At 43.4% G+C, this 122,322-nt stretch overlaps 4 protein-coding genes across 5 annotated transcripts; 1 reads left to right on the top strand and 3 right to left on the bottom strand.

The window, feature by feature from the left end:
• Positions 1-12,113: 12,113 nt before the first annotated feature.
• slc35c2 (solute carrier family 35 member C2) lies at positions 12,114-24,190 on the bottom strand. Its single transcript, XM_062966798.1, has 8 exons — positions 23,826-24,190; positions 22,310-22,373; positions 22,131-22,203; positions 16,155-16,323; positions 15,988-16,071; positions 13,937-14,112; positions 13,662-13,791; positions 12,114-12,900 (listed from the first exon to the last, which is right to left on the bottom strand). The coding sequence occupies exons 1-8, from the start codon at positions 24,157-24,159 to the stop codon at positions 12,797-12,799; spliced, it is 1,134 nt and encodes a 377-aa protein (XP_062822868.1). The 5' UTR covers positions 24,160-24,190; the 3' UTR covers positions 12,114-12,796.
• A 9,494-nt stretch (positions 24,191-33,684) lies between these two features.
• elmo2 (engulfment and cell motility 2) lies at positions 33,685-85,565 on the bottom strand. Of its 2 annotated transcripts, XM_062966807.1 has the most exons (22): positions 85,415-85,565; positions 78,647-78,782; positions 78,477-78,517; positions 78,318-78,390; positions 78,056-78,106; positions 77,167-77,348; positions 71,765-71,864; positions 70,942-71,093; positions 70,390-70,468; positions 68,327-68,362; positions 67,920-67,970; positions 64,353-64,475; positions 55,621-55,758; positions 54,787-54,891; positions 54,577-54,685; positions 50,077-50,213; positions 48,461-48,624; positions 48,254-48,366; positions 38,768-38,875; positions 36,472-36,554; positions 36,226-36,303; positions 33,685-34,245 (listed from the first exon to the last, which is right to left on the bottom strand). In XM_062966807.1, exons 2-22 carry the CDS (start codon positions 78,722-78,724, stop codon positions 34,045-34,047), a joined length of 2,202 nt encoding a protein of 733 aa, XP_062822877.1. In that variant the 5' UTR covers positions 78,725-78,782; positions 85,415-85,565; the 3' UTR covers positions 33,685-34,044. The 2 variants fall into 2 exon arrangements, with proteins under 2 accessions (XP_062822877.1, XP_062822878.1); XM_062966808.1 differs by lacking the exon at positions 68,327-68,362.
• A 111-nt stretch (positions 85,566-85,676) lies between these two features.
• snrpb (small nuclear ribonucleoprotein polypeptides B and B1) lies at positions 85,677-92,719 on the top strand. Its single transcript, XM_008123096.3, has 7 exons — positions 85,677-85,836; positions 87,683-87,834; positions 88,662-88,773; positions 90,660-90,812; positions 91,899-92,037; positions 92,236-92,361; positions 92,517-92,719. The coding sequence occupies exons 1-7, from the start codon at positions 85,834-85,836 to the stop codon at positions 92,552-92,554; spliced, it is 723 nt and encodes a 240-aa protein (XP_008121303.1). The 5' UTR covers positions 85,677-85,833; the 3' UTR covers positions 92,555-92,719.
• A 3,556-nt stretch (positions 92,720-96,275) lies between these two features.
• On the bottom strand, positions 96,276-116,197 carry ddx27 (DEAD-box helicase 27). The gene is made up of 21 exons (XM_062966806.1): positions 116,043-116,197; positions 111,809-111,961; positions 111,629-111,688; positions 108,685-108,841; positions 107,491-107,540; positions 107,206-107,295; positions 106,291-106,396; positions 106,010-106,183; positions 105,550-105,700; positions 105,223-105,322; positions 104,587-104,728; positions 104,339-104,492; positions 103,438-103,519; positions 100,920-101,097; positions 100,723-100,829; positions 99,303-99,405; positions 98,320-98,414; positions 98,094-98,223; positions 97,839-97,926; positions 97,516-97,587; positions 96,276-96,803 (listed from the first exon to the last, which is right to left on the bottom strand). Exons 1-21 carry the CDS (start codon positions 116,127-116,129, stop codon positions 96,788-96,790), a joined length of 2,295 nt encoding a protein of 764 aa, XP_062822876.1. The 5' UTR covers positions 116,130-116,197; the 3' UTR covers positions 96,276-96,787.
• Between the last annotated feature and the right edge of the window lie 6,125 nt (positions 116,198-122,322).

Genomic DNA, 122,322 nt, shown 5'->3' with positions numbered 1-122,322 from the left:
CAGCCTTGTGCCGTGGCGCCTGGGGCTGTAAACTCTTAGTGAAAGAGGCATGGACGTGACATCTTTCCCCAGGGGATTGCTTCTTGCCCTCCTTTAGGGAAACTGGAACTCCCAAGGACCAAAACACTGTAGATAACTCAAAAACTGGGTTTATTCTTCACAAAGGGGGTAAAAGAAAATATACATTACAGTCTTTGGTTGTTTAAGTCGATGAAGCTTGTCCAGATCCCTCTTTCTCTGGCTGTGAATGCCGGAGCAAACTCAGCCTCAGTCCAATGACCTATATCTGAAGACAAGAGTCTTCCTCTGTTGCCAAAGGACTGATGTGAAGGCGCTTGAGACTCCTCAACGTCGTTCAGGTTGGCCCTGAACATGAAGTGTGAGTCCCAAGGGTAAGAACCTCAGAATTGGTGGTGAGAGGTAACTTTTGAAGGGCTTTTTGAGCCAAGCCTCTCTTTCACGTCCATCCGATAGAGAACTTGCTGATGGAATGAAAAGGAGGAAACACAGTCCTACTCCAGGAAGAGGTGGAGCCAAATAGTTTAGCTGAGTGAGCAATATAACAGGTACAAACAACATTGATTGACAGATATAAATAACCAATCCAACTACATTTACAGGGTAAGGGCAAAATCAGGCATGATACAACAATTCAAATCTTGAAACTTATAGTTTGACATATAGATGGCGCCACTCGCGCCGTCACAAGCCTTAAAACACTGTGGTAAGTCAATGAAAACTGCTTTACTTCATCAAAACATAAAGAACAGCACACTCAGTGGAATAATGCAAAAGGAAGCAAGGAAGTCTTAGGGTAAACACAGTTCTTAAGTCTAATACATTCCCAAATCGAGTAGCAGTTTTACTTCAGACAAAGAAACAGCAATAGATCCAGATGCAGACTTGAAGCAGGCACAAGTGGAATGAAGGCTTAGGCTTTAGAGTCAATTTGTTACTAGCAAGAGCTGTGTTTTATTTATTGTGATATGCCTTGTTGTACTTGTTTATTTTTGGGGCTTTGTCCCATGTTAGCCGCCCCGAATCCCTGTTGGGAGATGGTGGCAGAATAGAAAAATAAAGTTACTTACTTACATCCTTGGACTCCTGCTTAAAGACTGATAAGTATACTACTCTGTGGATTTATCCATTCTATTGACTCCGATCCTTATTTGCTTCTGCATACTTATAATCTTCAATAAACAGCTTGATTGCATATATTCTGGGCTCCAGTGTGGTTTCAAGGTGCCTATGCAGCCTTCCCACCTGTCACTCAGGAGGCTGTTCAGGTCCTGAACCGGTGTCTGGCCGCTGTGTCGGACTCGAGGAGGGCCAACAAATTGAAACTGAATCCAGACAAGACAGAGGTCCTCCTGGTCAGTCGGAAGGCCGAACAGGGTATAGGGTCACAGCCTGTGCTGGACGGGGTCGCACTCTCCCTGAAGACACAGGTTTGCAGTCTGGGGGTTCTCCTGGACTCATCGTTAGACTACTGCAATGCACTCTACATGGGGCTGCCTTTGAAGACTGTTCGGAAGCTTCAATTAGTCCAACGGGAGGGAGGCAGCCAGGTTAATAACTGGGGCGGCATTCAGGGAGCGTACTACTCCTCTGTTACGCCAGCTCCACTGGCTGCCGATTAGCTACTGAGCACAATTCAAGGTGCTGGCTTTAGCCTATAAAGCTCTAAAGCAGGGGTCCCCAAACTTTTTAAATGGGGGGCCAGTTCACGATCCTTTGGACCGTTGGAGGGCCGGACTATAGTTGGCCACCGAGCAATAATTATTATTATTAACAACAACAACAACAACAACAAAAAAGAGGGCTGGAAAAGACCCTTTGGGCTGTTGAGTCCAATCCCCCTCTGCCTTTGTGCACTGAAAGCACAAGCAAAGCACCCCTGACAGATGGCCACCCAGCCTCAATGTTTAATAATAATAATAATAATAATAATAATAATAATAATAATAAAGAGGGTTGGAAGAGACCCCTTGGGTTATTTAGCCCAACCCCCTTCTGCCCTTGTACCGTGGGGGCCGGATAAGTGGCTTCGATGGGCCGCATCCGGCCCCCGGGCCTTAGTTTGGGGACCCCTGTGTGATGACTCATGGGCCATGTAGTCCCGTTCCAAGTACTATTGTGGCAGACGAAGAGGAAAACTTGGGTTTCCCACAGTTTCAGCCAGAATTGGAGCCCTTGCACCTGCAGGATGTTTGCCCTCCAGAAGTCAGCCAAACAAGCCTTGGGCAGAAATCTCCCCCATTTTCTCGCCGGGATTATTATAATCGAGATAGAGGCGCTAGGGAGGCGAATCGCAGAAGCGCCAGGATCGCTGCCAGACAATTAGCTGATTAAGCCTGTTTCCCTTGGGAAATCTTAAGGAGTCATGCATCTGGACATAGTATGGGTTTCACTTCTTGTTCCCCAGGGAAAGTGTTCCTTGGCGGGAAAACAAGATCCTATATAGGTGTTTACCCGCAAGGAGATCCTTGTGGAGTCAATTCGTCAGCTTCAGGAGTGAGATCGTGTGTAGACTACGCTACTCCAGTTCCTCGTTTCCAGGACCTTGTTCTCATTCCAGCCCTGCCTTGTTCCCCGGACCTCGCCACGGATTTTGCCACGGACCCTGTTCTCGTTCCTTGCTTCTTGTTGCCTTGAATCAAGCCTTGTTTGCCAAGAATCTAGTTTGCTCTCCAGCCTTGTTATCAAGCTCCATTGGATTAAAGGACCCTGTCATTTCCCCACACTTTGCTCGGCAAAGTGTGTGTTTCGGTTATTGGATTATAACTTTGGACTCTAATATCTCATATTGGACATTGATTTCCTGGACTATATTTGACCTTATCTGAAAGGTCTACTTCTGAACTATATTCTTCACTTGTTTTTATTGACTTTATATATTCCTTTAATAAAGATATTAGATAGATTCTGGTCTCTGTGCATGGTTATTGGTGCTCTGCAGCCTGGGTCCTGACACCCTGCTCTAAACAGTTCCGGCCCAGCTTATCTGTCCGAACGTGTCTCCCGCTACGACCCACCTCGAAGCTTAAGATCGTCAGGTGAGGCCCTGCTCACGGTCCCGTCAGCCTCACAGGTGCGTCTGGCAGGGACGAGAGACAGGGCCTCCCCATTGAAGTCAGGCAGGCTCCCTCCCTCCTATCCTTCCGTAGGAAGGTTAAAACTTGGTTATGGGGCCAGGCTTTTGAATAATAATTGGCAGCGTTTATTATTATCATCTACGCTGGAACTCAATTGACAGACCCAGTTTTTTGAACTGAACACACCTACCTGTATTTTATAATGCATTTTATGAATACTTGTGTAAGTTAATAATAATTTTTTAACTGATTTATATTGCACTGTATAATTTTTATGTATGCGTTTTATTGTAAGCCGCCCTGAGTCCCCTGTTGGGTGAGAAGGGCGGGATATAAATATTGTAATAAATAAATAAATAGGGGCGCAACACTCTTATTTATTTATTTACAACATTTATATCCCGCCCTTCTTACCCGAAGGGACTCAGGGCGGCGTACAAATTGGCAACAATTCAATGCCTGCACATAATTAAAACAGCAATGAAAATTCAATAAAACAATTAAAACAATATAAAAATATAAAACATATGATTAAAATCCCCACTCTTCCCCACTACTCCAAATGAGTTTTTTGGGGAAGGGGCTCCATTTTTCAGATGGCTCTCGACTCACAGGTGCCACCTCCTGGCTGCAACTTGCAAGGTTCTTGTCAGATGGCGGTGAGTGACTTTAAATACAAAATAATACAAAAATAATAATTGCTGCAACCAGGGAACACAATATTTTAAGGTGAGTGTTGATCAGATTGGAGGCCTTGCGAGGTTTTTGCATATGATAAAGAAGTGTTAGGTGTTTTGAATCCAACCTGAATGTGCAGCACCCTCCTTTGCAATCCTCTCTTGGCACTTCTTCTTTTCCTCTCCCCCCCCCCCCCTTTCACCTTTTTTTAAAAATTTTTTATTGAAGTTTATTATTAAAAAGAAAGAACACAGAAAAAGCAAACAGATAATCAAACATATAACATAAGTGAGTGACATATCAATGTGCAGAAAACATAACAGACAAAAAACAAAAACGAGAAGAAAAAAAACCAAAAAAAAAAAAAAACCAAAAAAACCCCCCCAGAAAACCTAGGTTGGATCGTCCTAGAAGACACAACATCTATACACCAACAATACAATTACATTAAAATTGACTTCCTTCTATTGTGTGATGCTTTGAAAACTGATCTTTTTATATCCATTGTACTTTTGTGTACCTAATTGTTTATTTTCTCCTTATTTATATGTTCAGGGGTGGCCCATTCAGTCATTCTTTTCTAAACTATTTTCATATTATTATCTTGCATTTTTCTTTTTTTAAGTAGTTTTTGATTGGTTCCCAATTTGTTTGTTTTCTTGGCTTGCCTTGGGTATTTGATAGTAGATATGTTAATTTGTCCATATTCATTATTTCAAAAATTTTATTATACCATAATTTGATATCTGGCCTGTTTTTATCCCTCCATTTTTTGGCGTAAGTCAATCTTGCAGCTGTGATTAAGTAATAATAATAACAATAATAATAATAATAATAATAATAATAATAATAATAATAATAATAATAATTTTATTCTTGTATCCCGCCCCATCTCCCCGTAGGGACTCGGGGCGGCTCACATGGGGCCTTGCCCAACATCACAATATAAAAACAAATCAAAACACATAAATTTACAACAATAAATCAAAAATATCAGTAAAACCATCATAAAAACAATATTGCAGGAAAAAGCGTTAAAAACAGATATAAGACACAAGTCTAGGCCAAAGGGCGAATGTGCCAAATCGGGGGGAGGTAGTTACGTAATTGACATAGTCATTAAAGTACTAGAAATGACAATAATGACAATAAGAAGGAGAATCAGTGGGTCTATTATTATGTAGGCAGACAACTTGAACCAACAGAATTCAGAATTCAAGTACAGTAGAGTCTCACTTATCCAACACTCGCTTATCCAACGTTCTGGATTATCCAACGCATTTTTGTAGTCAATGTTTTCAATATATCATGATATTTTGGTGCTAAATTCATAAATACAGTAATTACTACATAGCATTACTGCGTATTGAACTACTTTTTCTGTCAAATTTGTTGTATAACATGATGTTTTGGTGCTTAATTTGTAATATCATAACCTAATTTGATGTTTAATAGGCTTTTCCTTAATCTCTCCTTATTATCCAACATATTCGCTTATCCAACATTCTGCCGGCCCGTTTATGTTGGATAAGTGAGACTCTACTGTAATTGTACAAAATTTCTTTATTTTTATCTTTTTCAATGTCGTACATCCCTAGGATGAGGAGCTTGGGGTCTAAATTGACTTTAATATGTAGCATATTCTGAATCCCATGTTGTATTTCCTTCCAAAATTGTTTGGCCTTCTCGCAAGTCCACCAGCAATGGTAGTAGGTGAAACCTTTTGAAACCCCTCTCTCCGGCTTTCAAGGAAAGTGTCGTCTTAGAGGGCACTGTGATTTTTTTATTAACCGTACAGAATTTCTCTTTTGTCATCTTACAATGTGTTTTGAATTGCTTTAAAGTATTTTTAGGAGCCGAGTTCAACGCTTCAATGCTGACCCTTCTCTGTATGTTTGCAGAGAACCATGTTCTAACTGGGAGGCTGCCGTGAGTGCCAAGCAGAGTACAAAGCAAAGAGTGACCCTCGTGTGGACTCCTCTGTCTGGATGGGCCTTTCTGGCTCAGAATCAGAGCAAGCAAGGCAGCCCATTGGGAAGAAAAGGGCTGGGCCGCTGGGACCCCTGCCAGAGAGGGGTCAGTGTTCCCTGGGAGAGGGAAGGGGGGGCTTCCTGGTCACTCCAGCCAAAGAAGCCCACCCTCCTCCTAAAACTTGCCACAAGCAGCGGTCAGATAAGGACACCAGAGGCAAGAGGCCCACCTACAGTTGGGGTTCAGAGGACAATGGGGATGATGGGTTTCAAACTGAGGAGTCTGTGTGTGATGGGGAGAATTGCAAGCCTTAGATCAGAGAGAACTACAGGCAGTTGAAGATGAGACTGTGATGTCTCGGGTACCTTTGGCCCTGATCCAGCAGCCATTGCGGATCAAAATGAAAAGGATTTAGGTTTTTTCCCACCGCAGCAAGATTCTATCCCTTTCCAGATGTCTCCTGTTGACATTGCAGAGCCAGAGCCAATTAAGAATGCTCTTGAAATGTTGCCGGCTCTTCCCAGATGGCCGGAGAGTTTAGAATTTGATAGAAGGGCTACTTTCCAAGCAGATCGCTCTCGAAGACAAAGTTTAAGGAGAAGTGTGAGATTAGCGGAGATTGTGGCTAAGTCATTTCTCCTGGGAAGATTTAAGGAGGCAGGCATCTGGCGTCTTGTTGTTAGCAGCTCGTTCTCTTGGGAACTTTTGGGGAGACACGCACCTGCTTGGGGGAAGCTTTTGGGCTTCAATAAAAGTTCTGTGCAGAGAATCTTTGTTGCAGTGTCAACTGGACTTCTAACAGAAGAACACATCGTCTCTTGATCCTGTGCTTCTAAGCAGCCCGTTGGCACACTTACTCTCGAGTAGACCGGGCGTAGCATCTCGTTCTTTGCCAAGTTTGGACTGCGTTACAGATCCACCACGAATTGCCTTGCCTTGCCTTGAACCCTGTTTCTGGACTATTCTTTCAAGTACTTTCCTAAGGAACTTTGCTCTTTTCCCCACTCAAACTTCCATTAGGTTTGAGTGTGTTTCGGTTATTGGATTTTGGACTTTAATATTGGACATATAACTTTCTTTCTTTGGACTATTACTGATCTTTTCTAAAAGGTCAACTGATGGACTATCTACTCTGCTTATATTTGTTTGAAACTTTTATTGCTTTAATAAAGATATTAGATTGTATATTGGCCTCCGTGTTGGTTCCCAGTGTTCGCGCTGCCTAGGGGTGTTAGAGAGACAGTGGATGTTTGGATCCCAATGTTCATTCCTTAGCAACAGGGGAAATAGAAACAGGTAAAAGGTCCATTTCTCTTAGGAATTGACCTTCCACTGATGGGGAGTTTTCCCGCAATATCAGATTAGGTCCCTGGTTGGAGGGAGTGAAAGATAGATCAATTAGGCAGTTGAAGAGATACCGTGAGAAGTCCTTGAAAATCAGGTGTGTGAGACATGCTCTCATGGCTTTTTGGTTGGGCCTGGGCTTAAATTAAGTGTTTACTTGGTGTTTCTCAGAGGGGACAATGTTGCCAAAAGGTTCGGGTTTGGGTTCCTGTCTCAGCTCTCAAGTTCACGATTCAAGTTTCCTGTGTTTGCCTATATTTCTGAAAGGGTTTGCCTTGGAGAAAGTTCCTGTTCACGGATTTATGCCTGTGATCTTGACTCCCTAGACTTCATGTACTTTGCCATTTTTGGACTACTGCTCTTTTGTACATAGACTGTTGCTTTTTTTGTAGTTCCTTTTCTACTGCTTTTTGGGAAATGCCGTTTTCCCCCTTTGTATCTGTTTTTCTTAATAAACTCTTGTAGTTAGTACTGTCAAGGCAATGGTTAAATGTTGTAAAATTTAACTCATTGTTTCAATGTAAGTGTATAAGTTCGCTTTGGCAAGCAATCTAGTACTGAAGTAGTTAATCGCATAGAGCAATGATTTACTGCCTAGAGAGAAAAGGAATTAAACTTCTGCTTTTGCCTACATAGAAGGAAACATGTCACTGAGGATGGAATTTGGGAGGAGTTATTCTTTTACTGATAAGAGTTCTTGCAGTCGCCATTAATCTTCTGTCAAAGCAACATGTGTGCAAGCAGCTCCAGCTGCTATCTACGTAAATAGCTGTGTAAATAAATATTCATTACCGCTGGGATCGGCTGACAGCTATGCAGTCTTATTTGTTCGTGCTACTAGGCAGATGCTGAGTTGCCAAACTGAGAGGAAAGTTGAGACGGAAGGCTGTAAGTGTCTCAATATATCCGCCTCACATCCATCATCCACATTCCGACAAGTACTATTGGACTCTGGTGTGGTGCTGGGTGAAAAAGTGTCTCAAGGTTAGAGTGCAACACCTATGGGCTCTGTAGACCTCATGACATTCCTCTGCCTAGGGACAGGGCTCAGGAAGCAAGAAGAAAGAGAGACACTACCCAAAAAAACCCTCTCCTGGGACCAGAGATGGCAGTGTATTTGCTGTATTCTCGGGACCAGGTGATGCCCTGCATGTTCCCAACTGCCCGTGGGGAAAACAAGCCCAGTCTAGGGCACCTTTGGCCCCTGACCCTGTGGCCATTACTGTCCAGGACAAAGAAGACTTTGGTTTTCTCCCACGTCAGCAAGAATCAACTTTCCAGGTGCCTTCTGTTGACATCTCCGAGCCAGAGCCAATTAAGGATGCCCTTGAAACAGTGCCGGCTCTCCCAGATTCTCCTGAAGGTTTAGTGTTTGATCGTAGGGCCTTTTTGAAAACAGACAGATCGCAGAGACAAAGTTTGAGAAGCGCCAGATTAGCTGAGCGTGGTGACTATGGCTAAACCCAGTTCTCTTGGGAAGAATTTGGGAGTCAGACACCTGGCGTGGTGACATGACAAGCTCAGTTCTCCTGGGAAGTTTTAGGGAGTCAGGCATCTGGTTTGGGGGAGCTTATGAACTTCAATAAAAGTATTGCGCTGGGAACTTTCCTGTGTGGTGTCAACTTTACTTCTGACTGAGAAGCATCATCGTCTCTAGCTCTTGGAATCCAAGCGGCCTGAAGGTGCGCTTACTCTTGAGTAGACCGGGCGCTGGTCTACTTCCTTGCCCAAGTCTGGATTGTGTTTCAGCTCCTGCAAATCTAGCTCATGCTTTGCCCTGAAATCCTGCTTCTGGACATTTACTCCAGAGAACTCTTTCATGCCATTTTGCTCTTCTACCCCACTCAATACTCAAGCCGAGTTTGAGTGTGCTTCGGTTTCTGGACTTTAATATTGGACATAAGACTTTCACCTAATGGACTAACTTTTATCTTTCCTGAAAGGTCAATTGCTTATTCTACTTTGCTGCTTATTTCCTTTTGGAATTTGATTTGCTTCAATAAAGATATTATATTATATTGTTATTGGTCTCTGTGTTGGTTTTCAGAGTGATTTTTTTTTTGGGGGGGGGGGAAGCTCATAGAAGGCATCAATCTGGGTCTACCTTTTGTGCCGGTGGTCTGGCACCTAGTGGTCAGTGTCCAGAGTAGGGAAACCACCTCATGGCCTTGAGGTTCCTTGTTGGCTTCTTGGACTTGCTCTGCCATTTCTAAGATCTAGAGGAACCCACTGAGATCAGAGGTTGGGGAACTGGACCAATGAGGGGCCACACTGGTCTGGAGGCCGCTACTCAGGCCCAATGGCCACTTAGCTGCTTCCTGGAGCTCCTTGGAGGAGCCAGTGTCACATCAATGTGATGTGCAAATTTGATAAATGTGGATTTAATGTCTGGGTATGGAATGAATTTTATGAAAAGTGTATGGATGGGGCCTAATTTGGGTGAAGACACAATTGTAAGATTAAGGCCTGCAATGACTATCTGCCTGCTTACTGAACTGCAGACATCGATAAGAACTGGGACAAATTATTAACTGTTGAACTTTTGGGGAAAACAACTTGTTTATCTTAGTCAAAGGCAATGGCTCTTTTAAGATAAGGAAATGTTTGCAATGTTAAGAAGAAAGTCAACACAAGGCCAACACCAATCAAGAAGAGTCAACATCTGCCGGGAAACTGAGATGAAGCCTGGATGTTTCAGGCTGGCCAAACAACCTGTAAGTAATTTACAACTTTGGGACATCAGTGAAATACTGCTATATAAGAAAGTGTATGACAGACAGCGAGGTATTCGCCCTCCATGCTCAAGAGAGATGGTGGATTTTGGGAGTGGCAGATCTGCAATGGAAGGCAGCTTGGTCACTGGCCTCTTTTTCTCAAGGGAAGAGAAAAGAGTGCATTCGGGAGTCTGTTTATGTTTAAAGAAGTTGGTTTCTGCTGCAGGGAAAACACAGATCTGACCCTTGGTGTTATTCTTAGGGAAATTATGCATTTTAGTGTTTGGTGCGTTGGCAGATTTGCAAGCATGTGGTCTGACCTAAGAGGTGCTCTTCACAGAGGAAGAATGGAGAAATGGTGATGTATGCATGAGGATGATGTTGGTGTATTTTGTTGTTAGTGTGAAATATTAGATCCATTGTTTGCTGTTTGGATTGTGCAACTGTGCGTTCCGGCAAGCTTTCCAGCAGCACACGAGTTAATTACCAGCCAGCCCTGATTGACTGCCTGCAGGGCCAATAGGTCAAGTCTTCCAATTTCAACAGCATGGACGGAACATTCATCATGGACAGTAGAATGTTGGGTGTTGCCAGTGTGTGCTGATAGCTGACGGCGAAGAGAGTGGACATGCTTTACCGTTGCGGGGAAGCATGAGTCCAGAGAGCGATGGTGTTTGTTATTGTAGCTGTAAATACTTGTAAATAAAGCCTTAGAACCGCTGGGATCAGCAGAATTACAACTGAGGTGTCGTTTGTCGGTGCTGCTTTCGCTGGATGCTTACACGGTCTGACTGGAGAGAAGGTGAGAGGACCTGTCTTACCAATAAATCAGGGTGTTTCGGGTGGCGATTTAAAACCCGACAGATGAATACATGGACATGTGGGTGAATGTTGAGTCAAAATGTAACCCCCTTTGTTTGTTTGTTTGTTTGTTAGCCAGTGTAACTGTAGGTTGTTGTGAATCCAATGCAGTTACACAAAATCTGTCTGTCTAAATCAGGGGTCCCCAAACTAAGGCCCGGGGGCTGGATGTGGCCCTCCGAGGTCATTTACCTGGCCCCCGCCCTCAATTTTAAAATATAATATATTGTATATACATATAATATTGATAATAATATTATAATGTAATGCAATATAACACTAATAATGATACCATATAATAATATTAATTATATATTCTATATTACATATAATATTACTAATAATATTACAGTATAGTGGTACAGTTCAATATAGTAATATATAATGCTAATATTTGTGCTATGCTAATAATATAATATATTGTATGTACATATAATATTGATAATAATATTATAATGTAATGCAATATAACACTAATAATAATACCATATAATAATATTAATTATATATTCTATATTACATATAATATTACTAATAATATTACAGTATAGTGGTACAGTTCAATATAGTAATATATAATGCTAATATTTGTGCTATGCTAATAATATAATATATTGTATGTACATATAATATTGATAATAATATTATAATGTAGTACAATATAACACTAATAATAATACCATATAATAATATTAATTATATATTCTATATTACATATAATATTACTAATATTTTTACAGTATAGTGGTACAGTTCAATATAGTAATATATAATGCTAATATTTGTGCTATGCTAATAATATAATATATTGTATGTACATATAATATTGATAATAATATTATAATGTAATGCAATATAACACTAATAATAATACCATATAATAATATTAATTATATATTCTATATTACATATAATATTACTAATAATATTACAGTATAGTGGTACAGTTCAATATAGTAATATATAATGCTAATATTTGTGCTATGCTAATAATATAATATATTGTATGTACATATAATATTGATAATAATATTATAATGTAGTACAATATAACACTAATAATAATACCATATAATAATATTAATTATATATTCTATATTACATATAATATTACTAATATTTTTACAGTATAGTGGTACAGTTCAATATAGTAATATATAATGCTAATATTTGTGCTATGCTAATAATATAATATATTGTATGTACATATAATTTGTAAGCCACTCTGAGTCCCCTTTGGAGTGAGAAAGGTGTGATACAAATGTAGTAAATAAATGCAGTAAATAAATAAATAATAAATAAATACATTTTAGACTTAGGCTCGCCCAAAGTCTGAAATGACTTGAAGGCACACAACAACAACAACAACAACAACAATCCTAATTAACTTGACTATCTCATTGGCCAGAAGCAGGAGCACACTTCCCATTGAAATCCTGATAAATGTATGTTGGGTTAAAATTGTTTTTATTTTTAAACATTGTATTGTTCTTTCATTGTTGTTGTTGTTGTTTTTGCACTACAAATAAGACATGTGCAGTGTGCATCGAAATTTGTTTGCATTTTTTTTCCCAAATGATAATCTCGCCCCTCAACAATCTGAAGGATTGTAGACCGGCCCTTGGCTTAAAAAGTTTGAGGACCCCTGGTCTAAATGTTGTTCTGTAAAAGTCCCGACATACCCTCTCACACTGGAAATGGCAATAAAAAGGACCTTTGTTTCAAAAGTATTCATGACACCAGAGCAGGTCAAAGAGAGACCCAGAGAGTGGGGTCTTCCCGGGGTCCCCACTTGCTCTGCCTCTTGGCTTCTCCCAGTTCCAGCCCCGAAAGCAGCGTCCTCGGGTATTCCGGGAGGGGCAGTCTTTGGAAATACCATTGTCAAAACCCAGGCCAATGTATCAGAGCCGGAGCACAATCCATCCAACCCTTTCTCCACCGTCCAGCATCTGCCGAAAGACCGCCTGGCTGTGGGCCTGGGCCAGCCGCAGATTTCCCTTCTCCAGTCCGACTCCCTTGCAGTTGGGAGCCCCCCAGTTGTCCCATCATGTTGTCCGGCCGCACGGCAAGGAGGGAGGAGACCCTCAGGGTGGATTTTTTTTTGGGGGGGGGGGTATCGCAGGGTAAGGGCGGTCAACGCTGGAGGGGGGCTTCGCCCGCCGCTTCCTCCCCGTCCTGGTGTCGCAACAACAGCAGCTCCAAGTCCGGCTCCTTTGGAGGTTTGGGGCCCTTCTGGCCTGCAAAGAGAAAGAGAGACAGGGAGTGGGGACCGTGTTGGGGAATCTGACCTGTTAGGCTCCAAAATAACTCTTGAGTTAGGGCAATTCCACCAAAATATGGCAGAGCACCAGGAGTGAACTCCAATACTCTGACAGTAATAGGAATATATTTTCATAACCTGTTAAGATTATGATTCCAATATGGTTAAACATTCGTTCAGAGCAGTAAAAACGCAGAAGACTAGGGGTTTATGTGAGCAGAGGTAAAAAGTAAATAAACAATAAGACAAAATATCCAGCCTCCCTTTCCCTTTAAAAGGTCATGCGCATAAAATAAGCATCAGAGACATCAAATAAAATAGCAAAAATATGTTTACTCACAATCTTGTATGAGGATGGTCATACAGGCAAAAACATCTTAGTTCCAAAGAAAAACAGTTCAGGAAACTACATATCTCTTAACAGATAAGAACATCAGCATGGCATGGTCAGGAGCAAAGAGGAAGAGACAGGAAGAGGCATCTGTACATCACTTCCTGTGTGTCCCCAGAAAGGATACACCCATTTCCCATTTCATATGCAAAACCCTTAAATGGTGGCTTCAACTCTGGAATGCATCTTGGCTCATGTTACTAAGCAACAGACATAACTAACTACATAAACCATCCCACATTGAAAATGCATGCAGGATTGCTTAGATAACCCAACAGACAGTCCAACCCCCATTTATTTTGCGCCATCAAAGCAGCCCCGACAGATGGCCACCCAGCCTGACGTACCTTTGGTGCCCAGGGCCCTGAGGACCACGTGGAGGGAGATGCCCAGGAGGCAGACCACGAAGCCCAGCCAGTTGAGGAGGCTCAGGTGGTCGCCCATCAGGTGGGTGGCCAGGAGCAGAACGCAGACTTCCTGGGGAGTGAGGGGAAAGGCAGCAAAGGATAAGAGGGGACGGAAGCGGCATTACGGGAATACCTGGCTACCCCAGCGCCACCCCCTCCCCAGCCACTCCCCCTCCCCACGAATGCCCCAAAGTCTGCACAGAGGTCCAGCCCACCTTGAAGATCCCGGAGATGGAGAGGGCCAGGCTGGAGGTTTTGGAGACCAGGAGGAACTCGGAGAAGCCCAGCCCGAAGGCCAGGACGCCCCCCAGGGCCAGCTTGGCCAGCAGGGACAGCAGCAGACCCTCGTCGTGGAAGCGGAAGAGCTTCTCCGAGGTGGACAGCGGGAGCCCTGCCGAGAGAGGACCATCCGGGGTTCAGGTCTCTCCTGCATGTCCCTCCTGTCCACCTGAACACAGCACCAGACTGACCCATGGCCCCAGCTGAGCTTGGCACTATTGCTGCCGTTGGCACAACAACAACAACAACCACCACCACCACCACCACTGTATTTCTTGCCTGGCTCTCCTCGTGGCTTGAGGTGAATCACAACACACAAACATTGCAAAACATTCCATAAACACACATATTAAAATGTAGTTTTATATACAGTAGAGTCTCACTTACCCAACAGTCTGGATTATCCAACGCATTTTTGTAGTCAATGTTTTCAATGCATTGTGATATTTTGGTGCTAAATTCGTAAATACAGTAGAGTTTCACTTATCCAACATAAACGGGCCGGCAGAGTGTTGGATAAGCGAATATGTTGGATAACAAGGAGGCATTAAGGAAAAGCCTATTAAACATCAAATTAGGTTATGATTTTACAAATGAAGCACCAAAACATCATGTTATACAACAAATTTGACAGAAAAAGTAGTTCAATACGCAGTAATGCTACGTAGTAATTACTGTATTTACGAATTTAGCACCAAAATATCACGATGTATTGAAAACATTGACTACAAAAATGGCTTGGATAATCCAGAATGTTGGATAAGCAAGTGTTGGATAAGTGATACCCTACTGTGTGTGTGTATATATATATATCATTTATAATAATTTATAAATATATAATATATTGTATATACATATAATATTGATGTATTGAAAACATTGACTACAAAAATGCGTTGAATAATCCAGAATGTTGGATAAGCAAGTGTTGGATAAGTGAGACTCTACTGTGTGTGTGTGTGTGTGTGTATATATATATCATTTATAAATATATAATATATTGTATATACATATAATATTGATAATATTATAATGGAATACAATATAATAATATTAATTTTATATTATATATTATATGTAATATTACTAATAATATTACCATATAGTACAATATAGTAATTTAATACTTATATTGTGTTATGCTAATAATCTATTGTATGTACATTTGATTTGTAAGCCGCTCTGAGTCCCCTTCGGGGTGAGAAGAGCGGGATATATATTTTCGCTTATCCAATGTTCTGCCGGTCCGTTTATGTTGGATAAGTGAGACTCTATAGTATTTATATGTATTTATTTATTTAATTAATTTATATTCCGTTCTTCTCCCGCGGGGGGACCCCACTTTATATCTCCAAAGGGGTCTCAAAGTGGCTTGACATAAAAGCAGTAGTATACAATTTAAAATATGAAAATATACAAACATTAAAACAGAATTAAAACACAAACAGCACTAAAAACTTCACAAGTAAGATCGATCAGAAACATATTTAAAGGTAAAAAAGTTTAAAAAACCATGCAACAAGGGGACTCCAAAGGGCCAGGTATTTACAATTAAAATCCATCAAAAACATATTCAAAGCTTAAAAAGTTTAAAAACCATGCAACAAGGGGACTCCAAAGGGCCAGGCAAGAGCGAGCTTCCCGCATAAGCAGCTCCTGTCTGCTTGCCTTCTCTCCAAAAATTAAAATACAACAGCACAGAGAAACTGGCTTGACCTCACCTCACAACCCACACTCCACTACTTGCAAAGGTAATATTACTTTGAAAACAGTATATTAGCACAGTATTTTTATCTGGAGCGTTTATATGTTGCCGTTGGTCACCAGGAGCCTTTGCATGAACCCAGCAAACTCACACGGAAATGCAAAATAGTCCTATATAATCGTTCCACTGCAGCTGTGTTTGCCAGAAAGATTATTCCTCAAATGCAGCGACTGTAATACAAGACTCCCACATGCACACACACACAAACAAAACCATACTTACCCTCAAAGGCAGCAAAGAGTGGGAAGAGCCCCAGGAACATGGCGGGCTGCAGGTGGAACATGGTGTCGATGGGGTTCTGGAGCCCTGTGGGGAGAGGAGGGGGTCAAGGAGGGGCGGCACAGGGGTCCCTCCCCCTCCCTGGCCCCTTCCCCGCGGGGGTCACGCACCCAGCTCCTCCTTCTGCAGCAGCATCTGGGTGAGGGTCCACCGGATGCCCCCCAGGAAGGAGGCCGCCAGCACCAGCGCAAAGCCCTCCCCGTTGAACTGGACGGCCTTGTAGGTGAAGAGGAAGAGCCCCCCCGCGATCAGCAGCACCACCAGCACCTGCGCCAGACGCTGGCCGGGAGCAAACGAGGAGAGGGACATTAGGGGGGGGGGGACTGGAGCCCCGATGGTGCCCTGGGTCCCATTGCGTTGCATGGCCACAGCCCAGACAACGCCTTTGGAAACCCAGACTCCACTGTGGCGGATGGCTGGGGCCAAAACAACGCCTTGTGAGCCCATTGCATTGCATGGCCAGAGCCCTGCCATTGCCTCAACCCCCATTGCGTTGCATGGCCAGAGCCCAGCCACTGCATTTGCAGACTATGAGTCCAATGTAGTGCATGGCCAGAGCCCAGCCACTGCATTTGCAGACTATGAGTCCAATGTAGTGCATGGCCAGAGTCCAACCATTGCCTTTGGAGGCCTTGGATCCCACTGTTTATAAAGCTATTGCTTTCTAAACAATGCTTGGTTATAAAGCTGTTGTCCTCCCAACCCTGCTATACGCCTATGAAACATGGAGTGTCTACAAACATGACACTCAAGTCCTGGAGCGATGCCATCAGTGTTGCCGCCGAAAAATCCTGCAAATCTCTTGGGAAGACAGACGGACAAATGTCAGCGTTCTGGAAGAAGCAAAGACCACCAGCATTGAAGCCATGCTTCTACATCACCAACTCCGCTGTCCGAATGCCCAATCACCGTCTCCCAAAGCAGTTACTCTACTCCCAATGTCGGTGGACAGGAAAACAGCTTTACAGATGGGCTCAAAGCCAACCTTAAAAACTGTGGCATAGACACCGAAAGAGAACTGGGAAGCCCTGGCCCTTGAGCGCTCTAGCTGGAGGTCAGCTGTGACCAGCAGTGCTGTGAGATTCAAAGGGGCATGAATGGAGGGCTTAAAGGAAAAACATGCCAAGAGGAAGATGCATCAAGCCAACTCTGACCGGGACCACCTTCTGTCTGGAAACCGATGTCTTCACTGCAGAAGAACATGCGGGTCAAGAAAAGGTCTCAACAGCCACCTACGCATCCACCGCAAAGACACTACACTTAGGAGGACCATCATCCTCAGGCTACAAGGGATTGCCTAAGTAAGTAAGTAAGTACGGCCAGAACCCAGCCATTGCCTTTGCAGCCTCTGGACCCATTGTAATGCATGGCCAAAGCTCAGCCAATGCCATTGCGGTACCTGGGTCCAATGCAGCACATGACCAGAACCCAGGCATTGCCTTTGGAGGCCCTGAACCCATCACAGGGAGGTGGCTGTTGCATGGCCAGAACCCAGGCATTGCCTTTGCAGACCCTGGACCCCATTGTGTTGCATAGCCAAAGCCCAGCCAATGCCTTTGGGGCCCTAGACTCTATCGTGGTGAATGACTGGAGCCAAAATGATGCCTTGGGGGCCCTGAGCCCCATTGTGTTGCATGTCCAGTACCCAGCCAATGCCTTTGCAGGCCCTGAGTCCAATGTAATGCATATCAAGAGCCCAGTCATTGCTTTTGGAATCCCAGAATCCATCGTGGCAGACGGCTGGAGCCCAAACAATGCCTTGGGGGTCCATTGCATTGCAGGGCCAGAGTCCTGCCACTGCTTTTGGAGGCCCAGAGTCCATTGTGTTGCATGGCCAAAGCCCAGCTAATGCCTTTGGGGCCCTAGACTCCATCGTGGTGGATGATTGGAGCCAAAATGATGCCTTCGGAGGCCCTGGAACCCATTGTGTTGCATGTTCAGAGCTCAGCCATTGCCTTTGGAGGCCCTGAATCTATTGTGTTGCATGGCCAGAACTCAGCTATTGCCTTTGCAGGTCCTGGGTCCAATGTAGTGCATATCCATCCCATCCCAAGATACTCTCTCATTGATTGTAGCACTTTATCATGTCATTGTTTACTTTGTCCTTATGTTGTTTGGGCCTCTGCCCCATGTGAGCCTTCTCAAGTCCCCGTGGGGAGATGGTGGTGGGGTATAAATAAAGCATTATTATTATTATTATTATTGACACAACGATGTTGTATGACACAGCAAACAAGATAGACATGCTGGATTTCGTTTCACAAAACCACAAGTCGAACACTTCCCAAGTGTCTAGGACTGTGTGATGTATTTTCGGATGATGCGTGAAGATCCCAGCAGGGTGGCCTTTTGCAGTTGGCAGATTGTAATTTTGTCAATGTCTATTGTTTCCAAATGCCGGCTGAGATCTTTTGGCACGGCACCCAATTATTATTATTATTATTATTATTATTATTATTATTATTATTATTATTATTATCTACCTCAGGTTTACAACACTCACTTGGTGCACTTTACCTAGTTTGTTTTTATGACCCCTAGTCAGGTATTTAAACTCATGCTTTGTTATAGTTATTACTTTAATTTTATTATGCCAATGTGTAAAATTTTATTTTTGTCTCTGTATTTCTTTTGATGTGTTTTATTTTATCTGCTGTTTTTAATTTGGGCTTGGCCCCATGTAAGCCGCCCCGAGTCCCTTTGGGGAGATGGACGTGGGGTATAAAAATAAAGTAGCAGTAGTAGTTGTTGTTGTTATTATTATATTGTATGACAGAGCAAACAAGATAGATATGCTGGATTTCGTATCACAAAATCACAAGTCGAACAGTTTCCAAGTGTCTGGGACTGTGTTGTTATTATTATTGTTGTTGTTATTATTATTATTATCCAGAGCCCAGCCATTGCTTTTGGAGCCCCAGACTCCATTGTGGCAGATGGTTAGAATATAAATAGTGTAAATGTAAAATTAATCTAAAAATGTACATAGAGGAAGCTAATAGACTGAAGGCAAGGAGGAAACAGATATAAATTTGGAACTTACAATATTTTTATATGTACTATTCAAATAGAAGACTGTGACCCCTTATTGAAAATATATTCTCTGAGAAATAATTATGAAAGACTAATAGATGGAAGTATTGCACTGTATGCAGCAAACACTTGCAATGTATGTATATTTGAATGAATGAAAATATATAAACATTATCTATATATATAAAAGGGTAATGAAATTTCGGCCTAGGACAAAACAGCAAAACTACACATCCCAGAAACTCTAAACTTGGCAGCACAACCCCTCATCCATGCCTCTACGTTCATACAACAAAAAGAAAAGAAAAATAAAGTCCTAATTAGAGGGAGAGGAATAATTGTTTTTATCCAATTGCTGCCAGTTAGAAGGCTAAGCTCCACCCACTTGGTCTCCTAGCAACCCACTCAGCCCAGGGCCACTTCAATCAGGCCTCTTCCACACTGCCTATAAAATACAGATTATCTGATTTCAACTGGATTATATGGCAGTGTAGACTCAAGATGAGCACCAAACCCCAGAGTCACACACGACTGGACTTAATGTCAGGGGGAAAACCTTTACCTTAACTACCACCAATTCCTCAATACTTTATTTCCCATACCACCAGACTTCGCCACAGCAACGCATGGCCGGGCACAGCTATGCCCGGCCACGCGTTGCTGTGGTGTTGTCTGGTGGTGTTTGTGAGAAATTGTTGAGGTAGTGGTGGTATTGAATGTCTGTTGTATGGTTGTCTTTATGTTTAGTATGCACACTGAAGTGGATTATACGGCAGTGTGGAGATAAGACAATCCAGTTCAAAGCAGATAATATAAGATTCTAAATGGGTTATATAGCTGTGTGGAAGGGCCTTGAGTCTACACTGCCATATAATCCAGTTAAAATCCGATAATCTGTGGAAGAGGCCTAAGTGAGGCCTAACTGTGCCTGTCCCCTGGGCTGAGTGAGTTGCCAGGAGACCAAGTGGGCGGAGCTTAGCCTTCAAACTGGCAGCAATTGGATAAAAACTATTATTCCTCTCCCTGTAATTAGGAATTTATTTTTCTATTCTTTTTGTTGTATCAACCTAGAGCCGTGAATGATGGGTTGTGTTGTCAAATTTCGAGGTTGGAGGGCCTGTAGTTTTGTTGTTTTGTCCGCTGCCCTGATGCCATCACTCTTTTATATATATAGATATATAAGAATACTAGCTGTGCCCGGCCACGCGTTGCTGTGGCAAAGTGGTGGTGGTATTGGTTAAAAATTGTTGTGTAATTTTTATTTGACGTTATTTGCAATTTTTTATTAATTTTATTGTAAGTTATATTTTTATTTATTATATTTTATTATTTTCTTGTATTATTTTTAGTTATTTTCTGTTATTATAGTATTTTATTGTATTAATTTTTTTAGTGTTTATTGTTTTTTATTGGGTTGCTAGGAGACCAAGTGGGCGGAGCTTAGCCTTCTAACTGGCAGCAATTGGATAAAAGCAATTATTCCTCTCCCTCTAATTAGGACTTTATTTTTCTTTTCTTTTTGTTGTATCAACCTAGAGGCGTGGATGATGGGTTGTGTTGTCAAATTTCGAGGTTGGAGGGCCTGTAGTTTTGTTGTTTTGTCCGCTGCCCTGATGCCATCACTCTTTTAGATATATAGATATATAAGAATATAAATACTGTAAATAAATAAATAAATCAAGAGAGTCATAATGTTATGGTTGAGCCTTATGGCTCCAATACTGGGAGACGTGGTCGTAAGACTCCTCGAGAGTCAGACTCTCTTGAGGAGCGAGAGAGGAAACGGCTGCGAGACATCTTTGCAGAACCATCTGACGAAGACTCCTTTGAGGGCTTTACTGAGAGAATGGAGGAAGAGGTGGTTAGCTCAGAGGAGGATGATATGGAATGGACTCGTGTAAGGGAGGATTTGGGTGTTCCTGGTAATGATAGCATGGGAAACGACTGGCGGGTTGCAGGATCGGACCCGTGGACGAGTTGGAGGGATGGGACGGGATCCACAGCTGGGGATGCTGTGGGGCGTAGTCAACGATGTTTTAGCTCTGATGAGGAGGATGATGAGGAGGCACCTGGAATTAGGGTAACAGCTGATAGCGATGAGGAGTTGTAAACTGGCATAAAATGGGGTTTGGAATCTAGGGCTAATTGCGTTGGGCAAGGTAATCTGGACGGACGCTTGGGCTCTTGTTGGGAAATTCCTGAAGACGGGTGTGATTCGTTTGCTGTATACGTAAGTTACCAAGGACACTGGGCATAGACGGCGGGAGGAACTGTGTGGGCTTTTGTTGTGCAACCTGTGTTTAATCTTATTAGCTTGGACCTCCGTCGTCTTCTTGACGGACATTATCTACCTACTCGGAATTGACGCTGGACTGGCTGACTGACTGACTGACTACGATCTTGGACGACCCTTTCTTTGTCTATCGGAGGATTTTGTGGAACCTAAGACGCCTGCACTTGGTAAACGACCTCGGACCGGATTGGGACCCCGCTGACCGCTGCAACCCTTGCTTGATGTGTTTGGACCCGGAGTTCGCCCGCTGCACGGAGGAGTAACAACTTAGTTGCTCAACCACAGCTGTTGAGTAGCAGAGAGGAATCTGCTGCTAATATTTATGTTCTATTGAATCTTTGTTTGCCAGCTTTTGTTTGTTTAAGGTCCCAGGCTGAAGTAAGCATTTTTGGTTTAATCCGGTTTATCTTTTGAACCGTTTTTGAGTGACTTTTCATATTGAAGGCGAGTGTTTGCCTAGCTCTTTGTTTTTTACGAGCATTTTTGGTTCTGTACCTTTAATAAACTGTGTTGAATCTTATCTAGTGGCGTTCTGTCCTTGACAGCTAAAGCCCTGCCACTGCTTTTGGAGCCCCAGAGTCCATTGTGTTGCATGGCCAAAGCCCAGCTAATGCATTTCGAGACCTTGAATCCCATTGTGTTGTGTTTCCAGAACCCACCCATTGCCTTTGGAGGCCCTGAGTCCAATATATTGCATAGCCAGAGCCCGGTCATGGCCTTTGGAGACCCCAATGTGTTGCATGAGAGACAATGGCCTTACCGGCTCTTCCAGCCTGAAGACCAAGGAGAAGAAGAGGATGAAGAGGACGGCCGAGGACTTGGTCATGGTGTAGCTGCGGAGGGGGGCAAAAGGGGTGGTCAGTCGAGACAACGGGAAGGAGGAAAGTCCCTTTGATGCTGACAGCCCACGCCAATCATCCCCCTCGCGGCCTTACTCACAGGGAGACCGTGATGTAGAGGAAGCTCCAGTTGCTGAGGCCCACGTCCAAGGCGGTGGAGAGCGCTGGGAAGGAGAGGAAGGCACGAGGAAGACACGTCTGGGCAGGTACGGGCCAACTTGGGCCCTCCGGGTGTTTTGGACTACAACTCCCACAATTCCTAACAGCCGGTAGGCTGTTAGGAATTGTGGGAGTTGTAGTCCAAAACACCCAGAGGGCCCAAGTTGGCCGCAAAGACTCATCGCCACTCACAATTAAAAATATTACCACTTAAATATATTTAACACACTACTAGTATATTACGCTATTATTACTATTATCATACAATACATTATACTATATCATAAGTTGTAATACATATAATCGACATGCATAATCGACCAGGTAGTTAGTAGCCAGCTGCAATAAATCACTATTAAATTCGAAGCCAGCCCAAGTCGGAGTGAGCTCCCGAACGTTAAATAGCCTAGCTCGCTGTTGACCTAAACAACCCAAAAGACAGTTGCATCTGTCGAGTAGGAAATGTAGGTACCGCTTTATGCGGGGAGGCTAATTTAACTAATTTACAACACCAATAAAAACTTCCAGTAGCGTGCAGAAAGGAATGGGGAAGTACTCCATCAAGGACTCGGTGTCACAAGTGGTGTCACATTATATGAGCTACCAACCATTAAATAGCCTAGCTCGCTGTTGACCTAAACAACCCAAAAGATAGTTGCATCTCTCAAGTAGGAAATTTAGGTACCGCTTTATGCGGGGAGACTAATTTAACTAATTTACAACACCATAAAAACTTCCAGTAGCGTGCAGAAAGGAATGAGGAAATACTCCATCAAAGACTCGGTGTCACAAGTGGTGTCACATTATATGAGCTACCAACCATTAAATAGCCTAGCTCGCTGTTGACCTAAACAACCCAAAAGATAGTTGCATCTCTCAAGTGGGAAATTTAGGTACCGCTTTATGCGGGGAGGCTAATTTAACTAATTTACAACACCAATAAAAACTTCCAGTAGCGTGCAGAAAGGAATGGCGAAGTACTCCATCAAGGACTCGGTGTCACAAGTGGTGTCACATTATATGAGCTACCAACCATTAAATAGCCTAGCTCGCTGTTGACCTAAACAACCCAAAAGATAGTTGCATCTCTCAAGTAGGAAATTTAGCTACCGCTTTATGCGGGGAGGCTAATTTAACTAATTTACAACACCATAAAAACTTCCAGTAGCGTGCAGAAAGGAATGAGGAAATACTCCATCAAAGACTCGGTGTCACAAGTGGTGTCACATTATATGAGCTGCCAACCATTAAATAGCCTAGCTCGCTGTTGACCTAAACAACCCAAAAGACAGTTGCATCTCTCAAGTAGGAAATGTAGGTACCGCTTTATGCGGGGAGGCTAATTTAACTAATTTACAACACCAATAAAAACTTCCAGTAGCGTGCAGAAAGGAATGAGGAAGTACTCCATCAAGGACTCGGTGTCACATTATATGACAAGGCCTTGCCTGACTCACCTGCGGGCCCCACCTGGCGCAGGTAAGCATCCCAGGGCAGCAGGGGGCGTGTCTTGCGCGTGGGGGCGTGCCCTCCCCGCCCAGAGGCCCCGCCCCCTGCTGGAGCCCCGCCCCCGAGTGCGAGGCCCCGCCCCCTTCGGGCCAGCCCGGAGAGCAGGAAGATGACGAGCAGGTGGAGCAGCGTCATGAAGAGCGGGAAGGAGAAGCTGCGCATGAGCCACTTGTTGTAGAAGGTGATCCCGATGGAGAAGCCGTAGTAGAGCAGCACCAGCCCGGCCACGCCGCCCGCCCGCCGCAGCGCCCGGCAGCACGCCCCCAAAGACCCCGCCGCCATGCCCGAGCCGGGCAGAAAGGGGTTCCCTCTCCGGTGCTGCGCATGCGCGGACCACTTCCGCCCTCACCCGGCGCCTTTGCCTGATTGGGCGGCGGGATGCGGCGCCCCGCCCACCCCGCCTCGCCATTGGCCGCCCACGCGCCTTCGACGTGGCCGTCTGCTAGGCCGCCTCTGGATTCCGTATCCGCGGGTGCTGCACGACCTCGCCATCCGCGGCACTGTGTCAGACTCTCATTTGTGTTCCTGGGTTATCAATGTCATTTCCTAATTGGCTCTATCATATTAAAAAACATACATTATATTATATTATTAGCATAGCACAATATGAGTACCATATATCACTATATAATAATAATAATAATAATAATAATAATAATAATAATAATAATAATAATAATAATTTTATTTATATCCCACCTCCATCTCCCCCGAAGAGGACTCGGGGCGGCTATCAGCAAAATCAGATACAAAACAATGATAAAATAAAATATGAAACATCAAAGAACAATAATAAAAACCAATAATAATATATACACAGCAGCTGAAAAAACACAACGCGGTATTAAAACATCGAATTAAAAACAGTTATATTATATTGCACTATACGATTTTACTATAATGTTAATATTACATGTAATATTAGTAATTAGTACATTATAATATTCGTATCAATATTACATGTATATGCAATATATTATATTATTACCAAAGCACAAGAATAGCATTATATTTTACTATATTGCGCTATACCACTGTTCCGTAATATTATTAGTGATATTACATATAATATATAATTAATATTATTATATTGTATTATTACTAGTATTATATTACATTACATTATAATATTAGTATCACTATTACATGTATGTGCTATATATTGTATTATTACCACAACACAATAATAGAATTATATATTACTATATTGCGCTATACCACTGTACCGTAATATTATTAGTGATATTACATTTAATATATAATTAATATTATTGTATTATTAGTATTATATTGCATTACATTATAATATTGATACTAATATTACATGTATATGCAATATATTATATTATTAGCATAGCACAATAATAGCACTATATATTACTATATTTCACTATACCACTGTACCGTAATATTATTAGTAATATTACATTTAATATAGAATATATAATTAATTTTATATTGTATTATTACTAGTATTATATTGCATTACATTATAATATTAGTATCAATATTCCGGCCAGAGGGGGAGCTGTTGCTTCATCCACTGTGACGCCAAGTCCTTTGATCGTTGTATTTCCTCCTCACTCGTTATCGTGTTGTAAATTAAATTGGATTTAATTTATCCCTAAAATTCTCTACTCACAGCTGCAGATGTTTTTTAACTGCTTAGGTGGACAGTTTTTTAACTGCTTAGGCTATTAAACAGTCGGGAGCTCATCCTGGCCTGGGGGAATCCTTTGTTCAGAGTCGTTAGCTGCCCCTGATTGATTCCTGTCTGGAATTCTTCTGTTTTCAGAGTGCTGCTCCTTATTTACTGTTCTGATTTTTGAGTTTTTTCAGACATAGCAGAGCACTTGATGAACCAACCTGGACACAGTACAGTATAGTCTCACTTATCCAACATAAACGGGCCAGCAGAACATTGGATAAACGAATATGTTGGATAATAAGGAAGAATTAAGGAAAAGCCTATTAAACATCAAAATAGGTTATGATTTTACAAATGAAGCACCAAAACATCATGTTATACAATAAATTTGACAGGAAAAGTAGTTCAATACGCAATAATGCTATGTAGTAATTACTGTATTCACAAATTTAGAACCCAAATATCACGATGTATTGAAAACATGACTACAAAAACACTGCAGACTGCGTTGGATAATCCATAACATTGGATAAGTGAATGTTGGATAAGTGAGACTCTACTATATATTATTTGAGAACACAGAAATGCTGGACCACTCCAACAACTATCATGTCAGACTACACAGGGAAGCCACTGAAATCCACAAGAAGCATGTGGACAACTTCAACAGAAAGAAGGAAACCATGAAAATGAACACAATCTGACTACCAGCATTAAAAAAAAACTCCAAAATCAGAACAGTAACTAAGGAGGAGCACATGCTGCATTGCTAGGTAAAGCTAAAGGCTTCCCCCTGACAGTAAGTCTACGCCATTTCTTAGCTGAAGAGCTGGCGTTGTCCATAGACTCCTCCAAGGTCATGTGGCTGGAGGAGTACCTATTGATCGACTCACATTTGCATGTTTTCCAACTGCTAGGTTGGCAAAAGCTGGGGCTAACAGTGGGAGTTCACCCCGCTCCCCGGATACGAACAACCAACCCTTCGATTAGCAAGTTCAACAGCTCAGCGGCTTAACCCACTGCACCACCGGGGGCTAAAGATGCTGTTGCACTTTATCTATTTACTAGCTGTGCCCGGCCACGCGTTGCTGTGTCTGAGTCTGGTGGTGTTGGTCAGTCTACATTAGGTTGTATTGATGCTGTGACCTCCACCCTTCTTTATACTCACATTAGTAGTAGTATTTGAAGTCTGTTACCTTCTTCTATTTTTGTGTTGATTGATAATTGCTTGAGATCCCTGTTGTCTTTGGTTTGTTGTTAGTTGTAATGTCTGATTCTGCTGAGTGCGGTTTATATTTTTATTGTGGTCTTTTGTTTTGTTTTGCCAGTGTAGCTGTTTATTATTATTGTTGTTGTAATGGTCATGAAGGTTGGATAAGTTAGATGCTCCTGTTTTGTTTTTTGGAGGCCCAGTGTAGCACTGACTGGCCTCTCAGCCTCAGTGCCTGGCTGTTTCTTGCCTGTGATTGTGTTGATTCTTATTGTTGTTGTTGTTGTCATTGTTATTATTGTAATTGTTTTTTTGGAGGTCAAGTGTGAATTTAGGGATTGGGGAGGTGGATGAGTTGTGTTGTCAAATTTTGTATTTGTTATCGTCACAATGCGTTGTGAGTTTTGTGGGTCTGGATTGTGGTTTTGTGGTGTGGTTGTGTTGGTACAATTGGGAGGCAAGGTTTTTGCGTTGTGTTGTCAAGTTTTATATTTCTGGGGCGTTTAGTTGTGTGCCAAGTTTCGTATTTCTGGGACGTTTAGTTGTGTTGTTATAGTCACGATGCATTGTTGTGAGTTTTGTGAGTCCAGATTGTGGTTTTGTGGTGTGGTTGTGTTGTTACAACCGGGAGGCAAGGCTTTTGCGTTGTGTTGTTAAGTTTTATATTTCTGGGGCGTTTAGTTGTGTGCCAAGTTTCGTATTTCTGGGGCGTTTAGTTGTGTTGTTATAGTCACGATGCGTTGTTGTGAGTTTTATGGGTCCGGATTGTGGTTTTGTGGTGTGGTTGTGTTGTTACAACCTGGAGGGAAGGCTTTTGCGTTGCGTTGCCAAGTTTCGTATTTCTGGGGCGTTTAGTTGTGTTGTTATAGTCACGATGCGTTGTTGTGAGTTTTGTGGGTCCTGTGTGATTTTGTGGTGTGGTTGTGTTGTTACAACTGGGAGGCAAGGCTTTTGCGTTGTGTTGCCAAGTTTTGTATTTCTGGGGCGTTTAGTTGTGTTGTTATCGCATGATGCGTTGTTGTGAGTTTTGTGGGTCTGGATTGTGGTTTTGTGGTGTGGTTGTGTTGTTGTAACTTGGAGGCAAGCCTTTTGCATTGTGTTGCCAAATTGCGTATTTCTGGGATGTTTAGTTTTGTTGTTATAGTCACTGCGCAAACAACTTTATCATTTTATATATATAGATGAATTTGTAACTCATAATGTGCACTTCGCTTATCCACTATTGCAACCTCATTGTTTTTAATTTGATGTTTTAATACTGCGTTGTGTTTTTTTCAGTTATTGTGTATATATTATTATTGGTTTTGTTATTGTTCTTTGATGTTTCATATTTTATCATTGTTTTGAATCTGATTTTGTTGTAAGCTGCCTCGAGCCCCCTTCAGGGGAGATGGAGCCGGGATATAAATAAACTTATTATGAGGCACACTACAAAAGGGAGAACATCTTACAAGGGAAATGGTTAACTTACAGGGAATTGGTCCATACCAATTTGGAAAATTCAGAAATGAAATCCCTAGAAGAACTGAACCAATCAGGCCTTAAATGTAATTGGCTTTTATATAAACAACTGCGTGAGAAATTTAAAGAACAACTTAAAATCACGGGTTTCCAGACTGCAAAAACATGGTTTGATGTGGCGATGTTCCAGAAACCAAAAGGACTTATATCTTATACTAGCTGTGCCCGGCCACGCGTTGCTGTGGTGAAGTATGGTGGTATGGGAAATAAAGTATTGAGGAATTGGTGATAGTTAAGGTAAAGGGTCCCCTGGGCTTAGTGGGTTGCTAGGAGACCAAGTGAGCGGAGCTGAGCCTTCTAACTGGCAACAACTGGATAAAAACAATTATTCCCCTCCCTCTAATTAGGACTTTATTTTTCTTTTCTTTTTGTTGTATCAACCTAGAGGCATGGATGAGGGGTTGTGCTGTCAATTTTCGAGGTTGTGGGGTATTTACTTTTGTTGTTTTGTCCACTGCCGTGATGCCATCACTCTTTTATATATATAGATATACAAAAACCTACTGACTTGGGACACAGAAGAGGAAGTAGTAAAGGACTCAATGGTTAGATGGGCTCAAAACATCGGCCAAGAGATAAAAATGGTCCAATGGGAAAAAACATGGAATAGAAGAATGAAATACACGGCATGTCAAAACCTAAAAGAAAACATTTACAAAATGCACTTGCGGTGGTATCTCCCTCCAGAGAGATTAGCGAAGATGTACAACTGTGTCAAGACCCAGGCTGCAGAACACCAATAACCATGCGCAGAGACCAGAATCTATCTAATATCTTTATTAAGGAAATATATAAAGTTAATAAAAACAAGTGTAGAATATAGTTCAGAAGTAGACCTTTCAGGAAAGATCAAATATAGTCCAGGAAAACAATGTCCAATATGAGATATTAAAGTCCAAAGTTGTAATCCAATAACCAAAACACACACTTTGCCAAGCAAAGTGAGGGGAAATGACAGGGTCCTTTAGTCCATGGAGCTTGATGCAAGGCTGGAGAGCAAACTAGATTCTTGGCAAACAAGGCTTGATTCAAGGCAACAAGAAGCGAGGAGCAAGAACAGGGTCCGTGGCGAAATCTGTGGCGAGGTCCGGGGAACAAGGCAGGGCTGGAACGAGAGCAAGGTCCTGGAAACTGGAGTAGCGTAGTCCACACACAATCTACTCCCGAAGCTGACGAATTGACTCCACAAGGATTCCTTTGCGAGCAAACACCTAAATAGGATCTTGTTTTCCCGCCAAGGAACACTTTCTCTGGGGAACAAGAAACGAAACCTATACTGTGTCCAGATGCATGACTCCTTAAAGTTTCCCAAGGGAAGCAGACTTAATCAGCTAATTGTCTGGCAGCTATCCTAGCGCTCCGGCGAGTCGCCTCTCGAGCGCTTCTATCTTGATTATAATAAACCCGGCGAGAAAATGGGGGAGATTTCTGCTCAAGGCTTGTTTGTCTGACTTCTTGTGGGGAAACATCTTGCAGGTGCGAGGGCTCCAAATCTGGCAGAAACGGTGGGAAACCCAAGTTTTCCTCTTCATCTGCCACAATAGTACTAGGAACGGGACTACATGGCCCATGAGTCATCACAAACTGCACCGATAAATGCTAGAAATGTGGGAAAGAAAAAGGCACATTTTACCACCTGTGGTGGTCATGCAACAAAGTAAACAGCTGTTGGAAACAGATTCATGCACATCTAGGAAAGATATTAAATACAAATTTTAAAATGACACCACAAATGTACCTTTTGAACATGCCCGAAGAAGAACTGGAAAAGAAATATGGAAGATGTGTTGTCGAAGGCTTTCATGGCCGGGATCACAGGGTTGTTGTATGTCTTTCGGGCTGTGTGGCCATGTTCCAGAAGCATTCTCTCCTGACGTTTCGCCCACATCTATGGCAGGCATCCTCAGAGGTTGTGAGGTATGGAGAAAACTAAGCAAAGAGGTTAATATATATCTGTGGAAAGTCTAGGGTGAGAGAGGTCAGTGTGAATGTTGTGTAGTTAATCACTTTAATTAGCATTGAAAAGCTTATCTGCTGTCTTCTTCCTGCCTCTGGGGCATCCTTTGTTTAGAGTCGTTAACTGCCCTTGGTTGATTCATGTCTGGAAATCCTCTGTTTTCAGAGTATTGCTTTTTATTTACTGTTCTGATTTTTGAGTTTTGTAATACTGGTAGCCAGATTTTGTTCATTTTCATGGTTTCCTCCTTTCTGTTGAAGTTGTCCACATGCTTGTGGATTTCAATGGCTTCTCTGTGTAGTCTGACATGATAGTTGTTAGAATGGTCCAGCATTTTTGTGTTCTCAAATAGTATTCTGTGTCCAGGCTGGTTCATCAAATGCTCTGCTATGGCTGATTTCTCTGGTTGAATTAGTCTGCAGTGCCTTTCATGTTCTTTGACTCATGTTTGGGCAATGCTGCGTTTGGTGGTCCCTATGTAGACTTGTCCACAGCTGCATGGTATCCGGTAGACTCCTGCAGAAGAGAGAGGATCCCTCTTGTCCTTCGCTGACCGTAGCATTTGTTGGATTTTCTTCGTGGGTCTGTAGATAGTTTGTAGGTTGTGCTTCTTCATCAGCTTCCCTATGCGGTCAGTAGTTCCCTTGATGTATGGTAAGAACACCTTTCCTCTGGGTGGATCTTTGTCTTGACTCTCATGGCTTGTGCTTGGCCTTGCAGCTCTTCTGATGTCTGTGGTGGAGTCTCCATTGGCCTGGAGAGCCCAGTTTAGGTGGTTGAGTTCACCTTGGAGGAGGTGAGGTTCGCAGATTCTTTGTGCACGGTCTGTCAGGGCTTTGATTGTGCTCCTTTTTTGACTTGGGTGATGGTTGGAGTTTTTATGAAGGTATCTATCTGTGTGTGTAGATTTTCTGTAAACTGTAAAAAATATGGAAGAATTCTGTTTTACGTGACAGTGGCAGCTCGGATAGTATACGCTAGATACTGGAAATCCCCAGAGGTACCTCCCTTAGCAGAACTGGAACAATATATTATAGAGATGATGTTGATGGACAAAATAACGATACACTTAAGAGGAGAACCTTTAGAGAACTTTGTTAAGGAATGGCAACCAATGATCCAACATTTCAATGTAAAATTAATCTAAAAATGTACATAGAGGAAGCTAATAGACTGAAGGCAGGGAGGAAACGGATATAAATTTGGAACTTACAATATTTTTATATGTACTATTCAAATAGAAGACTGTGACCCCTTATTGAAAATATATTGTCTGGGAAATAATTATGAAAGACTAATAGATGAAAGTATTGCATTGTATGCAACAAACACTTGCAAATGTATGTATATTTGAATGAATGAAAATAAATAAACATTATATATATAAACTAGCTGTGCCCGGCCACGCGTTGCTCTGGCAAAGTGGTGGTGGTATTGGTTAAAAATTGTTGTGTGATTTTTATTTGACGTTATTTGCAATTTTTTAATTAATTTTATTGTAAGTTATCTTTTTATTTATTATATTTTATTATTTTCTTGTATTATTTTTAGTTATTTTCTGTTATTATAGTATTTTGTTGTATTAATTTTTTAGTGTTTTTTATTTTTTTTTATTGGGTTGCTAGGAGACCAAGTTGGAGGAGCTTAGCCTTCTAACTGGCAGCAATTGGATAAAAACAATTATTGCTCTCTCTCTAATTAGGACTTTATTTTTCTTTTCTTTTTGTTGTATCAACCAAGAGGCATGGATGATGGGTTGTGTTGTCAAATTTCGAGGTTGGGGGGCCTGTAGTTTTGTTGTTTTGTGGGTCGCCGTGATGCCATCACTCTTTTATACATATAGATAAACTTATTATTATTATTATTATTAACACAACGACATTGTATGACACAGCAAACAAGATAGATATGCTGGATTTCGTTTCACAAAATCACAAGTCGAACACTTCCCAAGTGTCTAGGACTGTGTGATGTATTTTCGGATGATGCGCGCAGATCCCAGCAGGGTGGCCTTTTGCAGTTGGCAGATCGTAATTTTGTCAATGTCTATTGTTTCCAAATGCCGGCTGAGATCTTTTGGCCCGGCACCCAGTGTGCCCATCACCACCGGGACCACCTGCACTGGTTTCTGCCAGAGTCTTTGAAGTTCCATCTTGAGGTCCTGATAGCGGCTGAGTTTTTCCTGTTGTTTTTCTTCAATGCGACTGTCACCTGGGATGGCAACATCAATGATCCAAACCTTGTTCTTTTCCACAACTGTGATGTCTGGTATGTTGTGTTCCAGAACTTTGTCAGTCTGGATTCGGAAGTCCCACAGTATCTTTGCGTGTTCATTTTCCACAACCTTTGCAGGTTTGTGATCCCACCAGTTCTTAACTGCAGGGAGGTGATACTTGAGGCATAGGTTCCAATGAATCATTTGGGCCACATAGTTATGCCTCTGTTTGTAGTCTGTCTGTGCAATTTTCTTACAGCAGCTGAGGATATGATCAATGGTTTCATCGGTTTCCTTGCACAGTCTGCATTTTGGGTCATCGGCTGATTTTTCGATCTTGGCCTTAATTGCCTTTGTTCTGATGTCTTGTTCCTGGGCTGCAAGGATCGGGCCTTCCGTCTCCTTCTTCAGGGTCCCATTCGTGAGCCAGAGCCAGGTCTTCTCCTTATCAGCTTTTCCTTCAATTTTGTCAAGGAACTTTCCATGCAATGTTTTGTTGTGCCAGCTGTCAGCTCTAGTTTGTAGTGCGGTTTTCTTGTACTGGTTTTTTGTCTGCTGTGCTTTGAAGAGTTTCTGATTTTTGACTTCAATCAAAGCAGGTTCTTCACTTTGCTTGACATATTCTGCCAGGGCATGTTCTTCTTCTTTGACTGCTTGTTTGACTTGCAAGAGTCCTCTGCCCCCTGATCTTCTAGACAGATATAGCCGGTCAACATCACTGCGAGGGTGCAGGGAATGATGAATGGTCATGAGTTTTCTTGTTTTTCTGTCCAAATTGTCCAGTTCCACCTGTGTCCAATTTATAATGCCAGCAGTATATCTTATGACAGGTGTTTATGGCCTTGATGGTGTTGCCTCCATTGAGCTTGTTTTTGAGAATTTTTCTGACCCTTTGTGTGTATTTTTTACTGACCACAGTCTTCACATGTTCATGCTTGATGTTGTCCAGCTGTAATATGCCCAGATATTTATAGGCCTCTGGCTGGTGACACTTTATTGTTTGGCCATTGGGCATATTGATGCCCTCACTTTCAATTATTTTTCCCTTCTTCAATGCCACTGTCGAACATTTGTCCAAACCAAACTCCATGTTGATATCAGTGCTAAAAATCCGGACAGTGTTGGTCAGAGATTGGATGTATTATTATTATTATTATTATTATTATTATTATTATTATTATTATTAAGAATTCCTCCTCCCCCACCCCATAGCCCTCCCCGGTCCTTATGCCTGAAAGCAAAGAGGAGCCACTCCATTGAGGAAAGAAAGAAGAAGATGCTTTAATGCAAAGAGAATGGGGGGTGCGGTGCTCCAGGTCCAGCCCGGTCACTGCACCCCTTTGCTGACCGGCCGCACAGGGCTGGAATGGCCGCAGCAGCAGCAGCCGCAATGGGGCAGCCTGAAAATGCGAGTCCCCAGGGAAGCGAGCCAGGGCTCTTCGATGCCAGCCCCACTTGCACCCACGGCCCCACGGCAGGGCAGGCCAAGCACAGCTCAACAGGAAGCTGGGGAAACGATTGGGGGGTGGGCGGGGGGAGAGAAGGAGTCCCTTGCCAGAGGTCAATCCGGCTGCAAGTGAGGGCAGGCCCCCCAAACCGTGCGACTGCGCCCGGCCTCATCCGTAGTGGTAGACAAAGTCGTAGCTGCTGGGCTCCTTGGGGACGGGCGGCGGGGCCTCGGGGATCTGGATGTTCTCCAGGTCCAGCAGACGGAGCTTCATCTCCATGCTCAGCAGCGTGTCCAGGTCGCTCTTGGTCAGCTCGCTGCCCATGTCCTTCCCCACCAGCGCGTTCAGGCCGTCCACCCAGATGCAGTACTGACCGCAAAGGAGGGAGGAAGGAAAAAGAGAGACATCCATCAATCAGGGCCAGCCAGCAAAAAAAAATACAGTAGAGTCTCACTTATCCAACATAAACGGGCCGGCAGAACGTTGGATAAGCGAATATGTTGGATAATAAGGAGAGATTAAGGAAAAGCCTATTAAACATCAAATTAGGTGATGATTTTACAAATTAAGCACCCAAACATCATGTTATACAACAAATTTGACAGAAAAAGTAGTTCAATACGCAGTAATGCTATGTAGTAATTACTGTATTTACAAATTTAGCACCAAAATATCACGATGCATTGAAAACATTGACTACAAAAATGTGTTGGATAATCCAGAACGTTGGATAAGCGAATGTTGGATAAGTGAGACTCTACTGTAAATGAATAAAGGGGGGGGTTGCAACACACACCCCACCATCCGTGAGCCTGGATCATCATTATGTTTATCAATCATATTCTTTAGCACATTTTTTTTGTTCCTGGGCTATAAAGGTTGTTTCCTAATTGGTGCCATCATGTAAACATGTGGAAAGTTGCAAAAACTTTGTTTCTGGGGCCTGCACAAAAGGTTAAAAAGGGCACATTGAAAATGTTATACATATTTTATGTAGATACTTGTATTGTGTATTAAGCACCTACCCAAAATGTAATTAAATGGTATTAATGAATGAGTTTGGGATAAACTATATCTATACACATAATAAAAATGAAACTATGAATGTATGTGTAAGGGATTATGAACATCTAGCGCCAATTTGTAAAGATGCAACCACCAAAGACTCAGGGAGGAGACATTTTAATTTTTTTTTGTGTCTTCTTCTTTACTTTAGATGGTAGCGTAACTTGGTTTAGAATACAGTAGAGTCTCACTTATCCAACGTTCTGGATTATCCAACACATTTTTGTAGACAATGTTTTCAGTGCATCGTGATATTTTGGTGCTAAATTCGTAAGTACAGTAATTACTACATAGCATTACTGTGTATTGAACTACTTTTTCTGCCAAATTTGTTGTCTAACATGATGTTTTGGTGCTTAATTTGTAAAATCATAACCTAATTTGATGTTTAATAGGCTTTTCCTTAATCTCTCCTTATTATCCAACATATTCACTTATCCAATGTTCTGCTGGCCCGTTTAGCTTGGATAAGTGAGACTCTACTGTAATTTGATGTTTAATAAGCTTTTCCTTAATCCCTCCTTATTATCCAACATATTCACTTATCCAACATTCTGCCAGCCCGTTTATGTTGGATAAGTGAGACTCTACTGTAATTACTGTATTTACAAATCTAGCACCAAAACATCACAATGTATTGAGAACATTGACTACAAAAACACTGACTACTAAAAGGCAAACTGCGTTGGATAATCCAGAACATTGGATAAGCGAATGTTGGATAAGTGAGACTCTACTGTAATTACTGTATTTACAAATCTAGCACCAAAACATCACAATGTATTGAGAACATTGACTACAAAAACACTGACTACTAAAAGGCAAACTGCGTTGGATAATCCAGAACATTGGATAAGCGAATGTTGGATAAGTGAGACTCTACTGTAATTACTGTATTTACAAATCTAGCACCAAAACATCACAATGTATTGAGAACATTGACTACAAAAACACTGACTACTAAAAGGCAAACTGCGTTGGATAATCCAGAACATTGGATAAGCGAATGTTGGATAAGTGAGACTCTACTGTAATTACTGTATTTACAAATCTAGCACCAAAACATCACAATGTATTGAGAACATTGACTACAAAAACACTGACTACTAAAAGGCAAACTGCGTTGGATAATCCAGAACATTGGATAAGCGAATGTTGGATAAGTGAGACTCTACTGAACTTTCAAAGAAAGGACTGCACAGTTAAACAGGAAATAACACTTTTAAATCAGGAATAGAACAGTTTTTTTTTCCAATTTTTGAAACAGAGTGTAATATAATTCACCTCGTATTTGTTGGGGGCAATGAAGTTCAGGGTCTCGTCCGGGTCGTAGAGGATGGAGAAGGCCAACTCCAGCGCCTCCTGGGCGGGATCGTGGGCAGCAAAAGGAAGGAGCAAAGAGAGGGAGGGGTCCGTTATCCACAGAGCGGCCTCCTCCGGACCCTCCCGGACCCCACCCACAAAGGGGCAGCCAGGCCAGGACCCCCGCCCCACCCCGCCCCACCCCACCCCACCCCGCTCTGCCGGCACCTTGTTCTGCTTGAGGGCCCCCTTCTCCTTCATGTGGGGACAGTCCTTCCCCGTCAGGATGGCCTTGATGTCTGAAACAGGGACTAGGAAACAGATTTGGGGGTGGGGGGGGGGGAGAAGAAGAAGAAGTCAGGGGTCAGACACAGCAGAGGGAAGGGCTCTGTGTTTTAACTTGAGTTGTTGGACTTGTCCCCATGTGAGCCACCCTGAGTCCCTTTGGGGAGATGGAGCCGGGATCCAAAAATAAGGTTGCTATTATTATTATTATTATTATTATTATTATTATTATTATTATTATTATTACATTATTATTATTATTATTATGACACAGCAAACAAGATAGATATGCTGGATTTCGTATCACAAAATCACAAGTCGAACACGTCCCAAGTGTCTAGGACTGTGTGATGTATTATTATTATTATTATTATTATTATTATTATTATTATGACACAGCAAACAAGATAGACATGCTAGATTTCGTATCACAGAATCACAAGTTGAACACTTCCCAAGTGTCTAGGACTGTGTGATGTATTATTATTATTATTATTATTATTATTATTATTATTATTATCATCATTACACAGCAAACAAGATAGATATCCTGGATTTCGTATCACAAAATCACAAGTCAGACACTTCCCAAGTGTCTAGGACTGTGTGATGTATTATTATTATTATTATTATTATTATTATTATTATTATCATCATTACACAGCAAACAAGATAGATATCCTGGATTTCGTATCACAAAATCACAAGTCAAACACTTCCCAAGTGTCTAGGACTGTGTGATGTATTATTATTATTATTATTATTATTATTATTATTATTATTATTATGACACAGCAAACAAGATAGACATGCTGGATTTCGTATCACAGAATCACAAGTCAGACACTTCCCAAGTGTCTAGGACTGTGTGATGTATTATTATTATTATTATTATTATTATTATTATTATGACACAGCAAACAAGATAGATATGCTGGATTTCATATCACAAAATCACAAGTCGAACACTTCCCAAGTGTCTAGGACTGAGTGATGTATTTTCGGATGATGCGCGCAGATCCCAGCAGGGTGGCCTTTTGCTTATTATTATTATTATTATTATTATTATTATTAGAAACACAACAAGATGAGTCCACAGCAGAAACTATATTATTAATTATTATTAATTATTATTATTATTAATTATTATTATTATCATTATCATTATTATATTAGAAACACAACAAGATGAGTCCATAGCAAACACTCTGCTGGCTGTTGTACTGGATCATACATCGGTCACTTCCCAAGTGTCTAGGACTTTATTATTATTATTATTATTATTATTATCATCATTATTATATTAGAAACATAACAAGGTGAGTCCACAGCAGACACTCTGCTGGCTGTTGTACTGGATCACACGTCGGACACTTCCCAAGTGTCTAGGACTGTGTGATGTATTATTATTATTATTATTATTATTATTATTATTATTATTATTATTATTATTATGACACAGCAAACAAGATAGACATGCTGGATTTCGTATCACAGAATCACAAGTCAGACACTTCCCAAGTGTCTAGGACTGTGTGATGTATTATTATTATTATTATTATTATTATTATTATTTTATTATGACACAGCAAACAAGATAGATATGCTGGATTTCATATCACAAAATCACAAGTCGAACACTTCTCAAGTGTCTAGGACTGTGTGATGTATTTTCAGATGATGCGTGCAGATCCCAGCAGGGTGGCCTTTTGCAGTTGGCAGATTGTAATTTTGTCAATGTCTATTGTTTCCAAATGCCAGCTGAGATCTTTTGGCATGGCACTCAATTATTATTATTATTATTATTATTATTATTATTATTATTATTATTATTTTATTATGACACAGCAAACAAGATAGATATGCTGGATTTCATATCACAAAATCACAAGTCGAACACTTCCCAAGTGTCTAGGACTGTGTGATGTATTTTCAGATGATGCGTGCAGATCCCAGCAGGGTGGCCTTTTGCAGTTGGCAGATTGTAATTTTGTCAATGTCTATTGTTTCCAAATGCCGGCTGAGATCTTTTGGCACGGCACCCAATGTATTATTATTATTATTATTATTATTATTATTATTATTATTATTATTATTATCATCACAGCACCAGCCAGGCCACAGAATCTCAAGAGCTGGAAGGGACCCCCAGGGACCATCCAGACCAGCTTCATCTTGTGGTGCAGGAATGCATAATGAACGACATCACCCGCTTCCCCAAATCACTGTGCAGACGTACTCTTCTCCTGCAGAGACTCAAAGTTGACCTCTCCTTGGGCGTGATCCTCCAGGTCCCCGTAGTGAAGCACCTTGTGGTTGAGGGCCAGCCGGCAGTACCAGAAGCGCTCTGAAAGGCAAAGACCACTGCAGGGTCAGCCCAAAGGCACTCTACTGTTCTCCAGCCCCCTCCCCAGGTCATTTCTGTTACCAGGTGAGAGTATAGCGGAGTCAGTAGCGTCCAGTTAACACCATGTGCAAAAGACTCAGACCAGGCAGAGGAATTTAAAAGAACAAAGGAACTTTACTCTGGCTTGTTGAGTTGAAATCAAATAAACAGTTCTGCAATCTTACAATGTCCATGTAGTTGCATAAGATCCATAACCAATCAATCAGCATCAATATATACAGCATAGCATATTCAAAACAGCTACTCGACCGGAACAAGAGAGCCTGACTTTCCTGTGCTCTCTCTTCATGCTCAGATTCCCAACTGACAATCTCAGCCACCTGCCATCAAATAGATACATTGTTTTAGGCGTGGCTTTGCTTCTGCAAAAAGGCTGAGCTCTTTTGCAGAGTTCCCTTTGCAAACCAACTTTTGCAAGGATTTCTTTGCAAGGATTTCTTTACACACACACACACACACAGCAATTTGGCGCAATAATTTCCCCACCCTGTTTTGCCCACCCCATGCACTTTATTCTGACTCGTGCAGTTGCAACACTCTGCCCATTCATGCCTAGGATTGGACCTTTCATAGGCTCACTGACGATTAGCTAAGATTGTTTTTTATGCTTTTATAATTTTATGTTGTTCTAAATTGCTGTTTGATTATCCTGTTTTACGTAATGATGTATGTGTTTTAAATTGATTGTTTTATGACGTTACTAGCTGTGCCCGGCCACGCGTTGCTGTGGCGAAGAATGGTGGTCTGGGAAATAAAGTATTGAGGAATTGGTGGTAGTTAAGGTAAAGGGTAAACGTTTTCCTCTGACATTAAATCCAGTCGTGTCTGACTCTGGGGGTTGGTGCTCATCTCCATTTCTAAGCTGAAGAGCCGGCGTTGTCCGTAGACTCCTCCAAGGTCATGTGGGATGACTGCATGGAGCGGCATTACCTTCCCACCGGAGCAGTACCTATTGATGCACTCTCATTTGCATGTTTTTGAACTTCTGGGTTGGCAGAAGCTGGGGCTAACAGTGGGGGCTCTCTCCACTCCCCCAATTCAAACCTGCGGCCTTTCGGTCCAGAAGTTCAGCAGCTCCGCGCTTTAACACGCTGCGCCATCAGGGGATATTATTTCCTAAAGGTTGTGAATATACAATATTTCTGATTGTTTGTTGTTGTTTTTTTGTTTGTTGGAGGCAAGTATGAATGCTGCAATTAGGAAAAATGATTAGATGTAATGGCCTTGCAGCTTTAAAGCCTGGCTGTTTCCTCAAGTCAAGATAATCCAGTGCAAAGCAGATAATATAAGATTATAAATGGGTTATATAGCTGTGTGAAAGGGCCTTGAGTCTACACTGCCATATAATCCAGTGCAAATTAGATAATCTGTGGAAGAGGCCTAAGTGAGGCCTAAGTCTGCCTGTCCCCTAACTGAACCCTGGCTGTCCCTTGGCTGAGTTGGTTCCTAGGAGACGAAGTGGGCAGAGATTAGCTCTCTAAACTGGCAGCAATTGGATAAAAATAATTATTGCTCTCCCTCTAATTAGGACTTTATTTTTCTTGGCTTTTTGTTGTATCAACCTAGAGGTGTGGATGATCGGTTGTGTTGTCAAATTTCGAGGTTGGGGGGCCTGTAGTTTTGTTGTTTTGTGGGTCGCCGTGATGCCATCACTCTTTTATATATATAGATGATATTGATTCGGCTTGTTCCTGCTCTGAATCCCCTCGGGGAGATGGAGGCGGGATATAAATATAACGTTGTTGTTGTTATTATTATTATTATTATTATTATTATTGACACAACGACGTTGTATGACACAGCAAACAAGATAGATATGCTGGATTTCGTTTCACAAAATCACAAGTCGAACACTTCCCAAGTGTCTAGGACTGTGTGATGTATTTTCGGATGATGCGCGCAGATCCCAGCAGGGTGGCCTTTTGCAGTTGGCAGATCATAATTTTGTCAATGTCTATTGTTTCCAAATGCCGGTTGAGATCTTTTGGCACGGCACCCAGTGTGCCCATCACCACCGGGACCACCTGCACTGGTTTCTGCCAGATTCTTTGAAGTTCAATCTTGAGGTCCTGAGAGCGGCTGAGTTTTTCCTGTTGTTTTTCATCAATGAGACTGTCACCTGGGATGGCGACATCAATGATCCAAACCTTTTTCTTTTCCACAACTGTGATGTCTGGTGTGTTGTGTTCCAGAACTTTGTCAGTCTGGATTCGGAAGTCCCACAGTATCTTTGCGTGCTCGTTCTCCAATACTTTTGCAATTATTATTATTATTATTATTACTATTATTATTTTATTGTACAACACAGCAAACAAGATAGACATACTGGATTATTATTATTATTATTAGGAATAGGAAGGGCGGAGGGACCTCCTTCCCACTTCTCACCCATCACCCCCTCCCCATTTTGCAAAAAGCAGAAGTTTGGTATGATATAAGGTCAAGGTTTTCCCCTGACGTTAAGTCCAGTTGTGTCCGACTCTGGGGGTTGGTGCTCATCTTCATTCCCAAGCTGAAGAGCCAGCGTTATCCATAGACGCCTCCAAGGTCATGTGGCCACTGGCATGACTGCATGGAGCACTGTTACCTTCCCACTGAAGCAGTACCTATTAATCTACTCACATTTGTGTATTTCTCCAAGGTCATGTGGCCATAGGTATGACTGCATGGAGCACCGTTACCTTCCTGCCGGAGCTGTACCTATTGATCTACTCACATTGGCATGTTTTCGCACTGCTAGGTTGGCAGAAGCTGGGAATAACAATGTGAGCTCACTCCGCTCCCCGGATTCGAACCACCGACCTTTCAGTCAGCCAGTTCAGCAGCTGTTATGATATATTTAAGGGATATTCGCTAAATGCTACAGCTTTTCTACGCTTATTAATACACCCTATTATAGGGATATGTTTAATCATTCTATGCTTAATACTGTGGATATTATGGCTTATGAGACGTTTAAAAAAATGCAAATCCGCTTTGAAAGATTTTGGCAGAAATGACATGGAATAGAATTAGAACCATATTAATTGTGATACATAAATATATAATATTTAGTATCAAGAGGGGGAGTAGTATGTGATGAACTAGAATGTTACCCCCCTCGCTATCGTCCTTCAGGAAACAACTAAAGACTTGGATGTTTCGTTTGGCCTTTGGTGAGACAAGCATTAGATAGCTAACCCCATACGGCATTATCCGGTACTGATTAGGTCCTTAATTTATTGTCTATGCATTTTATCTCATCATTGTACTCTTGCATAGATGCTTCAGTTCCTCCGCCCATGTAGATGACAGAATTGTATTTGGTGGTTGACTGATATTATTAACTATTATAATACCTCTGTTTTATATTATACAGTAGAGTCTCACTTATCCAAGCCTCGCTTATCCAAGCCTCTGGATAATCCAAGCCATTTTTGTAGTCAATGTTTTCAATATATCGTGATATTTTGGTGCTAAACTTGTAAATACAGTAATTACTACGTAACATCACTGCCTATTGAACTACTTTTTCTGTCAAATTTGTTGTATAACATGATGTTTTGGTGCTTAATTTGTAAAATCATAACCTAATTTGATGTTTAATAGGCTTTTCGTTAATCCCTCCTTATTATCCAAGATAGTTGCTTATCCAACATTCTGCCGGCTCGTTTACCTTGGATAAGTGAGACTCTACTGTATTTTGTTTTTATTTTGTTATATTGTGAATTGCATGTATGTTGTTTTTATCCAATTTTGTTTGTTTGGGCTCTGCCCCATGTAAGCCGTCCCGAGTCCCCTTGAGGAGATGGTGTCGGGGTATAAATATTATTATTATTATTATTATTATTATTATTGACACAATGACGTTGTATGACACAGCAAACAAGATAAATATGCTGGATTTCGTATCACAAAATCACAAGTCGAACACTTCCCAAGTGTCTAGGACTGTGTGATGTATTATTATTATTATATTATTATTATTATTATTATTATTATTATTATTATTATTATTATTATTATATTATTATTATTATTATTATTATTATTACATTATGACACAGCAAACAAGATAAGATATGCTGGATTCTGTATCACAAAATCACAAGTCGGACACTTCCCAAGTGTTTAGGACTGTGTAATGTATTATTATTATTATATTATTATTATTATTATTATTATTACATTATGACACAGCAAACAAGATAAGATATGCTGGATTCTGTATCACAAAATCACAAGTCGGACACTTCCCAAGTGTCTAGGACTGTGTGATGTATTATTATTATTATTATTATTATATTATTATTATTATTATTATTATTATTATTATTATTATTATTATTATTATTATTATTACATTATGACACAGCAAACAAGATAAGATATGCTGGATTCTGTATCACAAAATCACAAGTCGGACACTTCCCAAGTGTCTAGGACTGTGTGGTGTATTTTCGGATGATGTGCGCAGATCCCAGCCGGGTGGCCTTTTGCAGTTGGCAGATTGTGATTTTGTCAATGTCTATTGTTTCCAAATGCCGGCTGAGATCTTTTGGCACCGCACCCAGTGTGCCCATCACCACCGGGACATTATATTATTATATTATATTATTATAGGGTCTATTCCCATCCCAATTTGCACTTCCAAGAATTTGCAGCACTTTATCAGTCACCTCGTGTTTACAATATTTATATGGTGCACCTTACCCAGTCTATTTTTACAATCTCTCCGTTTTAATCCATGTTTTTAATTAGTTCTTGTTTTTATTGGCTAATGTTTAAATTTTTTAATTGTGCATGTTTTGTCTATTGCTGTGTTTTATAGTGCTACTGTTTTTATTCGGGCTTGGCCCCATGTAAGCCGCCCTGAGTCCCCTTTGGGGAGATAGTGGTGGGGTATAAAAATAAACTTATTATTATTATTATTATTATTATTATTATTATTATTATTATTATTATTGACACAACGATGTTGTATGACACAGCAAACAAGATAGACATGCTGGATTTCGTTTCACAAAACCACAAGTCGAACACTTCCCAAGTGTCTAGGACTGTGTGATGTATTTTCAGATGATGTGCGCAGATCCCAGACGGGTGGCCTTTTGCAGTTGGCAGATCGTAATTTTGTCAATGTCTATTGTTTCCAAATGCCGGCTGAGATCTTTTGGCACGGCACCCAATGTGCCCATCACCACCGGGACCACCTGCACTGGTTTCTGCCAGAGTCTTTGAAGTTCAGTCTTGAGGTCCTGAGAGCGGCTGAGTTTTTCCTGTTTTTTTTTCCGTCAATGCGACTGTCACCTGGGATGGCAACATCAATGATCCAAACCTTTTTCTTTTCCACAACTGTGATGTCTGGTGTGTTGTGTTCCAGAACTTTGTCAGTCTGGATTAGGAAGCCCCACAGTATCTTTGCGTGCTCATTTTCCAATACTTTTGCAGGTTTGTGATCCCACCAGTTCTTTGCTGCTGGGAGGTGGTACTTGAGGCATAAGTTCCAATGAATCATTTGGGCCACATAGTTGTGCCTCTGTTTGTAGTCTGTCTGTGCGATTTTCTTACAGCAGCTGAGGATATGATCCATGGTTTCGTCAGTTTCCTTGCACAGTCTGCATTTTGGGTCATCAGCTGATTGCACAGTCTGCATTTTGGGTCATCACCACCTGCACTGGTTTCAGTTATTATTCAGTTTATTATTATTATTATTATTATTATTATTATTATTATTATTATTATTACGTTTGTGTGAATGCTTGTGAAGAAAAGAAGAGACAGGCCTCAAGAAGATGGGAGACCACGCAATGCATTACTTGGAAGCCGAGACACAGAAATCAGAAAAATGCAAATGTGGCAAAACACATCCTTGAATAACGGGATGTTCTCTTGAGTTATCTAGCTTGGAAACAAGTTCCAAGGTTACGGAACAACACGTTCATCTAAGCTGGAGATAACAAGAGGGGGGATGGTGACTGCCTGCATTCGTCACATCTCCTGACCCACGCCAACGAAACATCCAACCCTCCTCAAAAGACTGATCACCTTTCAAGAGAGGCCTGTTGTGAGCATGGTGAATGCTTGAGTGTGAGAATGAGAGCTCTGGATACTAAATTCAATGTCATGTCATGTCTCAAATAAATGCTACATGCACAGTGATACAGTAGAGTCTCACTTATCCAACATAAACGGGCCAGCAGAACGTCAGATAAGCAAAAATGTTGGATAATAAGGAGGGATTAAGGAAAAGTCTATTAAATGTCAAATAAGGTTATGATTTTACAAATTAAACACCAAAACATCATGTTTTACCACAAATTGACAGAAAATGCAGTTCAATACATGGTAACGTTATGTAGTAATCACTGTACAGTAGAGTCTCATTTATCCAACACTCCCTTATCCAACATTCTGGATTATCCAACGCATTTTTGTAGTCAATGTTTTCAAAACATCGTGATATTTTGGTGCTAAATTCATAAATACAGTACAGTAGAGTCTCACTTATCTAAGCTAAACGGGCTAGCAGAACCTTGGATAAGCAAATATGTTGGATAATAAGGAGGGACTAAGGAAAAGCCTATTAAACATCAAATTAGGTTATGATTTTACAAACTAAGCACCAAAACATTATGTTATACAACACATTTGACAGAAAAAGTAGTTCAATCCGCAGTAATGTTATGTAGTAATTACTGTATTTATGAATTTAGCACCAAAATATCACGATGTATTGAAAACATTGACTACAAAAATGTGTTGGATAATCCAGAAAGTTGGATAAGTGAGACTCTACTGTAATTACTACATAGCATTACTGCGTATTGAACTACTTTTTCTGTCAAATTTGTTGTATAACATGATGTTTTGGTGCTTAATTTGTAAAATCATAACCTAATTTGATGTTTGTTTATTTATTTATTTATTATTTTATTTCTCGCATTTATATCCCGCCCTTTTCACCCAACGGGACTCAGGGTGGCTTACAATAATGGCAGCAAATCGATGCCCATACAAATCAATATAAAACAGTGCATAAAACAGTTAAAACTATTAAAATACATTATAAATTACAAAATATAAATTTCAAATTAATAGGCTTTTCCTTAATCCCTCCTTATTTATTTATTTATTTACATCATTTTTACCCCACCTTTCTCCCCAGGGGGACTCAAGGCAGCTTATTATCCAACATATTCGCTTATCCAACATTCTGCCAGCCCGTTTATGTTTGATAAGTGAGACTCTACTGTATTTACAAATTTAGCACCAAAACATCGCAATGTATTGAAAAGATTGACTAAAAAAACATTGGGTTGTTGTCTGTCTTTCGGGCTGTGTGGCCATGTTCCAGAAGTATTCTCTCCTGACATTTTGCCCACATCTATGGCAGGCATCCTCAGAGGTTGTGAGGTATGGATAAACTAAGTAAGGAAAGGAAAGAATATATATCTGTGTAGAGTACAGGGTGTGGCAAGAGTCCTTTGTCACTGGGAAGTTCCCTAACTGGAACATGGCCACACAGCCCGAAAGACATACAACAACCCTGTGATCCCGGCCATGAAAGCCTTCGACAACACATTAAAAAAACATTGACTACTAAAAAATTGGCTACAAATAAAAATAGAATTGCATAAAATGAACTTAGAATAACAGCATTGCCAGAAATTAAATCCATAAGTTCAGTCCTTGCTGCCTAGAGAAACAGCTGTGGATCCAGGTGGGAGGCAACTTGCATTGGATAATCCAGAAGCAGGGGCGGTTCAACCGCAAGGCAAACTAGGCAGTTGCCTGTGGCGCCATCCTGTGGGGGGCGCCATTGAGGCAACTCCTGCCTCCGCCGCTGCGCCTGCCTCTGCAAGGAAGGAGGTTGCCACTTTGGAGAGCAGAGAAACACTGCTTCTCTGCTCCCCAAAGCGGCGAACGCCTTCCTTCTTGCCCCTTCCTCAAGGCCAGGTCTCCGGGCTGTATGGGCATGTCCCAGAAGCATTCTCTCCTGACGTTTCACCCACATCTATGGCAGGCATCTTCAGAGGTTCTGAGGTCAGTTGGAAGCTAGGTAAGTGGGGTTTATATATCTGTGGAAAGTCCAGGGTGGGAAAAAGAGCTCTTGTCTGTTTGAGGCTAGTGTGAATGTTGCAATTGGCCAGCTTGATTAGCATTTAATGGCCTTGCAGATTCAAAGCCTGGCTGCTTAATCCCTCCCCCTCGATGGATTGTCACCTTGTCGTGGTGAGAGGGCTTGCATGTTCCAATGAACCTGAGGGCACAACCACGGGAGTCACACACTCCCAGGAGTGACCACGGGGAGGATGTTCCAAACTAAGTTGTTCCAAACTAAGAACAATCCGAAAACCCAAAGACCTCAACCGTGGAGCAGGCGGAGGATAACATGGTCCATGTTACAACGGCTGTGAAGGCGGAAGAAGGCTGCAACAGACTGAGAAGCCACTCTCGTTGTGTTAACCACACCACTGCTGGGACCTCACTCTGTGAAGACTGTGTGTTGACCGGCCGTGCACCAATCTCCACATATTTAAAAAAATCACGCACAGGCATCTTCCCAGAAATGGAGGACCATCATCCTCGAACTACGAGGGATCGCCTAAGAAGAAGCTGAATCCCTGGGGGCATCCTTAATAAATAATAATAATAATAATAACTTTATAAGTTTAAAAGACCCAGTCTTTTAAACTTGTACACGCCTATCTATATTTTATAAATGCATTTTATGAATGTTATATGTAAGTTAATTTTTTAACTGATTTATAGTGTATTGTACTGTTTTTATTTGTCTGTTTTATTGTAAACCGCCCTGAGTCCCCAGTTGGGTGAGAAGGGCGGGATATAAATATTGTAATAAATAAATAAATAAATTCTTATACCCCGCCCCATCTCCCCGAAGGGACTCAAGGCGGCTTACATGGGGCCAAGCCCGGAACAACAATATAAAGACAAAAGCAAACAGTAAATCCTTGGTTGGGAGTTGTTAGCTGGCCCTGATTGTTTCCTGTCTGGATTTCCCCTGTTTTCAGAGTGTTGTTCTTTATTTAGGATTTTCCTTAATCCCTCCTTATTATCCAACATTTTCGCTTATCCAAAGCTTTTATTTTTCAGTGATTGGTTTGGGGGGGAGGGCGCCAAAATTCTGTTCGTCTACACTTGAAAATTACCTTGGGCCGGCCCTGTCCAGAACGTTGGCTAAGTGAAGGTTGGATAAGCAAGACTCTACTGTAAAACCAAATCTGGTCTCTCTGTTTCTCTTTGCACCTATCATAAGGAATTCCCAGGCTCATAACACCCAGAGCAGACCCCCCCCCCCCAAATGCGTCCCACCTTGCCTCCTGCGGTTGCCGATCTTGCGGAAGCTGCTCCCTTCGCAGAGGCGGTTCAGGCGCTGCTGCTTGATGAGCTCCAGGATCTCCGGCTGGATCTTCTGCCGCAGCTCCCTGAAGGGGGGAAATGGGGGAGAAGGGGTGCAGGGGAGTGAGAGGGGGGTCTGCCTCTTCCTTTCCCTCCTCCCTTGGCCTGAGCCCCACTCACACGATGGGCGGGGACTGGAAGTCGTCCTGGCTCATCCGCTCCGACTGGCGCAGGCGCAGGATCTCCGAGTAGCTCAGGCTGCGCAGCTTGCTCTTGAACTGGTCCAGGGAGCTGGGCTTGGAGGGCAGGGCCCGCGTCACCTGCTCACGCACCACCTGCATCACCTGCCACGGAGGACACACAAGCTCAGCCTCCGAACAGCGGAGGGAGCAGAGGAACTACCTGCCGCAGGAGCAGACACCTCCCTCCGCAGCTTGCCAGACCCTGCTCTCTCTAATAATAAATAATAATACATCTTTATTTATATCCCACTTTTCTCCCTAAACCAGAGAGAGCAGCTTACAACATTATATAAAAGACAACATAAAACAATAGACATAGAGTCTTGCTTATCCAACATAAACGGGCCAGCAGAACGTTGGATAAGCAAAAATGTTGGATAAGGAAAAGCCAATTAAACATCAAATTACGTTATGATTTTACAAATGAAGCACCAAAACATCATGTTTTGCAACAAATCGACAGAAAATGCAGTTCAATACATGCTAAAGTTATGTGGTAATTGGGTTGTTGTATGTCTTTTGGGCTGTGTGGCCATGTTCCAGAAGTATTCTCTCTTGAAGTTTCACCCACATCTATGGCAAGCATCCTCAGAGGCTGTGAGGCATGGATAAACATGTGCTGTCAAAGGCTTTCATGGCCAGGATCACAGGGTTGTTGTATGTCTTTCGGGCTGTGATCCCAGCCATGAAAGCCTTCGACAACACATGTTTCTCCATGCCTCACAGCCTCTGAGGATGCCTGCCATAGATGTGGGCAAAATGTCAGGAGAGAATACTTTGTCAGAGTAATTCGCAGCGTAGCAGCAGTTGTATGTTGTCAATGGAGCGCAGAATGAAGAGACGTCAGAAACGATGTTAAAAAGTATATACAAAGCTTTACTTTACAAGACTAACAGAATTGCAGACGAACACAGGCTTAGCTTTCACTCTAGGCAGACACAAACTCAGAACAGAGCTAGATCTCAACTGACGCAATCAGTAATGTACAGACACACTTGAGTCTGGATACTCCCCAGGTTCCAGCCACACACATCAAGGTCAACACAGCTTCTCAGTCATTAACTCTTTACAGACTATAGCATATTCTGGATGATGCAACCTGTATGCAATACATGCCAGACACAAATTTCATTTAAACACTACCAATACACAAATCCCACATTAACATACTTCTGGAGCATGGCCACACAGCCCGAAAGACATACAACAACCCTGTGATCCCGGCCATGAAAGCCTTCGACAACACATTATGTGGTAATGTCTGTATTTACAAATTTAGCACCAAAACATCTCAATGCATTGAAAACATTGACTATAAAAACACTGACTATTAAAAGGCAGGCTGCGTTGGATAATACAGAACATTGGATAAGCGAGAATCTACTGTATGTAAAACAATAACCTATAAAAACAAATTTGCAATAAGAAACAAACGTACTTAAAAAACATTTGTCCAATACAATTATTGCAGGCAACTCAACAAGACAGATGGTAAATATTAGACTGACTCAGTAAATGTTAGTCTACCTGTCCTTACAGGGAAGTGTCTCTCACCTTGTTGAAGTCCTCGGCGGTGGCCCGCATCTCCTTCCAGGTCTTGTTGACCAGCTGGATGCAGATGGCAAAGAGCTCCTCAAAGGCCCGGTCGTGGGTGAAGAACATGGGGTGGTAGTCGTTCCGGCCCTCGTTGGCTTTGCAAAGGAAGATTTATTATTATTATTATTTTATTATGACACAGCAAACAAGATAGATATGCTGGATTTCGTATCACAAAATCACAAGTCGAACACTTCCCAAGTGTCTAGGACTGTGTGATGTATTTTCAGATGATGCGCGCAGATCCCAGCAGGGTGGCCTTTTGCAGCTGGCAGATCGTACTTTTGTCAATGCCTATTGTTTCTAAATGCTGGCTGAGATCTTTTGGCATGGCACCCAATGTGCCATCACCACCGGGACCACCTGCACTGGTTTCTGCCAGAGTCTTTGAAGTTCAATCTTGAGGTCCTGAGAGCGGCTGAGTTTTTCCTGTTGTTTTTCGTCAATGCGACTGTCACCTGGGATGGCAACATCAATGATCCAAAGCTTTTTCTTTTCCACAACTGTGATGTCTGGTGTGTTGTGTTCCAGAACTTTGTCAGTCTGGATTCGGAAGTCCCACAGTATCTTTGCATGCTCATTTTCCAAGACTTTTGCAGGTTTCTGATCCCACCAGTTCTTTACTGCAGGGAGGTGGGACTTGAGGCATAAGTTCCAATGAATCATTTGGGCCACATAGTTGTGCCTCTGTTTGTAGTCTGTCTGTGCAATTTTCTTACAGCAGCTGAGGATGTGATCAATGGTTTTGTCGGCACAGTCTGCATTTTGAGTCATCAGCTGATTTTTCGATCTTGGCCTGAATTGCCTTTGTCCTGATGTCTTGCTCCTGGGCTGCAAGGATCAGGCCTTCTGTCTCCTTCTTCAGGGTCCCATTTGTGAGCCACAGCCAGGTCTTCTATTACTATTATTATTATTATTATTATTATTATTATTATTATTATTAATTGCCTTTGTCCTGATGTCTTGCTCCTGGGCTGCAAGGATCAGGCCTTCTGTCTCCTTCTTCAGGGTCCCATTTGTGAGCCACAGCCAGGTCTTCTATTATTATTATTATTATTATTATTATTATTATTATTAATCGCCTTTGTCCTGATGTCTTGCTCCTGGGCTGCAAGGATCAGGCCTTCTGTCTCCTTCTTCAGGGTCCCATTCGTGAGCCAGAGCCAGGTCTTCTCCTTATCAGCTTTTCCTTCAATTTTGTCAAGGAACTTTCCATGCAATGTTTTGTTGTGCCAGCTGTCAGCTCTAGTTTGTAGTGCGGCTTTCTTGTACTGGTTATTATTATTATAAGTGGCCCCCAAACATCCAAGCTCTTTGGTGCCACGAAACCCTAAGTTGGATTCCTCCAGGAGCAAGCGTTTTCTTTTTTAGAGGTGGGAGATTTTGCTCCAAAGAAGAAGCGCCGCTTTTGGGAAGGCATAGAGGTGTGCCAAGACCAAAGTGTATGGAACAACAAAGGGGGAGAAAAAGACAAAATATATCTTTAAAGAACACAGGGGCTGGAGGGGGGGGAAAAGAGAGACACAGGCACAGCTGGGGTTTGCGCACTGAAAAAAGTCTCCAGGCACTTCAAAGGCAAAACGGTGAATCCTTCCGAGTAAAGCATCTGTCTCCCTTTGTTGCTTTCTTTCAATCGCTCCCTCTGTTTTCTCAAAGGAGGGGAGTTGGTCTGCAAGCAGATGCCCAGAGGCTCCTGCTTTCCCAACACTGGTAGTTATTATTATTATTATTATTATTATTATTATTATTATTATTATTATTATCATCATCATCATCATCACCATCATCACCACTATCACTATCGCTTCTGACACAATAAATAAAATAAATACTATTTATATGGGAGTGCTGTGTGGTTACTAGGCTGAATGGCCAATGTGTTCTAGCAGCATTTCCTCCTGAACTTTCGCCTGCACCTGTGGCTAGCATCTTCAGAGTATCTGATGGTGGTCAAACAAGTAGAGTATATTTAATGTATTGTTGATGGCTTTCATGGCTGGAATCACAGTGTTGCTGTGTTCCAGAAGCATTCTCTCCTTGCGTTTCACCCACATCTATGACAGGTATCCTCAGAGGTTGTGAGGTCCATTGGAAACTAGGCAAGTGGGGTTTATATGTCTGTGGAATGATGTTGTGGGAGAAAGAATTCTTGTCTGGCTGAGGCAAGTCTGAATGTTGCAATTGGCTACCTTGACTAGCACTGAATGGCCTTGCAGCTTCAAAGCCTGGCTATTTCCGGCCTGGGAGAATCCTTGGTTGGGAAGTGTTAACTGGCCTTGATTGAATCGTGTCTGGAATTCTTCTGTTTTCTGAGTGGTGTTCTTTATTTACTGTTCCTTATTTTCTTTCTCCCACCCGGGACATCATTCCACAGATATATAAACCCCACTTGCCTAGTCTCCAACAGACCTCACAACCTCTGAGAATGCCTGCCACAGATGTGGGTGAAACGTCAGGAGAGAATGCTTCTGGAACACGGCCAGGCAGCCCGGAAAACTCACAGTAACCCAGAGTATATATACCTATGGAGTGTCTAGGGTGGGAGGAAAGAAGAATTGTCTGTTAAACTAGTTTGAATGGTGCAATCAGCAACTTTTTTTCCATGTCAGGAGTGACTTGAGAAATTGCAAGTTGCTTCTGGAGTGAGAGAATTGGCTGTCTGCAAGGACGTTGCCCAGGGGATGCCCGGATGTTTTGATGTTTTTACCATCCTTGTGGGAGGCTTTTCTCATGTCTCCGCATGGAGCTGGAGCTGAGAGAGGGAGCTCATCCATGCTCTCCTCGGGTTGGATTTGAACCTTGGAAATAGCCTGGGCCTTTGATCCCTTTGGATTGTTTGTTGCCTGGAGGCATCCCTTCCCTGGGCAAGCCCTGAGTATGGAGACTTCCTGTGTCTGGGTGGTGTTTCTTACTAACTGTTTTAATTCTAGTGCTGGAGCATGGCCATACAGCCCAAAAAACTCACAACAAACCATTTGGTGGCTTCTTTGCAGCTGTAGTTGCAGTTGTAATTGCCCAAAAGATATACACTCCCTTGAAACCCCTTAGTTAAAATATGTACTCGGAGATTAAAAAACAAAGTTTTCAGCCCGAAAACTTTGGCTCACATGGGGCAAAGCCCGATCAGCATAGCTGACAAAAACAACAGCATAAATACATTACACAATATACAAAAAATAAAACACAATAAGGCAATAAAACAAGAGCTAATACAACAGTAATGATATCAATCAACCACCAAGTACAATTCAGTCGATGTCATAGATGGGGAACTGCAGCAGCAATATAAAAATAGCATCATCAGATTAAAATACCCAAATAAAAGGGACCTAATAAAATTCAGGATAGAATTATAATGTCGACTGCGATTACTGTAAAACCTCGGCACAGATACTGTATATGTGGAAGGAAGCTTGAGTAGGGTTCGTGGATAGTATGGGGACAATCAGGGATAAGGGCAGAGGAACGGTCTTTTCAAGACATTTGAAACATCTGACGATGCCTGCTATAGATGTGGGCGAAATGTCAGGAGAAAATGCTTCAGGAAAACATGGCCAGACAGCCCAGAAAACTCATAACCATCACCATTTCAGCAGTTAGACATCAACATGTAGTGTGTTCCTAGCTAATGTTTGCCTATACTAAATTCAGGTATAAATTTTCCAGCCGTTACAATTTATAGTAATTTTCCTCCCACCTTTTTCCTAATAATACTAAGTTTAAATGTTCAAGTCATACCTCACAAAGTTACGCAATTAGTCTATTCCCATATTGCCAAATGTTTTTTTAAAAAAAAGTTTATTAGATTTGCATCTTGAAAACTAAAAACCATCTTAAGCTAAAAAAAAAATAATAATTTACAAATATATTTAAATATGAGAATCCTTGAAGAAATCCCAAACAGGACATTGCAAGCCTAATGCCGGCAACTTTCAAATGTGCCTTCCCAGATTAATAGGAAATCTCCAATACCAAGTCCCATAAGCACTTTATTAGAACTAAGATCGCATATCGCACTCTGCACTTGCCCTAGAAGCCTTATATATCACCTGTCACATCAGCACTTTTAGTCTTGTACCCATTACTCTGGCCCGGCCCAGTTTTATTGTGTTTTAGCGTATTGTTTATTGCTTGTTGTTTATACTGTTTTAATTGTTTTTAATTTGCCCTTTGTTTTGTATTGTTATATTGTGTGTTGAGGCCTTGGCCTTTGTAAGCCGCATCGAGTCCTTCGGGAGATGCTAGCAGGGTACAAATAAAGTTTAATAATAATAATAATAATAATAACTTGGCTTTAGCTTCCATGAGTACAACCTCTTCTCTTCCCACAACCATTTTCAGTGAAAACTCACAGCAACCCAGATATTTGCAATCCCTGGCTCAGGTTCTTCTCCTGCAAGAGAGGGGTCTCTCCCCACCCGTCATCCCGTGCCCCCTCCCCACTTTATAGGCACTTACGGAGCTCCCCGACCTGCAGGATCTCGCACAACATCCTGGTGAGCTCGATGGCGCTGCGCCCAAAGGGACACTCGTGCTTGTCCTCTCGGCTGCTGTTCTCCAGAACAATCTGGGATTGGGGAGGGGGAGAGAAGGGGGGATGGTGAGGGTCCTGGGGGGGGGGTCAAAGAGGCAAGCACCTCCCCCCTCTTGCCACCCCCGCCCTTGTACCCGGATGTAGGTGTCCTGGTGATACTTGGCCAGGTAGAGCATGTTGTCCAGGGCCAGCATCCCCGGCGGGGTCTGGGTGAAGTCCAGCGCTGGGTTGACGTGGTTCTGGGTGCGACAGAGAGAGAGGGAGGGAGGGGCTTCATCAGTGGGGTCCCAGCAGAGAGGTGCCCAGGCTAATAATAATAATAACTTTATTTTTATACCCCGCCCCATCTCCCCGAAGGGACTCGGGGCGGCTTACATGGGGCCTTGCCCGATAAAACAATCAAATATTAAAACACAGCAATAAAACAATTATCCAATAAAAACATCAATTACAGTAAAAACAACCATTAAAATCGACATAAAACACACAATATTAACACAGGAGACTAATTCATTGAACCCAGGCAAAGTGCAGAATGGGCCGAAATGGGGAAGGTAATTTCACAGAAGAAATGGACAAAATGCCATATAACATTGGCAACACCTTGAGAATGGGGCTATTATAAAATGGGCAGACAGATCAGTCCGACAACAAATTAAGTGCCAAAGGCCTTTTGAAAGAGCCAGGTTTTTCAGCTCCTACGGAAGGAGAGGAGGGTAGGGGCCTGCCTGATCTCTCTAGGGAGCGAGTTCCAAAGCCGGGATGGGGGCCACGACGGAGAAGGCCCTCTCTCTCTCTCGTCCCCACCAACCGCGGCTGCGAGGGTGGTGGGAGCGAGAGGAGGGCCTCCCCCGACGAGCAAAGAGAACGTGTGGGTTCATAGGGGGAGGTGGGTCCCAAACCGTTTAGGGCTTTGTAGGTGATAACCTGCACCTTGAATTGGGGCCCCCCACGGCCACGAAGCCTACCATGAAGCCCAGCATCTTGTAGTCCTTGGTGTAGAGGGCCTTCCGCTTCTCCGCTCCGCCTCCAGGGATGGCGCTGTTGCTCTCGGACTCGGCGTCAAAGGCGATCCTCCGCAGCTCAAAGATGATGTCCCTCTGGGCCTGAAACCCAAGGAAGGAGGTTGAGTGTGAGTGAGAGAGAGTATCTCTCTGTTGCACCCCAGGCAATCCCACAAACCAGTGAACCCTGTTCACTGTTCTGGATAGATCAAGTTCTGTCTTGTTATGTATTGATATAAATACATAGTGTTGTAACAAGATCAAATGAAATATGAATTTATGATATGTGGTATGAATGAGAGGAATGAATGAGTTAGTACATTTGAAGACACCAGTATGAAGACTAATGCTGCAAACCATTAACTCTCTGCTCAGGAATTGTAATTAAAACCTGCTAATGAGACCTGAAATAGTTGATCTGCCCGGCAAACTGTGATAAGAACTGTGACTGATAAGAGAAATGTTTACATCTGTTAACATCTGTCAACATTTGCTGACTTGATGAACTTTTGGGGCAGAGCTGCTTGTTTGCCAACACCAATCAAGAGGAATCAACATCTGGTCCAGGAAACAGGATATTCCAGGATGGAAGACGTCTATCACTCATTTGCAACTTTGGGACAACATCATCAGCAAAATATTGCTATATAAGTGACCTTATGACAGACCAGAAGGTGTGACAGATAGTGACGCTGTTCACCCGCCATGCTCAGTGGAGATGGTGTCCTTGGGAGTGGCAGATCTGCTCTGGGAAAGCAGGATCCTGTTCACTCTTTGGGGCCTGTTTTTCTCATGGGAAGAGAAAAGAGTGCGTTTTGAAGTCATGGTCTTTTTGAAGTTTTGGCACTTTGGCGTTTTGGAACTATGTCTTGGCAGGCAGCAGTGGAAGCTGGGTCTGGCCTAAGCAGGTGCTTCTCCAAGGAGGGAGAAAGAATATGGTAATATTTGTGTGCATGAAGATGGATGCATGTTGTGTGTGAATGATGAATCAAAATGTAACCCCCCCCTTGTTTGTTTCTTAGCCAATGTAACTGTAGGTTGTTTGTGAATCCAATGTAGTTGCGTAGAATCTGTATGTCTGTATGTCTAAATGTTGTTCTTTGTTGTTCTGTAAAAAGTTCTGTTATACCTCTCAGACTGAAACTGCAATAAAAAGAACCTATGCTTTAACGTTATTGAAAAGTTATTCATAACAGTATCTGTTCTGGATAGTTCAAGTCCTGTCTTGTTATGTATTGATATAAAATCCAAGTATTTTTATGAAAAGTTTAGCGCAATTTGGCACTTTGTATTTTTAAAATGTGTTTCAGTATTGACAGGAAGTTTTTGAAATGCTTCTCTGATATATTTGCTTTGTTCTACCTTCTTCACCCCACTGACTATGAACTTTTCTGTCCTTTGTAGTTTGGTAAAGGTTAGGAATCTATCATTTTAAGTTCAATATTATTGTTATGAATGTAGTGTTTAGGTATGACATTGCCAAGAGACTTGCAGTTTGTTTTTTTAAAAGGTACATGTATATTTAAATGTACAATTATGCAGGTTTTTAGTGTATGTTTTAATTTTTAATTGTAATTTTTTAATTTTGAAAGACTTTTAAATCTGATGTAAACTGTTTTTCTGATGTATATGTTTATATTGTAAGCCGCCCTGAGTCCCCTGATGGGTGAGAAGGGCGGGGTAGAAGTGATGTAATAAATAAATAAATAAATAAATAATATCATGGTTGGTATACCACATTGTCCAAATGCCCAAAGATCATCATTGTCTCCCAAAGCAGTGACTCTACTCCCAACTCAAGAATGGGAAATGTCATGCTGGTGGACAGGAAAAGAGATTGAGGTTCCCTGACGTTAAGTCCAGTCATGTCTGACTATGGGTGTTGGTGCTCATCTCCATTTCTAAGCTGAAGAGCCGGCGTTGTCCGTAGACACCTCCAAGGTCATTGAAAGATGGACTTAAAGCCAACCTTAAAGATGGGTTTAAAGCCAACCCTAACTTGGCATCCAATAGGATGGTGGGCTTGGACTTGGAGAATGATCCTACATGATAAGAGCTACCCTGTTTCCCCGAAAATAAGACATCCCCAGAAAATAAGACCTAGTAGAGGTTTGGTTGAATTGCCAAATATAAGACCTCCCTTGAAAGTAAGACCTAGCAAAGTTTTTGTTTGGAAGCATGCCCACCAAACAGAACACCAGAGCTTGCAGGATCGGTAAATGTACATACCATAGATATTGTTGTACATTGAAATAATGGTTGTAACAAGAAATTCTTGATAAGATTCACAGTTTGTCTGGTTATGCTGGTTTGTGATGCCAACTACTGTACAGTATATAATAAATGTTCTTTTTTTGTTCAACAATAAATGTGAATTCTTCTTCATGGAAAAATAAGACATCACCTGAAAATAAGACCTAGTGCATCTTTGGGAGCAAAAATTAATATAAGACACTGTCTTATTTTCGGGGAAACACGGTAACTGGTGTCAGTCTTGAAGCTACGCAGATGAGAAAGTACCTTCCAGTTCAAAGAGTACCCCACTTTGTCCGGTCAACCCATGCATTTGTTGCTGCACTAAAATAATATGGCTTCAATATCTTTAGCAGATGTATGCCGTCACTGAAGATGGTTGTGGGAAGGCTTAATGAGAGAAGAGGTTGTACTCATGGAAGCTAAAGCCAAGTTGCCGGCATTAGGCTTGCAATGTCCTGTTTGGGATTTCTTCAAGGATTTTCATATTTAAATATATTTTTAAATTATTATTTTTTTTGCTTAAGATGGTTTTTAGTTTTCAAGATGCAAATCTAATAAACTTTTTTTAAAAAAAAATTGGCAATATGGGAATAGACTAATTGCATAACTTTGTGAGGTATGACTTGAACATTTAAACTTAGCATTATTAGGAAAAAGGTGGGAGGAAAATTACTATAAATTGTAACGGCTGGAAAATTTATACCTGGATTTAGTATAGGCAAACATTAGCTAGGAACACACTACATGTTGATGTCTAACTGCTGAAATGGTGATGGTTATGAGTTTTCTGGGCTGTCTGGCCATGTTTTCCTGAAGCATTTTCTCCTGACATTTCGCCCACATCTATAGCAGGCATCGTCAGATGTTTCAAATGTCTTGAAAAGACCGTTCCTCTGCCCTTATCCCTGATTGTCCCCATACTATCCACGAACCCTACTCAAGCTTCCTTCCACATATACAGTATCTGTGCCCAAGTGTTACAGTAATTGCAGTCGACATTATAATTCTATCCTGAATTTTATTAGGTCCCTTTTATTTAGGTATTTTAATCTGATGATGCTATTTTTATATTGCTGCTGCAGTTCCCCATCTATGAAGTCGACTGAATTGTACTTGGTGGTTGATTGATATTATTACTGTTGTATTAGCTCTTGTTTTATTGCCTTATTGTGTTTTATCTTTTGTATATTGTGTAATGTATTTATGCTGTTGTTTTTGTCAACTATGCTAAGCGGGCTTTGCCCCATGTGAGCCACCCTGAGTCCCCACAGGGAGATGGTGACAGGGTATAAATAAAGTATTATTATTATTATTATTATAAAACTGTGGAATAGACACTGTGAACTGGGAAGCCCTGGCCCTTGAGCGCTCTGACCGAAGGTCAGCTGTGACCAAGAGTGCTGTGTACTTGGTGGTTGATTGATATTATTACTGTTGTATTAGCTCTTGTTTTATTGCCTTATTGTGTTTTATCTTTTGTATATTGTGTAATGTATTTATGCTGTTGTTTTTGTCAACTATGCTAAGCGGGCTTTGCCCCATGTGAGCCACCCTGAGTCCCCACAGGGAGATGGTGACAGGGTATAAATAAAGTATTATTATTATTATTATTATTATAAAACTGTGGAATAGACACTGTGAACTGGGAAGCCCTGGCCCTTGAGCGCTCTGACCGAAGGTCAGCTGTGACCAAGAGTGCTGTGTACTTGGTGGTTGATTGATATTATTACTGTTGTATTAGCTCTTGTTTTATTGCCTTATTGTGTTTTATCTTTTGTATATTGTGTAATGTATTTATGCTGTTGTTTTTGTCAACTATGCTAAGCGGGCTTTGCCCCATGTGAGCCACCCTGAGTCCCCACAGGGAGATGGTGACAGGGTATAAATAAAGTATTATTATTATTATTATTATTATAAAACTGTGGAATAGACACTGTGAACTGGGAAGCCCTGGCCCTTGAGCGCTCTGACCGAAGGTCAGCTGTGACCAAGAGTGCTGTGTACTTGGTGGTTGATTGATATTATTACTGTTGTATTAGCTCTTGTTTTATTGCCTTATTGTGTTTTATCTTTTGTATATTGTGTAATGTATTTATGCTGTTGTTTTTGTCAACTATGCTAAGCGGGCTTTGCCCCATGTGAGCCACCCTGAGTCCCCACGGGGAGATGGTGACAGGGTATAAATAAAGTATTATTATTATTATTATTATTATAAAACTGTGGAATAGACACTGTGAACTGGGAAGCCCTGGTCCTTGAGCGCTCTAACCGAAGGTCAGCTGTGACCAAGAGTGCTGTGAAATTTGATGAGGCAAGAATGGAGGGTGAAAGGGAGAAACATGTGAAGAGGAAGAAGGTGCACCAAGCCAACCCTGACCAGCACAGCCTTCCACCTGGAAATCAATGTCTTCACTGTGGAAGAACATGAGGGTCAAAAATAGGTCTCCACAGTCACCTACTTACCCATCACCAGAACACTACACCTGGAAGACAATCATCCTCGGGTGTCATGATCTCCAATCTTTGACATCTCTGGTCGGCTGACAGATGCCAGCCATAAAACCTCAACTACCCTCTGGTATGTGAGAGCCCCTATATAAATGGGCCAAAGAGAAGGTTCTGGTATTCTGTACAATAAAACCTGTTGGAATCTACCAGCGTGTGTCTTGGTGCTTTTTCTGGTGAAAGACTGACCCACAGCACAACTGGGAGAAGAGAACCCGACAATTTGTACAGAATACCAGAACCTTCTCTTTGGCCCATTTATATAAGGGCTCTCACATACCAGAGGGTAATTGAGGTATCGCCTAAGGAAAAAAAGTGGCATGACTAGCAGTTGGTGGTGTATGGCCATATATATTGCATGACAATTTGGTGATGGGTAGAGTCTCACTTATCCAACACTCGCTTATCCAACGTTCTGGATTATCCAACACATTTTTGTAGTCAATGTTTTCAATATATCGTGATATTTTGGTGCTAAATTCATAAATACAGTAATTACAACAGAGCATTACTGTGTATTGAACTACTTTTTCTGTCAAATTTATTGTATAACACGATGTTTTGGTGCTTAATTTGTAAAATCATAACCTAATTTGATGTTTAATAGGCTTTTCCTTAGTTTCTCCTTATTATCCAACATATTCACTTATCCAACATTCTGCTGGCCCGTTTACGTTGGATAAGCGAGACTCTACTGTATAAGATTGGGGCCTCCGGTGGCGCAGTGTGTTAAAGCGCTGAGCTGTTGAACTTGCAGACCAAAAAGTCACAGGTTCGAATCCGGGGAGTGGAATAAGTGCCCGCTGTTAGCCCCAGCTTTTGCCAAACTAGCAGTTGGAAAATATGCAAATGTGAGTAGATGAATAGGTACCGCTCCAGCGAGAATGTAACGGCGCTCCAGTGGCCACATGACCTTGGAGGTGTCTACGGACAACGCCGGCTCTTCGGCTTATAAATGGAAATGAGCACCAACCCGCAGAGTTGGACACGACTGGACTTAACGTCAGGGGAAACCTTTACCTTTACTTAATATAAGATCATGAATAGCAGGGCTGTGATGCTGCAAAAGGTATGGAAGGGGTTAATCTCCCTCCTGGTTCTAAAGGTCAGAACAATCTGCCTGTAAGGACTCGCAGGTGGGAGCGGTCAGGGAGGAGGCCTCCAGAGACAGGACACAGCTGGGATCGGCTGCATAAAAAGAGCCTGGCCAGAAATGATGCAAATAACACTGCTCTTTGGGAGAAAAAGTATCCACCATACCTGGCTGTGGATGCTGGTGGTTTTTCCCCCAGGTTGGTGGATGGTATTTTTCCTGACCTGTATCCTGAGCTCTTGTCCGGTACCTTGTTAAGCAAGGGCCTGCTTTTATGTTCTTTAGGTCTTTTATATCCTCTCTCCCATTGACGTTCCCTTTAGCCAATTATTTGCTTCCTTTTCTATTTGCACCCATTTTTTTGACCCTTCCAATTCGAATTCTAGTAATCTCACTAGTTGACTTGCCTCATAGTATAATCCCAATGAGGGAGCCCCCCATCCACCCAATTCTTGTTTACTATAATATAAGAAGTTAGCAATTCTGTTTTTGTTTCCTCCCACTACCCATTTTTGAAAGAGTTATCCCATTTCTTCAACAAATTGATAGGGATATTCACCGGGAGGGTTTGGAACAAGAATAAGAACTTGGGCAAGATCTTCATCTTGTAAATTTTTAGCCTTGAGGAGATATCTCGAAATTTTTTTCCCCATGAAATGATTTGTTTGCTCATATTTTTCCATAAATGATTGTAGTTCATTGGTATAATATTATTAATATTTTTTGGTATATCTACTCCCAGGTATTTCATCTTCTTATTCCCCAGTTTTATTCCCATGATGTTTTGAACCTTCTTAAGTTCTTCCCATGTTAGATTTTTATGTAGAATCTCCGATTTCCCTAAATTAATTGTGAGGCCCGAAGTTTTACCAAAATCCTTAACTGTTCTGACTATTGATTGTAGTGACTCCTCCACCTCCCCTAAAATTATCATAACATCGTCAGCGTATAGATTAATCTTGATGACTTCCTTGCCCACCTTATAACCTTTAATAGCTGGGTTGTTCCTTACTGAATTTGCTAAGGGTTCAATGGCCAATGAGAATAGGGCTGGGGAGAGGGGACATCCCTGTTTAGTTCCCCTGTTAATGTTTATTTGTCTAGTTTGTTCCCCGTTGTCCTGTACCTTGTTGAACCTTGAACCGTGGTGATAATCTTGTTGTGAATTCTGTTGCTATTGTATCTCATCATGGACATTGAATACCTGCACTGACTCTTGACTATGGATTTTGGATCTCCCTTGAACTCTAGATTATCTGGCTTGACCTTTGGAACTACAGTTTGTACTCTTGAACCATGGAACATGACTCCATGAACCCTCGGTGTTTGACTCTTCTGCAACCTTGACTACTGCTTATTTTTGCTCCCGAACTGGTGCTCTTAGTACTCCCAGTGTTAAGGAGTCTTTGTTTTTGTGGCTTCAGCTGTTGTGACTGCGCCTTCGGGGATTATGGTTGATGGGGATGGAATTCGAAGAGGAAGAAAAAACCCTCGTGATGAGGGTTCACTGGAGGAGTTGCGCAGGAAGCGACTTAGAGAGCTATATGGGGGATCTTCTGAGGAAGATTCAGATGGGGAGATGGATGCTGAGGAACAGGTGGTGGCTGGGGAAGCGGGCACTGAATGGGCACAGCCACCGGAGATGTCTGGGGATTTGGGGTCTATGGATACTTCTGAACCTGGGGTTTCTGCAGGAGCTGATCCCAATTGGGATGCTTGGAGAAGGGAGGATGGTTCTTTAAGTGTTCATGGGGCTAAGTGTGGGCAGGATGATTGGGACTCCGACGAATTGCTAGGTACTCCAGATCCACGAGCTCTAGCTGTGTGGAGCTCAGACTCTGAGTAGATTTGGGACACCTGGTGTTTGGGTGTGAGTGTTTGGTCACCCAGGAGGAAGGGGAATAAAATGGGAATGTTTGGCCACTGTACTTTGCGTGTGGCAAGGTGTTGCTGAGGCGCCATTGGGATCTCTGTGTTTCCATGAAGACTGGACTTGGACTATGATTTGAATCTGCTGTTATCACCTAGCTTGGCTCTCGCTGTGTCTTATCGTGGACCTGTTTTGGATGACTGCACCCTCTTCAGACCTTGGATCGGAATTTGACCTTGCTACTGCCTTCGCCCTGTGATTGATGACTACTACCGGCTTTTGACTCCTGGCTTGCTCTTTGGACACCGCTGTTATCTCCTGACCTGACCTTGGAATCCCGGACGACGTCTTTTCACCATCCTTTTGGAGCCTTCGGCTTTATCCACATTGTGGAAGCAGTCTACTGCATTCTTAGTTTGTTTGTTTGTTTCCTGACCAATTTGGTGTTTTCTTTTGGGAACTGTTCCTTTGAAAACTACAGAGCCGGCTGGCAGGGCTTGGACTCAGAAAGTGCAGTTTGCACTAAGTTTGTTTAGCTTTGTTTTTACCTGCTTGTGTTGCTGAATTATATTTTTGTTTGAACTGCTCTTGAAGCACTGATAGTGAAGTGTTTCAAGGTTTTTTCTGTGTTAACATTACTTTTTGGCTTATCTGCTGAATAAACTATTTTTGTTCGCTAATTGGTGTCTGACTCTTGACATCAGCTGTGTGCTTTCTTTATTTTTGAACTCCGATCTGGAAACAACCAAGTGTTTAAGTTACTATTTTAAGTAAAATATACCTCACAGCCTCTGAGGATGCCTGCCACAGATGTGGGTGAAACGTCGGGAGAGAATGCTTCTGGAACATGGCCATAGAGCCCAGAAAACACACAACAACCCTTAAGTAAAATAGTTTGGACACAAGCCTGGTGTTGCTTGGTTAACCTCTGCCTGCATACCAGCAGAGCCCTGGATCCTGATTTGAAGTCACCTGGTCACTGGGGTCCATCTTCGTCATCATCCGCTCTTCCAGGAGGTTGAAGGTCAGGACTTGGAGCACGTAGAGCTGGTGGGCCATCTCTGTCTTGATGGGCCGGTTCCCTCGGATCACGTGCTGCGCCACCCAAATGGGGGAATGAAGAGAGGGGAGAGACACCCATTAACCCACAGTTAGTGTGCCCACAGATACCCACACACAGGGTTACAGATGTGCTGCTGCTAGAGTCTGGAGTGGGGAGACAAGCCCCTCCATGTTGCTCCGCCTGAAAAGAGACCCAGCCAAGGGCAAGGTGCAGGCAGGCAACAAAATTATTATTATTATTTGATTGAAGTCAAAAATCAGAAACTCCTCAAAGCACAGCAGACAAAAAACCAGTACAAGAAAACCGCACTACAAACTAGAACTGACAGCTGGCACAACAAAACATTGCATGGGAAGTTCCTTGACAAAATTGAAGGAAAAGCTGATAAGGAGAAGACCTGGCTGTGGCTCACAAATGGGACCCTGAAGAAGGAGACAGAAGGCCTGATCCTTGCAGCCCAGGAGCAAGACATCAGAACAAAGGCAATCCAGGCCAAGATCGAAAAGTCAGCTGAGGACCCAAAATGCAGACTCTGCAAGGAAACCAACGAAACCATGGATCATATCCTCAGCTGCTGTAAGAAAATTGCACAGACAGACTACAAACAGAGGCACAACTATGTGGCCCAAATGATTCATTGGAACTTATGCCTCAAGTACCACCTCCCAGCAGCAAAGAACTGGTGGGATCACAAACCTGCAAAAGTATTGGAAAATGAGCACGCAAAGATACTGTGGGACTTCCGAATCCAGACTGACAACGTTCTGGAACACAACATACCAGACATCACAGTTGTGGAAAAGAAAAAGGTTTGAATCATTGATGTTGCCATCCCAGGTGACAGTCGCATTGACGAAAAACAACAGGAAAAACTCAGCCGCTCTCAGGACCTCAAGATTGAACTTCAAAGACTCTGGCAGAAACCAGTGCAGGTGGTCCCGGTGGTGATGGGCACATTGGGTGCCGTGCCAAAAGATCTCAGCCGGCATTTGGAAACAATAGACATTGACAGGATTACGATCTGCCAACTGCAAAAGGCCACCCGACTGGGATCTGCACGCATCATCCGAAAATACATCACACAGTCCTAGACACTTGGGAAGTGTTCGACTTGTGATTTTGTGAAACAAAGTCCAGCATATCTATCTTGTTTGCTGTGTCATACTACAACAACAACAACAACAATAATAATAATAATAATCTTTTATTTGTACCCAGCCACCATCTCCCAGAGGGACTCGGGACAGCTCACAGAGAACTCAAGGTGAAACAAAACAAAACAAAACACTAAACAGCCAACATAACACCACAATTTCACAATAGCCCCTGATTAAAAACACTAAAATACAGCGATTGCTGCAAGCAAAAGCAGTATTCAATCTCAGACCTGTAAAGTGCTTGATAGAAAATCTGAAGGTCCTCATATGTATTCGTAAAGAAACTAAATATGGTCGAAGGCAACACTGAGGCTTCCCAGCAAAAGGCCAGACACTGACACAAGCAGGAAAAGACTCTGTCTAGACATTAGGAAGAACTTTGTGATCTTCTGCCTTTCAGAAGGGGGTGGACTGGATGGCCCTGGGGGTCTCTCCCAATTCTAGGGACCTCATTACACTAGAGCATGGATCCACTTTAAATCCAGTTTCTGCCTCCTGCAGAATTCTGGGGTTTGTAATTTAGGGAGCAGCCTTTAAATTGCTCATCCAGGCAGGTCCTGGGCCTCACTAAACTACAAACCCCAGAATTCTGCAGGAGGCAGAATCCGGATTTAAAGTGGATCTAGCGTGATGAGGCGGTTGTTTTCTGTAGTTCTACATGGAGCCAGAGGGCTGGTCTTTAGCATAGCAACTTAATTAACAAGCTGCAATAAATTTTGCCAACTGGAAAGTTGAGAGTTCGAAGCCGGGTTAGAGTGAGCTCCTGATCCTTAGCCCAGCTTTCTACCTACCTAGCAGTACGAAAATAAATGTGAGTAGATAAATAGGAACCGCATTAAAGAGGGGAGGTATTTAGGCTCCGTTTTTTGATCAGAAAAAAGGAAGTTTACGAACAAAGAAAGCTCTTTGACGGAGATGGATCGAGACCACCTCCTAGTGGCCGGAGCCGAGCACAGCCTCCAAAGATGCCGAAAGAGGGGAAAGCCTCTATATACAACTACAGTAGAGTCTCACTTATTTAACATTCTGGATTATCCAACACAGTCTGCCTCCCACCCGGATTCACAGCTGTTTCTCTAGGCAGCAAAGACTGAATTTTTTAAGGATTTAATTTTTGACAAAGTTGTTACTGTAAGTTCATTTTATGCAATTCTATCTTTATTTGCAGTTAATTTGCTAGTAGCCAATGTTTTGTAGTCAATATTTTCAATACATTATGATGTTTTGGTGCTGAATTCGTAAATACAGTAATTCCTACATAACGTTACCATGTACTAAACTGCTTTTTCTGTGAATTTGTTGTAAAATATGATGTTTTGGCGCTTAATTTGAAAAATCATAATGTAATATGACGTTTAATAGGCTTTTCCTTAATCCCTCCTTATACAACATTTTCACTTATCCAACATTCTGCCCGCCCATTTATTTTGGATAAGTGAGATTCTACTTTATCTGTTGTCTTGTCATTGTTATAACCGGCACTGAATGTTTACTGTATATGTGCTCTGTGATCCGCCCTGAGTCCCCTTCGGTTTGAGAAGGGCAGAATATAAATACAGTATAGTCTCACTTATCCAACATTCACTTATGCAATGTTCTGGATTATCCAACACTGCCTTTTAGTAGTCAATGTTTTTGTAGTCAATCTTTTCAATACATTATGGTGTTTTTGTTGAAGCAGGAATAATTGTATATAGAGTTGTTTAAATGTAATTGAGTTATAGTGATGCAATGTGAGCTGGGGATTGCATCATGCACTGTCTGCTGTCCACTAGGCAAGTGTGTAAAGAGTTAACTGAGTATTGCATCAGACAGCAGAGGTGGTGATATATAGCCTTCTGCTTCCTGTCTCTTTCTCTCTGGTTATCTGCTCTCTGCACTCTGTCTGTATGTGTATCGTCTTGTGAGAGTTTTCCGTTCGTAAGTAAACCTTTTTATAGATAGCTGAAGTCTCCAGCCTCGTTATTGGTGCCAGTGCTTCTACGTGGATCTTCTGCTGCATGTGTGTTTATCCAAACCGCGCTCTGACAGTTTTGGTGCTAAATTCGTAAATACAGTAATTACTACACAACATTGCTGTATATTGAACTGCTTTTTCTGTCAGATGTGTTGTAAAACATGATGTTTTAGTGCTTAATTTGTAAAATCATAACCTAATTTGATGTTTAATAGGCTTTTCCTTAATCCTTCCTTATTATCCAAGATATTCGCTTATCCAACCTTCTGCCGGCCCGTTTATGTAGGATAAGTGAGATTCTACCGCACTGTAAATAAATAAATACATAAATAAACATACATACACTCAAGGCTGACACTCACCGTCAAGATGATGGAGCGCAAGTGCTTCTGGGCGAAGGCGTTGGCCATCTCCTGTTTGGGATTTAGAAAGAGGGATTTGGGCGAAGGGGGCAAAGGGACCAGCAAAGAGGACACAACAGGCACCCCACGGGCCCATGTCAGTCCTCTTTCCCCTTGTGCCCCTTTTCTGCCACTCAAGACAATTCAGCAGCAAATGGGACAAAGCAAGAGAACGAAGCGGAGGCAAAGAGGAGGCTGCAGCAAGGGGAGGGAGAGGTGGGGAACGCTGGCTTCTTGGTACCAACGTTTTAGGACCCCAAGTAGGGCACCCACCCACCCACCGGTGTCCCCAGGGAGGCAGCCCAGGGGTGGGGGGGCACCAAGCAGCCCCCTCCGCCTGCCCCCCCAACACAGAGACATCTACTTACGGTGCAGGGCAGGTCGAGCGGGTGGAGCAGCTTGTCCTGCCGACAGAAAGCAGAGAGGCACCACAGGGAAGCAGCAGGAGGGAGGTGGGCCTGGCTCCCTCCACAAATTGGGGAGCACAGTGGAGGGGGGGGGGGCAGGCAAACAGCATTGATAGACATTATGCAGACCAGGGGTCCCCAAACCTTTTAAAGGGGGGCAGTTCACGGTCCCTCAGACCTTTGGAGGGCCGGACTATAAACACTATAAAAACTATAAACAAATTCCTATGCACACTGCACATCTCTTATTTTTAAGTATTAAAAAAGGGAACAAATACAGCCTCAATGTTGTTAATAATAATCGTAATAACCATATGTTGACCGGATTTTAACCATATGTTTTTTATATTTTATACTGTATTAACTCGCTCCCCAGGGAAATCAGGCAAGCCCCCACCCTGGTAGCATTCAGAAAGAGCTTGAAAACCTGGCTCTTTACTCAAGCCTTTAGATAAAGATTGCTAATCCAGAAGCAATCTGTATCTGTGACCATTCTTGTACCGGTTTGCACCTTTTACCTTTGTCAACTCGATATAGACACAGGGTCTATTCCCATCCCAATTTGCACTTCCAGAATTTGCAGCACTTTATCAGTCACCTTGTGTTTACAATATTTATATGGTGCACATTACGCAGTCTACTTTTACTATCTCTCAGTTTTAATCCATGTTTTTATTAGTTCTTGTTTTTTATTGGCTAATGTTTTATTTTATTTCTTTTATTTTTTATTGTGCAAGTTGTTGTCTATTGCTGTGTTTTATACTGCTACTGTTTTTTATTCGAGCTTGGCCCCATGTAAGCTGCCCTGAGTCCCCTCCGGGGAGATAGAGGCGGGGTATAAAAATAAAGTTGTTGTTGTTGTTGTTAATTGTTTGTAATGGATTTTATATACTGTTACGATTTTAATTATGTGTCACATCGAACTGTTGCCAGTTGTGTACGCTGCCCTGAGTCCCTTCGGGTGAGAAGGGCGGGATAGAAATGTTGGAAATAAATAAATAATAAAAAATAATAAAGAGGGTTGGAAGAGACCCCTTGGACCATTTAGTCCAACCCCTTCTGCCTTTGTGTAGCAAAAGCACAAGCAAAGCACCCCTGACAGATGGCCACCCAGCCTCAATGTTGTTAATAATAATAATACTGGGATCAGCACGCATCATTCGAAAATACATCACACAGTCCTAGGCACTTGGGAAGTGTTCGACTTGTGATTTTGTGAAACGAAATCCAGCATGTCTATCTTGTTTGCTGTGTCATAATAAAATAATAATAATACATCACACAGCCCTAAACGCTTGGGAACTTGTGGTTTTGTGATACAAAATCCAGCATATATATCTTGTTTGCTGTGTTATATCTTTGTGTCAATAATAATAATCATCATAATAATAACACTCCTGACCTCACAATCATGTTAAAAGACAAAGTATGGATTGTTGATGTCGCAATCCCAGGTGACAGCAGAATTGAGGAGAAACAACTAGAAAAGTTGACACGATATGAGGATTTAAAGATCAAACTACAAAGACTTTGGCACAAGCCAGTCAAGGTGGTCCCAGATGGTGCTGTGTTATATCTTTGTGTCAATAATAATAATAATAATAATAATAATAATAATAATAATAATAATAATAAAGAGGATTAGAAGAGACCCCTTGGACCAGTTAGTCCAACCCCCTTCTTCCTTTGTGTACCAAAAGCACTGGCAACACACCCCTTAATAATTAATTAATTAAATTATAATTAAAATATCATTGTAAATAAGCAAAGCTTTGGAAGGCATGCATCAGGTGCATCCTCGCGCCGCATGCGCCTTTATCAGTGGGGAATAAATGGCTTTGATGGGCCACATGTGGCCCCCGGGCCGTAGTTTGGGGAACCCTGGTGCAGACAGACAGATGAACCAGACGTGACAAGACTCGCTAACGTCTTTCTTCCCCTGGACACCACAATGGACACTCCCAGGCACCCCTTCCCCTATATTTAGATATAGGGAAGGGGGGCAGAAGTGGGGGGTCGCTCACCTGCCTCTTGTCCTCTGGGGCCTTCAGGAAGAGGGCATTGATCAAGGCAATGGCGTACGTCTGGATCTCCTGGTTGGAGCTGCAGGAGACCCAAGAGAAGAGACAGGTGAGGAGGTGAGGATTGACAATAACAATAACAATAATTATAATACTTTATTGTTCTATCCTGCCACCATCTCACTCTCTTGCAGTTCCTTATCTTGTGTTGCTATGAAACGATTAGGACAAAGGGTCTTCCTATCGTCCGATGCCAGTTTGGCTTGGCTCAGCCGCTGTTTCCCTCCCCGGCCCCTTTTCGCAAGCAGAATCCTGCTCTAAAATCCCCTCAGTTTCCTCATTGGAAAACCCATCTGTTATCACAACCATCCCCTCATCTTGAGCCGCTGGCTGAACAACAACACAATCTAAAATAGGCATGAGCCAATTTCAGCCCTCTAGGTGTTTTGGACTCCAACTCCCACAATTGGGAGTTGAAGTTCACAACACCTGGAGGGAAGGCCGAAGTTGGCCCATGCATGAGCTGGACAAACCCTATGTCACGGCAATACTGACACCTGCAGGTGGGCGATGAGCTGCCCGACAGTGATCTCCTCGGCGATCCTCTGGTAGAGGCTCTGGCTGTTGAGCACCACGCTCTCCAGGATGGCCAAGGAGCGCTGCAGGATGGAGACGTCCACCGTCGGCTGGCTCACGTACCCTGCAATCTGCACATGAGAAACAGGGGAGGAGAGAGAAATAGCCACTGTCCTGTTTTGTCTCTCAAGAATAGCCTTATAACAATGTGGTAAGTAAATGAAAACTGCTTTACTTCAGCAAAACATAAAGAACAGCACACTCAGTGGAATAATGCAAAAGAAAGCAAGGAAGTCTTAGTGCAAACACAGTTCTTAAGTCTGATAAGTTCCCAAATCAAGTAGCAGTCTTACTTCAGACAAAGAAACAGCAATAAATCCTTAGGAGAGGTTTCTAAGATGCAGATTCGAAGCAGGCACAAGAGGAGCGAAGGCTTAGGTATTAGAGTCAGTTTGTTACCAGCAAGAGCTGACTGCACCTGCTTCTGATTTATATCCCTGAATTCCCCCACAGCTGCTAGGGCGGTTCCCAATTACTCAGCTGCATTTCTGGCAGCTATTCTAGGTGAACGACATCTCTGCTCTGTTTCCTTTCGCCTTTCCTGAAATGTGGGTACTTGCAAAATCTCCTCCTCAGATTCCAATTGCCCCTCTGACTCATGAACACTTTCCTGCTCCCCTTGCTCTTCTGAAGAAGAGGAATCCCTAACAACCATTCAGGGCACAACCTGCTGCCTTGGTGTTGTCCCCGCCTGGGCCCAAAAGCCCCCACAACCATCACCACCACCACACATACACCGTACCTGCTTAATGAAGGAGATGGAGACCATATCCCAGGAGACGATGCCATGGTCCATGAGCTCCAGGAAGGCCGTCAGGGTGAATGCCAGCATCTCGCTGTAGCTGCAGAGGAGGGAAGGCAAGGCAAGGCTCCCACTGAGGCAGGGGCTCCTTTATTAGGGCTGCAGAACGTGGTGGGCCCTCCCAGTGGCAGCCATGCAAGCCCTTGCGCACTCAAGCCCATCGATCAGAAATATCATCAGCCCCTCCTCGGGAGACAATTTGTTAAAATGCATTGCTCACAGTGAAAAAGAAAAGGCGTGTGTACAATTATATTTTTGGTAGCATTGCACTTGGAAAATCAAAGCGTGTAATCATCATATATGATGTCATGTGTGGAGGATTGATAGCCTATTTCTTCTCATGCTTTGTTGAAAGCAATTTCTGTGGAAAGTGGGAAGAGACAGTTTAAAAGCTTTACAGGCTCTAATTGAAGTAATGGCAAAAATAGTTTCATCTGGCTAGTTTTGGCATGGATAAGGCACAGATATCTATATCAAAATGATACATTGATAGAAAAAACTTAAATATATTTATTTTCTTATAGTTTTAAATGTGTATATTCATAAGGCAGTATGCTTGGATTACTCAGTATTTTCTTTACAGTCCCAACAGGGTACTATCTTATTATGTAACACATAAAGCAAGACATACATAAATCTCAAATGAAAAACAGTCCACGAATATGGTTTATCTACACATACAACTATATAACATACACAACCTGAAGAAGGATCCCCCAAAACAAGGCATTGTACCAGGGATTACTTGTTGTTCTAGGTTATATGTATTGTATCTACAAACACAACTATATAACATATAACAACAAGTAATCCCAGGTACAATGCCTTGTAAGAAAACATATATATTTAATTTTTTTCTATCAATACCATTCTTGTATCATTAGTTCAGGCATGGGCCAACTTTGGCCTTCCCTCCAAGTGTTTTGGACTCCAACTCCCACCATTCCTAACAGCCTATGGCCTTCTACATTTGACGATACTGGGAGTTTGTGTAGTAAGATAAGTGTTTTAATTTTTTGCCTACATTTAGATATAGTCCTTGCAATGGCTTTGTGTATTATCCTTCTCTGTTATGGGTTATATTATTCTAAAGATATATTTACACCTAAAAAAAAGACTACCTGTGGGGTTTATGAGCTAGCAATAGATTACTATATTTAGCAGTGTGCTTGTTGATTTTAATGATTTTTTTTTATTGATGCTGATGTTTTATTGGGATAATTGTGTTATTGCTTTGTTATTGTTATTTGATTGTTGTATTGGGCATAGCCCCATGTAAGCCGCCCCGAGTCCCTTCGGGGAGATGGGGCGCGGTATAAAAATAAAGTTGTTGTTGTTGTTATTATTATTATTATTATTATTATTATATAATATAATATTTCTTAAAGGGAGTAAACTAGTCAGAACTAGAAAAAAAAATCAGACAGAGAATGGTAGGTCTTGTCTAATGGTAGATTGGTTTTTATGTTAGTTTTGCTTTCGTAGGAAATGTTTTCTGCACTGGTTTGATTTAATGGTCTTCCTAGTTGTTGTAAGCTAGTGTTTTGTATTTAATGCATTTTTTCTTTGCATATGTCCAACTTTATTTTTATACCCCACCTCTATCTCCCCAAAGGGGACTCAGGACGACTTACATGGGGCCAAGCCATAATAAAAACAATAACAATATAAAACATGACAATAGACAAGAGACGGGCACAATTAAAAATTTAAACATTAACCAATAAAGTAAATGACAAAAACTTAATAAAAACATGGATTAACTGCATTAAAAAAAATCAATGATATATAACACTGCTGTAATGTTTGTATATGTGTACATTTCAAATGGCATTGAAATGCTTCTTAAAGTAAGCCACTTTGAGTCTCCTTGTGGAGAGAAAGGTGGGGCACTCACAGATAAGAAAGATGAACACATAAAATCTAAGTGGCAGGAACTGGACCAGACACTAACAGAACAAAAAAAAGACAAATTCTAGAAACTTGCGACCAGAGGACTACATTGGAAGTCTCTACTTGGATTAAATTCCTCTCCAGTAATACTTTAATTAATAATAATAATAATAATAATAATAATACACACAAAGGGTCAGAAAAATTCTCAAGAGCAAGCTCAATGGAGGCAACACCATCAAGGCCACAAACACCTGGGCCATACCTGTCATAAGATATACTGCTGGCATCATAAACTGGACACAAGTGGAACTGGACAATTTGGACAGAAAAACAAGAAAACTCATGACCATTCATCATTCACTGCACCCTCGCAGTGATGTTGACCGGCTATATCTGCCTAGAAGATCAGGGGGCAGAGGACTCTTGCAAGTAAAACAAGCAGTCAAAGAAGAAGAACATGCCCTGGCAGAATATGTCAAGCAAAGTGAACAACCTGCTTTGATGGAAGTCAAAAATCAGAAACTCCTCAAAGCACAGCAGACAAAAAATCAGTACAAGAAAGCCGCACTACAAACTAGAGCTGACAACTGGCACAACAAAACATTGCATGGAAAGTTCCTTGACAAAATTGAAGGAAAAGCTGATAAGGAGAAGACCTGGCTGTGGCTCACGAATGGGACCCTGAAGAAGGAGACAGAAGGCCTGATCCTTGCAGCCCAGGAGCAAGCCATCAGAACAAATGCAATTAAGGCCAAGATCGAAAAATCAGCTGATGACCCAAAATGCAGACTGTGCAAGGAAACCGATGAAACCATTGATCATATCCTCAGCTGCTGTAAGAAAATCGCACAGACAGACTACAAACAGAGGCACAACTATGTGGCCCAAATGATTCATTGGAACTTATGCCTCAAGTACCACCTCCCAGCAATAAAGAACTGGTGGGATCACAAACCTGCAAAAGTATTGGAAAATGAGCACGCAAAGATACTATGGGACTTCTGAATCCAGACTGACAAAGTTCTGGAACACAACACACCAGACATCACAGTTATGGAGAAGAAAAAGGTTTGGATAATTGATGTTGCCATCATCCGAAAATACATCACACAGTCCTAGACACTTGGGAAGTGTTCAACTTGTGATTTTGTGATACGAAATCCAGCATATCTATCTTGTTTGCTGTGTCATACAATAAAATAATAATAATAATAATATTTTATTTTCCTATCCCGTCACCATCTCCCCGAAGGGACTCAGGGCGGCTAAGACAGTCCCAAGCCCAAAAGAAGAACAAGGTATAAACAAGTTAAAACAGAAAAACAAGAGCAACATGACAATCAAGTAAAAACAAATCCAAACACGATTGTACAAATAAAACCATTAAAAAGGGCATAAAACAACTTCACCACCAATGGATAAGATGGGGGGGGGGGTCAAGTCAAAAGTGCATAGTTACTAGACTTTTTAATAAAGTGCCTGGACAAGTGTCACAAGGTTGTCTAGGATAGAGTTTGGGATAGGATGGGTTGGGACAAGAGATAAAGTGCAAAGGATATCTATCGCAGGGGTCTGTCGTGTCATTGATTATTTGAAAGCATGCTGGAAGAACCATGTTTTGAGCTGTTTAATAAAGGCAGACAGGCTTGGGGCCAGCCTAATCTCCCTAGGGAGGGAATTCCAAAGCTGAGGGGCCACCACGGAGAAGGCTCTGTCTATCTATCTTCTGAAGCCAGTCGGGCTCTGTTGTGACTCAGCAACAGCATAGCCAGAGTGAGGATGAAGAAGGGGATTCTGGGTTTCAGATACAAGAGCCAGATGATGAAGAAGGGGATTCTGGGTTTCAGATACAAGAGCCAGATGATGGCATGGGGATGGGAATTATACAGGCTGATTCAGATGCTCAAGAAATGCAGCTTGAGCAGAATGAACTGTTAACCCAGCCGGCCATAGATAACAGCCAGGATGAAATTCCCATGGGAATTTATGAGCAGGAGCTGTCTCAAGCCCCGGTGTCTCAAGCCCCGGTTCAGGTGCAAGATAATGAGGACCGTGAAGGGGCGCCATCATTATCTAGGGCTGACCGGTTGTTACACTCGTAGGAGTGTAAGATTGGCGGGGAAGAGAGAGGCTTCCACAGGAAAGAGAAATGCATTCTTGGGTTGCTTTTAAAAGTGTGTGTTTTGAGATAGATTTTTGTCAAAGCAAATTCTCGCTTCATCTGAGTGGAGGTTCCTTCTTCATGCCTTAGGAAAGTCTCCTGTTCCTTGATCCTTGTATCTTTGGGTCTATGTTCCTTTGGATTTATTGTCTACTGTTTGCCTATGGACTATTGGATTTTATGGCTTATGAACTATTGACTCTTTTCAGCAACTTTGGAAACCTTATATTTGCCTACCTTGATTCATATATATTTGCTTTTGCTCAATAAAACTATAAAAGACTTCCTTCTGTGTGTGACTTGGTGTTCATAGCAAGGTGAACTATTCTGAGGTGCGACAGGCTCCTTGGAAGAGGCAGGACTGCACAAAGGCTCTTCTATTTTGCCTGAGTGGGAACCAATCTCTGGCAGTGAGGTAAAGTCATTAATTGTGTCTTTGAAATCGAAGAAAAGCACCCAGAGAAGACATGCTTTCTGCAGAACTTTTTAAAGAAAGCTCCAAATGGCGAAGCCCCTTTCTTGCTAGCCCATTTACCAGGATAAACAGCACTGGGCAAATGCCACACGGGTGGAAAATGAGCACCATCTACAAATAAGGTGGTAGGAACGACCTTCAAAACTATAATAAAATGTAAACTTTGTTTATAACCGCCACCGTCTCCCCGAAGGGACTTGGGGTGCAGAGTGCAGCATATAACAAACAATACATAAGTATGAAAACAATAACACATAAAATTATAGCAAAAACCACAATAGATACATATAACACTGCATAAAATAACATTGTTCAATGTTATAAAATGCAGAACACCTGCGGATAAAAACTGGCTACCATCAATTAACGAACTAAAGTGTCAAGCAAATAGTCAGTCCTCATATTGGCTATCGTCCAATTAGCCTGCTCAACATCATCGCAGAGCTATATGCTTAACACCTACTTCTTAAACTGAAAAAGTGGGGTATAAATAAATAAATTATAAAAATAATAATAGGGGGCCTGCATCTGACCCATCCCCAAATGAAAGACCAAAAGAGGCTGGTGAAGGAGAGGCAGCCTAGTAGCATGTCTGAGCCAAAAGCCCACTTATTATTGCTATTACTATGAGGTTTATTTATATCTCGTTCTTTGTCCCCACAAAGAAGACTCAAGGTGGCTTACATTCAAAGCATTTCAATACAATTTTCAAATATACAAATATTAAAACAGATCTAAACATTATTAGTACTAAACATAATCCAGTTAAAAGGCGTAAGAACATAATTCAAGACTAAAAAGCACACTTACTGGGAGAAGAGCTTGGTGCCGCTCTCCACCAGGCGGGTCAGCACCGTGATGCCCTCCATGTTGATGAACTCGGTGGCAAAGGTCATGTCCGCAGAGAGCTTGGCCAGCTCCTTCATGGCCTCCAGCCGGGACTCCATGCTGTGCGACTGCGTCCGGTCCAGCAACTGGCAGGCCGCCCTGGACTGGGAGAGGGGCAGCGGGTGGGTCCTCGCATTGGGCGCCCAGTGACATGTTTTGGGCTGCAAAAGGTCAGGTCCCACCCAAAGGGAGGATAGCTGTTCCTCCCTTCATGGCTCAGCCAGGCAAGGATGTAGGGTTCTTATCCCCCACCCTATAAAAAGGGACAGAGTTCCTGTTGGTGTATTTTGATGTAAGGGTGAAATGTTGAATCAAGTGTGTTGCTGTTGGGTTTTTGCAACTGTGTATTCTGGCATGCTTTCCAGCAGCACACGGGTTAATGGCAGGCCAGGCTGAATGATAGCCTGCCTAGCCAATAGGTCAAATCTTCCAGTTGCAGAAGGGCGGACAGGACATTCGTCATTCTGCTTTGGAATGTGGGAGTTGCCTGTGAAGATTTTCGCTGACAATCAGCAAAGAGAGAAGGCATACTTTGCTTTTGCTAGGGAAGCATGGGTCCTATGAGCGATGAACTTTGTAATTGCATATAATAAAGCATTAGATCCGCTGTGAACAGCTGAATTACGACTGTGGTATTGTTTGTCGGTGCTGCTTGGCCGCATGCTTCAGCAGTCTGATGGAAGATGGATTGGTGAGAGGCCTGGCTCACCAATAAATCAGGGTGGTTTGCAGCTAATTAACCCCGTCAGTTCCATTCCACTACTTCCGTTCCCCCATGCACTATCCCTCCCCCACCCCATCCCTGTCCTACCGGAGACACCGCCAGCTGAAGGATGGTCCCGTTCTTGATGTCACCCCGAGTCTACAAGGCAAAAGGACAAAAAAGCCCCTTAACAGAATGTGTGAGGAGGGGGGAGCAAGACAATGTGCCCTTTGCTTCTGTCTGTGGGGTGGGACTGATCCAGGTTCTGCAGTGTAATAGCAGCTGTTAGGGCCTGGGAGGCCAGCTACCCATCTGCCCCTTCAACCTTGCAGTGGGGTGCACCCCCTCACCTAGCACCCAGGTGCCTCACCTGCTCTGTGATGTACAGCTGAGGGCCATCGGCGTAGCGAAGGGTGTAGTACTCTGGGTTAGGCAGTGACCAGCTGCAGGGGAAGAGAAAGAGGAGTGTTACATAGGAGAGTGGGCCTGAATCTGCAAAGCCAACCTCCTGAGTCCAGGCAGCACTCACCCGTCACAGACTTCCTTGACGATGGAGGACAAAGGCCGCTTCTGGGGGGAAAGAGAATAAAAAACACAGGCTGAGCCCTGAAAAGGCCCTCCCTGCAATCCCTTGCACAGCACAAGTCCACGGCTCCACTCCGAGGCTCAGCCAAAGCCCCTTAGCATCCTCCTCCTCACCTGGTCTATCTCTAGCAGCTGGGCGTTGGCCCCCGGCCACTCGACGGCCACCTTGACGATGTCCGAAGGGGGCGGCATCCCTCCAGGACTTCTTCTGCTCTGACCTCAGAGGCCCGGACAGGAGGTGCGCCCCAACCTGCCCAGAGAGAGGAGAGGTGGTGCGACTGAGGGCAGGAAGAGGGGCTCCAGCAGTGCTCGGCCCCTTCCCTCCTGCCCCATAAGACTGAGTCTAGGGTCTACAACAGGCATGGGCAAACTTCAGCCTTCCTCCAGGTGTTTTGGGCTTCGCCTCCCACAATTCCTAACAGTAGGCTGTTAGGAATTGTGGAAGTTGAAGTTTAAAACACCTGGGGGGGAAGGCCAATGTATGCCCATGCTTGGACTCTACAAAAGAACTCTTAGAACCTCATCGCATTGAGAGGACATAGCATGGGTGACTCCTTTTCGCATACAGAATCCCTCTTATATAATCAGCAGCCCTGTTTTGAGTTCTGCCTCCCCATCACACGCACACATGGAAACGTAAGAGTTGGCAATACATTTATCACGAGGTCAGTATTTAAAAAAAAAAATCAGGAGAAACAACAGTATTTGAAAACCAAGCAATCCATTGCTGTGCCCAAATCCCTTTACATTAAAGGAGACTGACACCAAGTTAAAACCACTTCTTTCCATGGGATCCTATTGTTCTGTATCAAACCCCATAGGATTCAAGAGACTGCGGACTGTTGGGCAATGAAACAAGACAGAAAACATCAATGGTTCCCATCCCACCTGTTTTTCAGTTGTAAAGATGTGAGTAAAATGTGATAAGAGGTAGGAGCTCTGGACAGGACACTTCTGCCTTTTTTCAACCACGGAGGGCTATGCATGATGGCTGAAAGCAGTTTAACTCATGTGATGAGTCCCATGCTTCTTCATGCTTGAAAAGAGGCTGAAGTGTTGTACGACTGGGAAATTTCTCCATGTGGTAAGGCGGTTAGTCCCTTTCTTTTCTGCTTTGGAATAATAGCCCTGGTCCAATTCTGGGCAAAGCAATACAGGAAGGAGATGGACAAGTGAAGGGAGACCAAAAGGGTCAAAGGCAGGGAAGCCAACCTTTGGGAACTCAGCACATTTGCCTGGAGAAGGCTGAGAGAAGGGGACAGCAGAGACACGTTTCAGTGTGTGAAAGGAGGACACAAGGAAGAGGGAGTGGGATTGTCCACTGCTGCTGCTGCTTTGGAGGCCAGAACACAACAAAGACATGAATTCACATGACAGGAAAATAAATTCCACTTCAACATTAGCAAGAACTTCCTACTGGCAAGAGTTGTAGGCCCATATTCCTGCAGCATTCTCCTGACATTTTGCCTGCATCTGTGACAGACATCCTCAGAGGTTTTTTTAAAGGTTTGCTGGAAAGGAGGTAAGTGGAGCGATATATATACAGTAGAGTCTCACTTATCCAAGCTAAACGGGCTGGCAGAAGCTTGGATAAGCGAATATCTTGGATAATAAGGAGGGATGAAGGAAAAAGCCTATTAAACATCAAATTAGGCTATGATTTTACAAATTAAGCACCAAAACATCATGTTTTACAACAAATTTGACAGAAAAAGCAGTTCAATACTCAGTGATGTTATGTAGTAATTACTGTATTTACGAATTTAGCACCAAAATATCACGATATATTGAAAACATTGACTACAAAAATGGCTTGGATTATCCAGAAGCTTGGATAAGCGAGGCTTGGATAAGTGAGACTCTACTGTATCTGTGGAATAATGTCCAAGGTGGAAGAAAGAACTCTTGTCTGTTTGAAGTAAGTGTGAAAGTTAAAATTAGCAAGCTTGGTTAGTATTGGGTAGCCTTGCAGCAGCAAAGTCAATCCGTGAAGGTATCTTCATAGAGGTAGCCTGGCTGTTGTTGCCTGGAGGCATCCTCTGTTTGGGAGGTGCTAACTGGCACTTGATTGTCTGCTCTCTAGAGTTCCCATTTCTGAGTGGTATTCCTTATTTATTGTCTTCATTTTGGCATTTTGTAATACTGGTAACCAGATTTTGTTCATTTTCATGGTTTCCTGCTTTCTGTTGAAATTGTGGATTTCAGTGGCTTCTCTGTGTCTGACACGATGGTGGTTGGAGTGGTCCAAAATTTCTGTGTTCTCAGAAAATATTCTGTACCCAGGTTGGTTCATCAAGAGCTGTTATAGTTGACTTCTCTGGTTGAATTAGTCAGAAACAAAGGAACTCCAGACAGCAAACAATCAAGTGCCAGTTAACAAATCCCAAAGAAAGGATTATGATTATGATTATGATTATGATTATTACCCTGCTGTATCTCCCCTGATGGGAGAAATAAAGCAGAGGCCAAAAGCAGAGGCCAGACTGCTTCTATGCAAATATTCTTACTGATGGACTTTGCAGCTGCAAGGCTACTCAATGCTAAGCAAGCTTGCTACAGTACAGTCTCACTTATCCAACATAAACGGGCCGGCAGAATGTTGGATAAGCGAATATGTTGGATAATGAGGGATTAAGGAAAAGTCTATTAAACATCAAATTAGGTTATGATTTTACAAATTAAGCACCAAAACATCATGTTATACAACAAATTTGACAGAAAAAGTAGTTCAATACACAGTAATGCTATGTAGTAATTACTGTATTTATGAATTTAGCACCAAATGATATCACGATGTATTGAAAACATTGACTACAAAAATGCCTTGGATAATCCAGAACCTTGGATAAGTGAGTGTTGGATAAGTGAGACTCTACTGTAATTGCAACATTCACACTTGCTTCAGACAAGGGTTCTTTCTCTCACCCTGGACGTTATTCCACAGATATATATGTAAACGTCACTTGCCTCAACAGAACCCTTGTAGATGCCAATAGCCACAGATGCAGGCAAAACGTCAGAAGAGAATGCTACTGGAACATGGACATACAGCCCGCAAAACTCACAGCAACCAAGGGTTTCCGGCCATGAAAGCCTTTGACACTAATTATCATTGGTATTTTTTAAATCAATTAAAATCCATAAAAACATCTTCAAAACTAAAAAGCACAGCAGCCCCAACTCAATCTTAAGAGCCTCCTTCTTGCAGCTGTCGAAGCCAAGACCCAAGAAGAAGAAGAACAGAGTGTCCTGGGTCTTTGTCTGTTTGGCAGAAGGAGCCTTGGCAGCACCACCAGCCTCTATTCAAGGCCAGGCCGCCTTGACCCTTGCATTCAAGGCTGGACACTGCGAGAGAAGGACAGGGAAGGAGGGGGTGCTTCTTGAGAATATAGAAAGTGGGCCTCAAAATACGTGGCAGGGCACTATGTCCCAATCCCCAACACAACACAGACCAGACCCAGCATGTCTGGCTGGCCAACGCTTTGGGTTCCTTGTTGCCAAAACTAAATTTCAACCAGGAGAAAGGGAGGATACTTCACTTCACTTAAGCAGAAAAAAATGAAATGCAAAGATACAGATTGTTCATTGTTTATCCCACCCGAGACTCCCACCACATGCAGCACTTTATCCATCTATTTCACCCACGGGTTTTACAATTTCCACGCCTCGTACTTTGGCCCAGCTCGCCCTCGATTAAATTTTGTACTGTTTTTATACTCTGTTTTACTGTGCCACTGTCATTAAGTTTGTTTTATTATGTTATTGTATCAGTATTTTTGCCGTATGCTGTCTTGTGTCTTGTATGTATTTTATTCTGTTTTACTGTAATTGTTTGGGCTTGACCCCATGTTAGCCCCAGGTCCCTTCGGGGAGATGGAGGCAGGGTACAAAAATAAAGTTGTGTTGTTGAAGGTTTCATGGCCGGGATCACAGGGTTGTTGTATGTTTTCTGGGCTGTATGGCCATGTTCCAGAAGTATTCTCTCCTGACGTTTCGCCCACATCTATGGCAGGCATCCTCAGAGGTTGTGAGGTATCTCACAACCTCTGAGGATGCCTGCCATAGATGTGGGCGAAATGTCAGGAGAGAATACTTCTAGAACATGGCCATACAGCCCGGAAAATATACAACAACCCAAAAATAAAGTTGTTGTTGTTATTATTATTATTATTATTATTAATGAGTGATGGGGGAAAGACCTTGGAGTCTTTGTGGGGAACAAGCTGAACATGAGCCAAGAGTGTGATGCAGCAGCTGAACAATCCAATGGGATTTTGGGCTGCATCCAATGGAGGATTGTGTCCAGATGGAGGAAAGTCATGGTGCCCCTCTATTCTGCTTTGGTCAGACCTCTTTATCTGGTCTGACACTGTGTCCAATTCTGGACACCACAGTTCAAAAGAGATATTGACTCTAAGAGGAAGAGGGCAATTAAAATGATCAAAGGTCTGGAGACCATGAATAATCCCTCTGAGGAGTGTCTTAAAGAACTGCGTATGCTTAGCATGAAGAAGAAAAGGTTGGGATGAGACGTGAAAGGGGCCATGTATAAACATGTGAAAGGATGTCCTAAGGAAGAGGGAGCAGGCTGGGTTGCTGTGAGTTTTCCGGGCTGCATTATTCTGGAACATGGCCATGCTTCAGAAACATAGCCATACAGCCCAGAAAACTCACAGCAACCCAGTGATTCCAGCCACAAAAAAACCTTTGACAATATAGGAAGCAGGATTGTTTTCTACTGCCCTTGAAGCTAGGACTCAATGGAGCCATGGGTTGGAATGACAGGAAAGAAGATTCCACCTGGACATCAGGAAGAACTTCCTGACTGTAAGAGTGGAACTCTCTGCCTCAAAGTCCAGTGGAAGCCCATTCCTTGGGCTGAGTGACCATCTGTTGGGGGTGCTTTGATGGTGATTTTCCTGCATGGTATAGAGTTGGACTAGATGGCCCTTGGGGTTTCTCCCAACTCTATGATTCCAGAAGAAGAGGAGGAGGAGGAGGAGGAAGGAGAAATAATAAAGAGTAATGCAGAGATTGGGTGGCCATCTGTCAGGGATGCTTTGGTTGTTCTTTTCCTGCACGGCAGGGGGATGGATTAAATGGCCCTTAGGGTTTTGCCAAACTCTATGATACTATAATAATAATAATAATAATAATAATAATAATAATAATAATAATAATAATAATGCAGAGCCTGGATAGCCATCTATCAGGAGGGTTTTGATGGTGCTTTCCTGAATGGCAGGGGATTGGACTGGATGGCCCTTGAGGTCTCTCCCAACTCTATGATTCCAGAAGAAGAAGATAAATAAGAGTAATGCAGAGTTTGGATGGCCATCTGTCAGGGATGCTTTGGTTGTTCTTTTCCTGCATGGCAGGGGGATGGATTAAATGGCCCTTGGGGTTTTGCCCAACTCTAGGATTCTATAATAATTATGATGATGATGCAGAGACTGGATGGCCATCTGCCGGGAGGGCTTTGAAGGTGCTTTTCTTGCATGCCAGGGGACTGGACTGGATGGCCCTTGAGGTCTCTCCCAACTTTTCTATTACAGTAAAATCTCACTTATCCTACACCCGCTTATCCAATGCATTTTTCTAGTCATTGTTTTCAATACATCATGATATTTTGGTGCTAAATTCGTAAATACAGTAATTACAGTAGAGTCTCACTTATCCAACACTCGTTTATCCAATGTTCTGGATTATCCAACGCATTTTTGTAATTAATGTTTTTAATACATCGTGGTATTTTTGTGCTAAATTTGTAAATACAGTAATTACTACATAGCATTACTGTGTATTGAAATACTTTTTCTGTCAAATTTGTTGTATAACATGATGTTTTGGTGCTTAATTTGTAAAATCATAACCTAATTTGATGTTTAATAGGCTTTTGCTTAATCTCTCCTTATTATCCAACATATTCTCTTATCCAACGTTCTGCCGGCCCGTTTATGTTGGATAAGTGAGACTCTATTGTAAGACCAATGCAGAGATTGAATGTCCATCTGTCTGGGATGCTTTGATTGTTCTTTTCCTGCATGGCAGTGGGATGGATTAAATGGCCCTTGGGGTTTTGCTACTCTATGATACTATAATAATAATAATAATAATAATAATAATAATAATAATGCAGAGCCTGGATAGCCATCTATCAGGAGGGTTTTGATGGTGCTTTCCTGAATGGCAGGGGATTGGACTGGATGGCCCTTGAGGTCTCTCCCAACTCTATGATTCCAGAAGAAGAAGATAAATAATAAGTAATGCAGAGTTTGGATGGCCATCTGTCAGGGATGCTTTGATTGTTCTTTTCCTACATGGCAGCGGGATGGATTAAATGGCCCTTGGGGTTCCACTCAACTCTATGATTATATAATAATAATAAGAAGAAGAAGAAGAAGAAGAATAAGAAGAATGCAGAGACTGGATGGCCATCTGTCGGGGGTGATTTGATGGTGCTTTTCCTGAATAAGAGGAAGTTTGACTAGATGACCCTTGGGGTTTCTCCCAACTTTTCTATTATTACCATTATTCTTACTGAGGCTGGATGGCCATCTGTCGGGAAAGCTTTGAGGGTGCTTTTCCTGAATGGCAGGGGATTGGACTAGATGGCCTTTGGGGTCTCTTTTGACTCTATGATCCTATGATGCGAATCCTGCCAGAAGGGTCTCCCAGGGGCCATCCAGCCCAAGCCTCTTCGGCTACAGGCACCACCCGATCCCTCCCGACAGATGGCCATCCGGGTCCTGCTTCTGAAGCAAACAAAGGCAAAGGCGGCCTTCCTTCTTTCCTTCCTCTCTTCCTTCCACCTGGCCCCTGTTTCCCTGGCGTGGCTGGAAACATGGGAGGGAGGGAGGGCGGGGCGCGTCCTTTCCTTACCGGCCTGGCCTGACCTGGCCTCCGCGGCGCTCCCTCTCTCCTCCTGCCCTTTCCTTCTTCGGGGGCGCCTCTGCTGCTGCTCCTGCCACTCACGGGCCACGCCCGAACGCGATTGGATGTCGCCGAGAGGGGACGGCCCCCGTCGCCAAGCAACGGGCGCCAGCCGCCATGGGAACCGCGCGCAGGCCCCGCCCCTGCTCCCGCTAGGTCTCTACGCCGGGGGTTTCCACGGCGACGCGCGGCCCCGCCCACCTTCCGCCGGAAGTGGTGCTCTGCTGAAGCGGAAGCGCTTGGAGAAGGCCGTTTCCGGTTCCGGCTACGGGAGACAGCGCGTCTTAGCTGCGTGTGAGGCGGCGGGAAAGGAAGAAAGAAAGAAAGAAAGAAGGAAGAAAAGAAGGGAAAAAAGAAAGAAAGTCATCATGGTGAGGCCTATGGACGGAGGGAAACGTGGGCTTAATTGCGGCCTACTCGTAGACGCATAGAATAATAGAGTCCGAAGGGGTCCCTGAAGGCCATCCAGCCCAACCCCCTTCGACCTTCTTGCAGGGAAAAGCGTCATCAAAGCCCTCCCGACAGATGAGCATCCAGCCTCAATAATAATAATAATGATAATGTTATTTAGTCCAACCCCCTTCTGCCTTCATGCAAGAAAGGCACAATCAAAGCCCTCCCAACAGATGGCCACCCAGCCTCAATATTATTAATGATGATAATAATAATACAGTAGAGTTTCACTTATCCAACATAAACGGGCCAGCAGAACGTTGGATAAGCGAATATCTTGGATAATAAGGAGGGATTAAGGAAAAGCCTATTAAACATCAAATTAGGTTATGATTTTACAAATTAAGCACCAAAACATCATGTTATACAACAAATTTGACAGAAAAAGGCTATGTAGTAATTACTGTATTTACGAATTTAGCACCAAAATATCACAATGTATTGAAAACATTGACTACAGAAATGCGTTGGATAATCCAGAACGTTGGATACGCGAGTGTTGGATAAGTGGGACTCTACTGTAATAATAATAATATTTAGTCCAACCCCCTTCTGCTTTCATGTAGGGAAAGCACAATCAAAGCCCTCCCAACAGATGGCCACCCAGCCTCAATATTATTGATGATGATAATAATAATAATACTTATAGTTGGAAGACATCCCTGATGGTCATCTAGTCCAACCCCTTTCTGCCTTCATGCAGGAAAAGCACCATCAAAGCACTCCTGACTGATGGCCTTCCAGCCTCAATATTATTAATGACAATATTAATGATATAGTTGGAAGAGATCCCTGAAGGCCATCTAGTCCAACCCCCTTCTGCCTTTATGCAAAGAAAGCACAACCAAAGCAGCCCTGACAGATGACCTTCCAGCCACAATAATAATAATAATAATAATAATAATAATAATAACAACAATAGAGCTGGAAGAGACCCCAAGGGTCATTAGTCCAACCCCCTTCTGCTTCCATGCAGGGAAAGCGCAATCAAAGCCATCCAGCCTCTGCTTCAAAACTTCCAAGGAAGGAGCTTCCACCACACTCCTAGTTCCCCACTGACCCCCTTTCTTTTATGTCTTCGTATAATTATTATTTCCCAAGTGTGCTCCTAATAACATAATTATTGATATACTAAGCCACCAATCAACAGTAGTAATTTTACAATTTCCAATATCAGTAAAATCTATGTGCCCCATTTGAAAGAAAACTTCCTGACCCTATGCCAAGATACTGTCATACAATAATTTTTCGTATCAAGTAATGTATATTTGTTTTGCTCTTCTTTCTAACTATGTGTTTTTAATCACTCAGCACTACTATAGACTAGTCTTCGAATGTTCTATCTATATATTGTGTGAAAGGCATCCAAATATTTTGAAAACATTGTACTGTTTTATTACTAAGAAACAAGTTAGTTTAGCAGATTGCAAAATTTAGCCGTTTGGTCAACCATTCGCTTGCAGTTGGGATAATACTTTCTTTCCAGTCCCAGCAAAAATATTTCTGGTGAGAATGATATATTATGTTTTAAAATTATTTGAATTGTTTCCTTAACAGCTGTTCAATATGTATGGGCTTTATGACGGGCTCTCCATATGTGGAAAAAGCATCCTTTCTTTTCGCTTACATTTCCAGCATTTATTATCCATTCTTTTGTTTTTATTCATCTTAGCAAGTTGTACTGAAGTGATGTACCACCTGTGAAACATTTTATAAAAGTTTTATTTCAATTTATTTTATTTCTTTGACTTCTTTTCCTGCCAGACGGTGGGGAAGAGCAGCAAGATGCTGCAGCACATCGACTACCGCATGCGGTGCATCCTGCAGGACGGGCGCGTCTTCATCGGGACCTTCAAGGCCTTTGACAAACACATGAACCTCATCCTCTGCGACTGTGACGAGTTCCGAAAGATCAAGTGAGGAGGACCCTTTTGATATACTACTTTTGAATGTTTGCATTGACTGTGTTCTGTTCCTCGTTTGAAAGTGTTATTTCCTATTTAGTTGTGTGGTCCTGACTTTGGAAGTAGTTGTTATAATTCATAGAATCATAGAGTTGGAAGAGACTACATGGGCCATCTAGTCCAACCCCCTTCTATGCAGGAAAAGTACAATCAAAGCACCCCTGACAGATTGCCATCCAGCCTTTGTTTAAAAACCTTCAAAGATGGAGCTTCATTTATCAATGCAGGGAGTTCCACTGCTGAACAACTCTTCTTATGGTCAGAAAGTTCTTTCTAATGTTTAGGTGATATCTCCTTTCCTGTCATTTGAACCTATTGCTCCACTGAGTCCTAGTTTCCAGGACAGGAGAAAACAAACCTGCTCCCTCTTCCTTAGGACACCCTTTCATTTTCAGTTAACATTTTCATGTCAGCTTAAGCAGCTGAGGGAGCGACCTGAGGCTGTTAGGAATTCTGGGAGTTGGAGTCCAAACCACCTGGAGGGCCCAGGTTTGCCCATGCCTGCTGTAAATCCTACCCAAACCAACCTCAGGCACCTGCCTCTCCTCATTCGCTAAAGGCCTGATGCCCCAGTTAAGGGCCAGACTGGGAGAAAGGGGTCCAGAGCCATAAAGCACAGGAAGGGTCAGTGGGTCCAGCAATCCCCAGCATCACATAAATATTGCGTTTATGGTCAGGCCCGACTCTCGTGTTGTCAGTGTGCACAAGTGGACCTGCAAATAAATATGTCTCTGATGCTTAATTTTGTCTATTAACCAGCTTTGCTTATGGCTTTTCAGGCCCAAGAACTCCAAGCAGCCGGAGCGGGAGGAGAAGCGTGTCCTGGGCCTGGTGCTGCTGCGAGGGGAGAACCTGGTCTCCATGACGGTGGAGGGACCGCCCCCCAAAGATGTAAGGGGCCACTGAGGTCTTTGGAGGAGGGGGGCTTTGGGAGACCCTCCCCTGCACTCCTGCTGCCTTCTGTCTCCTGCAAAAGGGAGGGATGTCCTGCAGATTCTAAGAAACATTACCAGCTACCCTGGTTTCTGTACTTTAACACTAGTGGGAGTTGTGAAACCATAATTCCCAGCATCCTGGATCACTGACTGGTGGGAGTGGCAATTCAACAGGTTCTGGCAGGCCATGTCTTTCCTGCTCCTGCTTTAAAGCATTTATGTTATGTTCAGTTTTTTGTATTCTTAGTAACATTTACTAGACTGTTTTAACATTTCTTTAAAAACACAGGCAGCCCAGACACATTTTTTTTTGCTCTTCAGTATTTTATAAAATCCTGCGGTTGGAAGGGATCCCAAGGAGCCACCCATTCCAACCTTTTGCCAGACAGGAAAGCACAGTCAAAGCACTCTCAACAGTTGGCCATACTGCCTCTGCCTCGAATTGCAAAGTGAATGACTCTCCCAGGATGTTTGGGGAGAAAATGGGTAGCTAAGGCCCCTTCCATTGCCATATAATCCAGTTTAAAGCAGATAATCTGGATTTTATATGGCAGTGTAGAAGCGGCTTAAGTGATCCCAGTGAGTGGAGTCTGGGTTTGGTGGAGAGTTCAGTTGGGGCTGAATGCCATTCTTTGTGGCCGGATGCCCAGGAGGCTTTTCAAGCCACAGCAGTGTGTGGCAACTCTCTTGATCTGGGCCTCCAGGGAATTAAATATTATCTTTCTTTCTTTATATGATTATGATTATGATTATTTACAATATTTAAATTCTGCTCTTCTCACCCCAAAGGGGACTCAGGGAAGATCACATTACACATATAAGGCAAACATTCATTGCCTTAACATAGAACAAAGACAGAGACAAACACAGGCTCCGACCTCGCCTCGAACTCATGACCTCTTGGTCAGAGTGATTTGTTGCAGCTGGCTGCTCACCAAGCTGCGCCACAGCCCGGGCTTTTTTCTCTCTCAAAAGAGACTCAAAGTGGCAGTGCTAAAAACAATACAATGTACAATTTAAAACCTAAAGCATATAACCTTCTGAAAACACAGTTATGCACTTTAGCATATGGAGAGGAGGAGAACTAAGAAAATTGGACCCATTTAAATGTTAGCCATTTTAAGCCATTTTAATGTAATTGTATCTTAATTGCTTTTAGGGTATCTGTTGTAATGTTTTACTCATGTTTTAGTTCACTATGTCTTCTTGGATTGTTTTTGATTATTTTCATCTCAATGCTTAATTCTTTGTTCTAAGTTTACTGTTGTTTCTGTGCATTATCTTGTATTATTTTGATGTGTTTGTACTCATTTGAAGCATTAAGTGTTTGGCATTTTGTTTTGTGTCTGTAAACCACTCTGAGTCCCTTTGGGGAGAGAGGCCGGTCTAGAAATAAAGTACAGTAGAGTCTCACTTATCCAACATAAACTGGCCGGCAAAACGTTGGATAAGCGAATATATTGGATAATAAGGAGAGATTAAGGAGAAGCCTATGAAACATCAAATTAGGTTATGATTTTACAAATTAAGCACCAAAACATCATGTTATACAACAAATTTGACAGAAAAAGTAGTTCAATACACAGTAATGTTACGTAGTAATTACTGTATTTATGAATTTAGCATCAAAATATCACGATGTATTGAAAACATTGACTACAAAAATGTGTTGGATAATCCAAAACGTTGGATAAGCGAATGTTGGATAAGTGAGACTCTACTGTATTATTATTATAAGAACTAAAATAAAATTAAACACAAGCATATTGAAAATAAATATTTCAAGCTGTTACCAACCTCTTTAAATGCATAAGGCAGTACTGACTCTCTCCCCCCTTTCAGACGGGCATTGCTCGGGTGCCTCTGGCCGGGGCTGCAGGAGGTCCTGGTGTGGGCAGAGCAGCAGGAAGAGGCGTCCCCGCAGGAGCCCCCATGCCCCAGGCCCCTGCAGGGCTGGCCGGCCCCGTGCGTGGCGTGGGAGGACCCTCCCAGCAGGTAGGCCAAGCAATGGGGTCTTGAGGGGGAGGAAAGGGGAGAGACATGTATTATTATCATCATATTTACTGTGCTTTATCAAATCTAAGGCACCACCATAACAATGCTTTGGTTTTAGGGGGAAAAGGATCTTCTTAGCATATCTTGTTGCATGTCCTCTGCATAAACAATACTTTGCTTTTGTTTCCATGCTGCTATGTGGTTCATTTTTCCTGTGGGGTGAGGAGGGAGTGGGAAGAAACCCGCAATTCTTGCCTGCTCCTGCTTTCCTCCTTTGTCCTCAGCTTCCTTGGCTACAAATTGTGTTCAAAACCAGTTTGGACTCTATTAATTTTAGAGTGGGGAGAAGAGGAGGGTGCAGAGTATTGCCTTTCCCAATAGACTCAGGGCAGAGTAAATGACAGCCGCCCCTCCTAGCTTGTTTTTTCTTCCTCGTTAATCACTTCTGCCATCTTGAGCACACTCTGAGATCACTTGGCTGTTTGTGTCTCAGTTTTCATCTGCAAAATGATGGAGGGTAGGCAATTACTGCAAGCGCCCTTGGGCCAAATTATTTCTATCCTGATATCTATACAGCCGCCTTTCCTTGCATTTCCCAGCATGGATTTTTCTATTGAAAGTTAACTGGTTTGTGCCTCCATTTTAACTTTTAAACAGCATATAGAGAGGGATTTTTTTAGCAACAGCTCCCCACTTTTAGTGTACGTAGGTGTTCAGCCTGAGATAAAGTATGACCAAAAAAAGGGTAACAGCATTCTGAAATTGTAAAATATTTAGTAAGTGCTTCAGCATTTTGGGTGCTAAGCATCACAGAGCCAGGAATTTGGGGATTAAGTCATTGGGGAGGCAGTAGAAGCAGGAAGCGGCACTGAGCAAAAATAAATAGACATCTGGCTAAGGCTGAGGACAGAATGGTGGGAGAGATAGTTTTGCCAAGAAAGAGAAAGAAATGGCAAATATAAGGCATACTCATTGCTGAACTGTGGCCTTTGTGTCCTCCTTTACCTCTTGATTGAGGCACAAAGCGGTTCTGTGTGAGCCGTAGCCAAGCCTTCCTTGTGGCACTTGTTCCTTTCCTTTCCGCAGGTGATGACTCCGCAGAGCCGAGGGACCGTGGCCGCAGCGGCCGCAGCAGCCACCGCCAGCATCGCTGGGGCCCCCACTCAGTACGGCCCCGGCCGGGGAGGCCCCCCTCCTCCCATGGGAAGAGGCACCCCACCTCCAGGTAAGTCAAGGGCCCGGTCCTGCCGAGTCTCCCCCCTGGCAGAACCTGTGATGAGACGACAGCCTCCGAACCCCATGAGGAGATGGTGTCAAAGCAGGATTACTCTGAGGTTCTCTTCTCGTGTGTGTGTATTGGGGAGGGGGCAGCACTGTGGGTCTCTGCTGCCCTGAGGCTGAGCCTCCTTCCTGTCCTCTGCAGGAATGATGGGCCCCCCTCCCGGCATGAGGCCCCCCATGGGCCCTCCGATGGGCATGCCTCCAGGCCGGGGCTCACCGATGGGCATGCCGCCCCCCGGGATGAGGCCGCCGCCACCAGGAATGAGAGGTGAGTGGTCACTTGGGTCAATCAAAGCAGCGGGAGGTGGTCTCACATGTTGGTCCTCCACCTGAGGCACAAGGGGCACAGTGAGTTCGCTGTAGCTTCAAGGGGGAGTGTTGTTGTTGTTCACTTTTGTGCCTTCTCTGCCCTGTCTTTTCCAGGCCCCCCTCCTCCTGGCATGCGCCCCCCCAGGCCCTGAGGTGGACCCCAAAGGAGCGGAACTTCTGCCGGTTGAGTTTGTGCGTCTTCTTTTGTTCACCCAGGATGTTTGGGTGGGTAGGGAGATTGGTTGTTTGTTTGTCTGGTTTCTGTTTTTCACTGTCGCGATGCCCTTTTTAATAAAAGCTAGGACATTTCCTCCCAAGGGGACTGGACTCTGATTTTGAGGCGAGGAGAGCTCTTCCATCCTCATTAAGGCTTTGTGGTCTTTGGTTTTCTTGATTGGCTAGACCAGGGGTCCGCAAACTAAGGCCCGGGGGCCACATGCGGCCCATCAAAGCCATTTATCCGGCCCCTGCGCCAAGGAAGGTGCGTGCAACGCGAGGGAAGAGGGAAGCGCGCCTTTCCGTCTCCTCCCTGGCCTGGTGGGTGCCTTCCAAAGCTTTGCTTGTTTATAATAGTATTTTAATTATTATTTAATAAATTATTAAGGGGTGCTTTGCTTGTGCTTTTGGTGCACAAAGGCAGAAGGGGGTTTGACTAAATGGCCCACGGGGTCTCTTCCAACCCTCTTTATTATTATTATTATTATTATTATTATTATTATTATTATTATCGACACAAAGACACAGAATAACACAGCAAACAAGATATATATGCAAGATTTCGTATTGCAAAATCACAAGTCGAACACCAGGACTGTGTGATGTATTGTTATTAACAACATTGAGGCTGAGTGGCCATCTGTCGGGATGCTTTGCTTGTGCTTTTGGTGCACAAAGGCAGAAGAGGGTTGGACTAAATGGCAAAAGGGGTCTCTTCCAACCCTCTTTGTTATTTTTATTGATTATGATTAACATTGAGGCTGTATTTATCCGTTTTGTTTTTTACTTCAAAATAAGATATGTGCAATGTGCATAGGAATTTGTTCATTGTTTTTTTAAAAACTATAGTCCGGCTCTTCAACGGTCTTGAGTGAACTGGCCCCCTGTTTAAAAGGTTTGGGGACCCCTGGGCTAGACCAAGAACGGGGGCTGCCTAGTTCCTTCGTCCATCTCTTCTGCCACTGTCATAGACTGTGTCCAAGGGCCAGATCCTTGGACACAGGAAAGGACAGTAGGAAGAATCTCAGGCCCTTCCCAGCCTGAGCCTAGGAAGGCGTGGTGTTCCCCCCCCCCCCCCCAAAAAAAACAAAAAAAAACCCTATGTCTTTCCTGGCAAAGAGGCAACCAGCTGTGGATTTGTATATTCTCTCGAGAGTAGGTTGAACTAATAGTGTTGGTGTGGTGCTGAAGTGCAGCTCCCAGCATCGTTTGTTGATTGAGGGGGCTGCTGGGTGTTGCAACTCGTTATCCTCTCCACTTCTTCTGTAGAGATCCTCTTTTGAGAGCAGGGTTGGAAGGTGGGCTGAGTTTGGATTCTGCTGAGCAGAAACTACAACATGAATCAATGGACTCAGGTGAACTGAGGCTTTAAACAGGCACATACAGGAACTTCCAACGAGAGATGCAAATGAGCGGCTGGCTAGTACTAACAGGGAGATGGTCACCAAAATCAAATCCACCAAAGTCAGACCTGCCAGTGTGGAACATAGACTGCGTTGGGTGCTATGTTGGAAGTAACACACGCCATGCCAGCCCTGTGTTGCTCTGGCCATATGAAAGCTTGGCCACATAGAAAGCAAAGCAGGAGCCCAGGGCCTGGCCTTCCTGGAAAGAATAATAAATAATAGAAAACATTATTTATACCCCACCACCATCTCCCCAAAGGGACTCAGGGCAGCTCACAAAAGCACCCCAGATTACCTCACCTAAAATAAAAAAAATGCATAAGCAAAAACAGTATCATAAAATTACAACGGCAAAGACAACAATCGCAACATAACATCACATAATAAAATTTTAAAAGAAGCATGCTCACCCTCAGAGCACCCTGCAAAGACCCCGGGGATGTGTCATTCCCTCAAAATAAGGCCAAACTGCTTCTCGGCTGTTCAGTGGCAGAATGGCAAAGGTGTGCACACCGGATGATGTGCACACCGGATGTTCTAAGAGCCAGAAAAAGGTCTTGAGTCATTGGGGAGTGGAAATTCTCTTATCATTGGCTAACTCCAAACAGTTGACTTAGGCTCTGTACTGCCTGGAAATAGATTTGTTTCCATCCCCTAGAACCCTCAGCCCCTTTGTGACCAACTGCAAAAACCAAGCCCCAAGCTCCCTTCTTGGTTTGCAACCTTCTGTGGTAGTGTCCATGTTCACTTTTGATGGGCTCTCCTGCCCCACCAAAATCAGTCAATTTTTAGTCTGCTCCCATGACAAGTCAGGGAAAACCCAGCATCTTGAGTCCCAAGTAGCCGTTGTGTGCCAGAGGAACACAATGAAAACCTTACCCAAAACAAGTCAAAAAGGTGCTATCACAACTCAATATCTATGAAGAGCCAACCAGCAATACATATTTTTGTTGTGTGCTTGCAAGTATTTTCCAACGTATGGTGACCCCAAGGCAAATCTATCACAGGGTTTTCCTAGCAAGAGTTGCATTTGGGGTTGAGAGTGGTCAGTCTCCATGGCTGGGCAGGGATTCAAACTCTGGGCTCCAAGGTCCAGGGCTGAGTCCAGGAACTTGGAACCAAAACATGTAGGATTTTAAGGGTCAAATGCGGTCGCTGTTCCCTGCTTTTGGTCTAAAACTATTTAGCTGCTTGTGGTTTCCTTTATTTCACTTTTAAATTTATTATGCAATGCTTTTGACATGAAATAAATAAAAGGGTCAAAACCAACACCTTATACTTTGCTTGGAAACTCATTGGTAACTAGTGGAGTGAGTGACTAGGATAGGCATAACATGCTCTCTCTGGATGTTCCTGTAATCAGTCTGGCTGCCGTATTTTGAACCAGCTGGAGTTTCCAAACTTGGTACAAAGGTAGAGTGTAGAGTGTGTTGCAGAAGTCCAACCTGCACTTCCATCTTCAGGCCCTCCAAATTTAGGAAGGGGCACAGCTGGTGGCTCAGCCAAAACTGATAGTAAAAACTCCTGACCATTGTCACATCTACCTGGGCTGATATTTGGAGAGATGAATCCAGGAGCCCTTATCTCAAGCTGCAAACACAATCTTTCAGGGGGAGTGGGACCCTGTCAAGGACTGGTTGACACACCTCCACCCCAGATTAGGAACTTTGATGGCAAGAACCTTTGTTTTGTCTAGGTTTAGTCTCGACTCCTTTAGGCACTCAAAGGAGACACGCTATCCTTAGCTGAGGCTGCTTTTGAATGCATGGAGAAACATTTGTGTGTCATCAGTGTACTGATAGCACCCTGAGCCCACGCCTATGGACAAGAGGCCTAGGGACCCTACTCCAGGTTCTCACCCAAGCCTCCCCTTCACCTGTGTGCCAATTTTTTTTTTTCAGGAGCAACCGGAGTTGCTTCTGGAGTGAGAGAATTGGCCGTCTGCAAGGACGTTGCCCAGGGGACGCCCGGATGTTTTGATGTTTTACCATCCTTGTGGGAGGCTTCTTTCATGTCCCTGCATGGAGCTGGAGCTGATAGAGGGAGCTCATCCGCGCTCTCCCCGGGTTGGATTCGAACCTGGCAGCTTTCAGGTCAGCAACCCAATCTTCAAGTCACAAGGCTTTTATCCCCTAGGCCACCGGAGGCCTGTGTGCCAATGGGAAACAACCACCCCTCCCTTCCTTGTTTCTCAGTAGTTTTAGAAACTGATCTCATAATGCAAGGAGCCATGTTAACAACAAATACCATCTTGGCAGAACAGGAAATGTTTTATTTGAGTATATCAGTTCTCGAAGACAAAGAGAAGGCACCTGGATCCCAGCATCACATCCTCTGCCAGAACGGCCAGAAGAGGGGCGCAGAGCTGGGGGTGGCTTGGGCAACATCTGCCTCCCCTCCAGACACAGACCTTCTGCAGCAACTCCTGCCCCTCAAGAGCAACAGGGGCTTCGGCATGGAGGGAACCACCAGAAGATGATCGGCCAGACAGGTGGGCATGTTCCTCAGGAAGAGCCACGGTGCTGCTGCCCCTGAAGCCCCCAACATGTGGCCACACAACACTCTGGGGGTCAGGCAAGTGACATCTGTGTGCTGATATGTCTGTCCCCTGGGAGAGCTGGGCCAAGGGCAAGGGCGGATAGCAGCACCCCACTAGCAGCAGACCCCCATCTGGAGGGTGATGGCTCCTCCCAAGGCACAAAGAGGGCTGGAGACCACGGCAGGAAAGGTATTCTGGGGTCCCCCCGGGAAGAGGCCTTCTCCTCACTTCCTCTTGTACCTGCAGAAGGAGAAGGGAAGAAGAGATTGTCAGGTGAGTGGGCTTATTAACAAAATACATGTATAGCAGAGTAACGTATTAGCAGCAGCGTGACCTAGCACCAGTAGCCAAAAGTGATTAAAAGAACAAAAAAACACAAGACCAATGTTGTCTCTTCCTTTGGAGGCTTTTCTCTGTAGCAAAATAATATGGTTGTACTATTTACAAAAACAAAGCTTCCATAAAACAAAGTTCTTTATACTTCCTTCTTTGCTTCCACGCTGGGCTTCTTCCTCATGAAGATAAACAGCTTCGCTCTCACAGAGCCTCCTCTCACAGCGAACTTACACAGGAGTTTCACACAGTAGCTTTACACACAGCAGCCTTCATACTGGAGCTTCCCACAAGAGGCCTACAATGTGGGGCTTTTCTCACCAAAGCTTCTCACACCAGGCTTTCTCACACTGAGGCCTTGCTCATACTGAGGCCTACTAACACTGAGGCCTTCTCACACTGAGGCCTACTAAGCTACAGGCACATCTGCTTATATTGAACTACAGCTTTTGCTGAGCCCTTGCATCCATTTAACCTTTTCAATGCTTGACTCACATTTTTGTAATTAAAAATACCTCATTAATTTTTAATATTCCTGACAGAGATGAACTAAATGAGTATCTCAGCCTGCCAATGAGGGCAGGGCTCCTCCATGAAAGGGGGGCAGCAGGGGCCTCACCTGGAGCGGGACTTGAAGCTCCCTCCCTTCTTCCGGGCCAGTCCCAGGCGCTTGCGGTCATCGAAGGAGGGCCTGCGGACGGACGGGAGTGGTCAGTGTCAGGAAAGGGCAGTGGAGTCCCCATTGCCTGGGTCAGAGGCAACACTCCCTCAAAGGAAACAAAGGGGGACCCCAAAAGCCACTCCACCCCCCCCCCCCCCCCCGGAAGCCAGCCCTGCTTTCTCTCATCAGGTTCCAAGTTCAGGACCCGGAAGGAAAGCCCATTGTCTTGGGTGAGAAGGAGAGAGAGCAAAGGGGACGTTGGGGACTCCCTGCATATTCACCCAGCTCGGTATTGCTTCAGAGCCTTCCTGTTCGTGTTGGTGAGCTCCTCGTCAAAGACGGACGCCTTCTTGCGCGGCTGCTTGGACCCTGCAAGAGCAGAGGAGGTGCCTTCAGAAGCTTGGAAGGAAAGAAGGGGGGAGCCTCTTGTCCTCGGCCCCACATTTATAAGGTTCCCCAAAGGAAAAGCAGCCACGAAGAGCCCCTTCCTTCCTTCCTTCCTTCGTCCCTCCCTCTTTCCATCCTTTGCTTCCCACCTGCCCCCTTGGATGCAGACGGAGCCTCTTCCGGCAAGGCCCTGGCTCTCTGGGGCCGGCGGCTCCGCTTGGCCTGCCGCTCCGCATACATCTGGGCCTTCAGGATCTCAAACTGGGCCCGTTCCTCTGGCTGAGAAGAGAAGAAGGAAAGAGTGTGATAAAACTCTATCTCACACACCCCACACACACAACCACCCCCATCTATCCCACGGGCCCTGCCTCTCACCGTCGGCTGGGCCTTCTTCTGAGAGTCTGTCATGAACTTCTTCCTCTTCTTCTTGCCTCTCATGGCCAGGTCAAACTCCTGAAGGGCCTTGGTCACTAGGGTGATTGTGGGGGGAGAAAGGGAAGTAAGTAAGTAAGTAACTTTATTTTTCTACCCCGCCCACCATCTCCCAGCAGGGACTCGGGGCGGCTACACAGGTCAGAAGCCCGAAATACAAAACAATAAATCAGTTAAAACACATTGCAATACAAACACAGTAAAATCAGCAGTTATACAAAACAGTTACCTTAACCAAAACAATACAGTAAATCACAAAAACTCAGTTAACATATAAATCAGTTAAAAATAAAATCAGTTAGAATAAAATAAAATAAAATGGGCCACCAGGTTGGTGGAGGGGATGGCATGGCGGGGCCACCTAAACTAAGGTGCAATGATATACAGTAGAGTCTCACTTATCCAACACTCGCTTATCCAACGTTCAGGATTATCCAACGTATTTTTGTAGTCAATGTTTTCAATACATCATGGTATTTCGGTGCTAAATTCGTAAATACAGTAATTACTACATAGCATTACTGTGTATTGATCTACTTTTTCTGTCAAATTTGTTGTATAACATGATGTTTTGGTGCTTAATTTGTAAAATCATAACCTAATTTGATGTTTAATAGGCTTTTCCTTAATCCCTCCTTATTATCCAACATATTTGCTTATCCAACGTTCTGCCGGCCCGTTTACGTTGGATAAGCGAGACTCTACTGTAGTTCTAAAATGTTTTGGGTCAAAGGACAAAGTGTAAACATTCCTGGACCGAAGGGGTGGGAGACGGATGGGCAATTTGTTATGAGAAAAGGGACCTGTGCAAAAGAAAGGTCAGGTTAGTCCGGGATCAGATTCCTGCCTGGGCAACCCAGACCCTGGCTGGACTGGACAACCCAATAGTTCCATTGTGATTCACCCCTCTCCGGCCAACTCCTTACTCTTCTCCTTCTTCCGCTCTTCTCTGCTCTGGAACCAGCTGCGGGGGCCGCTCTGCGCTGCCTCTGGGGCTTCCGCCTCCAGTTTCCGCTTGGCTGTGTTAATCTGCAGGCAAAGCAGAGGGGAAACGCTGGGCACGACAGTCATTCGAACTCTTCTCCTTCTCCCACCAATGAGAGGAAAAACAGTCCTGCCTCCACCCGCTGCTCCCCAAGACACAGAGGAGGAAGCTCCCATGAACCTGGCAGTTGGGGAAGAACTTCCCGGGGAAAAGGAAAGGAGGGAGTGCGGCACACGGAGCCCTCCAATCTCCCCAAAGGCTTTAAAGTCTTCACTTGGCCCTACTTGAAACCAAGTGCTCCCAACCCACAAGAACGCACCCATTTGTTACCCCAAATGATTTTTTGGAAATGTGAAGAAGGATCCACTTCTCCTCACCCATGCTGTCCATCTTTGTCATCTTGGGGTGCAGACCATGCAAAGGCCCCCTTCCAGAGCCCCCGTATTATCTATCAGCCCTCCTGACACAGAGCACATGGCCGCTGGCCATAAGGTGGGACAGGACATAGAAACCAGCCATCAAAGTCAATTGTCCCAAGGTGGGGGCAAAGTGGGCTCTGCAATGTGGAAAAGGACAGCACCAAGCACCAGGACTTTTGGGTGATTTATGATGTTGTAGCTAGGCTCATATAGATGGGCAGTAGTGCTAGATTCTTGTATTCTGAACAAATTGTAAGAATTTTTACCTCCAACTGCATTGCTGTGGGTTAGTCTTCTCTTGAAAGAACAAACCAAGACGCACAGGGGCTCAAAATACCATACATCTTTATTGTTTGGAATACAAGATCACTACTGCCTGTCTACATAGGCCTAGCTAGGTAAAAAAGGTAAAGGTTTTCCCCTGACGTTAAGTCCAGTCGTGACCGACTGGGGGTTAGTGCTCATCTCCATTTTCAAGCCGAAGAGCCGGTGTTGTCCATAGACACCTCCATGGTCACATGGCCACTGGCATGACTGCATGGAGCACTGCTACCTTTCCGCCGGAGCGGTACCTACTGATCTCCTCACATTGGCATGTTTTCGAACTGCTAGGTTGGCAGGAGCTGGGGCTAACAGCGGGCGCTCATTCCGCTCCTGGGATTTGAACCTGGGACCTTTCAGTCTGCAAGTTCAGCAGCTCAGCGCTATAACACACTGCACCACCACCAGGGGCCCATAGTCCTAGCTACAATACCATAAATCACGGAAGACTCCTGGTGCCTGGTGCTGGCCTTTTCCACATTCCAGAGCCCACTTTGCTCCCACTTTGGGGCAACTGACTTTTATGGCTGGTTCATATGTCCTGTGCTCTACGTCAGGAAGGCTGATAGTCGGATGGCATGAGTAAGAGATCATGACACCCCATCGTCCCCCCCTGCTCACCTGGGCCTCCGAGTGCTGCAGCGCCCGCTCCTCCTGCTCCAGGCGCAGCACAGCATAGATGTCCGGCTCCAGCTTCTCAATCTTCTCCCGGAAGCGCAGGATCACGTCTGGAGGCCACAGGAGAGGCACCATTGAAAGGCCTGACCACCCAAGACCCTCCTTCCCTCCCCCAATCTAATCGGGTCTCCCTGCCTCACCCTGGGGCAGGACGCGGGCCTTGACGGGGGCCTTGGCGGCCTTGACGATCTCCTTCAGCATCTTGCGCTCCTCCTCCCCCACCAGGGAGACCGAGCGGCCGGCACGACCTGCCCGAGCCGTGCGCCCCACGCGGTGGACGTAGTGCTTGGTGGTGTTGGGCATCGTGAAGTTGATCACCTGCAAAGGAGTAAAAGGAAGGACGCTTAATAGGAAGAAGGCGAGGGAGGGTCCAGAGAAGGGCCACCAAAATGGCTCAAGGTCTGGAAGCCACAAATCCCTCTGAGGGGAAATTTGGAGAATGGGGGGTGTTGAGCCTGGAGAAGAGAAGGCGAACAGGAGGAAGGCAGATTCCACCTAAACATTAGGAAGAACTTCCTGATGGTAAGAGCTTCTTCCACAGGAGACTACACTACTTCCTGGGAGTTCAGTGTCTAGGCAGACAGAACTCAACTGAACTGACGCATTCAATCATGCACACACACTTGTGTCTGGATACTCCCTAGTTCCAGCCACACATCAAGGTCATCACAGCTTCTTGGCAATTAACTCTTTCCACACTATGGTACATTCTGGATGATGCAATCAGTTGCAATACAAGCATGGAACAAATTGCATTTAAACACTATCAATACACAAATCCCACATTAACATTGTGTGCTTTCCAGGTTCGATGGCCGCGTTCTAGCAGCATTTCCTCTGATATATTATCTGCATCATCTGAAGATGCCAGCCACAGATGCAGGAGGAAATGCTATTAGAACACATGTCATGATTACTTTTCAAATGAAGGTAATTTTATTGCAACTTCAGCGTGAGAAGGTATATCAGAACTTTTAAAGTTTTACACAAAGAACGACACTAGACATACAGACATACAGACTCTATGTAACTACATTGGATTCACAAACCTACAGTGACCTTGGCTAACAAAGAGACAAAGCAGGGTTACATTTTTACTCAGCATTCACACACATGTACATGCATCCATCACCATTTCTCCATTCTTCCACCATGAAGAACACCTGTTAGGCCAGACTGCTTCCTTGCAAATCTGCCAACACACAAAACTTCAAAAATGCCAAAATGCCCAAACGATCATGACTCCAAAACGTGCACCTTTCTTTTCCCTTGAGAAAAGGAAGCAAAATGTCCAGAGTTCTGCTTTCCATTGCAGACCTGACACTCCCTATACACCACCTCCATAGAGAATGGCAGATGAACAGCTCCGCTGTCTGTCACAGTTTTTGGAATGTTATAAGGTCTCCTATATAACAATATTTCTGCTAATGTTGTAAATGAATGACAGACGTTTTCCATCTTGAAACATCCTGGCTCCATCTCAGTTTCCTGGCAGATGCTGACTGTGCGTACTTGGTGTTGGCAAACATAAGCAACTCTGTGTTAATTTCCTTCTTAACATAAGGAATGTTGTAAACTTTGATGAACTTTTGGGGAAAACAACTTGTTTACATTAATCAGAAACAATGGCTCTTTGAGTTAAGGAAAAGAGCCATTGTCTCTGATTAATGTAAACAAGTTGTTTTTCCCCAAAAGTTCATCAAGTCAGCAATGTCAACAGTTAATCACTATCACAGTTCTTATCAATGTCAGCAGTTCAGCAACTTTTAATCACAGTTCCTGAGTTCTTGTTTTCCAGGCTTCAATCTTTTAGAATGGTGTCTCCAAAATTATTAGCTCTCATTCATACGTCTTTCATACAATTCCATTCAAACCATATATCATATTTTATCATGACACATGGCCATACAGATCAGAAACCACACAACACCCCAGTGATTCCAGCTATGAAAATCTCTGACAATATAGAGGGCCTTCTCTGTGGTGGCCCCTCAGCTTTGGAATTCCCTTCCAAGGGAGATTAGGCTGGCCCCAACCCTGTCTACCTTTATAAAAACAGCTTAAAACATGGCTCTTTCGGTGTGCATTTGAACAGCCAACAACATGATAGACCCCCATCACTGATATACTACTTCCTCGCACTTTATTTTCCTTCCCATCCATCTTATCCCAAATCTTCTCAGGCAACCCTCTGACACTTGTCCATGCACTTTATTAAATGGTCTTGAAATTATGCACTTTTATACGACCGCCCCCATTTTATCCATCAGGGTGATGCTTGTTTTTATTACCTCATTTTTATATAGTAATGATGGTAGTATACTGTATTCTGCGTTTTAATTGTAACTGAATTATTTGTTTATTTTATTTGATTGTTGTGTTGACACTGTTTTAATTATTGATACTTGTTTTAACTTATGTTTTTTGTCTCTGTTTTGGGCTTGGCCCCATGTTAGCCGCCTGAGTCCCTTTGGGGAGATGGTGGCGGGATACAAAAATAAAGTAGTAGTAGTAGTTGTTGTTGTTATTGAGAAGCCATATTTTAAGAGGCCTTTGCATGTGTTATCTTGCTTTGAAGAAGGGGCTTCAAATGGATGGTCCTAGTCTAGGATGTCTTTGGGGAGGGGGGCTGAAAAGGAGGAGGGAGGGATGACTCACTGTTTTGACTCCTTCGATGTCAAGCCCTCTGGCAGCCACGTCCGTGGCCACCAGCACATCGATCTGCTCGTCCTTGAAGCGCCTGCAGGGGAAAGAGTCTGTGTCAGAAGGATGCCTAGACCAGGGGTCCCCAAACTAAGGCCCGGGGGCCGGATGCGGCCCTCCGAGGTCATTTACCTGGCCCCTGCCCTCAGTTTTATAATATAATATATTGTATATACATATAATATTATAATGTAATACAATATAATACTAATAATAATACCATATAATAATATTAATTATATATTCTATATTACATATAATATTACTAATAATATTACAGTATAGTGGTATAGTTCAACATAGTAATATATAATGCTAATATTGTGCTATGCTAATAATATATATTGTATGTACATATAATTTGTAAGCCACTCTGAGTCCCCTTTGGGGTGAGAAGGGTGTGATACAAATGTAGTAAATAAATGCAGTAAATAAATAAATAATAAATTTTAGACTTAGGTTCGCCCAAAGTCTGAAATGACTTGAAGGCACACAACAATAACAACAACAACAACCCTAATTAACTTGACTATCTCATTGGCCAGAAGCAGGACCACACTTCCCATTGAAATCCTGATAAATGTATGTTGGTTAAAATTGTTTTTATTTTTAAATATTGTATTGTTCTTTCATTGTTGTTGTTGTTGGTGGTGTTGTTGTTTTTGCACTACAAATAAGACATATGCAGTGTGCATCGGAATTTGTTTGTATTTTTTTTCAAATGATAATCCGGCCCCTCAACAGTCTGAAGGATTGTGGACCGGCCCTCGGCTTAAAAAGTTTGAGGACCCCTGGCCTAGACCATGGCTTCCTCTTTTGCCGCCCACCCCAACCCATGCTACCTCCTCCCGCTTACCGGAGGCTCTCCAGGCGCTGCGCCTGCGAGAGGTTCCCGTGGAGCTCCCCCACCTTCAGGCCCAGGAGGCCCAGCAGGATGTGGAGGCGGTGGGCCTGCTTCTTGGTCTGCGTGAAGAGCATCACGTGGTCGGCGAAGGTCCGGGTCAGGAGCGCTGGAGGAGGGAGCGGAGGGAGAGATGTCAGGGGACAAGAGGCACAAAGCGGGGCACACAGGCACCACTGCCCCCTCCCGAACGGGGCCCTGACCTGCCACAATGGCCTCCCGGTCCCCCTCGCGGCTGGGCCGGATGCGCACAAACTCCTGCCGCAGGAAGGGCGCCACGTCCGTGTTGCTGTTCACAAAGACCCGGACGGGGTTCTTCAGGGAGACCGAGGCCAAGTCCTTCACCTGTTCAGGAAGAAGGAAGGATATAGGATATATATGTGTTTGTGTGTCTGTATATATATATAGAGAGAGAGGTCAGTGAATACGTGGTTTGAAAGCAGGAGCTCAAAGTCTGAGTTGACCACAAGCTAAACATGAGCCAAGAGAGTGATGCGACAACTAAAAAAGCCAATGCAATTCAAGGCTGCCTCACTGTCCTCAACAGGACAGTGTGTAGATGGAGCAAAGTCCTAGTCCCAGTCTCTTCTGCTTTGGTCAAACCTCAACTGGGATAACAGGCCTATGTCCACTTCTCGGCAAAGCAACTCAGGGAGGATATGGACGAAATGGAAGGAGCCCAGAGAAGGGCCAGAAAAATGGTCAAAGGTTTGGAGGGTCAACTGAGGGAGTTTGGGGGGGGGGGTATCTGTCCTGCCACTGAAGACCCTCCCTGATACTCTCATTCAACTCAAAGGCAGAGACCCCCCCCCCCAAAGCAGCTGCCTGCCCCTCGTCACCTCCTCTGTCATGGTGGCGGAAAAGAGCATCGTCTGGCGATGGCGAGAACACAGGCGAATGATCTCCTTCATCTGCTCCTCAAAGTATTCATCCAGCATCCTAGAATCATAGAAACAGAGTTGGAAGAGACCCCAACCCAACCTCTGAGAGCTTGTGTGGGGAGGAGGGGCCCCTCCGTGTGAGAGTAGTGGCCTATGTATATCTGGCAGGTCAAGCCCACCAAGCTTTGGAAGGAAGGACAACCCCCCCCCCCCCCCAACACACACACAGAGACCCTCCCGACCAGGCCAGGATTTGCTCTGGATGCCCCAACCCACACCCCTCACCGGTCAGCCTCGTCCAGAATGAGGACCTCAATATTGTCCAGGTGGAAGGAGGGGCAGTTGTGCAGGTGGTCAATCAGGCGTCCGGGGGTGGCAATGAGGACGTCGGGGCCTGAGCGGAGAGCGGCCTCCTGGGTCTTGAGGTCCAGGCCACCTGCAAGTAGAAACACACAGGGATCACAGAGTGAAAAGCAGAGTTCGAAGGGGTCCACAGAGGCCATCTAGTCCAGCCTCATTCTGCCAGGCAGGAAGGCAAAACAGAAACACTCCTGAAAGATGCCCATACAGACTTTCTTGTTGTTGTCTCCTATGACAAAAACCACAGAAGGTAGGAAACAATGCTAAATACCAGGGCAACTTCCTGACAAGAGAAATGCCCTAAAGGCCTCTGCCTGATACATTTGGAAGCAGGGAAGGACATAGATATCTTAACTAAATCAAGAGAGACAAAAGGGTCACTCACCCACTGCCAGGCTGGACGTGACACTGCAGAACTGGGCCAGCTGCTTGGTGACAGCATGCACTTGGATGCCCAGCTCCCGAGTGGGGACCAGGACCAGGACCCTCGTGACTGGCGCTTGGCGGGGCTTGTAGATCAGGCGCTCCAGGACCGGGAGCATGAAGGCCGCCGTCTTGCCTGCGAGGGAGGGAGGCACCGATGGGCAGACAGATCAGCACAGGGCCTCAGGCCACCCCTCCCAAGGCTTTGTCCACCCCTAGAACAACACCCCTCGTTCGCCTTACCTGTCCCTGTGGCTGCACACGCACAAATGTCCTTCCCCAGCAGCCCCACTGGGATGCAGGCCTTCTGAATGGGGGTCGGCTGCTTGAAGCCCAGGGCTGATATAGCCTGGCAAGAGAGAAGTTGGGGGGGGGGGGGGGGGGGCTCCAGCGTGAACCAAAGCAGGATGCACCACTCATACCGCTGAAGCCCCTCCTACCTCCTTTGCAAAGCATGCTCCTCCTTAACCTGTTTTCCTCTCATGGTGGCAATGGCAACCGCTGATCTCTGCCCCCCGCTGCCCACCCCTGCGTGTCCCACAATCCCCCTGCCCATTACACCGCCCCTGAGCAGCAAAAAGCTTCAGGAAGACCCCCAACCAGACTGCCAATCATGGCTGCTGGTCTCTGCTGTCCTTTCAGGCACAAGAGTCAGCTAATGTTTTAAATCTTCCAAATGCTTCCTGGATTGAGCTGCCTTCTAGGCACAGACAGCACTGGAATTTGTCCCTACAGGTAATTTTCAGTGACCCAAATTCCACTCATTTCTTACCCACCCAGTGTAACCACTCGTGAGATGTAAATTGATGCTCTTCAAGGTGGTGCATTAGCCCCCACTGCCTTGTTGCTCAGATTTTGCATGTCATAAACTACCATCAATTTCCAATATTCTACACTGGTGACTGAGTTATAGCTGCATAACTAAGTACATTTTATGGCTTGAAAACACCCACCCACCCCCTCCACACAGCCCAGTTGAAAAACGAAAGACCTCCTTTCCCCCACTCAGTTGATGGAATCTAAGGTGGGCCAGGGTGCCATTTACACTACACAGTCACAATATAATATATGTAATATTATATGATAGTACATATAATCACAATGCCACATATTCTCATCCTCCTTCCCCTAGGAATATGCAGTTAAGCAGCAGGATACCTTCAGCAAGGGCCGGGAGAGGTTCATGTCCTGGAAGGAGAGGCTGTCGTCGTACTGAGAAGCATCTTCCCCGAAACACAGCTCTTCCGCCTAGAAAGGGGGGTGGGGTGGGGTGGGTGGAGAGAACCAGAAGCCAGTCAGCTAATATTGGGGGCGGGGGCGCTTTTGCCTTCTGCATGAGCCCTGCCCCCCTTCCGGGAAATGTTTAATGGGAAGAATGCTCCCTGCTTGACCATCAATGGGAAGGGAAAGCCTTGGCTGCCCATCTGCACTTTGGGGACTGACCTCTTCGGCACCACGTTTCCGCTTCTTTCGCTGCTTCAGTTTGAGGGTATCTATAAAAGGCACCAAAGGATTACCATTAAACATTTCAGTCTCAAAGTCCTGCAGGACCAGGTACAGCCAGTCCTGAGGACAAACTTGTTGTTGTTGTTATCTATACCCCACTTTATCTCTCACGGAGGAGACTCAAATCGGCTTAACTTGAAATTTTGCCTTCATTTTTCTTTCCTTCTCCATGTATGGATGGCATAGGAATTTGAAAGAAGCTCTGCATTATATTTAATGATTTATTACTTTTTATTTCACTGTTGAGTCTTTGCATCTCATATCCTTCTACCAAATCTTATTTCAAACAGACCACCAGCAAGAGAATACAAAAGTTCTCTTGCAAGGTAATACAAAAGTTCCCCCTCTTCCTCCAAAAAGCTCCCACAGAGATGGACAGCCTTTGCTCTAGATCAGAGCTTTCCAAACATTTCATGTTAATGACATACTTTATAGACATGCATCATTTTGTGATAAAGCAAACCAGAGGCTAAACCAACTCCTTATAAGAGATAAGAACATGTACATAAACTGTAATAACCAAGTGTACAGGGATACAATATATCTCATGGAAACTGTTTATTTTTATATTTTAAAAAGGTAAGATTTGTAAGACAGTGCCATATATTTCTAAGAGTTTTGTCATTTCTCATTCCGATTCCCCCAGGCAGGAAGCAACCAGGCTTTGAAGCTGCAAGGCTGCTCAATGCTAATCAAGGTGGCCAATGGCAACATTCACACTTTCCTCAAACGGACAAGAGTTATTTCTTTCTCCCTCCCTGGACATCATTCCACAGGGAAATAGACAGACAGATAGATATAAACCCGACTTGCCTAGTTTCCAACAGACCTCATAACCTCTGATGATGCCTGCCACAGATGTGGGCAAAATGTCAGATGAGAATGCTCCCAGAACATAGCCACACAGCTCGGAAAACTCACAGCAACCCATTTCTCATTACATTTTTGCAACACACCTACACGCGGCATGTGTCGCAACATTAAGTTTGGAAAGCATTCCTTAGCATGAAGACCATCCTTTCAATGAGGATCAAGCACCACTAACTCTGCAGAGTGGAAGGCGCCCCAATGGTCTCACTCCAAGGCACAAAGGACACACACAACCTGTCTTCTTCCCATGGCCCTCCTTACCTGCTTTGGCAAAGAGGCTCTCGTCTGCTGAGGAATACTCTGACTCCTCCTCTTCCTCTTTCCCTTCCTCCTCCTCCGCACTGTTTGCCTTCTCCTCATCCTCCTGGGCAGCTTCTTCACCCGCCTGCTTTGCTGGGCCCAGTTTGGTCTGCTTCTCCTAAGGAAATGCTGGTCAGTCTGGCACTTGCTCTACCCAACCCATAGACCCCTGGGTCACATCTGCCACCCATCACCTTCCTGCCCTAACATGCTCCAGTGGAAGGACACATCCCAAGTGTGGGCCCTAGGGTGGTTCTTAATAATAATAATAATAATAATAATAATAATAATAATAATAATAATAATTGACCCAAAATGCAGACTGTGCAAGGAAACCGACGAAACCATTGATCATATCCTCAGCTGCTGTAAGAAAATCGCACAGACAGACTACAAACAGAGGCACAACTATGTGGCCCAAATGATTCATTGGAACTTATGCCTCAAGTACCACCTTCCAGCAGCAAAGAACTGACAAAGTTCTGGAACACAACACACCAGACATCACAGTTGTGGAAAAGAACAAGGTTTGGATCATTGATGTCGCCATCCCAGGTGACAGTTGCATAGATAAAAAACAACAGGAAAAACTCAGCCGCTATCGGGACCTCAAGATTGAACTTCAAAGACTCTGGCAGAAACCAGTGCAGGTGGTCCCGGTGGTGATGGGCACACTGGGTGCCGTGCCAAAAGATCTCAGCCGGCATTTGGAAACAACAGACATTGACAAAATCACCATCTGCCAACTGCAAAAGGCCACCCTACTGGGATCTGCACACATCATCCGAAAATACATCACACAGTCCTAGACACTTGGGAAGTGTTTGACTTGTGGTTTTGCAAAACGAAATCCAGCATATCTATCTTGTTTGCTGTGCCATACAACGTCGTTGTGTTGATAATAATAATAATAATAATAATAATAATAATAATAATAATAATGATACTTTATTTTTATGTCCCGCCACCATCTCCCCGAAGGGACTCAGGGCGGCTAACATGGGGCCAAGCCCAAAACAAACAGAATAAAACAATTACAAAGAATATCAAAACAAAACCTTGCGACCTTTTGGAAAAGCGCTCAAGACTTGGCTGTTTGGTTGGGCATTTAAGTAAATCAGATCTAATTTGCCAAATAGTCACTGTTGAATGTTTTTATGTTGAATGTTTTTATGATGAATGTTTTTTATATTGTGGAATGATATTTTAAATTGTAAGTCGCTCAGAGCACTCTGGTGGAGAGTGACTAATTAAGAAATAAAGTGAAGTGAAGTGAAGTGAAGAAAACAATAATAGGGTTGTTGTATGTCTTTCGGGCTGTGTGGCCATGTTCCAGAAGTATTCTCTCCTGACATTTCACCCACAAATTCTGGAACATGGCCACACAGCCTGAAAGACATACAACAACCCTGTGATCCCGGCCATGAAAGCACACAATGAAATATTGCTGATGAAGAAAGACAGGAGGCTCGCTGGTGCAAAAAGCGATGCTCCTTCCCCTTCTTTTCCAACCTTCCTTCCTTCCCTGGCCTCCCTCCTGCCTTCCTCTGCGCACATTCTCTCCAGCCTTCGGTCCCCACCAGCCGCCTTGTGATTTCAGGCCTGCTTTCTTGGTTTTTTCATCCTTATTTCCTAGACCTGTGTTCTTGCTTCCTCCCAAAAGTCTTTAGTGCTTTACGATCCTTTGAGAAGCGAATGCCTCTCTCTGCCTCAAGAGGCCTGACACTCAGACATGAGTCAGGATAAACAACTCTTTTACCAAAGTTAGGTCACTTTCTTTCATCTATCTGCTCTTTTATCTCAGATGTCGTACTTGAAACAACAAAAGTTTTTAACTTTTCTGAACATTACCAGAGCATCTCTTCTGTTTCCCAACATAAAGCTTATACACAACACTGGCTACGCTGCACTCAACTCTGCTTGAGACCAAATCTTCCTGCAAGACCAGTGCGTTGACAATGGAAGATAGCTTTTAAATTAACATCTCGTTACTATTGGTGGTTTACTCTTTACTCTACATATACAGGCAGACCCCAAGTTACAAATAAGATCAGTTCTGTAGGTTTTTTTCTTAGGTTGAATTTGTTTAGAACATTTGCATTTTTTAAGTTAAATTCCAGCCAAATATATTTATATACATTAGCTTTGAAGAGCATAGGGAAGGGTTGACACCCCGCTGGTGTTTCCTTTGCTGTCTGTGTCCCTGTTCAGACAATTCCAACTCACTTTCTGTCCCTGTGAGAACTGGATTTTTGAAAATTTAGCCTGTTGTGGAAATAATGATTGGGGATAAAGCTTCAATGGAGACCCCTTTCCCCCCTGATAATAACTTTTCCAGGAGTGGATTTCCCTTCCTTTTGAGAGGCAGACTTCTCTCACTTCCTGTTGTCTCACCCCATTTGTAACTACGAGTCGTTTGTAAGTTGGATGTTTGCAACTCAGGGGCAGCCTGTATTTGTATAAGGGTCCTTAGTTTTAACTACGTATTTCACCTATGCTGTACCCTGCCTTCAGCCTCAAGGGGAGGCATAGGAGAAATAAAATATATCATTACACTATGTAACAAAATTTGAAAAGTTCCATGCCTGGTTTTTAAGTATTATTTTCTGTTTCATTCCACCTTCCTTTGAAAGTAGTTCAATTCCAGGAACATCAGTTTTTGTAGCTGCCACAAACTAGCTTGATATTAGTCGAGACATTGAAAAACTATTGCAAAATGTGCTATAGCAAGATGTCCCTCCCACAAAGACAAAGTCTTTGCAGATTAATACACTTTTTCCATAAATATTTTTATGACAGAACCTATTAGGAAATGACATTTACAACCCAGGAACAAATATTATGTTACATAGTATTATTATTATGAATATGGGAGCTCATTAAGCCCAATCTCCTTCTGCCTCACCTGGTCCCTTCTCCTCTTCCTCACGGCTGCGATCTTCTCGTCAAGGCTGGTGCCTGATTTCTAGGAGGAGGAGGAGAAGAGGAAGAAGATGTCAGAGAGAGCAGGCCATAGAGGTCCGCTGGGCCACTCACGACCCATTGTGGGGGCCCTTCCTTCCTCCAAGGGGAAGCCAGGACCTACCTTCTTCCGTAGCATCTGCCCCAGCGCCTCGGCCCAGCTCCCACCTCCTGCTGCGAAGGCGGCCTCCTTCTCAGCAAAGACGAAGCCCGAGGCGAAGTCTCCCGCTCCGCGGTGCCTGTGTGGCCCAGGCCTGGCCAGAACCCCCTCTTCCTCCTGGAAGGAAAGATGAAGGAAGGAAGGAAGGAAGGAAGGAAGGAAGGAAGGAAGGAAGGAAGGAAGGAAGGAAGGAAGGCAGGCAGGCAGGCAGGCAGGCAGGCAGGCAGGCAGGCAGGCAGGCAGGCAGGCAGGCAGGCAGGCAGGAAGGAAGGAAGGAAGAGAAAAGCCCCATTAAATTAGTATAGTGCAGGCCTGGGCCAACTTCAACCCTCCCACAATTCCTAACAGCTGGTAGACCCATGTTCACCCATGCCTGGTCTACTGTGTTTCCCTGAAAATAAGACCGTGTCTTATATTAATTTTTGGTCCCAAAGATGCACTAGGACTTATTTTCAGGGGATGTCTTATTTTTCCATGAAGAAGAATTCACATTTATTGTTGAACAAAAAAATTGAACATTTATTATATACTGTACAGTAGTTATCATCACAAACCAGCATAACCAGACAAACTGTGAATCCTATCAAAAATTTCTTGTTACTATCAATATTTCCATGTACAACACTCCATGGTATGTACATTTACCAATCCTGCATGCTCTGGTGTTCTGTTTGGTGGGCATGCTTCCAAACACAAACTTTGCTAGGTCTTATTTTTGGGGGGAGGCCTTATATTTAGCAATTCAGCAAAACCTCTACTAGGTCTTATTTTCAGGGGATGACTTATTTTCCGGGAAACAGGGCAAGATGAATTATCATCCTGCCTTGGACTGGATCGATAATCTTAACTTGTAGCCAAGTGGGTTTCCAAGCCACCAAGGAAGGCTTGCTTTAACATGTCCATCCAGACTCAAGTCCTGGCCTAGCTGTCCTCTGCAGCCTGGTTTCTTTTCTTTCCTCTCCTCCTTCCTCCCTGAACCAAGGCAGATGGACACAGAGGCGTGTTCTGCCTTAGTGATGTCAAAAACAACACCCTGATCCTCACACCATCCGATGTGGTGATGAATGGGCTTGTCAATATCTGCGGCTACATCGGTAAGTGGTGGCAGGTCAGAGTGTTTAGGGTCTAGAAAGGCTGACACTTTGGTTGCCGGAAGTTGAGTCCCGTATTGTCAATGGTTCAATCTATCCTGGCTTGGTGTAACCCAATTCATTGGATGATGGGATGACCCATGGCTAGTAACTTTAGACAAGAGGGAGCAGCGAAGACTATGGTTTATGCTCATGTATAAATCAAGAAATCTTAATACAAAACCTGACTAAATAGGTCAACCCAAATAGCTGGGGTTGATGTGGATTTTCCAGGCATGTTCCAGAAGCATTCTGTCCTGATGTTTTGCCCACATCTATGACAGGCATCCTCAAAGGTTGGGAAGTCTGTTGGAAACTCGGCAAGTGAAGTTCATATATCTCTGGAATGTCCAGGGTAAGGAAAAAAAATGTTTGTCTGCCTGAGGCAAGTGTGAATATTGCAATCGGCCAGCTTGATTAGCCTTTCAGTTTCAAGGTCTAGCTGCTTCCTGCCTGGGGGAATTCTTTGTTGGGAGGTGTTAGCTGTCCCTGATAGTTTCCTGTTTGGAATTCCCTTGTTTTCTGAGTGTTATTCTTTGTTTACTGTCCTGATTCTGGTGTTTTTTAATACTGGCAGCCAGATTTTATGCATTCTCATGGTTTACTCCTTTCTGTTGACAGTGTCCACGTGTTTCTTGTGGATTTCAGTGTATCCACAGGTATACGAACCCCACTTTCCTAGTTTCCTCTCCCTTGGCAGCCTCCTCTCCACAAAAGTGAACACTGATACTGAAATACAACACCGCCTGAGCTCTGCAAGTGCAACATTTCTCTGAATGAAGCAGAGTGTGTTTGAGGAGTGGGATATCCATAGAGATATCAAGGTGCTTGTCTATAAAACTATTGCCCTCCCAACCCTGATATATGCCTGCGAAACGTGGACGGACTACAGATATCACACTCAACTCCTGGAAAGATTCTATCAGTGTTGCCTCTGAAAAATCCTACCAATCTCTGGGAAGACAGGCGGACAAAGGTCAGCGTGCTAGAAGAAGCAAAGCGATGCTCCTTCGCCATCAATTGGCCACGTTATTACAGTAGAGTTTCACTTATCCAACACTCACTTATCCAACGTTCTAGATTATACAATGCATTTTTGTAGTCAATGTTTTCAATATATCGTGATATTTTGGTGCTAAATCTGTAAATACAGTAATTACTACATAGCATTACTGTGTATTGAACTACTTTTTCTGTCAAATCTGTTGTATAACATGATGTTTTGGTGCTTAATTTGTAAAATCATAAGCTCCTCAACCTTTTTGTACTGGTCACTCTTTTCCTGATTAATGATTACTTGATATTATTCAGGGCTCCTCCCTACCTAATACATCTTAAATGAATCTACTGCACTTTATTTACGAATTTGTTACTCATAATGTGCACCTTGCTTATCCACTATTGCAACCTCATTGATTTTTATTCAATGTTTTAATACCGTGTTGTGTTTTTTTACCTATTGTGTATAATTTGTTATTGGTTTCTGTTTTTGTCCTTTGATGTTTCATATTTTATCATTGCTTGTATTTGATTTTGTTGTAAGCCGTCCCGAGTCCCCTTCGGGGGAGATGGAGGCGGGATATAAATAAAATTATTATTATTATTATTATTAATTTGATGTTTAATAAGCTTTTCCTTAATCTCTCCTCATTATCCAACATATTCGCTTATCCAACGTTCTGCCGGCCCGTTTACATTGGATAAGCAAGACTCTACTGTATTTTATTTATATACTGCTCTTCTCTCCCTGGGGGACCCAGGGTGGTCTTATTAATAATAATATTATAATAATAATAATTTATTCTTATATCCCGCCCCATCTCCCCGAAGGGACTCAGGGCGGCTTACATGGGGCCAAACCCAGTCATCAATAGTATAAAACAAGCAATAAAACAAATAAAACAAGTTAAAAACACATACAATACATAGTGATAAAATCATGGATAAAATCTGTAAGAAACAGGGCCAAAGTACTAGTTATAGATGTCTTACGCAACGGCAGAATTAGATTCCACGTATAATACAACATGTAGTAAAACCCAACAGTCGTAAAACACAATTATGAGCCGATATCCAATTCCAATCAAAACAATAAATACCGTGTGTTACAACAGGGGCAGTACAATTGAGGCAAAAGTAGAAATGAGGCAAAAATGCTGAAAGATCAGCGTCACCCAAAGCAGTTACTCTACTCCCAACAATCAGGGCCAGCTAACACTTCCCAACAAAGGATTTATTTTATTTATTTATTTACAGTATTTATATGCCGCCCTTCTCACCCCGAAGGGGACTCAGGGCGGATTACAATGAACACATATATGGCAAACATTCAATACCAACAGACAAACAATATACATTAGACAGACTCAGAGGCATTTTTAACATTTTTCCAGCTTCACGATTTCGGCCACAGGGGGAGCTGTTGCTTCACCGTCCAGTAGTGGCTGTACTTCCTCATTCCTTTCCTCGTGTTTTTCTGGCAGTTTTATGGTGTTGTAAATTAGCCTCCCGCATAAAGCATCCCTAAATTTCCCTAATTGACAGGTGCAACTGTCTTTCGGGGCTGCATAGGTCAACAGCAAGCCGGGGCTATTAATGGTCGGAGGCTTAACCCGACCCGGGCTTCGAACTCATGACCTCTCGGTCAGTAGTGATTTATAGCAGCTGGTTAATAGCCAGCTGCGCCACAGCCCGGCCCCAAGGATTGTCCCAGACAGGAAGAAGCCAGGCTTTGAGGTCACAGAGCCATCAAATGCTAATCAAGGTGATTCATTAGAACATCCACACCTTTCTCCTTAAGATAAGTGGACTTGATCACTGATGGGTTATAACAGGCATGGGCCTACTTGGGCCCTCGCTCTCTTCAGGTGCTTTGGACTCCAACTCCCAGAATTCCTCACAGCCTCAGGCCCCTTCCTTTTGCCCCTCAGCCGCTTAAGCGGCTGAGGGGCAAAAGGAAGGGGCCTGAGGCTGTGAGGAATTCTGGGAGTTGGAGTCCAAAGCACCTGAAGGGAGAGAAGGCCCAAGTAGGCCCATGCCTGCGTCCTGACAGGCCTGTCCGTCCTCACCTCCGACTCCGAGTCCGTCCGCTCCTCCACCGCCATCCCGGCCTCCTCTCCTCCGGCCTCCTCCTGCTTCACGCCGCCGAGCGCCATCGTGGTGGCCAAAAGGAAGTCCGCCACACGGAAAAAGGGTCCGGCGCCTGTCCGTCGCGTTCTCCTCCCCGGCCGGAAACAGAGCGGCAGCGATTAAGGTTCCGCCTCCTCCTGATTGGCGGGGAAGCGAGGGGGCGGCGCTTAAAATGGAAATTAGCCAAGCCCCGCCCACCTCACTTTGGTTCTAAGAGGCTCCATAAAACATAGGTTCTCGCTAGCTTTACCCAACCAGAATGAATTAATGTCTTGTCGAAGGCAATTCAAAGACAGGAAACAATCAGGGCCAGCTAACACCTTCCAACGGAGGATTACCCCACAGGCAGGAAGCAGCCAGGTTTTGAAGCTGCAAGGGTGTTCAATGCTAATCAAGGTGGCCAATGAGTTGTCGAAGGCAATTCCAGACAGGAAACAATCATGTCTTGTCGAAGGCATTACCACACAGGTAGGAAGCAGCCAGGCTTTGAAGCTGCAAGGCTATTCAATGCTAATCAAGGTGGCCAATGTGTTGTCGAAGGCAATTCCAGACAGGAAACAATCAGAGCCTGCTATCACGTCCCAACAAAGGATTTCCCCCCAGGAAGGAAGCAGCCAGACTTTGAAGCTGCAAGGCTATTCAATGCTAATCAAGGTTGCCAATGTGTTGTCAAAGGCAATTCCAGACAGGAAACAATCAGAGCCTGCTATCGCGTCCCAACAAAGGATTTCCCCCCAGGAAGGAAGCAGCCAGGCTTTGAAGCTGCAAGGCTATTCAATGCTAATCAAGGTTGCCAATGTGTTGTCAAAGGCAATTCCAGACAGGAAACAATCAGAGCCTGCTATCACGTCCCAACAAAAGATTTCCCCCCAGGCAGGAAGCAGCCAGGTTTTAAAGCTGCAAGGCCATTCAATGCTAATCAAGGTGACCAATGTGTTGTCGAAGGCAATTCCAGACAGGAAACAACCAGGGCCAATTAACACCTTCCAATGGAGGATTACTCCACAAGTAGGAAGCAGCCAGGCTTAGAAGCTGCAAGGCTATTCAATGCTAATCAAGGTAGGCAATGTGTTGTCGAAGGCAACTCCAGACAGGAAACAACCAGGGCCAACTAACACCTTCCAATGGAGGATTACTCCACAGGTAGGAAGCAGCCAGGCTTAGAAGCTGCAAGGCTATTCAATGTTAATCAAGGTGGGCAATGTGTTGTCGAAGGAAATTCCAGACAGGAAACAATCAGGGCCAGCTAACACTTTCCAATAAAAGTTCCCCCCAGGCAGGAAGGAGCTGTGCTTTGAAGTTGCAAGTCTATACAATGCTAATCAAGGTGACCAATGGCAACATTGACACTTGCCTCAAACAGACACGAGTTCTTTCTTTCTCCCGCCCTGGACATCATCCCACAGGTGTAAATATATATATGGAACCCCACTTGCCTAGTTTGCAACAGACCTCACAACCTCTGAGGATGCCTGCCATAGGTGTGGGCGAAACGTCAGGAGAAAATATAATAATAGTAATACATTTATTTTTGTGCGCCACCTCCATCTCCCCAGCAGGGGACTCGGGGCGGCTCACACGGGGAACAAACCCAATATAATCACATAAAATCATAAAATAACAATTTAGACATCAAACAAAACAATTTAAAACAATTTAAACAGGTCATAGTTAAAATAAGCATAGTTAAAATGTTAAAACAATCATCCAGGCATTAAAGATCCAATATAGGATAACATCTGGAACATGGCCATGCAGCCCAAAAAACTCACAGAAATAATAATAATAATAATAATAATAATAATAATAATAATATCTAGTTTGCTGTGTCATACAATATAATAATAATAATAATAATAATAATAATAATAATAATAATAATAATAACAACTTTATTTTTATACCCCGCCCCATCTCCCCGAAGGGACTCGGGGCGGCTTACATGGGGCCAGGCCCGATAAAACAAACAAATAACAGTAACAAAGCAATAAAACAATTATCCCAGTAAAAAACATCAACATCAATAAAAACAATCATTAAAATCAACAAGCAGGATACAGTGTTAAAAACAGGAGACTAATTCGTAGATCCCAGGCGAAATGCAGAGTGATACAAAATGGGAAAAGGAAATTTCACAGTTGGACGATAAAGTGCGGTATAAAATGACAAGAAAACAACAATGGGACTATTATGGAATGGACAGATAGATCAATCCAGCAACAACTAATATATAATATAATAATAATAATAATAATAATAATAATAATAATAATAATAATAATAATAATAATAATAATTTTATTTTTCTATCCCGCAATAGGAAGGAAGAACAGAATGATATATGAATTTCTCCAACCGAAGGGACAGGAAGTCACTATACTGGGAAGGGTGGGAGGAGGGGAGCATAGAAAAAAATACAAATATTGGTTAGATGTTGGTGTGATGCCTCATGGGCCTTGTAGTCCTGTTCCTAGTACTATTGTGGCAGATGAAGATGAAAACATGGGGTTTTCGCCGGTTCAACAAGAGCTGGAGTCTCTTCACCTGCCGGATGTTGATGTTTGCCCTCAAGAATTCAGTAAAACAGGCCTTGGGCAGAACTCCCTCCGTTTTCCAGGAAGGAATCTTATTCTAGAGAAAGGGAAGTTAGAGAGGCCCAACAGAGGAGTTCACGGATTGCTGCCAAACAACAGACTGATTAGGCCTGCTTCCCTTGGGAAATTCTAAGGAGTCTTGCATCTGGACAGAGTTGGGTTTCGCTTCTTGTTCTCTAGGGAAAGAGTTCTGTTGGCGGGAAAACGAGACCCAATATAGGTGTTTGGCGCGGGAGATTCTTTGCGGAGTCAATTGATCAGCTTCAGGAGAGAGATCGTGTGTGGACTTCGTAACCCCAGTTCCTTGCTTCCCAGATCAAGCTTTCAAGCCTTTGCCTTGCCTTGCTGTTTAACCACGGACCCTGCTCCATGCTTCACGTTTTGCCTTGTTTCTAGTCACAGACCTAGCCAAGAATCAAGTTTATTTCCAGCCTTGTTGTCAAGCTTCATTGGACTCTAAGACTCTGACATTTCCCCACACTTTTGCTTAGCAAAGTGTGTGTTTCGGTCAAGTGGATTAAAACTTTGAACTCTAATATCATTTATTGGACAATGCATTTATGGACTATATTTGACCTCATTTGAAAGGTCTGCTCCTGAACTATATTCTTCACTTGTTTTTATTGCTTTTTAATATTTCCTTAATAAAGATATTAGATAGAGATTGGCCTCCGTGTACGGTTATTGGTGCCCAGCAGCCAGGGGTCTGACAGTTGGGAAGCATTACATTGCTTCATGCATGTTTGCATGTATAGAGACTTGTTTCGTTGTTTTTTATGAACTTGCAAATTGAAAATAAAAAAGTATATTAATCACAAAGTTGCAGAAGATATTGACAGCTCCCCGGAATGCACAATTTCTCTCTCTTTCAACCCCAACTCTCATCACGCTGTCATCACTGAGCACAGGAGAGCCACTTGCCGGGTTTATACCCTCTCACATCAGATCATGGTCGTGGTGACTCAGCCCTTTTCCACCTGTCTAGGCCTGAGTGAGTCACCCTTTTACCATTTCGATATGCCAGGGTATTTTCCCAATCTTCTTCCGGTCAAGAGACAGATCTCCTTTCCTGGGGCTCAATCAGGCCTGGAGCCCCTGGTGGTGCAGCTGGTTAAACTGCTGAGCTGCTGAACTTGCTGACCGAAAGATCGATGATTTGAATCCAGGGAGCGTGGTGAGCTCCTGCTGTTAGCCCCACCTTCTGCCGACCTAGCAGTTCGAAAACATGCCAAAGTGAGTAGATCAATAGGTACCGTTCTTATTGGTGGGAAGGTAATGGAGCTCCATGTGTGACCAAAATATGCATATATGATATGTGGTATGAATGGAAGAGTGAAAGAGAGCTAGAAATTTGAAGACACCAGTCTGTAGACTAAGGCCTGCAAACCATTAACTACCTGCTCAGGAATTGTAATTAAAACCTGCTAATGAGACCCGAAATAGTTGACCTGCCCGGCAAACTGTGATAAGAACTGTGACTGATAAGAGAGATGTTTACATCTGTTAACATCTGTCAACATTTGCTAACTTGATGAACTTTTGGGGCAGAGCTGCTTGTGTTTGCTAACACCAATCAAGAGGAATCAACATCTGGTCCAGGAAACTGAGGATATTCCATGATAGAAGATGTCTATGATTCATTTACAACTTTGGGACAACATCATCAGCAAAATATTGCTATATAAGTGACCTTATGACAGTCCAGAAGGTGTGACAGACAGCGACGCTGTTCACCGGCCATGCTCAGTGGAGATGGTGTCCTTGGGAGTGGCAGATCTGCTCTGGGAAAGCAGGATCCTGTTCACTGTTTGGGGCCTCTTTTTCTCATGGGAAGATAAAAGAGTGCGTTTTGAAGTCATGGTCTTTTTGAAGTTTTGGCACTTTGGCGTTTTGGAACTATGTCTTGGCAGGCAGCAGTGGAAGCTGGGTCTGGCCTAAGCAGGTGCTTCTCCAAGGAGGGAGAAAGAATATGGTAATATTTGTGTGCATGAAGATGGATGCATGTTGTGTGGGAATGATGAATGAAAATGTAACCCCCCCCCTTGTTTGTTTCTTAGCCAATGTAACTGTAGGTTGTTTGTGAATCCAATGTAGTTGCATAGAATCTGTATGTTTGTATGTCTAAATGTTGTTCTTTGTTGCTCTGTAAAAGTTCTGCTATACCTCTCAGACTGAAATTGCAATAAAAAGAACCTATGCTTTAAAGTTATTGAAAAGTTATTCATAACATTTTTGGTGTCAGAAGTGGGATATTCTGTTCAGTCTGAGCAGGATGTTTTAACTTTTGTTGTAAAAGTCTTCATGACACATGCAGTCATGCCAGTGGCCACATGACCTTGGTGGCGTCTATGGGGCCGGGCTGTGGCGCAGCTGGCTAGTAACCAGCTGCTATAAATCACTACTGACCGAGAGGTCATGAGTTCGAAGCCCGGGTCGAGTTAAGCCTCCGACCATTAAAAAAAAAAATAGCCCCGGCTTGCTGTTGACCTAGCAGCCCTGAAAGACAGTTGCATCTGTGAAGTAGGGAAAATTTAGGTACGCTTTATGCGGGAGGCTAATTTAACTAATCTACAACACCATAAAACTGCTCACGAGGAAAAGAAGAGGAAGAACAGCCACCAATGGACGGTGAAGCAACAGCTCCCCCTGTGGCCAGAATAAAGAAGCTGGAAGATGATTTTTAAAAAATGCCTCTGTGTCTGTCTAAAACTGAATGTTGTTTGTCTGTTGGCATTGAATGTTTGCCATATCTGTGTTCATTGTAATCCACCCTGAGTCCCCTTCGGGGTGAGAAAGAAGGGCGGGATATAAATACTGTAAATAAAATAAATAAATAAATAAAATAAACGCTGGCTCTCTGGCTTAGAAATGGAGATGAGCACTCAACCACCAGAGTCAGACACGACTTGTGATGACTCATGGGCCATGTAGTCCCGTTCCTGGTACTATTGAGGCAGATGAAGAGGAAAACTTGGGTTTCCCACCGTTTCAGCCAGAAGTGGAGCCCTTGCACCTGCAAGATGTTTGCCCACCAGAAGTCAGCCAAACAAGCCTTGAGCAGAAATCTCCCCCATTTTCTCGCCGGGATTATTATAATCAAGATAGAGGCGCTCGGGAGGCGACTCGCCGGAGCGCCAGGATAGCTGCCAGACAATTAGCTGATTAAGTCTGTTTCCCTTGGGAAACTTTAAGGAGTCAAGCATCTGGACACAGTATAGGTTTCGGTTCTTGTTCCCCAGAGAAAGTGTTCCTTGGCGGGAAAACAAGATCCTATATAGGTGTTTGCCCGCAAAGAAATCCTTGCGGAGTCAATTCGTCAGCTTGAGGAGTGAGATCGTGTGTAGACTTCGTACTACAGTTCCCAGATCCCCGGATCAAGTTTCCAGCCCAGCCTTGTACCATGGACTTCTATGGACTCAGTTCTTGATTCATGTTTGCCTTGTTTTAAGTTTGATCTTGCCAAGTCTCAAGTCTTTCCTTGCCTAGCGTTTAAACCACGGACCTTGCTTCTCAGATTCAAGCCTTGTTTTCCAGTTTCCTTCGGATTTACCTTAAGCCTCAAAGACTATGGACAGTTCCCCACACTATTGCTTGCCAAATAGTGTGTGTTTCGGTGAAGTGGATT

This window comes from Anolis carolinensis, unplaced genomic scaffold, assembly GCF_035594765.1.
Source record: "Anolis carolinensis isolate JA03-04 unplaced genomic scaffold, rAnoCar3.1.pri scaffold_30, whole genome shotgun sequence".
In the NCBI taxonomy this organism is placed as follows: Eukaryota; Metazoa; Chordata; class Lepidosauria; order Squamata; family Dactyloidae; genus Anolis; species Anolis carolinensis.
This window is presented reverse-complemented; position numbering and strand designations above follow the sequence as displayed.

What these genes read in the sequence shown, in the direction of transcription:
- elmo2 (XM_062966807.1), bottom strand. Translation starts at nt 78,724, where the DNA reads ATGCCGCCCCCTTCGGACATCGTCAAGGTGGCCGTCGAGTGGCCGGGG. An exon ending in CTCATCGCCCACCTGCAGGT is followed by an intron (nt 70,469 to 70,941) that starts GTCAGTATTGCC and finishes GGTCTCCTGCAG; the next exon opens with CTCCAACCAGGAGATCCAGA. An exon ending in CCCCAGAGGACAAGAGGCAG is followed by an intron (nt 68,363 to 70,389) that starts GTGAGCGACCCC and finishes TTCTGTCGGCAG; the next exon opens with GACAAGCTGCTCCACCCGCT.
- slc35c2 (XM_062966798.1), bottom strand. Translation starts at nt 24,159, where the DNA reads ATGGCGGCGGGGTCTTTGGGGGCGTGCTGCCGGGCGCTGCGGCGGGCG. An exon ending in TCTTCAGGCTGGAAGAGCCG is followed by an intron (nt 16,324 to 22,130) that starts GTAAGGCCATTG and finishes GCTCCCGGCCAG; the next exon opens with CGTCTGGCGCAGGTGCTGGT. An exon ending in CAGGGCCCTGGGCACCAAAG is followed by an intron (nt 12,901 to 13,661) that starts GTACGTCAGGCT and finishes TTCTCTTTGCAG; the next exon opens with GCCAGAAGGGCCCCAAACCT.
- ddx27 (XM_062966806.1), bottom strand. Translation starts at nt 116,129, where the DNA reads ATGGCGCTCGGCGGCGTGAAGCAGGAGGAGGCCGGAGGAGAGGAGGCC. An exon ending in GGAAACGTGGTGCCGAAGAG is followed by an intron (nt 107,296 to 107,490) that starts GTCAGTCCCCAA and finishes CCCCCTTTCTAG; the next exon opens with GCGGAAGAGCTGTGTTTCGG. An exon ending in ACATCGAAGGAGTCAAAACA is followed by an intron (nt 101,098 to 103,437) that starts GTGAGTCATCCC and finishes ACTCCTTTGCAG; the next exon opens with GTGATCAACTTCACGATGCC.
- snrpb (XM_008123096.3), top strand. An exon ending in AAGAGGCACCCCACCTCCAG is followed by an intron (nt 92,038 to 92,235) that starts GTAAGTCAAGGG and finishes TGTCCTCTGCAG; the next exon opens with GAATGATGGGCCCCCCTCCC. An exon ending in GCCGCCACCAGGAATGAGAG is followed by an intron (nt 92,362 to 92,516) that starts GTGAGTGGTCAC and finishes TGTCTTTTCCAG; the next exon opens with GCCCCCCTCCTCCTGGCATG.